This window comes from Pseudopipra pipra, chromosome 3 (genome assembly GCF_036250125.1).
Source record: "Pseudopipra pipra isolate bDixPip1 chromosome 3, bDixPip1.hap1, whole genome shotgun sequence".
Taxonomy (NCBI): Eukaryota; Metazoa; Chordata; class Aves; order Passeriformes; family Pipridae; genus Pseudopipra; species Pseudopipra pipra.
Genome location: NC_087551.1, coordinates 101,277,546 through 101,421,724, shown reverse-complemented (window position 1 = coordinate 101,421,724; position 144,179 = coordinate 101,277,546). Strand labels below are relative to the sequence as shown.

The window sequence follows — 144,179 nt, the reverse complement described above, 5'->3', positions numbered from 1 at the left end:
GACAGTCCCCTGAGGCACAGAAGGTCCCATGAGCACAGGCTGGGAGAGCGGTGCTGTCTGTGGTAAAATAGGTTTCATGGGAGTTGAGAGTGCTGGAGTTGAAGGCTTGACATAGGCATTGATCATACTGCTTTGTCCATTTAGAGGGATCATTTGACAGAGAACTTGGGGGCTTGAAACAGGGGCAGGTGTCACTGGGGTAGCTCTTTTTTGCAAGTCATTCTCACAGTTCTTTGGTAAGTGGGTCTGTGGTGAAACAGGCTGGACTGGTAGTTGCTCTTTACTGGTCACAATATCACTGGAGTCATGTGCATAAGGCTGACGTACTGGAGAGGTTTTGTTGATTAAATTATCTGCAGCACACGTGTCCTGTGGCAGTCTGGAATGTCTTCGTTCATCCACTACACACCAGTCTCTGGAAGTGCCGTAGCCTGAAGTTCCCTTTGTTTTCTCTTGCACAGCAGGAATGTGATGGTAAGCAGAACTATCACCTGTGTGACGTATGACACTTGTTGCCATGGCCCTACAAGGCTGAGGGGCAGAAGATTCAGAGATCCCTGGCTTCTGACTGCACTGTCGCTCCACGTTGAGAACAGATGGCTTGGTTATGGGAGAGGCACCAGTCACTGATGTGACTGAACAGGCAGTTGTATTTGCCATGACAGTCCTTGGTTTGGAGTAAGTGACTTGTGAGGAGAGGAGTGTAGCCGCTGATATCTCAACAAAGTCAGGGCTGTGTGGAGGGGTCATGCACTGCAAAAAACAAAACACCATTGTACATCAGTGTAATTCCATAGCACAGCTTTGCACTATCTTTACTGTGAAAAATAAAATTATGCCCCTTCCCCAGAATCTCAGAACTTGCCTCTTAAGACAAACTGATTAAAGTGTACTGCTCAGACTGCAACCAAGTACCCTGCACCTGCTCGCTCACTCATCCCCATGCCCAGTGGGATGAGGAGGAGAACTGGGAAAAGGTAAAACCTATGAGTTAAGAACAAGTTAATAATTCAAATAAAAGGAAATATAGAAATAAAAATAATTGTAATGAAAAGGGAGAAACAAGTGATGCACAGTACAATTGCTCACCACCCGCAAGGTCTGGCCCTGAGTGGTGATTGGTCCCTCCTGGCCAACTCCCCCCCAGTTCATACACTGAACATGATGCTCTATGGCATGGAGGATCCCTTTGGCCAGTTTGGTCAGTAGTGCCCTGGCCGTGCTCCCTCATGGCTTCTTGTGCACCTCCTCACTGACAGAGCATGAGACACTGAGAAGTCCTTGACTTAGGGTAAGCACTGCTCAGCAACAACTAAAACATCAGTGTGTTATCAACATTATTCTCATCCTAAACCCCAAACACAGCACTGTACCACCTACTAGGAAGATAATTAACTCTATCCCAGCCGAAAACAGGACAATATCCACCCCATATTCTATGCCATTTATGTCATGTCTACACTTCTCAATACATCCCAATTAACCACCATCACTTTTCCTGCCTTTTGATACATACACACAGATATCATTCCCTGTCTATGGGCAGGCCATTGCTCTAAAACATCTGTTGAATTCATTTATCCACGACTTTGGGCTCCATCTCACAGTAGTCCTTCAGGGCAGGAGAGATAGTACATGGTGTTGGATTGCTGCCTGCTGAAGTCAGTTCTGATTCCACCTGCATTCCACTTGTTCAGTTTCATCAAAGCTCATTCTTCATTATTCTGGATGATTCTTACCCTAATACCCTTGATGTTGGGTGTAGCCACCATAGCAGTGATGACATACAGTGCTATATGGCAATTAACATCATACAATCCAAATCACTGGCTATTCTCAGATCCCCTTGAAGCACACACTGGACTTCCCCATCCTCCTGCATTACCCACCAAGTGTACACAGGTCCTTGAGCAAAAGCAAGCCCATGGATGGGTTTGCCTTTGCCTGAGGTAGGAATAACTCAGATTGTTTCCCTAAAATTTTTTTATGTGCGCTACAGGGACTTTATCCCCTTTTACACTATGTTAAAGTTTTGATTGGGCATAGCTGGCCCAACTGGCAGATCCTCTAGCATTGACTGAGCAAGTGGCCTTTGCTAAATGCGTATTCAATTGTTTGAAGGTTGCACCCATTGCTCTCAGTGTTGGCTTTAATAGTCCATTGTATTGATTTTCAGATAGGGATGTCATATACTCACTCAATGCTGTGCTCTTTGGCCCATCTGTCTATGAAATTGTTTTGGAAATGATTCCTGTTGTCCAGCTTGATTCCTTCTGGGGTGCCCTGTCGCCATAAGGCTTGCATTCTAAACCCCAGGACAGCGTTTTGGGTGGTGGCATGGGGCATGGGATATGTTTCCTGCCATCCAGTGGTTGCTTCCACCATTGTAAGCACATGGCACTTGCCTTGGTGGGTTCCGGGGAGTGTGATACACTCAAACTGCCAGGTCTACCCGTATTTTTATTTCAGCCTCCACACCAAGGAGGCTTTACCCACTTGGCTTGCATAACTGCAGCGCATGTTCCACACTTCATGGATAACCCACACAATAGTGACGATGGTCAAGTTTACCCCTCAATCATGAGCCCATCTAAATGTTGCTTCTCTTCCTTGCTGGCCTGAGGTGCCATGGGCTCACCACACAATAAAAAATTTACTCTCATGTTGCCAATCCAGATCCACCTGAGCACTTCAATCTTAGCAGCCTGATCCACCTGTTGGCTGTTTTGATGTTTTTCAGTGGCCCAGCTCTTGGGTACATGAGCATCTACATGATGTACCTTCACAAACAGGTTCTCCACCTGGGCAGCAATATCTTGCCAAAATGTGACAGCCCAGATTGGGTTTACCTCTGCACTGTCAATTGCTCTGCTTCCATCACTGCAACCGCCACCACAGGGCATTGCTACCATCCATGAGTCAGTACAGAGATAAAGTATTGGCCATTTTTCTCGTTCAGGAATGCCTAAAGCCAGTTTTCACCTCTGCAGACTGACTCAATTTACCTTCTCCTTGAGCAGCTCCATACAGCTGCTTTCCATCTGCAATGTTTTCCTACAATACAGCAGGAGCCATCACCAAACAAGGCACACTGTTTCTCATTTTTTTTCTGATTTATTATCCAGTAGGGCCTTTTCAGCACATATCACCTCCTCCTTAGGTGACATCCTGGAATCTCTTCCCTCTGACCAGTCCATGGTCACTTCCAATATTCCTGGATGACTACGGCTTCCTCTTTGAGTTCGTTGTGTGATCAGCAAGACCCACTTACTCCAAATAGCATCAGCTGCATGATGTGTAAGAGACCAACCCTTTGAATATCCAGCCCAGCACTGGCAGATGGGCTGCCAGGAGGAGCTGTGCTTCAGTACCAATCCCTTCCAAAGTGGCTCGAATCCCCTTATGAGCTGCCAGTATATCTTTTTAAGTTGTAGTACAGTGAGCTTCAGATCCCCTGTATCCCCAAGTCCAAAATCCTAGAGGTTGACTCAAGTCTCCCCATGTGCTTTCTGCTAGAGGTTTCAGGTAGGGCCATTCTTCCCTGCTGTGGTGCAGAGCACATTTTTAATACCTTGTCTTGCCTGGACTGGCCCAAGGGCTGGGACAGAGTTAATTTTCTGCATGAATTACCTCCCATTTAATTTGTTCAAAGGCTTGTTGTTGTTCAGGGCCCCATCTGAAATCATTCTTCTTCCAGGTCACTTGACAGAGTGGGCTGACAATCAGACTGTAATTTGGAATGTGCATTTTCCAAAAATCCACAACACCTAAGAAAGCTTGTGTTTCTTTCTTACTCATTGGTGGAAACATAGCTGTTATTTTGCTGATCAAATCCATTGGGATTTGATGACATCCATCTTGCTATTTTATTCTTAAAAATTAGATCCCCTGTGCAGGTACCTTTGGTACTTTGCTTTTAGCAAAACCAGTTTTCAGAAGGATCTGGACTATTTTCTTCCCTTTCTCAAACACTTCTGCTGCTGTATTGCCACACACAATATCATCACTGTATTGCAGGTGTTCCAGAGCTTCACCCTGTCCCAGTGCAGTCTGGGACAAATGATTCAAATCTCTGCCACATGGGTTGTGTGTGCAGGACTTTATCTGCTTCTATGGGTGACTGTGCCTTGTTTGTGTCATAATAAATCACCTCCAGTATGGCTAATTCCCTGAGGTAGTAGATATCTCTCTCCATGGTGGCCCACCTGGCTGGGTGACATATCTTTCCTGAAGGCTTCTGTACCTTCTAATTTAAAGCTACTACCCCCATTGGAGCAGGCAGGTGACAATGTGCACAGCTGGATGAAGGCTGAAACCTTTTCACATAACCCACAGCTCCGTCAAGGATAGGGATTGAGTAGTTACCTCTTGTTCTGCCTCTTCCTCCAGTTCTTGTGATGGCTCTTTACTAAATGAACTGACTTTCATGTCCATTTCTTCTGGTGTACGGGGACAACTGATAGCAGCACAGGCTCATCCTCTGGTTCAGCTGCATCATCCATCACCAGGGTCTGAGTAGTCACAGTGCCTGTCACCAGGGTCTGAGTAGCCACAAATAGCTGCTTAACCCTAAACTAGACCTGAACCACATTCACAGATCCTGGTAATTCACAGACCATGCTGGTTTCAATATCCCAAGAATATTCAGAATTTTCAAAATTCCTAAACACAATTAATTAGCCTGGAGAAGGGGAAGATGTGGGAAGATGTCTTCTCCACAGATTGGCTCTCCGAGGAGAAAAGGTAAAACGTGTAATTATTAGAAGTTTCTAATAGATGGTTCCCCAAGTACAGAGGTGACGACAATGCTGAGTATGAAAACCAGATTAATTTCAAGACCAGCAATTCTATGCTATCATAATCCAGTGTTACAAAGTACAATAAAATGATAACCTTAGCCCAACCCTCAGAGATGATAAACACCACAATGGGGAACATACACAGCAAGCAAGGTGTTACATAACACAACGACTTTGAGAGCAAATAATTCAACACTGTGATCAACAACTATTAAATTAATAAAATGAATGCTGATAACAAATTTGTTTCAACACACTCTGGTCAGATCTGTTACAGAGGAGAATCAAAAGATAAAACTCACGGGTTGAGATAAGAGCAAGTTCGTAACCAAAATAAAGCAAAATATAACAACAATAATAATAATTGTAACAAAATGGAAGATAATAAAAGAGAAAGAGGAATAAAACGCAAGAGAAACAAGTGATACACAGTACTACTGCTCACCACCCACTGATCAATACCCAGCGTGTCCCCAAGCAGTACTGGTCCCCCCAGTTTTGATGCTCTACGGTATGGAATATCCCCTTGGACAGTTTGGTCAGTAGTGTCCTGGCCATGCTCCCTCACAGCTTCTTTGTGCACTGGCAGCACACGGGAAACTGGAAAGTCCTTGAGTTGGGGTAAGCACTGCTCAGCAACAACTAGAACATCAGTGTGTTATCAACATTATTCTCATCCTAATTCTCAAACACAGCACTGTGCCACCTACTAGGAAGACAGTTAAGTCTATCCCAGCCAAAACCAGGACACATACATTGCCTCATCTCATGGTCATTCTGATCTTGCTTAAAAGCATATTAATAAAAGGGAGGCAATGAGGCACCTGTAAATCTGCATAAAACACTGCAAGTCTGCACTACAAAAAGGATTCATTCTCCTCAGCAATGAGCACAGCTATGAGAGGCTATGAGTACTCTGCTGTTCACAGAAAACAGACCACCAATAGGTAGCAATACTGTACCTTTCCATTTCAAGCTCCCAGAAAGCCCTAGATCTTTTCTCAATTATTACCTTGTCAACTTGTGGCTACTTCCAAAATATAAACAAATGGAACTGCTCTCTCCCTTCTTATTCATCCATTTCTCTCTATGATCTCTTCCTGCACCGCCTCTCCTTCCTCCTTTACCACTGAAAACTATGTCCTGTGCTGCTCAAGAAACAGTGCTAACAGTGAGTGGCAGGAGATGAGAGCAGCCCATCATGATGAGAGCTGCCATACTATCTCAGCCTCTTTCCTCCATTATTCCCTCTTTTCTTGACGTAACTGCATACTAGAAGCCTCCTGGTTGAAATGGGCCTTATCCATCTACAATCCAAATGCCACCAAGCCCTTTTTTAATACCTACTTTTGTTGCAACATAAATTACAACAAAAGAAAAAAAATTTGGATTCAACTGACATTAGTCAGCTGGAGTAGACCAATGTCTGGAGAAATAACAGACTACATGTACAAACACATAGCACAGAAACTAATTAAATTGTCTATTTCATAATGGTAATGTGTACTTTCTCTTATAATGACCAGAGTGAAGCCAAATGTCATCAAGAGTCTTTTTTCATACAGCATTTGCAGATACATTGATGCCAAATCACCGAGGCTCACTCTGCCATTCTTAGTCAAAATGCTCCAAGAAACCTACAGCAGCCATCCTGACATCTCTGTCAAGTCAAATAACCAGTCAACAAGGGCTTTCACATCTAGATTTAAAAAGGGATCAACTCCTTACATTTGCCAAACCAGAGATGGTAGAAAAACCCAAGCTAAACATGCTCACCTCACTACTCTGTGCACACACATGGAGCACAGGCTGTGCTGTAGCTGTGACACAGGGACACCTGAGCAAGTTTATCTTTTCAAGAAGCTACGGGACTGCAGAGATGTAACATCCAGGTGTTGGGCATATTTATTTTGTATTCATGTTTTCCTTACCAGTGTCGATAGGTAGTCCTTTGGTAACTCAGACGTAGCCTCGGCGTGCATTGTGAAATCCCCAGAATCCGAGAAGGGCGTGAGTGGCCTTATCTTTAATATGTCACCTTTCTGCGATCTTTGACCCCAGGAGCTCATACAAACAAGTGCTTCAACGGCTTCAATGTCGTTCTGCTCCAAGGTGCTGCAGGTAGACCTTTCACTGTCATGACGCTGCCTTTCACGGATAGACTCATAGATGTCCACAATGTCAACCTGAATGTAATCGGATTACTGGCCATCAGGACAAGTCAGAATACAAAGCCGACACCACCCACACACTGTCTGCTCATGATGAAGGTCATCTGAAACAGATCCCATGCCAGTGGCAAGACTTTTACCAACTGGCTCCACTCTCACTCTCCCCGCTACACCCCCTTCTTAAAAAAAAAAAAATTAAAATCAGAAAAAGAATGAAGTGTGATTTGCAGGAAAGGAACAGATACGTGTGTGTGGCTTACATTTCCAAAGCTACTTTCCTGGATTACACTACTCTGAATAAATACATCCCATGCCTGCATAGAAGCAAAAAAGAGGAAAATCCTGACTTCCAACCTTGTTTAGACAAGGCTGTTCCCTAGACCCAAAAGACAACTGCTATTCAGCACTAATCTCATTCTGGTAACATCCAGAAGATAAATTTCAGCTGACAGTGGGATGCTTTAAGGTATGACCATTGACTTGGAGTACCACACCTTGCAAAAGCATTTTTGTCTTATTCTTACTGACAGGGAAGCCAGGATGGGAAAAAGGATGGAAGGAAAATAGTCTTCAAAGTGCAATAAGAACTGTTTGCATTGTAGCTTAGAAAGATCTGATAATACGTGGGTGCTAAGTATCCAAAAGGCACTATGAAGACAAACATAATCATATTGATTTGTTTCCAGTTGCAAGCATCACAGAAAAGTCTTCTGTGCACACGTATGCACGCATGCAAAACACCTCACTTCTCTGCGGAAGGATGTCCAAAATTCACAAAGCTCTCACAGTGCTTGGCAGTGGCTCCAAAAGCTATGCTGCACTGACAGTTCATTGCTCATGTGCCAGCTCATTCTCAACTAGGCCTCCCAACTCTTCCAGTCTTTATACACACCAGCTAACTCAAAGGCTGGGATTCAGAAGCATGGATCACAACTCTTGAGCCTGCTGTTATTATAAAGAGTATATAAATACTGCAGCAAAAGCATTCTAATTTAGAAAGCACTATGACACTGCTGGCATGGCCTTGATCCCTAGAAGGAGCTCTACTCCTTGGGTCACGGAACTCACACACCTTAGCCAATGAGTTTTGTTACTGAGTTAAGTATTGTGGAATGATACTTACTCAACAGTGTCTCAAAGATGACTCTGTCTCCACTATAGGGATGTGCAGGCAAACATGCTAAACATAAGGGGTCCAAAATGCCAGTACTGCACTCATAAAGGATTTTCACCTAAAACATGAGCTACCAGGCATGGAGATGTCAAGACTGGGGGCCAGGAAGGGGTAAAAGTACTCTAAAGCAATTAACTGCTCAGAGATCAACTTTTAAGAATTTCCCCTGAAAAAAAACGAGTGGGAATGAGGGCAAGATGGGTAGGGCCACACCAGGTGAGGCTCTGTACTGAGCAGACACAGAGACTGCAAATGTTCCTCAAAGTGTGTAAGCAAACAAGCCAGCAGGGTTTATTTTTTCCAACCCTACGTTTCAGGAGAGCAGTATTCCCCAGAGAAACACGAAAAAAATATATACCTCCCTCCAAAAAAACCCACAAACCCCACTAAAAAAGCCCCTTCTGCAGGCGAGCACTGCAGCCCGGGCTCCCTGGCTGCTGCCAGGGAAATGGCCAACCGCGCCGGCTGCCTGTCCTCACATCACCCCGCCGGGAACTACGTGCGCGGGCTGCGCAGAATGGGGAGCGGGCAGGGAAGTGCGGGCATGGAGGATGGGGAGCGGGCAGGGAGGTGCGGGCAGGTGCAGGCAGCCAGGATGGGAAGAGGGCCTGAGATGAGGGCAGAGAGGATGGGGAGCGGGCAGGGAGGATGGGGAGCGGGCAGGAGATGCGGGCAGCGCGGGCTGCGGGCAGGATGGAGCGGGCGGGTAGTGCCGCGCTGGCCCCGCGGGTACCCCCTCCAGGCTGCACCTCCTCCCGCCCGGAGGGGCCGCACCGCCCCCGCCCCTCCCCACCCCACGGCGAGTGCCCCTGGCCGGGCGGCGCCGCCGAAGGGCGGATGGCGGGAAGGGAAGGAGGAGGAGACGGAGGGCAGCTCCTACCCTGCCACCGCCCCGCACGGCTGCTGCATGAGGGCCGCCCCCCTTTTCCCCGCAGGTGACTGGGGCAGCCCCCACCTCCGGGAGCTCTGCCCGGGCATGGCCGCCCCGTCCCCGCGGCCCCACTGACCCGCTCCCTGCGGGGTGAGCAGCGGTCCCCGCCGGCGGTCCCCACGCACTGCCCGCCGCCGAGCACGTGCCCGGCCCGGCCCGGCGTCGGCTGCCCCCGTCGCCCCCTCCTTCCCTCCTTCCCTCCCTCCGCCTGCCTGGTGCTCACCGCGGGCGCATCTCCCATGTCCGAGCAGGGCGAGCCGTGCATGGCGCGGCTGCGGTGGGTGGTGCTGGCGGCGGTGCTCCCGGGGAGCGGCAGCGGGAGCAGCAGCGGCGGGCACAGCGGGATCGGCGGGCACAGCGGGATCGGCGCGCGCACGGCGGCGGGAACAGCGGGAGCGGCCCCGGCGGCCCCGCCCCCTCGAGCCCCGCCCGGCGGGAGCGGCGCGGCCGCGTCAGGGGAGCGCTCCGAGCGCTCCAGCGCCAGGCAGCGCCGGGGGGGGGTGGCAGCCAATCAGCGCCCGCCGCGGCCCGCGCCCGGCCAATGAGCGGCGGCGGGCGGCGTGATCGCGGCGTGCCCGCGGGGAGGGCGGCGCGTGGGCTCGGCCGGCGGGCGGGCGGGGAGGGGGCGGGGCCGGGGCGGGGGAGCGCGCGCTGGAAACTGGGGGAAAGGTCGAGGGCGGGGCGGCGGCCGGGAATGCCCCGCGCGCGCGGGGGGGCGGGGCCGACGTGTGTTCTCCGTCCCACCGCGGTGCGTGCGGAGCGGCACGCGCGCTCCCGCCAACCCCCGCCCGCGTGCGCGGGGAACGTCCTTGTTCCCGCAGCTTCCCGGCACCGGCCTGCAGCTCTCCCGGTCTGGGGAACCGTCCCTGTTTCTGAAGCTTCCCGACACTCGCCTGAAGCTCTCCCGTCGAGATCCCGCCAGCCACGTGCGGCGGGGAAGGCGCTCTTCTGCCGGCCTGACTGTCCGGCCTTAAAAATAACCCTAAGCCCCCACCCCAAAACCAGGAAGGGTCGTTATTGTGGATTATTGGATTCAACTCAGCAAGCGTCTTTTAAGAGGTCACAACATGCATTCTATGGAACAATGGGTGTTCTTCGGTTTTTCATCTTCCCCAGCCCCTTGTGTCCATTTTCCAATGGCAGCTGGAGTGTATCGGCCCTGTGGTTTCCAGCAGGGTTTGTGGTTGTACTGGGCGGCACCGAGTGTTGGTAGTGGCGACACTGACCCCTTGCCTGCGGCCACAGCCAGGGCAACTCTGGATGGGGCAGACTTCGGTCCCCTGGGATGGGACAGACATCGGTCCTGCGGGCCTCTGTTGGCTGCTGGCCATGCCAGCGCTTTCCCAGCCCAGCTCTCCCCCGAGCGCCTCCCTGACACAGAATGTGCACAGTAAAAAGCATCCTGCTGGATTATCTCTACTTGTTCCTTCCCCGATTTCTCAAGATGTGACATCCTCAGTGTCCATGTGGAGGACATGGGAGGGATCACCTTGAATCTCCCCGCTCCTTTTGCTCTCGGTTTCACTTGGCCACCAGAGTTTATATTTTCCATTACAGCTCTTCTGTATCACCGTCCTTCCCTGATGTCCACATAGTTTCTAAAGCTTCATTGTCCTGTGCTCATTCCTGATATCTGTTACTTCACATTTCATGTACTTTAGCTTTCCCAGCACTAGCACTTCCCAGCCCATCAAACATCAAATTAAAAGGATCTCCCTGGCCAGCACCTCGTGCTGTGTATAGGTTACCAGCAGCTTTCTCACTGTGTTTGTGTGGTACCTGCCATGCTGGAGCCCCAGTCTCTGCTGTGTGATGGTAAGGAAAACACCGATAATTCAAACTGCAAATTGAGACCAACATTAAAGAGTTGTGGTCAGAAAAGGGAATCAGTTGTGTGACATGGACTGAAACAAATTTTGGGAAAATGCTGTTGGTGACTAAAAAGCACGGTGAGGACACAGGGTTTGTGCCTCTCCTAAAAATCATTATTTTTACACTAAATCCTTGTAAAACCAAAGCCAATTGCATAGACCCATTTCAAGGAAAACCTTTAGGGAATTGTAAAACTAGGAATATACCATGCTGTTCTATTTTGCATGTTCTCCAGTTCCACTGTAGTTGAGAAGTGACTTGTGTTTGTCTCTTTGCTGCTTGTTGTAACATATGCAGTTTCTGCTCAGAAACTTACTTCTGCACTTACACATACAGCCTTAGTCACTGACAGCATGGACTTTTGATTGAGTAAGAGCATCTGAAGGCAGCACAGCAACCTTACCAGGGAAGAAGCAGGAAAGAAGAGTGGCTCACGTCTCCTCCCAGCTCCCAGCAGGATGTTTTCCTGTGTCACGTACCACAGACTGCCTACATGTTCCAAGTCACCCAGGGGTCCTCACAGAATCACAGAATATGCTGAGTTAGAAGGGACCCACAAGGATCATCCAGTCCACCTCCTGGCCCTGCACAGGACCATCCGCAAGAGTCACACCATGTGCCTGAGAGTATTGTCCAAATGCTTCTTGAACTCTGCCAGGCTTGGTGCTGTGACCACTTCCCAGGGGAGCCTGTTCCAGCACCCAACCACTCTCTGGATGAAGAAGCTTTTTCTAATATCCAACCTAAACCTCCCCTGACACAACTTCAGGCCATTCCCTTGGGTCCTGTCACTGGTCACCACAGAGAAGGGATCACTGCCTGCCCCTCCTCTTCCCCTCACGAGGAAGTTGTAACTGCAATGAGGTCTTCCCTCAGTCTCTTCTTCTCCAGGCTGAACAGACCAAGTTCCCTCAGCTGCTCCTCATGTGGCTTCCCCTCAAGGCCCTTCATGATCCTTGTTGCCCTCCTTTGGATGCTCTCCAATAACTTTATACTTTTCTTTTATTGCAGTGCCCAAACCTGCACACAATATTCCAGGTGAGGCCACACCAGTGGAGAGCAGAGCAGGACAATCACCTCGCTCCACCCCTGGTGATGCTTTGCCTGATGCCCCCCAGGACACGGTTGTCCCTCCTGGCTGCCGGGGCACTGCTGACTCATATTCAACTTGCCATCAACCAAGACTCCCAGGTCCCTTTCCATGGCACTGCTTTCCAGCATCTCATTCCCCAGTCTGTCCGTACATCCCAGGTTGTCCCATCCCAGGTGCAGAATCTGGCACTTTCCCATGTTGAACTTTATATGGCCCAGTCCTCTTAATTTGTCGAGGTCTCTCTGCAGGGCCTCCCTGCTTCGAGGGCCCGAACAGCTCCTCCCAGTTTTGTGTCATCTGCCAACTGGCTTAGTATCCCTTCCAGTCCTGCGTCCAAGTCATTTATGAAGATGTTGAAGAGCACAGGGCCCAAGATGGATCCCTGTGGAACCCCACTAGTGACAGGTCACCGGTCTGATGTTACCCCACTCACTGTTACCCTCTGTGCTCAACCCGTGAGCCAACTGCTCACCCAGCCCATGATGTGTTTATCCAGCTGTGTGCTGGACATTTTGTCCAGAAAGATCCTGTGAGAGACAGTATCAAAAGCTTTACTGAAATCCAAAAAGATTACATCAGCTGGCTTCCCTTGATCAGTTAGGTGGGTAACCTTGTCATAAAAGGAAATCAGGTTTGATAAGCAGGACTTTCCTCTCATGAAGTCATGCTGGCTGTGACCAATGACTGCATTGTCTTTCAGGTGTTTTTCAGTACTTCCCAGAATAATCTTCTCCATAACTTTACCAGGCACTGAAATTCATGGATGCAAGACCAGTTAAAAGAAGTCATGTTACACATCTGTACTCCAACTTGTGCCATAGGGAAAATATATTTGATTATGTTCCCCTTCCTGAGCTAAAAATGGCAACTAAAGTTTTAAAATAAATCCTCGGAGCTCTTACCAAAACCACCTTGTCTGCCTTGTTCTGCCGCTGCCAGCTGAGGCAGTGTTAGATGAGAAACGAGCATCTCCATCCTCACATCGGATCTCTGTGGCAGAGCACGAGTCTGAACCCCATGGAGACTGAGCCTCCAGCCTTGGCAGCCTAGAACTTCTCCTCCTCTCCCCACTCTTACTTCTTCCTCCTCTCTTTCCCTTCCTGAGGCTGCACGAAGGTGAATAACAAAGCAGTTAACATTATCCTGCTTCTTTGGACTTGTACTTACACCCACCGACTTCCCCATGGGTTCCAGCCAGCAGCACAGCTTCCTGAGCAGTGCACGAGTGAGCTCATTGGGATTATCCACACTGGCTGTGGTTTCCCTCCTGAAGCTAGTAATCTGGAACAAGGCCCAGATATCCTCAGTATTTTTCCAAAGAGCTTGGAGGAGCCTACCCATGTTGGTGGCTGCAGGATGCTGGTGTCCCTGCCCTGGCTGGCTGTGGCAGTGTGCTCCCCATCCTACCAGAGCCACCCTGCGCCAGCCTGCCCCTCCAGTGCTGCTGCTGCTCTGGTATCCTCTGGATTGGGCTCTCTGGGGACCATTTGATTTTATAAAGGCCTGTTTTACTCAGACTGCTGGCAAACACTTCAGAGAAAAGGTTTCTTTGTTGGAGATAGACAATGTCTTTGTTCCAACCTGGGAAGGAGCAGATATAAGAGGCTGCAGTAGAGGGTTGAGAAGGCCCTGCTCTGGTTATCTTATCCTTTCAGCTGGGATGACAAGAAAGAATCAAATGAATGTGAGTAGGAGGGAAAATATTTAGTACTGTAGATTGAAAACAACAAAAGGTCATGCAGGCAGCTCTCCCCCATTCCCTTTTTGCAGCTAATTATGCCATAAACAATTCAAAAGAGACTAGAGGGAGAATATTATGGGCTCAGACAGTTTCCCTAATATTTACCAGCAGTTAAAAATAGACCAAAGCAGTTGTCTGGGGTGCAGCTCTACAGTTAGTGCAATTTGGCAGCGGTATCTGGTCTGGCTGAATACAGCAGCGGGCTAGTGTAGCAAACACACAGAGCCAAGCAAATACGACAGGATTAAATAAATATGGATAATTACAATCAGAGCTCTTGTGCAGAGTATGTGAGAAGATACATGGGAAGAAATGAAAGACTGTGATATGTGTGCATGAGGATGCATCTCTGTCCGCTCCCCCTCCTCTGTTGTGAAGGACAGAGCAGTCAGAGCTGCCATAGCCCCAGATTGTCCCAAAATACACTTGCTTGGCCGACAGCAGCAGACAGAGGAGAAACTCCCCACCACAGAGGAAACTAAGGAGTTCTGCCAGGTGGTGTCTGTCACCAGCTGATGGAAATGGCTGCAGCAGCCCTTGGTTAAGGGCAGGAGCAGGACCAAAGGGATTCATCCAAAGGGTGAATACACTGACATCAGTGGAAAGGTATTTATAGTCAGAGGCTATCTCTCAAGAAGAGTGGGGGGAAAGGAGTATAAGGGATAACTATGAAGAATAGAGATGGGAAGAAAAAAGGGAATAAAAGAAAGCAGACAGGCCAACAAGGAATATTTCTTAATAGAATAATTCCTGAATGCAAAGTGATGATAAATCCATGGGGTTTTACACAGGCTTTGGCCCAGCTGACATTGAGTGTGTGAGGGATGTTCTGAGGGATTACCTCTTTCCTATGGAGCGAGCAGGTACAGCCATACAGACCATCCAGCCTTTGCTGCTCCTGCCTGTGACCGTGCCCGGCAGCATCACGGAGCTGGAGGGACACACTCCCAATGTGCCGAGAGAGGCGAGTGTGGTGCTAGACAGGGTGTCACAGGGAAAGGGGGCTGCAGACGTGCCATCCCCCACACTGTCACGCTGCATGTGGGCCAGCTGCCGATGGGGAGATCTCATTTATCACTGCAGGCTATCGGATAGCACAGCAAATCCCCCCCCAGTCCTCCCCGGCAAACTGCCTACGTGTCTACTAGCAGGGACAGGCTGTGACACAGCAGCCTTTGCCCACAGGGAGGACAAAACCCACAGTCCTCACGTGCCATCCCCAATTGGTTGAGTCAAAAGTCAAATTCTTCTTCACCTGCATCTTTCATATTCACTTTCAGAAGCAGACTGAGCTTTTAGCGTGTGGATAAGCATCCAAGGAGTGGGTTAGCAGCCATCACAGCATAAGGAAACATAGCCAGGTTACAACAAAAGGAAGGGCTTTAAGAGAAGAGACAAAAACTGTTTCCCACTCTATTTTGGACCCAGAGTGCTTATAGAATAAACACACACTGCCAATTTTATTTTTTTTCTTCACTCCCCAAAATATATATCTACCTGAAAAAAGATTGACTGCATCAAACACTTTGTGAGACCTGGCAGTACTACAGGGAGAAATTACTACTCAAACAGGTTTGCTACGAGTATGTAAAACATAGTGTTTACTGAATTAAAAAAAAAATGCAATCCACAAATATTGATTACAGGTGTGGACTGTCCACAGATCCACTGTAATAGAAATAATAAAGTGACAGTAATAAGTATGGCGTGCTAGTGCACCATCTGCTCATTCTAGTACACCATCTGGTTTTTCTACTGCTATTTGTGCCCTGATCCTATTTTAGTGGCACCAGGAGATGGATTCAAATACCAGCAAAAATTGAAATTACATGCTATTTATTTATTGTTCCGCTTAAGTGGATGTCTTCATCATTTTCACTGTTCCCTTGACCTCAGTATTACTGTTAGCTAAGCCCACGCATATTTTCTGACACACAGTATATTAAAGCATTAGCAATGCTGATGGATGTTCCCCTGTTTTGGTCAACTCAGGACTTGCTGGGGCAGGTACCAAGCCTATGTGGAAACGTGTTTCATCTTGAATCATCTTTCACATGTTAACAACTCTGTGGTGTTTTCATGCAGCACTGAGATACTGTGAAGACATCCTGTGCCACCAGGGACCAACTTCTGGACCATTGGACATTGTTCCCAGGTGGGGGTGACTGGTTCCACAGAGTTCCAATGGCACAGCAGTGGCCCACACACAGCATTAGCAGTAACTCCTCCAGCACCAACAATGGCATCTCCTCTGGGATGTTGTCTATGTGCACCTGAATACTTGTGCAGCACTGAGCACAGAATGGTGCCAAGTCCAAGGGAGGTCTGTGGGGCGTGGTGGGGATTTTGGCTGATGGCAGGTGCCCAGAGGTCTTCTCACATGTGTTCAGTTTTCTCTTCGCAGGCTCTTGGCCAAGGTCCATATGTGATCAGAAGAGCTGGTCAATGTGGTCTTAACCACTGCAGGCAGCTCACTAAGGGTCATCTTTTTTGACACCAGATGGGGTTTGTTTAAGATCCTGTAACTTTTTCCTGTCCTTCACACACTGCTTCTGGATTACCTGGCTGATATCAGAGGGGCTCTCTGCATAGTTCAGATGTATGATCTCTGTACCTTGTCATGTTTGATAATGTGAGACACTACTGAGCACCTTCAAAAGCTTCTCCCAACACCCCTTTCTGGGAATGGGCCCTTCTTATGTGCCTGAGAGGGGCCAAGACATCCTAGACCTTGTTGTACAATGAAAGGTTGCTGCCACTTGAGGTCACATCTCTAAGCAGACCTAAAAATAAGAGTCCATGTAACTTCTGGGCTACTGCCTTACCTGTATCCTTGCTCCCCTACCCACTCCCTGGAACCCCACCTTCAGGGTGACTCTTGACCCTGCACTTCCTGGGGAATTAACCACTCACATATCCCTGGTCCACACTGTCCATTTTGCAGCCTCCCCTCCTCCTCCTCCCTGGAGCTGTGTGTCTTACCCTTTCCTTCCCCAGCCCTGTACAATGAGCCTCTCTCTCTTCTTTCTTGGCCCTATCTTGGCAAAATATTCAGAATAAGGAACATCTCTGTAAAAATATAACTATCTTGGTTTGCAGTTAATGACTGTCACTGAAAATCAGACAGATGAGGGGGCTGAGGAGGGGCAGGAGATTAGCCAGAGCAACTTTGAACAGAAGTAAGCACAGAGCTTGTGTGGAAGAGAAGGGGACAAATGAGACAGCCACCTTCAAGGGACTGACCTTGGCACCAAGCATGACTCTATTGCTGCACATGGATGTTCTCACGGACACTAAAGCTCAGCCCTGCTTTCCTCCAGATGTGTTCTGCCCAGGGGTGAAGAACCTGGCTGTGGGGCCAACAGCACAGTGGGACCATGGCCTGCCCCACCTTGCTGCTCACAGATGCACAGGGTCTGCAGGAGTAGATGACCAAGAGACAAAAGCTGAGGTACCCCTGTTCTGCATGCTCAGCTTCGCTTGCTGCTTCCTATAACAACATAAATGCCTGAAATTATGTCAGAGTGAGTGCCACTGTGAGTTTTGCTGTACAAAATCCTCCCTGTGAAAGCTAGCTACACACATCCAGACAGACATGAGATTGCTAACCCATCATGTTTATAAATAAACTCCTCACCAAACACTGTGGCTATGACATCACCTTCAGTTTCCTTAGGCTCTGCTGTGCCCACTCTCATTTCTGCTCCTCATCGCAGGGTCTCCGTTCACGCTCACCTGACACCTTCCTTTGCCTCCCCAGATGCTGCTCAGTGGGCACAACAGCAGTGCTCTTAAAAGCACGTTGTCTCCAGCTAAGTCAGCCCATGCTCCCTCATCGGTGATGGGGTTTCTGTGTCCCTCTCCAAAGCCACATTTCTGCTGGGGGGCTGGAGAAGAGTTGCACCTGGCAGGACAGACACCAAAGCCAGGGACAGCCGAAGCAAAGGAGGGCATAAGCTGAGGAGATTGCTTACAAGGGTAATTTCCCCCCTGCACAGTGCTTGCACTCAAACTGTGCCACTATATACTCTGAGCGCCCCTCCTTTATAACTATATATTAAAAGGATATGGTCAAGTATAAGATTTTACTACCGACAAATACATTTTCCACTAAGAGCTAAATAAACAAAAGAGCCACCTCTGTTCTTCTGAGCTTTTGGGGGTTTAGGGAGGAAAGTCAGTAGCAATTGGCATTTTAAATCCTTGTCCTACTGTCTAAGGAGGGGTGTCTCACCCCATCAATGCCCACATCCCATCCCTGCTCCAGCTAAGGAGATGGAAAACTGCAATTCCTGCTGTTGTGATACATCCTTAGCAGTACTTCTGGTCATACATGACTCAGTCGGCTCCACCCACTTGCTCAGAAGCAGAGCAGACCCTGCTTGTGGTTTGGATAAGCTATCCCACCAGGCTGGGCTGCTGAACATGGCTTGATGCTTTTTATCATAACTGGTGCTTTCTTGGACTTACTTGCTGCTAGTTCCCTTGCACAGTGGAGATCCTAATTCCTCCCTTCAAAGGCACTTTCCTACTTAGTTTTACACTGTTTACATTAAAAGGACAAGGAGTCCTCATTTTTTTCCAGCATGGGTAAATCCTTACATCAGCCTTGGGTGTGCACTTCCTCTCCACTGCTGCAGTTCTTCAGGATGTTAAGAGGTGCAACAAGATGACTAATGTGAAATAAACTCAGGTTCCAGTTCTGGGCTGCAGCTCTTCTGGGTCGTAGCTGTGCTGTTTTTCCATTGTGAGTACAGGCAATGCTGTTTACTCTCAATTTCTTTCCCCTTGGGCATCCTTCCATGGTGCCAACAGAACAGAGAAATGAAGTGGTGCCACGCCTTGCTGTGCTTTTCCAAGGGGTGAATGTAGTCCAGGGATGCCCCCAGCTGCACGCCCCACTTTAGGCTGCTCCACCTCTCTTCCTCATGGCTGCAGCTCATCTGAAGCAGCCCAAAATCACCACTTCATCTCTGATCTCCTGGTACCATTTCCTTCAGGAGACCCACCACATACCTTCACAGGACAAAAGGCACAAACTGAAACACAGGAGTTTCTGAACATCAGGAAATACTTCTTCACTGTGAGGGTGACCCAGCACTGGCACAAGTTGCCCAGGGAGGCTGTGGAATCTCTGTCCCTGGGGATATTCAAAAGCCATCTGGACAGCTGACTGCAGGTGGCCCTGCTTGAGCAAAGAGGTTGGACTAGATGCCCTCCAGACATCCCTTCCAACTCCAAGAATGCAGTGACCTGTGAAGAGCAGTCTGAGGCTGAACTTTCACAGTTCTGCTGGATGGGAAAGGCCCTGGACTGGGGAGAAACACTGCTTTTACCCCAAAACCTTCCCCACATACCCAGTAATTTCCAGCCTTATGGTTGAGCCCTGGCCACAGCTCCTTCTGCTCTACAAGCATCACCTCTCCTTTTCTCCTGAGTGATTGACTGAAGTAAGCTGAGCTGTGAATACCCTGCCTGGATACTTAACCTGAAGGTTTGGGCTTCTATTCAGTGCCAAACACAGACTTGCACAGTGGACAGCTTAGTTTTTGCCCCAGCTCAGGTCAGGTCCTCCTTCCTTCAGCAGGGGATGACATCCCAGCACCACTGCAGCCAGGCAGGTCCCCCCAGCCAGATTTCCACCTGCTATCTCTGCACTTTATGGCATTCACAATGGTCTGTCACTCTGTATTATATCTGCCCGAGCGCTGTCGCCAGGGAGCTCAAATATACTTCATAAAAGCCTCAAGATGTACCTTTGGAGCAAAATAACAGTGGGGTAATGGATAGATGTAATGCAGCGTGAAGAAAACCTTGAGGAGAAAGAGGGTTTTCAAAGCTGGGCAACGGGGGGAAATTCTGCCAAGAAGTTAAATATTGCACAATTTAATGGTGTTGAAGAGCATCATTAACCCCGAGCACTTAAGAATTGAAACATGGACCTGAAGGGGAAAAAAACCCAAAGGGAAGTGATTTAGGATCAAAATTATCATAATTTTTCTTCCTTTTGAGACATCTTTCAAATTTCCTCTGCAGTTCCTGAAGGGACGTTTAAAATTTTGAAGCAATGAAAAGCAATGGAAGTCAGCATGGGGTCTTGGGTGTGCTGCTAGCCATGGGTATGAGGCACTGTTGTGGTCCCTGCCCCCACAGCACGTACAGATGAGCAGGAACGAGCTGTGTCTCTATAGAGATGTGCTGGATTTGGGCCCTTCTCTATCAAAACCATCACCCGTGCTGAGCTGGGGCAGCCCACAGGCAGCATCCCCACAGGAACAGCTCAGCCCCTGCTCAGGCCAGGTGGGAGGCTCACTCACAGGCAAAGCTCTGGACAGGACTGCCAGGAGGTGCCAGCTCATTTGGCAATGGCCACATAGCACAGCAAGAGGTGATTTAAGCAGTAATGGATTTTTTTTTAGCTTGCTATCACTGATTTTATAACTGTCTCCTTTTGTCTCATGCATTACCCTGACCTGGGGCTTGGTAGGCAGCAAGTCTCAACCAGCCTCTTCCCTGCAGCCTGGACTCTTCTTTAAGCACACAGAGCAGAAGCAAATGCAGAGAGCAAGGGCTGGTTTAGGGCCATTTAGGACACCCACAAGATGGGGGACCCAGCGCTGCTGCCTCCCAAAAACCCTTGGCCAGTGCTGGCTGACAGGCTCAAAGCATTTCAAGCGAGAAGGACCAGAGACTGTGGAGAGTCAATCTGCAGAGCTGACCACTGTGTGATCACTTTTCCTTTACTTATTCTTAATTTACAAAGGTCATGCAGTTATTTAAGAAAAAAAAAAAGTCTTTTCACAACAAGATTAGAAGCATCATCCAACCAAGCACTGGCAACAACCCCTGTGCCACTGGCACAGCTGCCTGGCAGAGCCAGTGCTAATCCCTGCACTCCTGTGTCCTGATTCCAGGCACCTGTCATCCTCTGAGCAGGGCTGAGCATTGTCCCCAGAGCAGTCCCTGTGGACAGCAGCTGCTCCAGCAAACATGTCTCTCCAGGCAGGGGACTGGGCACAGCCAATGCCTGGAGCAGGCAAGTTGGCTGAATCCAAACTCCTGGGCAGTGGCAGCAGGACTGCACCCTCTTTGCCCCAAACCACCAAGCTCAGAGGCTGGGGGTGCAGATTCAACAAGCTGGCAGGGCCAGTGCTGCCCAGCTGGGGATCCATCCTGCTCTCCTCACCCACGGGGCACTGAGGAACCATGGGACTTGATTTCCCTGGTGCTGGGAACTACAGGATTCTTATCACCTGCCTTTCCCCATGTCACTTCCCCCCTCTCCAAATTTCATTCTAATTTACACCATCTTTTCCAGTCTGGTGGCAGCAGCCATCCACCCAGCATGCTCCATCATTCCTCACTGCCATCAATCCCTGAGATCAGGGCTGTCCCCACCTCCAGGTATCAAATCCCCAAACACATTTCTCCACTGTGTTTCCACTCATTAGAGCTGCTGCCAGGCTCAGCCATGCACCTTTCCTCTGCCTGGTGTGTGCTTCCCAAACTGTGGTGGCAGTGACCAATCTGCAGGCCAGTGCCGGGCTCAGGATGCTCCTTGAGATGACCAACACTGCAACAGGGGCACACAAGTTCAACACTGTTGACACTGGTCACCAGCTGGTATTTGCATGTGCACCTGCAGCCTGCGGGATGGCCACGCTGGACATGGCAAAATAAGTAGCGCTTGAGGCAGCGGGCACACCGGCCATCCCACAACCTGTGTGTGCAGGCAAACAGCTCAGTGGGGCGGTGGAGCACTGCCCTAAGCAAACAAGAAACTGTGAGATGTGACAAAAACCCTGCAATCACCCCAGCCACAGCAGCTACTGAAAAGCCAAGGAGAAAAAAAAAAAAAGGCCAAATATCCCTTCTACAGCATTGTGAACTATGCAAAGGTACCCAGTGAAGAAGGTAGGGTAGTCCAAGGACAAACACCAAAACAAGAACTCATATATTGGACCAATTCATCTAGTTGAGGTGTTGTCTAAATATTGTCTAATATTTAATAACTTAATCATAAGTCAAATGTTCTTAAGTACAAACAAACCAAACAGAGGAGCATCTAAGTTCCATGCTCTTAGAAAAAGGTTTTGCAATTAACAGACAAAGCTCCATCATGAAGCTGGAGACTAATGCGAATTCAGCTTTCTTATAAGAAAAGTCAGATCTTAAAAGCCTAACTAAATGTTTGCAATACTAGTCCCGAGTCACGCCACAGGGAAGAGGCACAGATCTCCATGGAAGTCTGCCTGCCTTGAGAGTTCAAAGCTGCATCTCTGGGGGCTCACCTTCACATCCTTTAAAGTCACTTGAATAGAAAAGGGCTGACAGTGTCTCAGGAGGAAGGAGGGCTAAAGGCTGAGGAAAATGATGATGTCACACACCCAGGGGAGAGGAAGGTGCAGCCGTTTCACAGCCGGCCCTGCAGCCCATCCAGCCTCATGCTGAGGTTTGCTGTGAGGAGGCCACCATGCCACACACCAACTTTATGAGGGCAACACCCCGCTCAGTCTTTCAGTGACACCGAGTCAGGTGGAGATGACACAGGGCATCCCCCAGCACTTGTGCAGCACCCAAGGCACGCCATGACTCGCCAGGTGACACGCTGCAGCATATTCCTACATCTGGGACACAGAACTACAGCACAGCCTGTAGAGAAACTAGAAATAAATGAGAAAATAAATAAAGTTTTACCTGCCTTTTCCTACCCCAGAAATCTTCTGCCACCCACACTGCTCCCCACCCAGCCCTGGGCATGTCGATGCAAACCCAGAGTTGGGAAGGTGCCGGCACAGAATCTGCCCCAGGACAGCACCCGCTGCAGGGGCTGGGGAGCCAGCTGCAGCCAAAGCTTGTTGAGACATTTTCTGACAGTGAAAAAGAGGAGGTACACACCCCTCAAGACACCATGGCATTAGGGTTATCCTGGAGATATTAGCACGAGTTTTGTTTTCAGCTTGGGAAAGTCAGTACCTGCAGCTTCACCAGTGGTCCCTGTGCCGCCCAGCAAGTGCCCATTACAACCAGCTCCTCCTGGAAGGACATCCACTACTCTCTGTAGTGATTGTGGGCTGGAAGTTACATGAAGCACCATGGACTGGCAGCCAGGGACAGCTGCCAGCACCACTACGAGCCCACAGCTCGCCTTCCACATCTACAGAGATAGCAGAACCCATCCACTGCTGCACAGGGCCCAGAAGGTGGCAATGCCCCCTCCAGCAGAGGCCACCAGGCATCACCGACCCAGTTGCACACCTGAGCTGGATGTTTTGCTCTCCTGCCAAAGGGTCCTATGGAAACAAAAGACTGCACAGATTCTTCACATGCAAAATGAATTGAAATGAATGTGTTGAAATAAAGCAGGGAGTGAGAGTAGGAGTGACCATTTCTTATGCAGGAACAGCAGCAAGGCTGGCACTGGGATTATTTTTTTTTTTGGAAAAAACCCAAGGAAATGATAACTGGGGTTTTACAGATTCCCTGTCAAAGGAAAAACAAAGGGATAAGAGCAGATGCATTTGTTATATAAAAGACTCATCATTAGAAATGAACATAAAAAATTTAATAGCTTGGTTTAAAATACATTTTCAATTAAAAAACAGCAGGCAAAACAAAAAAATCAGTTTCATAAAACATACATGACATTGCTGCTACTGTTATAAGACCCGTGTCCCAGAGTATCTTATAGTGGAAAACAATCGTCAGATTTAGTTCACATACTTCATTAAGCAGTAAAAAGAAATAACATTCATATCAATCTTACCTCTATGGAGACTCTAAATCTATTTCCCTGACCCTAGACCAAGTTTCTGTAATAAAACTTCCATTTTCAATAAAAATGTGTAAATATATATATGTATTCTATATATCAAGTTTTTAAAAAAATTCCCTTGCCATAGTAACATTATTCCCATGACTGATGAAGGGAAGCCCAAGTGGCAGGTTGGCGAGTCCCGTGGCTGCTCTGCAGGCGGTGGATTCCTGTATGGGGTGGCATATGTTGGCTAAGTCTCTGCATGTTGTGCTGCACATCAGCTTCTCTCCTTCAGCTTTGAGCCCATGGGTTCTGTCCACATACTCACTGTCATAGATGCATCCATGTGGAGTTTGCCCAACTCCAGCCATAGAGCAAAGAGGGGAGCACGTGGTGCCCAGAGTATCGTCAGCCCTCTGGTGGGCCCATCAACAAGAGGAGAAGGAAGGAGGGGGGAATGGAGTGGTCCACGAACCAGCTCAAGATTAATACAAATCCCAAAATACTGTATTTCATATAAATCATGAAAAGATAAGGTGGGGAGGGACTTGAAGTGATCACCTGGTTTCAGTACCAAGGGACAATCAATTACACCTGTGACAGTCCAGAGGTATCTTTGCCCAGCCTGGCTCTGAAGACCTCCAACGCCAAACCACCACCTTCCTGAGCAACCTGCTCTTCTCACTAGAGGAAACTGCCTCAACACCTGACCTGAATTTCTGCAATTTACACCCACTACTTGTGCTTGCAATGGATGTGGAGAACACTTCCATAGGTTGGGAGGCTGCTCCCGTCAACCTTTCCTTCTGAAGATGACCCTTCACTAGCCAAATCATCTAGCCCTTCCGCTTCAGAAGCCACGAGCTCTGGCTGAAGGACTGGATGGTCTGGCCTCTCTGAGACATCCACTAGGACCAGGCTCTGCTGGCAGGGCACCACTCTCCAGCAGAGGCCTCAGCAATGCAAAAGGTGGATCTGAGATTTCCTGCAGGCCATGCTGCTGTTGATCAACTCAATGTGGTATTTGCCTCCCTCTTCCAAACAGAACCACAAAAGAGCTGAACAATTTAAGTTATGATTCATTAACTATCAAGTAGAATCCTTAATTATTAAACAGATTCATATCCTACTTTTCTGGACTATTTCTCCAGGCTTTACAGGTTGGCCTTCATGTCCTAAGTGAGGCATGTGCAGCTTTGTGCCATCTAAAAACATTATAAACCTTTTTTCATTATCCAGATGCCTAATAAAATCTCTGACACTGGACATGGCACTCACATTCATCTGTTCACCATGTAATGCAGGTTTTTGCCTTAGAGCCAAGTGCTGCTGTTTAAATGCTCCTCCCTCACTTGCTACTAACCAGAGGGTGCCTTTCCTTCATAAGCACATGCACACAACGAGTAAATAGTGCAGAGCAGTAAATTTTGGAGGTGTTTGGCACTCCCAGCTGGTTCTAGGCTCAAGATGCCTGCTGCCCGTGTGGTCTCTCCAGCTCTGCAGTGGGTCCATGTGATGCACAGACACCAACAATGTGTAACCTGCTTGCAGGCCCTACTCCCTGCCAACGCTTGGTCCGTTGAGCCATGATGCCACCTTCCTCTCTCAAAAACCTTGCCTGTGCATTTCCAGTTGTTGACATCCTATGACTTTGCAAGCTGGCACCAGCCCCCGGGTTCATCCAGCCTGAGCTGCTGGTGTGGGCAGCATCCAGCTGAGCCTTAAGTACACTGCTACAGAAAAAAAAATCCACCTTCCTGACCCCTAGAAGTGAGACTTCAAGGGAACTGCATCTGCTCAGCTCCTCCTGGGATCCAACTCTCATACTTGGCCCAAATTACCTCCCAGGGCAGCAGTACCCAGCTGTTTCAAACTGGCAGTTCTTAAGAGAAGCCCAGGACTGCCATCCTGGCTGTGCAGGAGGGTTTAGGAGAGAGCCACTACCATTTTCCTCCCACACAGGAAGATCCATGTTGAACAAGCAGGTCCCTTGTGCCTCCTATGAACGTACAAACGTGTGCTCACCTTTGGTGCATGTTAAGGGTTTGTCCATTTCTAAATATCTATGTTAAATATGTTTTCTCTGTATATGGCATCCTTTTAGATGGGCTTCGTTGCATATATTCACGGTATATACAGAACACCATATTTTATATATATATTATATATCACTTGTATGTACACATTTACAAACCTTCAAAAATATATTGCACTTATATACAATATAGCTTCATCTGATGAGAGTTCACACAGTTACTAAGGCGAGTTCTTCATAAGCAAGGCAGTTTTATGTTCCCCCCAAGTGACACAAATGATTTCAACAGTCTGCCCTGGTCACAAGTAAACATTATAAAGACTTTTGTCCAACCTGCATGCAACTCCAATTAGTAGTTGTGCAGCTCTACCTAGCAGAAAACAGTCCAGTAAAATGGTATTAGCTGATAATGGGCTCAAACATGGTTACGGAATAGATAAATAAGATATCACCAGTCTAAAAGGCCACCTTCCAGGAGTGTTTCCCTCCTGTATTTACTAGTGTTTTATACACTAGTATAAATATATACATGCTCTCCATTTAATTGCAGATCTTTGCTCGCTCATTTCAAGTGCAAATAAGGTCATGAGCAAAAACAGAAACACAAATGTATTAAGCAAAACCACTGCTCTGCTCCCCAGAACAAGTCAACACATGGCTTTCTTCTGGAGAAGATCATTAGTGTTTTGCCCAATGTACTGAATTATGGGAAAATGTTCACTTGAGACCTTTGTTTAGAATCCACAGAGGATCTGTGATCTTAGATCTCAGTCAGAGTGAGCTTATAAGATCCTCCAACTTCTTCAATCTGCAACTGGAAGGTATCTTCATTAGAATAGTGTTTCACAATGTTATCATCCATGTTGACCAGAATTCTGGAAAAATAAAACAGATCAGATATATTACAGTTCTAAATGTCAAAGACAGCAAAGGCACCCTCAAACCTCAGAAACTCTGGACTATCCAGGGGTAACAGTGGATCCCTGCTCACCTCTCTCTAACTCATTGCTTCCTACAGCAGATCTGGCTGTCTTTACCCAAACCTGCCATCAAGGCTTGCAACCACACTTTTAGGGTCTGAATGGAAGGGTTAAATCTGGATCCTGGACCAGAAAGGGAGAGAGATCTTGGCAGAAATCCTTCTGAAGCTGCAGACACTCGGGGCTCTTAATGGGTTTGCTTGACAGTTTATAAACTATCAGCACAAAACCCTACAGAGTTTGCAGGGAAGAAACCACCAATACTTGGCCACTTCTTCCATTTGCTAGAAAGGTTGATACCTGTGTGTTTGTGGGCACACCTGCATACAAAGCTGTGCTTAGCAGTGATTTAGGTACCATAAATTCTAAACTTTTGCAGCTATTCTGGTGGGATGATTCTGCTATAAAAGCACTACCCTCGAAAGATATAATTTTCTGGCCAGAAGGTCTTTGGTGAAGGGGCTGAAACATCAATGTGACTTTAGAGAAACCCCCCCAAAATTACTGAGAAATTAAAAGGAAAAGCAGAAGCGAACTCAATTATTTATGCTACAAAATAAAAACATGGTGGAGTGTGGTCTCTGTGAGAAACAGACACTTCACAATAAAGTTCTCTTCAATTTAGCTCACAAAAAGGCAACCAGGTGTAGTAATTGTAGTCAAATGCAGATACAGTGAGCACAGTCAACCACTGGAACAATTTAACATAGGTTGAAGGAGGTTCTTAATCACTGTGAGTCTTTAAACGAACTGAACTCTTCTTCCTCTGACATAATCAACTTCAGTTCAAGTAACAATTAGCTCAGAGAGGTTCCATGACTTGTATTTACCCAGGAAGTTAAACTACATATTTCTATAGGACCCTTCCTATAGTCTTCCAGTCTTCAGCTCTACGAATGATGTTGGAACGCGTGTACGTTGTGTACACACACACATAACTGCATATGGTTTTCATATATGTGCAGTGTATGAGGAATTATAAAGCAGACCTTCCTACAGGTTTGAAAAAAGGTGTTCATATTCTTAGGCAGTTTTTGCATAGGTACATACTCACCCTTTTTTACACTTTTTGAAGATTTTTCCTATTTTATCAAAAGGAACGTCATACTTGTCAGATATCTAGAATGAAAGACAGCAGTCATTGGTAAGGCAAGGAGACTGCTGGCACCATCCTCCCCTTCCTATTTTACAGAAAGGAATAACAAAAAAAAAAGCCTGCAAATGAAGACAACTGTTCTGCTCTATAAAGAGCAACACTAAATCCTGACCTATAACATAAGCCTACAGATAAGAAACCCTCCTCTGCGGTTTGCCAAATTCTGTGAAAAAAATTTAATTATGTTTGAGACCTGGCCACTGACTTCTCATAGAGCAACCTCCTGCCCCTACACCCAAAAGCATTAAAAACCCATTCCACACCCTGATTCTCATTCTCTCTTGACTGTCTGTTCTCTTAGTGTACTGAAACACATTTTTAAATTCAGTGCCAGAGGGATCAAGTGAAAACTAGTCAGGACAGTGGGTGGTGCAGGAAGAAAATAGCAACAGAGTGAAGCTCTCTGCTGTTAAGGGCACAAGGTGATCAGAAATATTCCCCCTACCCAGCAAGGTGATGTCAATGTGTGTGTGTGAAACCACAGCCACTGACCACGGCATCTCACTGCACTCCAGCAAGTCAGGAGGTCAGTAACCTAAGCCTAGTTTACTTTGGCAAATTGCTCTGTCACACCAACAGCAAGTACCAAACCAATATGCTGTTTCAGCATGCAGAAAAAGCACACGGAGTTTCCCCCAAGATACAGCTGTGAGCTCTTAGTTCCTTGCTTTAAGAAATCCAAGAGTAACAACAAAGGTGCAGCTTCATTTCAGGACCACGGAGAAAGGGAGGATTCCACAGCCTTCAATCCCTCTCTCCATTAGCCCCCCACCTCCAGCTGTCTGTGCTGGCAAAGCCTCAAAGCCAGGAAGAGATAAAGATTCTGGTTACAGAACCACCTCTGGGTCCCAAAGTTAATGGCAAGACCTGTCTGTACAGCCCCAAGCTCCTGTGCTCTGAGCATCAACAAGGCATTAGTCACAGAAACAGACAGACAGAAACGTCAGTTTTGAGCTCCTGCCAAACATTACACCATTCCTTGGACTTAAACTCTGTCTTTCCCTTGCACTGCAGCAGCAGGGGTAGTGGAAGGCTGTTTTGGAAGTCAAGTACCAGAGAGCATTTTCACACAGGTGCACAGATATATAAAAGTCTTCAAGCACACACAGAAGCTGGGACTTGGAGCTCTGCATAACTGCTTATGAAACGACAGGGGAGGCCCCCAAACGAGGCTTTGAAAGACTGAAACAAACCCAAACCACTGAACACATTCTGGGAATCACTCCATCTTCTGACTAAAATACCCTCTCTGACAAGAGGAACATCCAGTCATCAAGTTTGACACACCCAGATTTTCAGAAAGGCTTCTTACACTCAGACCCCACAGATGTGGGAGAAGGTGCTTAAAAGAGAAGCTTCCTGAAGTCTCTTGATAATGAATTAAAGCATTATTTAAATTAATTTCCATGTTATTGAAAGGAAATCAGCCTTATGCTTCTTATCCAGAAGGGCAGAAATATGTGGACACAAGCTATGATTGAGAGTCTGACTCCTGTGACTGTCCAGTGTGTCAGCACTGGGTAGCCAGGGCTACACTCGCTCTTTCTCAAGCGGGAGGCAAAGACTATAAAACAACCTCGTCACTTACCGCTTCCATTAGGCCTTTCAGAGATGGTGTCTTTAACATCAGTGCATCAAAGACTTCCTCTGACTCTTTTCGCACATACAGCAACACTGAAAAGCAATTTGGAGAGAGGAATTAACTGCGTAATTGGTCCTCAAAAAGATCTGTATCCCATAGTGGCTAAGCACACAGTGACACACTCTGAGGATCTTACGAAGAGATGGACATACATATGTTCAATACACATTGCAGACTGCATCACAGACATGCACAGCTAGATTAACTCAAAACGTACTTTTTTTGCACATAAAGCTATTGCATGCTCAAGCATCTTTATTGTCAAAATACTTTAATATTTTCTCTATTATTTGAAAAAAGGTCATACTTGAAACACAGAAAGGAGGAAGACAAAACACAAACCTTTGAGACTCTTGGGTTCCTCTATGTCTCACAGGTTATCTGCCATAAGACTTTGCACAATCAAATGATCTGATAGATGCTACCACACCAGGTGAAGCCCATCCTGGACACCTTCTAATTTTTAAATAATTTATTTGTACAGTCCTCTACTCCTCCTAGCTGTCTCATCTCTCTTCCAATCCCTTGCTGTGTTTCAGTAATGCTCATACCACTACAGCTGACAGACAATACAGGCTTGGTCTCCTGCTAGGAGGGCAATGAAGGAGTAAGAAGCCCAATTAGGTGAGCATCCCTAGCGTTCTCAAGCTAGCACAGAGTCATTATATGTAACATCAGCCTCATTAAAAACTGCATTAAGGTTGAGGAATAAGCCAGGAAAGCAAAAAAGCTTGGCCTTTAACAGCTTTGCTGTCTTTAATCCATCTTCTAATGACTAGGTATTGCAGCCTGGATTCTTCGCAAGGGTTTATCAGCCACAGTTTTGACACACCTGCAACACGGAACAACTACTGGCATTTCTAATTGAACAAGGTCAACTCAGGACAGCACAGCACCCGGATGCATTTCCTCTGCTAAAGGCAGGTTTAAAAAAGAAAGACTGTAGATCTAAAAAAAGGAAGACAGCACACATGCTCTCAGTTACAGCACAGGTCAGATGACACCCAGTCAAAGGAGAAAGAATCCCATGGGTCTTGTCTTTTGGCATACAGAAACATGAAAAAACAAGAAGTCTAATCTCCTTTTATAAAATCCATCCTTCCTTACTAGTATATCCAGACTACAGAAGTGCAGCCCCATTATGGTCAGACTTGCTAGACTAAACCTTTGCTGCAATACAAGTTTAATATTTCAAGCTTTGTTGTGGTCCTTCCACACATGACTGTCATCAGGCAAATACACCATGTTCACCACCCCAAAGGGACCTCTTATCTCCTTCCACGACACCACAGCAACATCCAGTGCCACGTGAAATTGCAATGACTGAAACACAGCTAAAATTAGCAGAATATTCTCTTAGCCCATTTTCTGGCACCATGAAAGATGCAAAAATCTTATATCTAGAACCAGTTCTTGAGTATTGCCTAAAGTTCTGGAGCAGATTTCCAGATTTCGTAGCGGCTTACATGGTAAATTCTCTTCCCCAATCCACTAGGGAGACTGGTAAGCTGCTCACCTCCTCTTGACTTTCTTTCCTTACAGGTTCAGAGCCAATTAGTGTCTAAGCTGGCAGAATACCCCAAACATTCTGACACTAAAAGATTTGCAGAGCTGAACTACATCCTGACACACAAACTCTGTCACTATTCAAAGCCAGAGAAATCAGGGTGAAGAATACACCAAAATAAATTAAACACTCTTTAATCTCAGATGCATGTCTCTTCACTGAAAGAAGAAAATACCTCTTTTTGGCTCTTCTATTCTGGCCATCTTATTTGGAGTAGCGATGAAGTCCTCTTCACCAATATAAGCTCCTCTCTTCAGGTTGGAGCTGTCATTGACAGGGCAAAAAGTTAGCAGTTGTACAGGGACTTACTCCTCTGTCTGAGAGCAAGACATCAGTAGGTTGAAGAAGGGCAGCTCTTACCTTTCACCCTCTAGTTCTTCTGAAGCAACAGGAAGGACCTTTCAAAACAAAGGAGAAATTTTGTGAAAATTTTATCCAGAACTAGAATTCATTTCTTCTTATAATCTTTCAACCCTGTATCAAATGACACTTTCAATCAATCTTCCAAAAGCCAGTAAGCATCTTCTTTACCTTTTTTCATAAAAATGATTAAAGGATCTCAAATGAGAGAGACAGGAACAAAGAACAGCTAACCAGCTGTTCTGGACTGGCATAGAGTCTGACAGACCTAGGGACTTTGTAGGAAAACATGCAGATGTTTATTCTCCATCCCTGCTAGGAGTCTAGACAATGCTCTTAAAAAAGTATAGTTTAGATTATGTTAGAGCACACCAGAACTCCTGGCTCAGGAAAGTCCAAGATTTTGAAACCTGGTTGCACACTAATTTTTCCCTTCCGGCTTCCTGTAAGTTGGAACTTTCCAGGAACACTGAGGCAGGGCGCTCTGGCAGTGGATCACAGAGCTGACACGTGTGCCAGTTCCACAGGATGGATTCTCACCCTGCAGCAGGCGGGTGGAGGAGCCCGCGCTGTACAACAGCGCACCAGGATCCCAACAGGCACTACAAGGGAAAACCAGCCTGCAGTTCAATCAGTGGAGATGCCATGTAAAATCCTTTCAGATTCACAGAAACTGGACTTCATAGGAAACCAATTTGATGGGAAAACATCCCCAGTTAACTCTTGCCAATGCAGCTTGGAGCAACAACCCTTGCTTACATGAGACTCAGCCTGTATTTGATTACGGCATTGATGCAGACAGTCTGACATTTCATGTGTACACACAGCATCCCAGAGCCTCTTCATGCCCACACCCATGAACTTTACTTACATGAGCTCCACGCTGGAGGTTTGCAAAGTGAACGTCAGGAATGAAAAGGACAGGCTGAGTGTCCAGATCCATGAAGGGCTTGAAGATGGTGATGTCTGTACGTTTGTGTGAGGGAAGCATGGGCACTTTGACATCAGAAACTGCAGAGACAAAGATCAGAAGAAAGGATAGTGAAGGCCCTAATAGGGCTGTGGCTTTCCTCCATCATTTAAAAGGCACATATGCTACTGAACAAGGGTACTCTGTAGTCAGGGTCAAAGCAAAAAGCTTCTGTAGTGAGGGAGTTTGAACTTGGATTGTCTACCTCTCAACTGAGGGACTGGGCCCTAAAGAAACAGCTTGCTTCACAGAGTAGTAAAAGTTTTCTCTATCTCTCCAATTGAGCCGCTTGACTTTGTTCAGATATTAAGCAGGATGGAGAATAACCTGGCCAGTCACCCCAACAGAGGAACCTAGGTCTTCCATATACCAAGCAAACCATGCAAACAGAGGGCAAAAACTAGTCCATGCCCCATCTTTTCCCTGTCCATTCCCTCAAAAGCTTGCTGGTGTTCCCATACCAGGAACACAGAAAGAAGACAAGGGAACAACTTGCAACTCATGTGGTCCCAGTTGGGAACCTCTCAAAGAGACAGCACCACAGGATAACTACCTACTACAGACACAGTACAAATTGTGTGGTTTCCAAGTTGCTACACTGAGAGTTACGTTTTGATTCCACACTTTAAAGTTTCACATTTTGGTTCATCTCATTGTTCATTCTGGTCACCTCAAGCTGTCAGATCCTAGTCCACCTCCTCCAAGAACCAGCACTGTCTCCCACGGAGCACTTTAGCTCTCACAATGCACCAGCTGACGTGACACAAGCCACCAAGAGGGCAGACTTCAACCACAAAGACCCACTTGGGAGACAGTGAGACAGGAGGTGCCTTGAACTGCACTTCAGACACATTTATGTCAAACTACCACAGCTGATGACTTCATTTTACCCAGTGGAAACATATCAATTTGGGGTCAAACCACCCGCAAACAAAAAAAGTGTTTTGCAAAAAAAACCACTTCATTTCTCATGTCCTCAGTAGAAAATACACATTTTTCTCCTTGCAAAACTGAGTTTCTTAAAGAAACTTGAGCAATCCCTGCAAAAATAAATTTGACCAAAAGCCACCAACTATTTCTATGCTATTGATGAGTTCATGCACATGTGGCATTTGTGATCCTGCAGGTGGGTATAACAGCTTATGGCTTAAAGGAATCAAAAACTTACAACACAAGAACTAAAGAGCAAAGGATTGTACTTTCCAGGAAAAGAAGGGTCACATCAGGCTAAGCCCAAGCCAAAAATAATTAATAATGGAAAACAGCTTTTGTAAAATCATAAGATCCTGGAAAGGCATATTGAAACTGTCCTCCCTTTCCAGCCATTATGCAAAGGGCTGTGTGCAGTAATCTTTTGGGAGCCTCTGGGGCTACTTCATTTGTGAAATGTTAACAGTGTGCTAAACCTACCTCTCATCATGTACTTCGGGGAAAAAACAAAACCCCAGCCCTTTCCACAACTGCCCTTGAGCAAATAGGTTCCCTTACAGCATTATCTTCTTCTGAAGCTGCTCCAGCAACCTGTACCTGCTGTGTCAGGAAAATCCTGCCCGACAAGCTGTGAGGCGCCTGCTTGTTGAACCAGTCGGGCTGTTAATAGCACACGGCGCAGAGCAAGTGAGAGCACGCACCTGCCCCGTGCAAACAAAGAACAGGGAGATACATTTTCCTCTAAGCAGCTCTGCTAGTGAATAGTCATCCAAATACAGGATCTGTCATCTGCAGCAGCTAAAGGAAGATGTTCAGCAGAAAGAAACTCCTCAGCCCTTACATACTACAGTGCTGAGGTCTCCACAGCCTTCACACCGCAGAAACTTTGAAATTATTTACTAAGGACCACTTTGCTCTAGAAGAGTGAGCATAGGGCTGGGAGGCTGAAGGCTCAGCTCCAAGGCTGCCGCTGCCTTGCTGAGGAGTTGTAAAACATTTTCAATGCAAGTTAAAGCCTAAGTTTAGGATCAAGCTGGAAACACTTGGAACAGATACAGTTCTTGCTGCCACCTGGACCTGCTGGGGCTCCAGCAGTGCCCAAGAATCCCACCCACACCCTCTCACTTCAATTGCTACAACCCATACCTGATTGAATACACAGCAGGACCCTGTCTAGGACAGAAAGAACTATGCAGAACAAAGCCCTAAGTGACCCAGTGTGTTGCAGAACATGACGACTCCATCCGCAACTGCTTAAAATAAGCACTATTCCATGTGGGAAAAATTGACTTTAGAGTTCTACTGCACAAGATATTTGTAGCCAAAATCAAAATTGGTATTTAAAACACTGATGGAATAATTTCTACTTACAGGCATTCAACTGAGAGCTGGGGTCAGTGCACTTGCCTTTTCTTTTGCTTTGCTTTCGCTCTTCATCCCTGATCTTCCTCTCTGCTCCCTGTCAGACAAGAGATTAAGGGAAGGGGGGGAGAGAGAAAGGAGAGAAAGAGAGGGAGGGAGAGAGACACTTTTAATTTTTTTTGTTTTCAGCTGCAGAGGCAGGAACACCAATTATCCCAGAGCTGTGTTTGTGGAGGTCAGCTCCACAGTATCTGAGCTCTAGGTTTGTCAGTGAGTGCCAACTCTGAGATCTGCTTACTTTTGAGTCCTAGCATCTAATGAAATCCAACAACCATACCCAAGATGCAAACACTTGCTTTTCTTTTAAGTCAGATGGGGATATGATGACAAAAGATACCCACATCTATAACAATTGTATAAAGTGTGAGATAAAAATATAGGTTAAATGTTTAAGACAATAAAAAATTGCACATTCCCTCAGTTCACTTGATAGATCCTGATCTATAGAAGTCACACCATGCTTGGATCAACAAGTGCAAAACACCTTCCTGCACATTTCACATCGAGCCTGCAGCACTTATACCAGCCCCCACACATCTCAAGCTGCAGACATGCATCCTTTTAAAGCAGGTATTACTACTTCTCTTTTCATCAGGGCCAGGCTATGGTGGAATACACAGATCCCAAACTTCATGCCTGCACTGTTCCTGGCCTTCCAAACCAAGCAGATGTGGGGACAGTGCCATATTTTCTGCAAGGTGCAGGCAACTATGATAGAGAGGGAAAAGGAAGGAAGAAGGTTTGTACTGGAATAGTGTTAATTCATCCACCTCTGCCCAGACCTCACATGTGACTGTGGGTTACATCAGGGATGTCACATTGCCAGTTCCATGAGGTGATAAACCCACAGTAGATCCCCAACACTCAATCCTGGTGCTACCATCAGATTATTGCCCAAACTGGTATATACAAGTTCTACCTGTCTCTCAACACCCTCTTGCAAAGCAGGGTAAAAGGTAACAGTTATCTGGCCATAGGAAGCCATTATTTCTCATTCCCACTCCTGCAAAGCTGACAAAACACACCCACATCCTCACATGGTGCTGGGGGAAGAAGAGATTAGCTATGACAAACACGGTGTCAAAAACCATGTGGCCATGGGATCAGAATTGGTGCCTAACAGTGCACTGCATGGGAGAAGGGGAACAGCCCTCCTTACCTCCCACTAAATCAATGCTCTATAGGTGTCAGGCTGCTTATGCCTCCTAGGTAACATCTGCACTAGCAATAAGAAGGAAAGTTAGCCAAGATATTGGATGCACATTAATATGTATCATCTTTTCTCCCCCTAATGAGAGGGACACAAGCAGCTTCAGGCAGTTACTGTGAAAAAGAGAAAAAAATTACACATGAAGACACAGGCATTGCCAGCTCTGCTTGACCCCATAAAGATGATACAGCTACTACAGTGAAGACATCCCATCTAAACCTCATCAGAGCTAGACCCACACCCCTCTATGACTTCCCTTACCAGAACAGTCACAACATCTCAGCTTGAGAGCAGAAAGATCAGATTGGCTCCAGATATGATTTTTACCTTTCATGTGGAAATAATACAGTTCTGCTACTCAAACACTGTGCTACAGAACAGCACCTGCTTCCATGTGGAGAACATGCTGATCCAACAAGAGCACACATTTTGAGAAAACCTCTGCCTTCCCATTCCCTGCTTGAAAGTCAACTTGATCCAAGCTACTGGGACTCAGGTAAACACATCTCAAATCTCACATAAAAACAGCAAGTTATGCCTTGGTAATAGGCTTTTCTGCCTTGCAGCAGAGCTCAGGGAGAGATGGTTTTAAACTGAAAGAGAGTAGATTTATATTGGACAGAAGGAGGAAATTTTTTTATGATGAAGGTGATAAGACACTGGAACAGGTTACCCATGAAAAGCTGTGGATGCCCCATCCCTAGAAGTCATCAAGGCCAGGTTAAACAGGGCTTTGAGCAACCTGGTTTAGTGGAAGGTATCCCTGCCAATGGCAGAGGTCTGGGCTAGATGACCTTTAAGAGCCCTGTACAATCCAAAACATCCTGTGATCATGCAACTAAAGGAACAGTCTCCGTGCTGCTGCCCACCCTGCCCCCAGCTGCCTTGCATCCACTCCCTCCTTCCACCAGCACCTCACTCACTTCTTCCTGCCATCCCACAAAAGCCTTCCCACAGCACTGCCCATCAGTACCAGAGTAACAACAGATCCCAGAGGGCAACACTAGCTATAATCTGTGAAACCCTGTATTTAATCTTCCTCATGTGGATGCATAGCTGAGGTACCGTTTACAGCAGAGAAGGTCTTCTTCCTCTAGGACAGGTCAGCCCCATCCCTACACAGCCCAAATACTGCTAGGCCAAGCCTGAATGAAGCTTGTACCATAACATGCAATAGGATGACATCATTACACCCATACTACTTTACTCAGGTCTTGAAACCACATAGGATTAAATAAAAACCAAACATCCTGGGCATCTGTGGACACCCTTTCTACAGAGAGAATACAAAGGAGAAGACAGAAACACAGGAAGAAACTTGTCTCAGAAACAGCAGATAATAAGCAGAAACATGTATCAGGAGCTTTCCCTTCCACCCAAGCATGGGAACCCTCCTCTTTCACTGCTTCCCTGTGTGAAGGCCCCCCCATAACATCAACTAAACTGTTTGACCTTCCGTAGGATATCTATTGATTTGTACAAAGAAAAAAGAGACAGCAGAGGATTGCCATGCCACTATCTGGGTTCAAAGTCAGTTCAGCCGTGCAGTGCAAGCACAGTCTTAACAGACAAAGGAATTGAGGACACGTACACAGAACTGTCCCCGTTAGGAGGCCAACAGCATCACAATTTGCTGCTTTTTTCCAGCACACCTCCACGCTATAGGCTTGGACCTACACAGAATAAACATGGATAACAGAACTTCTACAGGTAAGAGTGGCCACACAAGGACAAACACATTCAGGACTGCAACAGGTGTGGGTACTGTAGTAACAATGGTCCTGTAAACATTCAAAACCAGCTGACTGATACCCAAGATTCAATGCAGAAAATAGGCACCCCTTCTGAAACGCCAGTGCTCTTACAGGAGCCTGGAGCAAGCAGCCAGCATCAGGGTCAATGAGTACATTGGGTTTGTGGGGCAAGGTTTTGATGTGGCAGTTTGGGGGCGTTACAAGGGTGGCTTCTCTGAGAAGATGTTTATTCTAAGAAGCAACTTGCCCCATGCCCAACAGAGCCAATGCCAGTTGATTCCAAGACAGACCTGCCGCTGGCCAAGGCCCATCAGCAACAGTGGTAGTGCCTCTGGGCTAATGAATTTAAAAAAGGGAGAAAACCCTCTGTGCAGCAGCTGTCAGAAGAGACAAGGGGGAATATGTGAGAGAAACAGTTCTGCAGACACAAAGGTCAGTGAAGGAAGGGGAGAACGTGCTCCAGGTTCTGGAGCTGAGGTTCCCCTGCAGCCTGTGGTACAATCCATGGTGAGCAGGCTGTCCCCCTGCAGCCCATGAAGGACCCCCCGGCCCAGAGCAGGTGGATGCCCAAAGGAAGGGTGACTCCATGGGAAGCCCCTGCTGGAGCAGGCAGGGTCCTGGTAGGACCTGTTGCCCCATGGAGAGAGCAGCCCACACTGGAGCAGGTTTGCTGGCAGGACTTGTGACCCCATGGCAGACCTACAATGGAGCAGTTTGTGAAGAACTGCAATCTTTGGGACGAACTCGTGTTGGAGAAGTTTGTGAAGGACTGTCTCCTGTGGGAGGGACCCACAGGGTCCACAGGAGTGGACCAGCAGGGGAATAGTGTGAGGAGTCCTCCTGCTGAGGAGGAAGGAGCAGAAGACAACATGTGATGAACTGACTGCAACCTCCATTCCCTGTTCCCATGTGCTGCTGTGGGGAGGAGGAAGATAATTAGGAAGTGAAGCTGAGCCCAGGAAGAAGAGAGGGGAGAGGGAAGGTGCTTTAAGATTAGATTCAGTCTTATTTTTTATTATCCTGTTCTGATTTTGATTGGCATTTCTCCTTCTTTCCCTTCTCTTTTAATTCAGGTACAATTTGCAGTGTCTAGAGGAATAAAGCAGGAGAAGAAGTCAAAATCTGAAAAGAAAATAAAACTTGCACTGCCATTCCTGTACTACTAGATTTGCTGAAATTTCTGACAGACTCCAATGGTCTCCAAGTTATGTGCTGAGTACACATCTGCCTTTTTATTAACTGATTTGTCTTATTAGCAGTAGCACAAGCCTGTCAGTAATTTTAGCATGGTGTCAGCAATTGATTGAACAACTTATGAGTAAAAGATCCCCCCCTACCCTGCAGCAAGTTCATATTCACTGTTTTGTAGAGAATACAGGTTGATAACACACAAGACTACAAGATTACTTTAATGAAAGAACTTTAGTTGGCACGCTTGCCTCAGTCTCATCTTAAAGAAGAAAATTAAAAAAAGGAGGAGAAAAAAAAAAAAGACCTGAAGAAAGCCCCTAAGACCCAAGCTTCTTAGGCTCACTGGTAAGTCTTTAAGATGGCTCTGGAAAGCCTATGCTATTTCCCTGTAAATTATTTGCTGAAAACATCACAATGGGAGCAGCTACAGGCAGCTCTCCTAGCCATGCAGGAAAGTAGAGGGGCCTATTTAAAGGCATGTAGATGGACAACAGAACATGGCAGGATGAGTCAATGGGATGCTACAGCAAGGGGACAGTGCAGAGGGCTCTGCATATTTTGGGCAGTAAGTGGAGGCAGAACAGTGGTGCATGAGATGAATCTTTGGGTCAGTGTCCTGGGCGATCACCAGGCAAGACCACACAGCATGACCAGGGAAAAGCCAGCACAGGACTAGAGAGTGAGGGTTACAAGCCCATCTCAGACCTGCAGCTGCACAGAGGTATTTGAGATATCACTTATAAAAGTTCATCCTATAGAGTCTGGATGCAAAGAATGAGAGGCCCTAATCAAGTAGGATACCAGCAGAATAGGAAGTCCACATAGTTCACAGCAATCAAAGGAAGGACTGAGGAAGTCCAGGAAGCATTTATCTCTGCCTAGAACAATCTTGGTCACTCTGGAAATAGCAACGTTGCACATTACTTGCCATGGTCCTTCAAAAGACTGCTCAGGCAGCAACAGGTTACAAAGATTAGGAAACACCCTTTCTTTGCAGTTAAGCTTTTACAGTGGCTTCCAGCTCAGCTCCTACTGTTTCTTTCACAGCTTCTGGTGAGCAGTGGTTTTGGGACAGGCATCAATTCCCTGTGTGCTAAAACCGAAAAGCAGAGCAGTCAAACCACAGCACCCATCCAGCTTGTAAAGGGGCTTTGCTACACTGATGTATCACACATCACAAAATGTGATACATTTTCTGCTCACAAGATATGCGAGTTACTGGTTTGGTTTTTTTTTTTATTACAAGTGCAGTAAGAACATGAAAAGAAATTTAAAAGGACCAAGACAATACAGCCTGGGGAGAAAGACAAGCCTTCTCTTGCTCAAATCATTGGCAATGATTTCTCCTGCTGAAGGCACTCTGCAGGACTTCCCAGTGTCAGTCTGCCACTGACTGACCTTTCTCCAAAGTCAATGCTTAGGAACACTTCTCAGCACTCCAGCATTTTGAGAGCAGCAAATTTATCTGAGGTCATCACAACATTTATGAGCCAAGTAGAAGGGGTTGAAATTTTTTCCTTGCAAAGGCTAGACACAGACAGGACTCTTCAGTGAGTCAAAATAGCAAGTGACAGAATTAGGAGGAGAAAAAAAAAAAAAAGCTGCTAAGCTGTGGAACAGCCTTTCTCAAACAGTCACTGGCACAGTGACCCAACCTTACCTTGTCGCAGAAGACTTTAATTTGACAGTAGGCTCTGTGGACAGGTTTGTTACTCCTGTTATTGTAGCTGTAGGTGTCAATCTGAAGATTCAGGGGCAGGCCTTTAACTCCCTTCTGAGAGGAGAAATCTGTGCTGAGGCAGTTCACAGAAATGAAAACCTGCAGAATAAGAAAGCAGAACCCATCAGTAGTGACACGCTGACTTCTGGCTGACCACTGAGCAAGGGACTACTCGGTGACTGCTGAGATCTAAATGCTGGTCCTTGCCACTACAAGCAGGACCTCTTTTCTTCTGAGACATCAGATAAAATCCCCAAGCACCACAACATTCTTAAGTCTTTATATAAGCCATTAGAGGGGACAAAGCCACTTTATCCAGAATAGATTTCAACGAACTCTCCCAACTTTAGGAAGACTCCACCCATCTTTCCCAGTTTTTTCCACCCAAGAAATCCCAAATATCATCAAATTTTTAGCAGAAGGAATTGTCCTATACTCAATCCTCACTGCTCAGTGTTTATCACCCTGGTAAGGACACAACCATGCTTTGAAAAATTTATGCTACTTCGGGCAAGTTAAAACAAATCTTTTCCTGAGTTTTACATAAGCTGCTGCTATCGCAGCTTATGCTTGAAACTACTTGGTTGAAGGGGTTTTATGTTATTTTTTGTAAATGTTATTAAAAGCTTTTTAAAAATATTAGGGAACATGTTATCTTTAAACACAGGAATAATGCCATTATTTCAGTAAAAATTTCTGGGCTTCATACTAAGAAGTTGAACACTACTTTGAATATTCCTCAGTAAGACCTGCAATATCCTGTTAACATTCAGATTGAAAGGGAAAGAGAAATATTTGTATTATTCTTATAAAAAACTTAATTACATGGGAAATTAACTGTGATTTTGAACGTATCTAATTTAATTTTCATAATGGTCTAAAAACCCAAGAAAAACCAAAGAAGCCAAAGCACACACGCAGGCAGAGCACAAGTCCAGTGCTGCTTAACAGAAGGAAGAAATATCCTTATGTGGGTATGAACAGATAGACCAGAGGATTTTGTATCCAGAACATGGGCTTGCAGCGTGCCAGGCTTTTCTACAGGCACAATGCCCATTACCAGCACGTCTCAGAAGAAGCTGCAAGGATTAATTACCAGGAATTTACAAGCCACCAAGACCTGCAATGACTCCTCTCCTCTCTGCCTCAAGAATAAAGGCTGGGAGCTCACTGCTTCACAAAGTAATCAAAAGCCTTGGGAGCCAGAAGCACCTTCCCAGAGATCTTGCGGCAGCAGCATCCCCACGACCCGATGGCTCGGTGCTGCTTCCAGGAAGCGCCATTCGAGCCTCCGCAGTGAGCTGGTGCCACCTCCCGGAGCTGCAAAGGCTCACGCCAGGCTTGGAAAAGCTTATGGGCTTTGGTTTTGCTGAGTGCCGCTTATCGTGGGCCTCTTCGCACAGGTTCTACAACACCCTTTAACAGTTTTAACGAAAGAGGGGAAATGGAAATTTTGTAACTATCACCAGATTAGGGTTATAAAGTAATTGTTTTTTCCCCACCATGGATGTTTTTTCCATCTTTTTGCTGTATAAAAAGACAGGGCAGGGAGGAAGAGTAGTGCAATTAAGCAACTTCTCTGTCTTCTCCCAAACCTGTGCTGTTCTATGACAACTTTTTGTGACAGTGTTCTATACATCTCAAATCACAGCCAGGAAAATTATTTTAAAATAAACTCTTCTCAGTCTTCCCCAGACCAACTCAAAGGATGGCTTTGCCAGCTTTTATCCACCTGCTTCCCTTTTTGCTACCTTTGGCTTTACAAGGGCATTTTGCCTGCAGCACTGGCACACCCCAGGGGGAAGCTTCAAGGAGTCTGAAGAGCTGCTCTCACCGGCTTAGGAGCTAGGTAATCAGATGTATGCACAGCCTAAATAATTGCGTTCCCTGAGTAGGGGTTTTGTTTTTTAAAAGACCCTCAGCTCTGGTGTTTGCATATTTTTACATTTTAAATTTTAATTTTAAATTTACCTACACTGAATATTCATGCATAACTTTTTCATACAGAAATGAGTTACTTCATTCTTTAAGGAAAACATGCCCAAGCAACCACGTCAGCAGGTCCACCACCGCCTCAAAATTTCTGTGAAATCCCTCAACTGAGTTTCACATCACTGGACACCAGCAGTGTTGAATACCAGTCACCAGTTCTCCAGTATATGTTGTCACTTCTCTTTTGAGACTTCAGGTCTGTTTTCAGTTTTTATGGCTTACCGGCCACACAAAGCCCATGCACCACACTGGGCTGAAGGTCAAAGAGTCTCTGCATGACAGATGCATGTTACTACAGTGGAGCTGCATGGGTATCCCATGGGAATTTAGGATTGCTTGTCAGATGACAAAGATTATCCTCCTGCTTTAGAGTCTCCTCATTTGATTAGCTTTGGCTTTAAGCAGCTGATTTCATTTTCATACCATTTAAGTCTTCAGGACTCTAGGCAGGAGATGACAACTAAAACCTAATCACCTCTCTGAAGCTACAGGGAGCCACCAGCCTGTCTTCTGTTTGTACTGAGCCAGTACAAAAGGACCATATACTTCTCCCTACTCATCCTGTAACTCCTATTTTTGAGCAACTTCAGGATACCTCAAGTTTCACAAAACAAGAGTTTTAGCAAACAGCTCTTCCAGTTCAGGCTAAAACAGTTTCAGCCGGGTGCTTTTTGTTCAGGAAGATTTGACTTGCATTCAAAAAGGAACATAAGGCAAAGTGACTGCGCCAGCTACATCCCCACCCCAAAATTGCCAGAAGAAAGAAAAACATAACCGCAGAAGTTGCTCTGCGTCTTCAGCCTGCTGAGCAAGATTCCTTTTCATGTGTTCAACCTATTTTTCTAAAGGCAGTTCCGCATTCTCAGCTATATTAAGATTTGCTGTTACTTAAAAAAAAAACAAAACCCAAACCATTTTCATCTTGCCTCCCAAGATTTGACATAAAGGCAGCACTTAAAAATAGAGCACTGTCAAGCCTGGGCACTTACAAACATGAGTAAAGCCCTCAAAAGTTACCCAGATTTTCTTTAAAACTGAGATTTCTAAAGGGATTAGAAACCTGTTCTCAAGTAATTTTGCTTGCTCGGCAGTTAAGTTTTTAGTCTATATTTGAATCATATATCTAGGCTTTTCTCTCCAACAAACTCAGACTTTATTTTTCTTTTACTTTTTGTTAATTTTTTTCCATGATTTTTCTATCTCTTACTCATGAAAGCCAAGATAGTCATTGAGACAAATGGCTCCACAACAGTGAGGTCTCAGATGAGACACCAAACAGCACAAAAAGCGTGAGCTGGTACAAACTGCTAACCCCCCACACCTGGCATTCACCCCAACACACTAGAGTCTCCTTTCTCCAACACTAGGCTGAGATTCCTGCAGCCTTTGGGGCAGATGAGCAGTGGCCCAGCTGCACACAACAAAAGACCGAAGGCAGAAGGATTAAAGCACCTCCTCTGGGATCATGCTGGAAGCTAACGTGGGAAGAAGTCAGACCTCATGACTTCCCAGCCTGCTTTAACCACCTGACCCCTCACGCCCCTCCTCACCTAAGTTGGGAGGAACACACCGTGCCTACATTCAAATCTACAAGAAACAATCTTCCATTTTAATAATGCAGAAAAAAAAAATTAATCCGACAGCTCTGCTGTGTGCCCTCAAGGAAGGGCAGCAGAGACAGCCAAGTTCTTTCCACACAGCACCTTTTTCTAACAAGATCTGCCTTTCAAACAAACCAGGAAAAACAGGCATAATTAAAGGGCAATCAAAGCCCTGCAGGAACCTCACTGTCAGCGAGATGAAAGATGCCTTTTTTAAATGAAGGCTTGCATACCCAGATCTCTTCTCCTTGGTTTATCTTGGACGCCGTACTCTTTTGTCACACAAAAAGCACCAGCAATTTTGTTAGTCCAAAGGCTACATATGCAGCAGCTTTAGATGAAATGTCACCTTGTACAGCCTCATCTGACTCACTGCAGAGCACAGTTGAAAAGCAGCGGTACGTAGGTACACACCAGTGACATCTGGGGCTGCCATAGGTAATGGTGAGCAATTCCACTGGGTACAAGCACACCAGGAGCTCCAACCAGTCCCCAGACACAGGCATGGGTCACACTATTGTGCAAAGTCCTGTACATCCTTCTGGATAAGGCCCTACAGAGGCAGACTTGGGATTTTTTTCCAGTCTGATCACCTTGCTCCACATGGCTTTCATTTCAAGAGAAGACAGGTAAATTGTATTTACCTTCTCCTATTTATGCTCTGTTATATTTTTGTACCCAAAGGATTAAGATGTTATTCACCAATCCAAGCACATTAATTTTTTTTTTCTGCATTATTAAAATGGAAGATTGTTTCTTGTAGATTTGAATGTAGGCACGGTGTGTTCCTCCCAGCTTAGGTGAGGAGGGGCGTGAGGGGTCAGGTGGTTAAAGCAGGCTGGGAAGTCATGAGGTCTGACTTTTCTCTACTGAAAATTCAGATAAAAACTTTAACTTTTCTGACACTAGTAGGCAAAAGCCACTCATTTTAACCACAGAATGGCTTGGGCTGAAGTGACCCTAAAGATCATCCAGTCCAACCCCCCTGCCATGGGCAGGGACACTTGCTACGAGATCAGCTTGCTCAAAACCTCATCAAACCTGGCCTTGAACACACCCAGGGATGGGACATCCACAACTTCTCTGGGCAACCTGTTTTAGTCCCTCACAGTAAAGATTTCTTCCTAATATCTAATCTAAATCTGTCAGTTTAAAGCCATTCCCCCTTGCTCTGTATCACTACAAGCCCCCATAAAAAGTCTCTCTCCAGCTTTCCTTCTGGTCTCCTTTAGGTACTGGAAGGTGCTCTAAGGTCTTCCCAGAGCCATCTCTTCTCCAGGCTGTACAACCCCAACTCTTCAGCCTGTCTTCATAGAAGCAATGCTCCAGCCTATGTTATATTCAACTTATATTATATTCGGTCTATGTTATATTCAACTTGAAATTGTCAGGATGCTTTTCATTTTGGATTACTGTGTCTGTAAAGAATACAGAGTTTGGAGCATACAGTACAACAACCAGAGACAGATTAAACTGTGATGAGCTTCTTTCCAGGGAATGCAGTCGGATATTGTTTTTCTTGACCTTGGTTAAAATAGTTCCAATGTTCTGCCCAAAACACAGCAGACAAAGGGTGGGTCCTGAGACCATTTCCCTGACACAAAGGCAGTGTCTCCCCCTCCTGTAAAGAAAAACTACCCAGAAGCTTGAAGTTGGTTATTTCAATGCTCATAGCTGAAAGCATATGGTTTCTCTAAATGCTTGGACAAATATAAAAGGAAAAAATAAAGGGCGTTTTCTGAACATTTGTCCACATACGTTTCACCTATGCTGCGAACTGGTTGGATACAAAATATCTCCAGTCCAAAACCCTTTTAAATCACACCAGCACAGTTCCAAGCCCTTCCAAGAGGCAGAGCTGTCAGCCTGGGCACTGCCTTGTGCCAATCCAGCTACATGGCTTCCAGGATTGGCTCTGGGTCAGAGCCAGGGAGCTCGGAGTGCAGGCAGGCAAGCACAGGTCTGCCTGCACACACCACGAAGGCATGTCCTAGAAAAGCAATGCTGGGAAGACTCTTCTGTCTTTAAAAGAAAAAAAACCCAAACCCACACTTGGGTACAGATCACCTGAGAGGTGCCTCATCTTACTGCTCTCACATTAGTTTCTTCACCTCCCACATGCACCACAGGTTTTGCATCAGCAGGAGGTGAGCCAGGAGAGAGAGATAAAAAAATTGGGCAATTCTTGCACCTGTGGGCTCCTCAGCCACCTCTTGCCTTTGGGATCGGACACTCCAAATAAGGCTTGTCTGGCAGATGTGCAATAGGGCTGCATCCGTTCCAGCTCCACCCAGTCAGACTCAGAACCATCCTGCTCGCAGCCCAGGGAAGTTAGTTTGCATTCAAACGTACCAAGCCCAATTTGGGTGACTGACACAGAGCCTACCATGGGTCCCACACCACACCAAGGAATGACAAGTGGGGAAATATCACCAGTTCCAGATAAGAGAACATCCTCCTAGCAAGTTCACCCCATCAACAAAACAAAAATGCATGGTAATGAAAGGAAAATACATATTCCTGCTCACAAAGAACAATGCTGATTGTTATTCCATCCTGTTCCAAGGCAAGGAAATACAGCAATGTCTCTGCTCACAACATATGGGAAACCTGGAGATAGAGGTTCCCAGTCATACTGATGCTTCCTCCCACCCTGTGCTTTGATAAGATAAAGGTATGGGGCCAGGTTTTGTTAGGTTAGTTGGAAAGAAAATAAAAACAACAGTTTGGCAAAAAAGTGGCAATATGGAGAGAAAAAAACCCCACCAAGCAAACAAACAAAAAACCCCACAGAAAACCAATTCACACTTCCAAACCACCATCACCAATAAAAGCCCCTTAAAAACCAAAAAAACCCCAAACCCTGACAAAACCAAGAATTAAGTCTACAAAGGCACAAAAACGGTTGAAAAGGAAGAGTAACCATCAGGTATAAAAGGAAAGCAAAGAAAAGAAAAGAAAAAAAAAGATCACCCTAATTTTCCTACTAATTTTCTCTACAGAGAAGCTAATGTCAGGAGATTTTTCATTCAGCTTTAGGAAATACATCATGAGTCCCATAGCTGGAAGGACCAGACAATGGCAGAACTTGGAACACCAAGTTTGAAAGAAATACAGTGAGTTGAAAACTTGGTTCTAGCTGACAATGCTTAAAATCAAGGGCAGCATATGCCTGTTTTTCAGAAAATCCATGACAGAGCAGGGAGAGGTGTGTGTTAAGAGGCAGGTAAGCAATACTTGCTATGACTTTCCTATGTCACTGCTCCAAAGGCTGTGTGTACTTGTGCCTCAAAGTATTTGTGGTCTGCAGCCTTGGCTTCACACCAATCTCTTCCCTTTAAGTATGTTTGACTCATCACATTTCATAGTTTCATTTCCAACTAGCCAAACCTGTACCTCCTCAATGCTGCTGAAGGTGGCAACACCTTCTTTAATGAGGCATATGACTGCTGCTTCATTACAATGGCATCCATATAAATGTATGCAACATTCATCAGTCAAAAAAGTTGAAATTCTTCCTACAGTGAACACCAAGAGAGGATTATGCTAGAATAAACTCTTAAAATAAATCAGCGTACAGCCCAGCCTCACTTCAAGTTGTAGCAAGAGATCCACCCTCTCCAAAAATTGAGCTCATCTGAACCAAAAAATCCTGCTAAGACAAGAGAGGATATGCCAAGAAGACCACCCTCATTGCCCAATTTGCTATTTCGAAAAGTCATCCCAAATTAGACGCAAATTACTGTAATATAGGACCATTCAACTCTTCCTAGACAAAAAAAAGAAGCATTGATTAATTGCTCTGTCATTCAGGGCATCACTTAAGAGATAATACAGCACCTTCCATTTGTGAAAAGGCAGCAAAAAGCTCTACCATGATATTCTCCAGCTCAAAATGCTTGTTACACTAACACCCTTCTTAGTAGAAAGGGTCTTTTCACATGGAGCATCTGGCTTACAATGCCTTTTTTTTGGAGGGAAAGAGCAGGAGGACAATAGAACCCTTAATGTGCAGTGACATCATTTTTGGCTACAGTCCCAGCATCTAGCCTTAAGCAAGCCAGACAGAAGACCTCCAAGGGGCCCTTCTCTGGGAGCTGCTGGAAGCAATGCTGTGTTTCAGAAGAAACCCATTGGGAAGCACTGAAGGGGTGCCCCAGCACAACAGCAGGGTCCTTGCACTGCTAGAGCTACAAAAACAGGGCAAGGAGGATCTCGCAATCACCACGCACACAACTCGCTCTGTTCAGACAGGAGGCCCCAACCCTCCTGCTCCACAGGGCAGGAGCTCAGACAAGATTTGTGCAAAGCAGGATCCAACAAAGCCAGTTAACCCTGGGTAAACCAATCTGTCCAGATTGTTCAACTGCCGCTGACCTGAGAGCAGGCCATGTCCCCAGGCCAGAGTTAAGGGACAGAGAATTTGCTTCACAGCCTAACGGGTAACACAACAGAGGTAACAGAACAACAGCCAACAGTATGAAGAGCAGAATGAAATGTGCATTTAACCATGCACATAATGGCAATTTTCATTAAAAGACCTGTAATGGGGAACCAGGTGTGTTGTACCTGGGAAGAGATGGCTCCCAACTTCAAAAACTCATGATCTGAATCTATAAACGCTTCTCCTAATTGACATACAGAGGTCAAAGACACAAAAAGGGCTGCAAGGACACTATTTCTCTTCCCTACCTTTAAAATCCCCATTTTAAAGATGGCCAAGCCTGCTTAGTCAACAAGGGGCAGGCACCTCCAGAGAAAGCTCCATCCCAGCTCTAGACACCCTGTCCCTAATGAAGTCATAGATGTGAAAGATGACGAGTATATACTCAGACATCTAAAAGCTTCTTTGCAGGAGAAGAACCCCACCTCGACTGTCTGCCCAACCCGGCAGACACCCAGGATGGGGTGGGAAACTGTTTGAAGTCTCCACAAGCCTCAGGGTAACTCCAGCGCTACCTGTTGCGTGCAAGTGAGTATCAGCTACACATCTTTGTCAGACTCATCGAATCGCACTTCCACCCAAGCAGGATGGCTCCTGACTGAGCAGCTACACTGGCTTTCTTAAATATCCCATTCAACAACTTACCAGTTCATCTAACATTATTAATTTTCCAGTTCACCATCTTCCCTTTCCTTCTCGCAAAGCATGATTGTCTCCTCATCCAATTATTCCCCTTCCCTGGTCTGTGAGGTGATGAGATCAGACCTCACCCCTAACACAGACACCTGAAAGCCCATCTGAATTACCATTTCATCACTCCACAGTGTTTCCTGACAATCTTTCTAACCCTGACTGCATTCTCCTTTTAATCTCAACAGCACCACTTCAGGGCAGTTTGCCTTTTCCTCTCGAAGCCTGGCCTTCCTCCCCCCACCCTCAGCTCCCTTCACTGTCTCAGAGCAAGGAGCCTTTGGATCCTGGGCCCTTTTCCAGCTTGAATACACTCTTGCAAAGGTCAGAGAATACTTAACCCAGCCTCTTCTATGAAGCGGCTGCTTCCAGCAGATCCTGTGATGTCCCAAAATAACAGAAGAGGGCAGAGGGGAGCTGCCAGAGAAGTGAATTTGCTCTGAAATTTATGGATACGGTCTGGGTCCCAGGGTGGGAAGCATCTGTCATGCATGAAATCCTCCTGGTTCCTACACCCACAGGCTCACAAAACAGCACAACAACACAGCCAGCTGTGTAACAATCCCATCCATGCAGAGCCAGGCATGTCCGATGCATCCAGTGACCAAAGCCCTGGTCTTGCTCTCAGCTCTCCCAGCACAATGCAACTGGGAAATGGGAAATACTAAGGGCATCTCAAACTTCTTTTTTCCATCCCACAACTCCACAGCTGCAAAATCCACACATTTTCCTTGCTACAGAGGAAGCAAATGACTCACTGTGTGAAAGGAGCGTTTCTTCACCAGAAAGGTGTAGTTTACTAAATCCCCACAGTGCCCTAAGGAGACCAGCAAAGCACTCTGTCTGGCAGGTGACACCCTCCTGAACAGACACAGTGGCAGAGGTGCAATATCCCTGCACATGCCCACAAGAAGGCAAGAACTTGGTCCCAGAGCTGCTAGGGGCAACTCCTTGTGATAATATGCTACTTCTACATTAAATATGACACACATCCAGAGTCCTGGGTGCTTAAATGAATAACTACATCAGAAATCCCAGACACAGAGCCTCATCACCTCCCACTTGACACTGCTGCAATGCTGCTTGACACTGGGATCAAATCATTCCCACAGCAAACTGGAAGCAAAAGCAAGAGAAAGAAACAGGAGAAGCAGCAAGCCCAGAAGAATCACCTGGCTCTGGTCCAGGTAACTCCAAGGCTCAGGAAGCAAATTTCCAATAATCAAAGGCTTGCTGGCTGGTTAAACATACCATCTATGCAGCACTTCTGCTGTTATTAAACATAAAACACTATTTATTACTGCGAAGGACTTTCTGCAGCATTAGAAACTCAGCTCTGTCTAATCCTTGCTCTCTTCATACACTTTAAGACTACTGTTGGGGGGGCAGCGGGGGAGGGAAAGGAGAGAGCAAGAGCATGCAAGGTAAATGAACCATGCAATAAAAATTGTTGAAATTGGCTCAGACATCTCCTGATAAGATCACAGAAGTTGAGAAAGAATTGCAGCTCTACTGGTGAGAAATTCAACCATTGACAAAACACATCCACTCAGGGAAAATACTGAAGTTAAACAGACACTTAAACACACAGAGCACTTGCTAAAAATGGCAATTCTTTAAACACTGAAGTCAAGACTATTTTTGTCTTAATATGATTCTGATACCAGGAGCCAAGGCTTGCACATTTGGTATCAACAGTCCCCTCTGCAGGTTCATACAAACCAGTACTCACAGTATATGGATCTCACACACTAAGACTGTGAATCTGGAAGAAAATTTGTCTCTCTAGCTACCAAACCAGTCTGTCTCACACTCCCCACCACGACTTCATCCCATGAAGTTCAGTCCTGAGATGAAGTATCACAATGAGGGTCCTTAAAACTTTACAAGATGCTATATCATAGACTGAAGCTACTCATTCAGGGGTCTGTAGAGTGACTGGGCAATAACTACCCAGTAGGAAGGGATGGCCTTCCTTGGGGCAGCCACAGGGTTCTCAGCACCATCTCTAAGCCCTGCTCCTGGGTTAGTGACCCACCCCTACTGCTGCAGAATGGCTCAGCCAGTAGAGAGGCATCTGCAGAAAGTGCTTCCATCTCCCCGAGGACTTGAATTGCTCTGTCTCCATGACCCACCCCTGTGTGCAAATCCTAAGCCTTTGTGTATCTTATAGACACTGACTACCCAGGTTTGTTAAATGTCTGACTGGCTGTGGCAGCAGGATAACACTTTGGGAATATTTACTGACTCCTTTTGACTGCCATTCTGAAGCATCATCTGCTTGTTCACATAGTGAAGTGCTTCATGTTTCAGAAATCATGTCAGCCTTTTAGCATTCTCCAGCAGGTAAGGCCCTCCCTGCCAGCCCTCTCAACCTGACTGAAGCCAAACCTGGTGAACAGGGAAGCCCAGCACTCAACGCCAGCTTCACAAGCAAAGTCACACATGGTGCAAGACAGCACTTTCAGCAGCAGCACACACAGCTCCTCATGGATGCTGCCTGCCAAGCATCCTAAACGTCTCACACAGAGCTGAAACCCAACAGCACTCCCCATACAACCTTTTCTCCATAGTTATTGTGTAGCACAGAGCAAAGCTCATGGTGAGAGTGAGCTCTGTGCAGTGACACCAGCCTTTGTTCCTCCTGCAGAGCACATTGGCACACACAGCTCCAGAGAAGGACCTGTGTTCTCTACTGAGAGTTCCCATGTCCTCCAAGCCAGGCTCTCCCTAGATATGGCACTCTGCAGCCACCAGTAGTTTTCCCCATGATGCTGGTGACTAGCACATAACATACTAGCAAGGGAACAGCCAGTCTCCAAAAATTGAAGGAGAACCATTCCCAATTTTTCATGAAAATCCAAGCAGTAATGAAACTCTCCAAAGAAAACTTCTGCTCTTTTGACTCCAGCAACAAACTGGTGGGAAATGCCTTTAGAACTGAGTTAACTCGACTCTCTGACCTGCTGTCCTTGCACCTGAAGATATACAGGCCTTTTCCAAAAGCTGGAGTGGCTCAAACAGCTGCAGTTAGCTACTAGCTAGGGATGCTGCCCCTACCTACACACCTTCCACAGTGCCCACAGTTCTGAGAAAAGATCAAACCAGGGTTCACCAGGAGGCTGCTCTACTTTGAAATAGGTCACTGGGTGTTGGGATCTGTGGTTTAAGCAACACCTGCTTTGGGAGCTCAGAGGCAGCTGCTACTCCCTCTTCTGCTGAACGCAAGCCCATTGCTACAGCCTTAACTCCCTCAGAAGCTGCCCCCTGCCTCCCACAGGGATCCTTCAGGAGGCTGTGCTCACTGCCAAGCCCAGCTATGCTCCATCACACCTCCTGCACCACTTCATCAGCTCTGGAAACGCTCAGTGCTTCCTTCTGTCAGTACTTGTCTGTCAGGCAAGCAGTTCTGCCAAGAACCTTAAAGCAGTTGCAAAGCTCTCCCAGTTGCACATCCAAACCCTCTTAAGAAATAGCCAGAAGGTTTTGCCTAATGTAAGAGCGTAAACAAACTTGTTACATGCTAATCACCAGGTAGGCCACACACCCTTCCCCTCCCCCAGCCCCTGAATCTGCTAAAAGGACAGGAAATATAATCGTGGTCACATACCTTTGCTTCCTCGTTGATGTCCCAAGTGAAGGATATGGCGTTGTAAGCAATCTCCTCGATGTTACTGATGGTGTTAAAGCTCTCCTTGTAGTCAGCTGTTAGAAAGAAGGATTCATGAGGGAGAGGAAGAAGAGATACTATGTGAAGTCCTTAATCACACAAAGCAGCCAGAAACTGCAACTCTTCAGCAAAGGAAGCCGAACTGTACTTAGGAATGGATTATTAAAAAGCCCGGAAATGGTTCTTGTACAAAACAACCCCAACAAACATGAGGAAGGAGGAAAATGGGACTTGTAGAAATTCTAAACTCCAGTGAGAAAGGAAGATATCCCAAATATCAGGTGTTCTGTGCCATAACCTGCTATGTGCAGGAAACTCTACCCTGCACAGCAAGGACATAAAGCTCTCAATAAACTCCTTCAATAACAAACAAAGATTTGCATGCGCGTCTGCTTTAAGTGCCAGGTGATTAATCCCTGCTTTGATTCACAGAAGGAAGGGACGACGAGTACAACCCAGCCTTCAGCCAGAGAAGGCTGGAAGTCAGCCAGCCCCAGCCTTGTCTGGAGGCAAGTGGAAATTTGCAGTGTTTTCTTTTTTCACAAGTACCAAAGACCAGTTGTGAGCAAAGTTGTGGGAAGGAGGATCATTAGTGTTGAGGTACTTCTATGAGGATCTTGTCCTTTGAAGAAATACAATATTTAGGACAGACACTGAGACTACAAGCTGCGATTTAGCTGCAAGCACCAGGATATGCCAAAGCAACTGTTGTTTGAAAGAGGGTGTTAGATCTCCTAATGCAAACGTCTAAAGACCACCAACCAAAATCCTCCAAAGATCAGCTTCTTTAGGGAGTCCTAAAAACTGCATTAGCTCCAAGCAATCATAAGCTCTCTCTGGGCTTTCAGCAAAGCCATGGATAGCAGAGAGTGTTCCTTAAAATAACAAAGCTTTAGCAGAAAACCAAACCTTGCCAAGGAATTAGGCATGAAGTTTGACATCAGCAATGAGAGTGTTCCTTACCTATGTCAATGCATCTTTGTTTGGCCGTGTGCTGTCTTGAGTGCCAGTATTTCCAGTGCCTGAGCTGATCTTCCCTTGTTTTGTCTTCAGCAAACACGACCATAATGACACTCTGAAAGGAGAGGGAGAGAAAGATTAAAAAAAATAAATAACAAAAATGTGAAAGATAAAAGGCCAGAGAGTACATTTGTTTTGGAAGTTCTCATTGGTATCAGGTTTTCTGCTTTAGGCTTTCCCACTTGAGGCATCACAGTGTACCTGCCACACTGCTGCCAAACTGGAAGGCAGACAGCATCACTTTCTGGGTCATAAACAGAGCAGAGCTGCTCTCCTAACTAGAATTCAAGGATCTCATTCCAGGTGTTGCATCACCTTTACACAAGTGCTGACACCACTTCTTAACAGACTGAGCCAGGATGGGCTGGTGTGGAAGTAGGTGGACAGCAAAGGAACGAACGTTGACGTAAGAGCGCGGGTAAGCTGGCCTTAGTGCTGATGCTCTAGTTTAGATTACTGCACTTTGGGAGAGTTTAAGGCCACCACTGTACACACCCTCTTTCCCAAGAAACCACAAAAGCTGCCACTCACTCGGACTTTACTGATGGGGTGATGGATTCCTTCACTGCTGCTGACTTCTTTCAGCGTGATGGGGTAAAATTGACCTTTGTTCAAGTAGGTCATTGTGCTGTCCCCAGGCTTCTGTCGGAGGGACTTGGAGGCTTCCAGAGTGTATTCGAAGTTATTCCTATAGAGCAAAGAGGGTAGTGATTGCTAAGGCATTTTCCTGGAAAGCCGACTAAACATTCCACATTTAATTTGGAGAAATTCCAAAGTCGTTAGTTGACTCACTAAGCCATCAACAGGCAAGGAAGTTGGAAAACAGGATGAGCCCCTTTTTCAATCATTTCCTTCATGAATGAACATTTAAGAGAAGTTCTTGGCAAGCTAAATCCCAAGACACATCAGCAGGCAAGACTGGAAGGTCCCTATTCAGGCTGAGAGCAGCAAGCTGCTTTCACAGAACAGAAAAGTATCTATTAGCAATTTAATTAAATTCACAAGCTAATAAGCTATTCAGTGGCCATGGCCCTCTTGGTCAACTGCAACTAATCAAATAACTAATTTGCTCCCCTTCCTTGGAATTCAGATGAGTTCCTATTTCTGCTGTAGATTTCCAGCAGAGAGAGAATAAGACAAGCTGACCAGGGAGAGGGACACAGCTGGAAGCAAACTCCCAGACCACCAAAAAGCTGACAGACAGCACTGCACCTTCCCAGGGGACAGGGCGCTGGTGCAAGGTCAGTGACCGAAGCTGGGTGTATTTCCAACCCTGCAAGTAGTTTTCCTGAAAGTAGTTTTCTTTAAAGACAAAGGTAGGGTTTTCAGCTGTGAAATTCAAATGAGCAGACACTGTTGTGGTTTTGAGATCCACAGCACCTCCAGTATCTAACAGACTTAGTGCAGAATGGCATGAGCTGTACTGTTTGCTTGTGGACAACTGTAAGAGAATGGGAAGATACGGGCAAATGGGGGCCTTAAAGCATTACCCAGAAATGCTGTCAAAAACATAATCTTCTGAATTCATGTTGGCCATTCGCAGATTCAGCTCGGTAGGAAAGAAAACCTGGGGTAGACACAAAACAAAACAATTAACACAACAGCAACAAGAAAAGTCAAGATTAAACCGATACTCATTACCACAGAACTTCTGGCAAGCAAATTGATCATCAGATAACAACTGATTTTTGGTCTGTACAAACAGGACACTTGAGCAGTGTTTTAATCCAAAACTTCTGGGTGTCAACTAAGAACAACATCTGACAAGCCTTCTGAGTCAGCTTAGGGCAACATTTTAAAGCTTTCCCAAATCTCAAAGAAAGGGCATAGCTACATAGCTCTTTAAGGTTTGGCTTAAAAATCAAACAACACTACTGTTGTTTTCAGTTGGTACCATAAAACAAACCCCACAGATTTTCAGCCATGTTTAACTCTCACTCAAGACCTCTACATAATCCAACTGTTTTCCACTGATACACACCACACCTAGAAACTGGCAGTAAGGAAGCTTACAGACATAGTCACTTCAGTTTGGTACCTGCAAAGGCACCACGGAGTGCTGAACTCTTGCAAAACCTGGTTCAGTGCTGTGGATCGAGATAACCATTTCCACAGTATGCAAGCCAAAGCCTCTGTCACTGGTAAGATTAGTCATGTGCTTTTGATAATAATTTCACGTCGTCAAGGTTTTAAGTTATACTTATGCACCTTTCTGAGAAAGTCTTCTATTCCTAAACCACTGGACAGATTTCTGATTCACGTAACAAGAACAGTTAAAGGTGGAACTGGATCTCTCCATCCAGATCAAGACACGTGCAGGCACACACACACAGACATACACAGGGCAACTGCCTCTCTTGGTACCTCTTGCACGCCCTCCTTGAAAGTCTCCGAGAAGGTGGAGTCTGGTGTTCGCCTCTGGGAGTTTTGGGGCTGGGTGTTGGAACTGAACTGGTCAGGATTGAGGTTCCTGTCGAAGACCACCACTCGCTCAGGGGGCTCGGGGTGGTAGACACTCGGTGGGATGCCCACGGCAAAGCCATGGGGCTGCGTCTCCGTTTTGATGGAATGGGTGGGCATCGTGGCAATCGAAACGGTGACTGTTGTGTCAGGGGTTGTGAGGTGGCCTCGCTTGTCCATGCCCATCTGGGGCGTGTGTGGAAGGACAATATTGAAAGGCACATTTTTCAGAACCTGGACTCTGTTTTCTCCAGCAGAAATGAGCGATTGCTCTGTCACATTTGGGATGCTGTTCCTAAAAAGGGCAAAAAGAAATCATGCATAAGTTATACAGCTTATTTTCTCATTAAACAAGAGCTAGAAATACTTCTCGGCCTTTTAGACAAGGATATCTGACACCAACTCTCCTGCTTGTGCAGAACAGCTCAATCCTAATCTGAAAAGCTGATAAACACATGAAAAACCAAAAACTCCTCACCCACTGCTAACCAGCCCACCTTGGAGATGAATTACCCTGGAGCAAAGGGTGAGGGTTCACAGCCCAGATCCTCACTGCTTGGAAAACAGCAGTCCAAAACTAAGTGCTTCGAGGCCCTTCCCACCATGCATCAGCACACAAGGCTCCATGGAACTGCTCTTTGGCAGACAGAGAAGGACTGAGAGCAAGGTTGCTGCTTCTCTGCCCCAGGACTGCACACCACTCGAGAAGCACTAATAGGGAAATTACACCCCTCTCTCATGCACAAACCCCCAGGAAAATCCACACTGAGACTCCTGGGAGTGGTTTGCATAACTTGCCGCTCTCCACCCCACCACACTCATTTCTGCCAGGACAACACTGAGATCTGTGGCTGAGCTGACCTCACAGCTAGTAGCCACTAACTCAGCCTGCCCTCCCTTTCTCCCTCCCCACAAAGTGGTCCTCCCTGCTCCCTTGCACCAATTCTGATGCTCCCCTGCTTCCCTGATGAACCAGTTCAGCTTGTTCTGCTGGAACAAGCCACCTTTTTTTCCCTGTTTGGTGATGGGTCAGTGTAAGACCAGAGCTGGTACAAGGGGAGCAGTGGGAACCAGACTGCTCTTCTAAACAACAGGGTATTCAATCAGCTCAGCCAGATCACAAAACCTCACCTCGGGTCCTTAAAGCATTCTAATCTGTCCAAAAAAACAGGATGGTAGAAGTGGAAACCTGGCTTGAGTAAAACTCACATTGGTAATATTCACTTAATATCATCTTCTGCTTGAGAGGGAGGGCAGGAAGGGGAAGAAAGAAAGGAGTTCCAGAGGATACAAAGGAAGTCCAAGCAATACCGACCCAAAACTAAACTACAAGCACTTTGAAGTCCTTCCCTACTATCCCAATGCATGAAACAGCAATGCTGCTGGTACCCGAGAGCAACATCTGCAGAGAGTAACTGAAGTAACCTCATGCAAAAATAAAAGGGTCACCAGCAATCTCCACAGCCTGGGGAAGGGGTGCCTGTGCTACCAGACTGTGTCTAATGTTAGAGAGAGCAGCTTTTGCTATGCTGACTGTGTGACACTAGGACACAAAAAGCAGATGGATGGCAACAAGAAGCAGTTTGAGCCTCAGCTCTCCACACTGTTCTCCAATCCCCATCCTGTTCCTGGGATAACACAGGAATCTGAGGCACAGAGTAAAAGCAAACAATCTGTCTCTTCCAGCACAACACAATAGTGCAGCAAGTTATTTTCTTTCAGCAGCTTTGGTGGTCTAGGAGGGAAGGGAGTTAAGCAGAGAAGCAATAATGAAAAATAATACCTTTTGCTATGATCTTGTTCCTGATGTTCTACCTCTGGTTTAGCTGTTGAAGATCTCCTCTCCCTTGGAACCTGGGAAATTTAAGACATATTATAATTCAATTCTTACTCCCATTAAAAAAAATTACCTCCTTAAAACAGAGCCTTTTGGTCAAATTATGAAAGTGTTACTCTCTGATGGCCAGTCATTATTAACATTACCGCTTGACCAGTACTCTCAGGGTTTGGGGATGCCAGGCCCATCCCAGGAGATGCCCCATGGATCCTCTTGCAGCTGACTTGGTCAGCTGTGTCAGCCCTGGGCTCCTGTCAGCAGCAGGTGGTGGGAAAACCAGTGCAGAAAGCCATCCATCCTTGGCTGGAGCATCAGCACCAGAGTGAGCAGGACCAGGAGATTTCCCAAGGTTTGTGCTGCCAGTGCAGGCTTACTCCTCTCCAGGCTGGCAGAGTTCAGTTTGCTGGATGAACTCAAAGCTTGTGAAAGGACACTGCTCCATAGCCACTTCCCCAGGAACACATGCTCTCTAGGCCATCCTGCTAAGACCACTTGAGGCTCTCCTTTCTTCTTGGACACCAGGGGATTTGTGGAGGACCAGGTCCAATAAGCATATTGAGATGTTACAGCTCATATTTGTGCATGGCTACACACAACACACTGGCCCAAGCTATACTAAATATTTTATAAACAAAAGGTAACAACCAGTTCTCCAGATTTAAGACAGCTCAATACTGCTCCTCATATTTTATGCCACGGACACGATTTGCCCTGAAAACACAAACACCGATCAGACAAGTAACCTCATCCATACATATGCACACCCATTTCCCTGACTGCCCTGCAAGGCCAAGGCACACAGACTGTGAACTCTTGGAGCTGTGGTGGCTCAGTTTCTTGCATGGAGCACACAGCCAGTGCCTCAGCAACCCAAACAGCTCTTGCAACCACTGGCACAAGCCCGTGGTGCTCAGGTCCCCTCAGCCACACAGCAAGTCCACACAGGCTCCCCTGCCAACCCACACGTAGGGCCCAGGACTTTTGCCACCCTCAACACGCCTCCTGAACAAGGAAAGCAAACACCTTCTGGTGTATGGACAAGTGAACGCCCACCACTCTCCTTTGCTAAAGCCTGTTCAGATCCTGCCTCTATTTGCCAGCTTGGGTCCAGCATGGAGAATTACCACTTTAGTGCTAACTCGAAGGCTGATGGAATACCTGCATGAACAGCATACTATTTTAAACAGCCCCCAAGTGAAAACTAAGTCCTCATTCTTCTACATAACCATGAATCTCCAATAACACCAGAAATCTTTGATTTTTTGTGGTAACCAGCAAAATTTGGAGAATATCTAGCTGGAGACTGCTGGGAGACCAGCACTAGCTAGTCTGAAAAACAAGGGTCTTTCAAGCTGCATTTGGCCAGTGCTCCCAAATGATAGATTTTTCTCAAAATTTGTTGCCTATAAGGCCTTATTAACCACAGTTGAGCAATCAAGGTAGCCCAGTAGTCAAATGGAAGGAAATGAAAGTTGTTTAGTTTTGCTGATTTGGGGTTTTTTTTAATACAAAAGTGATCTCATCATCTGCCTTTAATATTGCAGAGGGGGCGTACTAGAACTGCCTAGACATCATCTCTCCAACATTACTCCATAACAGCCCACAATAAATCTTTCAACCTCTAACTATTTTGCTTCACCCAGGTGTGCAGCATACCTGTTCTTCCACTGATTTTTTTCTGTACACCCACTGATACCCAAACATAAGAGGAAACCCTGAATTAGGCATTTATGTACAGCAAATCTCTTCTGCTTTGCTGAGCATGAAGGATCAACATCAACGTTCCTTTTGTAATCTACAGGTTTAGAGATCAAAATTGATTTTGTGGATTAAAATTGTTCCAGTGAAAGCATGTTGTTTCTTCTTTTTTTTCCCCCCAAAAGCATAGCAAGCACAGGCACAAAGCAGAAAGCCAGTTTTCTCACAAAACTAGCTGAATAACATCCACATCAGTGAGTCTGTGGCATTCTGTCGTGTGTGTGTGGAGCGTTAATCTCCATATTAAGCATTACAAGAATATTTTGATACATAAGATGTGTTCAACTTTTAAAAAGGGCAGGCAAGGATTTTGTCTGCACCAGGCAAAAGCACCTTGTGCTTGAAGAACACACTAAGGCTGGCAACTCCACTCACTACTGCTGAAAGCACTAGCCAAAATGCCAGGCACGAGAGCCAAGTCAGACTCCTGCACGCTCAGCAAAGAAAAAACAGGCATCTCCACCCAGTAAGCCAGGCCACCATAACACAGGTGTCTTAACACAAGCAGGACCCCTCCCTGCCTGGAAATGCCTGTTGGTCTCTTCTGACCTGGACCGGAGACAACTACCCTGGCTTATACTTTTGGTATTTAGGAAAGAAAGCTCAGCAAAATGCACCCCATGCAGACCAGAATCTGTTCGACCACTTAATTCAGCTGTGAGCAACTAGGAAGGCACATGTCTCCAAGAAGACCATGAACACTGTGGAAGAGAACCACAATGGCCAAAGGATTAACAGATTACAGCAACTGAAGCTCACTGAGGGTTAGAGAGATGAAGATAGCAACTCCTTCAGGTGGACACTTCTGCCTCACACACCACCCAAAATCTGTAGTTATAGCTTAGTATCAGTTGAGACTAAGGTAACACAACAAAGCCCCAGCCAAAGCCAATGGTCCACCACACGAGCAAAAGAAGAGAAGTTTCGTTCTCCGTGTATATTTACATTCAGACAGGGATATGGTACCAAAGTGTCATTCTTCATGACTATTTCTATAACTCACTGCCTTCTGCAGAGCCCAGGGTCAAGAGGCAAGGAAAGTGCTGTGGAAGCTGAAAAGCAGCAAAGTGCTACCAAACCTTTACATTAAGGTCCAGGGGATCTTATTTTACTGAGCTAAAAATAAACCACATTTCAGAAAGAGAGATGTGGAATTTTTTCCCTTTGAAAACCACATCGTTTAAAGTCCTCATGATCTATTCATAGATTCTGTAAAATCCTCTAGCAAATGACACCTTTCCTACAAGTGGAACAAGAGCTCCTCCGGCTGCCAGAGCGTACCCACGCCAATCTACCTTGTAGTAATCATACAGCAGTCCCAGGGCAGCCGCGCTGTCTTCATCCCCATTGATGCTCATCATAGCTTTGGTAGCTGCTGTAAGGGGATTTTCAAGAAAGGTTTTCCAGGCCTCATCTTCATTGGTGTAAGGACGTCTCTGAGAGTAGAGAGAATCATTCTGAAGAACCAACACGGGTCTTTTACTTGAATCATAAAAAAAAAGAAGAAATAAAAAAAGCCACCTGTTAGAACACATGAAAAACATTCTGTAAATTCTTCAAAATAAGCTGCCCCAGTTTCACAGGGTTCACACTCTGATTCAGTGTACTACAAGGATTAGTCAACACAAAAAGCCCAGAAACCTAATTCTGATCTCACTCATGCTCAGTGTAAATCAGGATTAATTTGACCAAACTCAGATGGATTACACCAGCCTATATAAAAAGGCAAAGCCGTTTAAGACTGCACCTGACCTGCTCATGCTCTGAATCCAACACAGAAAGAGTTACACACACACTAGCCTACCACTTACCAAGCCTCCTATGTGATACTGCCAAGATGCAACCGGTTTCAGTTACCACATGGAACTAGGAAATGTGAATTAACAAAACATCTCTTTCCTCCAGCACTTTCAAGTGTCTAAGCTAAAAACACCACCTAGAAGCTACCCATTAGTTACAGACTATGCAGGGAAACTGGTCAAGAGGACTTGAAATCAACATGGAAGTGTTCTCCTCTGACAAGAAACCAAAAGATTTACTGCCTGGTTACCATTGAAATAATCCATGACACCAGTTTGAAACACCCTCAACAGATAAGTGAAGAAAAAAAAAAAAGAAAAAAATCTGAGTTATTCCCTTTATGTTGCAATATATAAAAAAGAAATTATTTTTACTCTGAACATTTTGAGATTGTTGAGAACAGGAAAGCTCCAACATAACTTGGACCTTCTGCCCACATGTGCAGAAAATGCTGTCTTGCCAGCCCAGACAATTTAGTATTTTTTTTTGTTCTATTGGTAAAATATATGCTTCTTCTTCCAAGTCAGTTCAAGATAATGTTTAAATCTGACTTTTAAACCAGTTCAAACAGGTTTTTTTCTGGTGCAAGTGTAATATTAATTTACTGTAGATTGGTTGAGGGAGAAGGGGAGGCCTCTTTATTTTCTTAAATAATCCCAAAGTTGTCATCTTTAACGAACTGCTAATAGTTTAAAATAAATAAATAATTATTTAAAAACAACTAACCCCATAAAAAGCAGTTCCCTACCACCATCACACGCTTTCCCCGGTAGATAAGCATTCTTTGCATCTATTTACCCAGATGCATTCAGGGACTGAAATATACTACAAGTACAAAAAGTTGTGAAATAGAAAGTTGTGAAATACCCTAATCACTATAATCAGCTTAGCAGCATCCTACATTTATCACCACCTTCTACCAAAAAGATTGCAAAGCAAATTACGCGTTCAATGCTTTATCAGTTACACAAGTCATCTTGCTGAGCTTCCATCGGACAGCTTGGCTGAGCTGAAGACACTGAAAGCAAGTGGGAGTTTCCAGGACTTGTAAGAGCACTTTCTGGCTATAAATCAGTATTATATAGTTGGCAAAAAGCAAACAATGATGACAAAGGAGACAAGCTCTTGCACCAAGCCCTTTCTTTAGGTCTTCACACATATTTGTGTACGCAACAGAATGCAGATACTTCTGGTATTGAGGACATCTTTCTATCAAAGTCAGGGGAGCAGCAGAAGACAAAGCAGAATTTTCTTCAGGGACATGATACAAACTCCTATTCTTATACAATGTGATATAAGAAGCCTCCAATATCCATTGCAAATGGGTAAATCCTCCAGTTACACTCTCATAGAGAAAAAGTAACTGGAAGTAACCTGGATGCAGTTCACTTTATCCATCCCTGTGAAGCTGAAGGGGTAAGAGCCTTGCTAGAACTCACAGCACCAAGCTGATTCCCTCCAGCGAAGCAACACACATGCAAAGAGAGAACCAAGAAAGAACCAAAAATACTGAGAACTAAAACAGCAACTAATCAGAAACACAGCAAATGCAAAACCTACATATTTTTGTGTGATTTCTTTGTCATTGAAACACACAAATATAATACACATTGCCCTACAGGTAACCCACCCCGCTACAAACAATGCTGAAAAAATTATTTGCAGAATTATCAGGAGAAGTGCAGGGTTTGGCAGGAACTTAATCCTTTAGGAGAAACACAGCTTCTTTCACGAAAACAAGAATATATTAATAAGAGAAGGCAAACATATTTTTCCTAAGTTTTAAAAGATAACTGGCATGGGGATCTGCTCACAAAGTAGTAGATGCGTCCAGCAAAGGCTGGAATTAATTTTCCTACTGCAGTTTTAATAATTTCTGAATTTTATTTTCTACGTGAATGCAGTGGGAACAGAGAAATATTACAAAAAGCAGATACTCTCTCTTTGCCTGCGAGGATTCCCCAGCCCTCAACACTCTGTGTTCAGATCACAGAAACTATTCCTACTTACTTTGCTGCTCCAGGATCCTGCCTTCTTCTCCCTCACCCTGCAATTTACCTGGCGACGCTCAGGGCTGCCCAGCCTGAGCCGCGCTGTAACTGCTCCTGCTCAGCGCACACTTTTAATGCTGAGGCAGCACCGAAGATTTCTTTCGCGTCTCCTGCGTGCCAGAACAGCGAAGTGCACGTAACCAAACTGCTACAGCCTTATCTACTAAGTGTCACTGGAAATAAGAACACCTATGAAAAATCCTAATCACAGAAACGAGTTAGGGAGCTGCTGCACTAGAGTCCTCTTTATAGGGTAGCATACTGAAAGAAAAACTTTGGTAAAAACCTATGCTTTCCCTAGGAAAGGAGTGCGTTGAGTCACAAACCATTCAAAGTATAGCAGTTTTATAATCGGTTCTTCAAATCAAATCAGTTCAGAGTTACCCCATTTTCTGGCATTCAAGCGTCCACGGCCACCGTCTACAGATAGACACGGTGACAAGTGCAGGAACAGACTGGAATCTTTAAACACCGCCCGGGATCCGCTGGAAGGCGACGTCTCGCATTCAACACCACGGAGTTACAGCACACACACCTCGAGCTCAGTTTAACTCTTTCCGCACCCAGTTTCGGCTACTCCGGGGTCGCCGCAGCCGAGCTCGCCGGGAGCTCCCCTTACCTGCCGAAGTCCACCTTGCCGGAGGGATGCGCCTCATAGAAGTCCATGGGGGCCGCTGCGGCCGCCGGGCAGCGGCGCAGGGGCTCGGCCCGGTCCCTCGGCCCCAGCACAGGGGGGTCCCGGCGCTGCTCCGCGCCCGCTGCTCCGGACGGCGCGGCCGCCGCCGCTGCCACCCGCATTTAAGGCGCGGCCCCGCGGGGCGGGGGGCGGCCCCACGCCTCGCTGCAGGGATCGGGTTTCAAAGCCGGCCCGGCCTCGCCGCTCGCCCCGCGGGGCGGGGTGGCCGCCGGGGTGGCCCCGCGGCGCCGCAGGACCCCCCTCGGGGCTCAGCCCCCCCTTCGCCCCCCGCCATTTCGCACCGCCCCACCGCAGCCTCCGGTCACTCCCCCGCAGAGAGGACGGAGGGGGGCGGACCCCGGCAGAGCGGCTCCCCCGGCCCGGCCCCGGGCGGCGAGCCCCTCTCGCCGCAGCCCCCCGGCGGGGTGGCGGCACCGGTCGGACCGGCCGCGGTGGTTCTTCCCCCGCCTGGCTCACTCACTTGTCGTAGTCCTGTGTCATGTCTGGCGGAGGCAGCGGGCGGCAGAACTGGCCGGGCGGGTCGGGAGGAGCAGCGCCGCGCACCCGCCGCTCCCACGGCTTTTGTCGGCTGCTCTCGCCCGCTCAGGTGCTCCCGCAGCCGCAGGTGGCCGCGCGCCTCGCCGCGCCCCCATTGGCTGCTGCGGGCCGAGGGGCGGGGCCGTCGCGCCCGCATTGGGCGGCTGGGCGCGGGGGGGCGGGGCCGGCGCGCGTGCGGGGCCGGGACAGCGCCGAGGGAGCGGGACGGGCGGCGGGAGAGACCCTCGGAACGGGGAGACCGGGGGTTCCCTGGCGCCGCCCGAGAGGGGCCGTCACCCCCCGGGACCCGCCCCTGCACTGGGGCTCACGCTGGGGGACGCGGGAAGTACTCTGGGTTCTTTCTCGCGCTAAAAATGTGTTTCCCTTCTCTCTCTCTCCCGTCCCATATAACTATTTTTTTTTCATGTACTACAGCCACTTTTATGAAAATCTAAACCAAACACAATTGTATGAATTGTCTTTAATGCATATCTTAATCTGCCCGAGGGGAGATTCCGATTGAACGTTTGGGGCCATTTCTTCATAGAAAGACTGATTAGACATTGGAAGGGGCTGCCCAGGAAGGGGCTGCCCAGGGAGGTGATGGAGTCACCGTTCCTGGAGGTGTTCAGGGAAAGACTGGACGAGGCACGCGGTGCCATGGTCTAGTTGACATGGTGGTGATTGGTCATAGGTTGGACTCAATGACCTCAGAGATCTTTTCCAACCTGATTGATTCTGTGATTCTGTGCATTTGCACAAGCACTACAGCATCTGCCGAAGGGCAGTAGATCCATGTGTCGTTTGGTGCCTTACAGATGAACCTGGCTTGGTGGAGAAAGGGAGGTTTACAATGCAGTTACTCATGCAAATGCATCGAAATCCTCCAGTTTAACACCAGCAGCAACATCACAAACACACTAGATATACCCAAAGTGGCATGCATGAAATTAAATCAGAAAGATCTTCAGCTTCTCCTTGAGAAATAAGGGTGGGAGGTTGCTTGTTTAAGTAACAAGTTGAATCAAACCCATACAGCAACGATGCTATCTATCAAATGTCAAGATGCTTCTGATAGCTACTGTAATTTAAAAGTATGCTCACTAATAAGAGGTCTCTCCTTCTAGGTCAAAATCTCTTCCCTATTTGTACAGGATATACTCCAATGCAAAACTATAGAAGGACAATTCAAGCAGCCGACCGAAGGAAATATGAAACTGAAGAGAACAAACTTTAACTAAGGGTCTAATCCTGGAAGTTGCTTAATATCCTCTGACTGGATTACAACTAGCATTCTAGAAACAAAATGCTTTGTTTAGATCTGCAAACATAGCCACTAGGATGACAAAGATAAATATCATTCATTACTGAAGTAGGATCTCGCTCTACGAAGTGAAATGAACTGACGTAAATTGTTCTTTATGACATCCAGTAAAAGGTATTCTGCATTTTTAAACAGTTTTAAAAAATCTAATTCAAGATTACATAGAAAAAAATTTCTTACCTGTCCTCACATATGAAAAAAATACTATAATCTGATGAAGATGTCAGAAAGTTACATTTTCCCAAACAAGTATAACTCGCTTTGCTTCCAAAACAAATTACAAAACTAGCTCCAAATCACAAGCTCTGGGAAGGACTGCTGACTTTGTCAGGTGTCATTCAGTCCTCACATTCCCTGCGTCTGTTCATAGAATTCTGGGATATGCAGACACAATCACTGCTTTTTGGCACAGGTGCAAACTTTTCATTAACAATAAAATATAATACTGCCCTGTAGCCGTAGGTGACCCAGACGCAGTATGTGCTGGAGTTCAGTCACATGTTTACATTGCACCCAAATTGCTAAAATCTTAGTAACATGCCACACTTGGTATTCCTACTTAATTCGAGTTTACTATGATTTTATTCCAAGTAACTGAAAGCTGTTTGCCTTTGCAAAAGGGATGGCTTTTCTTAACAGCCTGATACACCGATGAAAACTTGGTTATCGCCATAGCAATCACTTCCACATTCAGGAGACAATGATATAAACACTGGATTGTGACACCACTGACTAATCTGCCGGTCACAATCTAGACTCTGCAACACCACTGGTAGGTGTATTTATGTGATGTCACTAACTGGGTTGCATCATCACCAAGTAAAATCAGGCAAGAAGCACAAAGGGATTTAGCAGAGCTTTGGCTGGGGCATAAAGCCATGCCAGCCTGGTGTGGCAGCGCTCTGGCAGGACTCCCCTTGCTCTGCACTGGTTGGTGTTCCCTACAACTTCTTCCCTCGCTCAGCCTTTTCACCTCAATCGCACTGCTCCTCTCCACCTTTCATGTCCTTCCCTTTACCTTTCCTTCTGCCTCTGTCCTGCCTTCAGCATTCTCCTTCCCTTCTTCACGCGTTCATTTCCTTTTAAACGAATTCCACTAAAAACACGTAATTGTACGGCATTGGAAGCCATCTGGCCGAGCACTGTCTCGTTCATGCTTGCGCCTCTTCCTAGATTGTCTTTTGACATTGCCATCTAGAAAAACTGGGATTTATTCTGGACAAGAGTTGGCTACTGTTATGACTTACTTAACAAATATGGTTTTAAAATCTCATACCTGATAATTACCATCTATGCGCACTGGTCATTCACACCTGTGTAATAAACAAACAAGTTGCATCAGGTTTGTAGCAGTATTTTTGATTTCACAAAATGTGCCAGAGAGTCAAAACAAGATACTTTCTGCTTAATCTAAGCCCGTAAGATACAAGGGCCAGGCTTCAGAGTTGGCTGTAAAGAGCAGCAAAGCTTCTATACCCTCCATTACACACCATGCCAGGAAGGCTTTCCTTCTCTGCAACAGGCCTGTGGTCGCTAATATAGAGCTGGAAAAGTGAGCCCAAAGCTGATTGCTGATCCCTGCAGAATAAACCTGAAGGCATCAAAGGGCTTAAAAAGAAAAAAAAAAAAAGAAAAGCCCAGGCAGAGTTTTCTTGAACTCACTAGAAACTGAAGTGAAAGCAGGCATAGTGGAAAGGAATAGACAAGTGACAGCAGAAAACGAAGCAGGAAATGCCTTGTAGGAAAAGAGATGGAAAAGCTGGGGGTGGGGGAAGGATGAAGAAATAAATGAAAGCACAATGTGTGAAATATGGAACAGTTTGCTTTTCACTTCAGTCATATCCCTGTATGCAATCTTGCAGACATTCCTTAAAGATTCCCCTTTTGATTCTGTACTTATCTCTAAAGATAGTGTAGACACTGTTGGAAGCATACAGACTATTCAGGGACAGGAAATGCAGTTCCATCAGCCGGACTGAGGACACTCTGAAATTACTACAATGTAAATTAATCAATTTTGCAGCAGCCTATATATTTAAAAAAGTCAGCCTGAAACCTGAAGTTTTATTGACGATAAAATCTTTAGCATGTCATCCAGACTCACTGAGCATTTATTGTCTTCACTCAGCACTGCACTTTTTCCAGGACTGACTGCTGCGTCCATCGGTCTTGCCACATGGGCTGACACTGGTGTAGTGAGAGAGCAGCATGTGCAGGTCCTTCACTGCACACTGTGCCCTGCCCTGATCCGCTTTGCTCCGCAGCACGGAAACCACCCAGCTGCCCAGTCAGAGTTACAAATGCCCCGGGTCCCAGCTGAGCAAATAAAAATGGTTTGCTACAATTTTATACTGACACAGCATGACAGAAGCATCCCAGCATCCAGACCAAGCTCTAAGATCACAACACAGGCACTGAACACACTCAGTGGCATTGCCACGACGCAATGGCAAGGGCTGCAGCCACTGCTGGGGCAACAGGGTGGTCTATGAGCAGGCACAGAATGCTTCTAGAATAGAGAGCAGCCATGTGAGACTTAGAAGAAAATACAAGCCCATTCCTCTGGTACAATACCTGATGTACTGCTGGAGGCAGAGTGCAGATGCTGAGGACTGGGGAGGTGTGTTCTGGCTCTGGAAATGTTGCGATTAACAGTTGTACAAGGGCAGCAATAGCCTCACATGAGGACACAAGCATCCATCTCCTGTTCTGCTAATCCTTACTCTTGTTCACTGTTTCAGCAACATCCTAGCAGAAACAGCAGTGAAAGGTCTTTCACATATGCCTATTTCCACTCTTGGCATCCCCTTTTATGCTCTCCCTCATCTAATCTGGCCAGAAACCAAGGAGCTTCACACATGAGGAACAACAAAACCAGTAACTGTGGAGGAGATGCTGCAAAGAAAGCATCCTGCATGCAGCGAGAGAAGCTGCTTTGACCAATCCACACACTAACATGCTCAGCCAGGAAATATGTGCTGGGAAGCCCATTTCATTTTGGATCAAAATACGAGACATTACGCAGTCATCCTGACTTTTCTTTGTGAAGCAGAATAAAACTGACATGGGGAAAGGACAGATGAACTAAGGGCAGACACCTTATTCAGGGATTTAACATTTTCAGACTTTATCTGTTCCAAAGGCCCTGTGGGTGCTGGTTCTTTTGCTCCTGACCCTGCAAAAGCATTCTCTTGACAATTTACCACAAATATCCTGAAATAATTTTTTATTCAGATCAAGCTAAAGTCTTTTTTGTTCATAAAGGGAGAAAAGTCATTCGAGGAAGGAACTTGTGAGCTTTCCAAGAAGTTATGATATTCATTGCCTGGCCTGCAATACTGCACGAAACTCTCTCAAATCTTCTAAACACTATTTGTGTTTCAGGGTTTGTGCTAAAGATGGATTAGGAAAGATGTAATTGCAGTGAAGCCCATGCAACTCACTATGGCCAATAAATTAGACTAGCATTGGTTGCAGGCATTGGACTTTGCTGATTCTCATTCTCTGGTTAAATCAGGTTCAGGGCCTTCACTCTGTGTAAGAAGTTAAGGGGAAAGTCAAACACCTCTCCTTCATGTCTAGAAAACAGTGAAAACTTTAAAAAGAAAAATGTATTTGACCGAGACTAAGTTGGTATTGAGAACGCAGACATACTGAGGTAGTGAAAGACTAGAAAGGGTAAAATACAAGGTCTGCTGAAGGCTATAACTTTAAAAAAAAAATGAGACGTCTGTCATATTTCTCCACTGAAACAACAGAAAGGTTGCATTATTTAGGAGAATTCATAAAGCAAATTTACTTTTGTACTCTTAAAGACAGAAAAAAACTGTGTTAAAATATAACATTCAAACTAGCAAAACAACTAAATTCACTTTAGAAGATACATAAAGGTCTTAGAATAACTGATTTGCTACTGTCTAAGTTAATTATTAAGTCTTCTCAATATATACTGTTTCAAAAGTTTAGTCTAAAAAACACTTGCCTTTATCTACATACTTAAGAACCATCTGTCATTCAAGTTTTAGAGTAAGAAACAAAACACGGTGACCCTCTTTACTCAGCATTTCCAGAGGAGTAAGTACAAAAAAATAGCCAGCAGAAAACTGAGCTTTACCTGGACACTTTCAGTAAATAGTTACAGAAAGGAGCTTTAATTTAAAAATGGATAGAAGAGGTGGTTGGAAGTGCTGTGCTGTGCAGACACCCCACCCTTCAGCTATCCACAGGCAGCTGTCTGTTCCACCAGCTTGGCTCCTCCTTTGGGCTGTATTAACTGGACCCAGAGTAGCTGTCCCAAGAGAGCTCAACTACACTGAAGAAAAGGCACTCCTGTGGCTCAATAGCTTCTTAAACATCATTACTCCAATGTAAGTGTTGATTGATTAAACTGTATAGAACTAACATTAAGCATTTTTGGGGCACACCCTTTATTTTAAACCTGACTCTTAAACCTATGTGTCCAGAAGGTACATGGTTCTTGATGATTAACTACAAGCTTTATTCCAGTTTATTAAAGTACAGCCTTAATTTAGCCTAACATCTAAGGGAGCTTTCTTACGTTCGTAACAATGTAACAATGAGCACAGTATTTTTAATTTATGAAGCTCAGATTTTACTACTACAGTAGTTTTAAAAGAAAGGTATACCTATAATTAAGTGCATAAGTCTTTCAAATAACGACTTCTGAATTAAATTAATCCTTTATGTATAACAAGGTGTCTTTTAAATAGTTAATTCAAAACTTTAACAGATATTACAGTAAAAAGCATGAGACAGTCGCTTGAGCAAGCAGTGTTGAAAACAGTGTATTATACTTCTGTAGATTTTCAACCTATACAAATACTCGTCTAGAAAAAGATCAATGAATAATCTTACCAAATACTTACAGACTTCAGTAATTCACTCAGGTGAGGTCAAACATAATAGATAATGGCTAATTTTAAAACACAAACACCAGACCCAAGATGAGATTTAAACTGGTATGTTCCAAGTCCACTAAGGTAAACATCAGTTCAAGACACACCTCACCAGAAGTCTGAGGTATCTGGCACAGACTTAGACGTACTAAACTGTACCCACTTATGAAATCTCTAAAATACACCAAGTAACAATTCAGTCTGCTCTTTCCTCTTCCTCTATCAAGCACAGTTTAGCTCTGTATGGCTAAAACTATGCCTTCTCATCTGCATGTTACAGTCACTTTATAGGACCACTGCTCTAAATCCCTGTGCTAAAATAACTAATTAAAATACCCGAAAAAGTAAAAACTTGCATCCAAACTGTGTCTTGTCTGTCACCTCAAGTCAGGACACCATTCTTAATTACCTCCTGCCTCTACTGAGTCAGCAGAGCCTCCTGGTTTGCCAGTATTTCCATGTAACTCTTTAAAACTTGCCTTTAATAGTCTTGTCTGCTCTACCTGTGCTTGAAATACTACTTTATCACTTAGCTTCAGACAGGTAGGGCAGCACATCACCTCTTTTATCATTCACCTGTTCCCAACTTTTAAACAACAGCTTCATGGATTGAGCTGCAACAGATTTGAAACTCTTCGCAGTCTACTTGCTAAACTGATTACCTTCCCAGATCACATCTCACTGACGTGCTTGCTCAGGGAGGAAGCTATTACTCTTTGTGAAGTCTGCAGGCACCATTTTTCTTAGTTATAATAATACTTAGAAACAGCTGTTGATTTCGGTTTTGATCAAATAGATTTGGCAAGTTTCTGTACTCCATACTGGTGGTTGGAGTTGCTGAATTTAATTTCATTCAATTGAAAGCAGCAGTGTTCATTTGGGTATCTATACAACATCTCAGTTCAACATATGTTATGGTGTCTTTCACGTAGTGGCAGCGCCCAACTTCATTTACACATCATCTGGGACAGCGTAAAAACACGGTGCATAAATAAGACAGAGCATAAAAAACTGGTAGAATGGCCAAGGCACAACCTGCTGAAGATGCTGGGCTATAAAGCAGTCAGAAGTTGTTCAAGGCTATGACAGTAGCCTTGCAAAAGAAGAACAACAGGAGGACTTGGCAGTTACCATTGCCCAAGAAATAGGATGGGATTTTATACCAGGTATAAAAGTATCTACAAAATCTGTGATGCCTGAAGAGGAACATGGACCTGAAAGGTGCTAATTTGAATGAGAGGCTCAGCCATAAGAAGACACTGGAAGATATACAGGATGCAAGGAAATGTAGAAAACAGTGCCAGAGTTGTTCCAGAACAGCCTGTTTAGAAATAATGACTAAAAAGTAATGTGAAAGCATCAACCGTTCCTTTTATTTGTTAACATAGTATTTAAAAACAAAACAAACATTATTTTCTAGAAATATATTTAATGTCATACAATGGTAGGTAAAAAAATAGATATTTTAATTGCAAAATCTCACAATAATTAGATGCTAACATGCTGTCCAGTATACTCCAAGTATGTACAACTTATGCCCCAAAAAATGGTTATTTCACAGCTTTCTGTTCACTCTGATACAAAGTAATGAAATAAATGGTGATTAACAGTTTCCTTGGCAGTTTCCTTTCCCAGCTGGATAAACATGACTTAAATTATAGATAAAATGACATTAAAACTAAAGTACAGTAGTAGATCTCAGCACTACTATCTTAACAAAAAATTTCCATGCTGTCAAAATAATCAGTATAAGTTTAGATGTAATACCATGGTTTGGGATCCAACCAACTAATTTACATGGGTTTAATACTGGGAGTTTTAGGCCACTTTTACTTCCTTAGGACTGTGTTGTATTTTAGCTTTTTATAGAGCTTTTTATTAAAAAGTTTGTGTTCTATCATACACACCTCATCATGGATATAAGAGGGCTGAATCCTCAGAAGAAAGGAAAATAACCTTAATACAAAATGGTAACTCTGGGGAAAGTCCACTTCTCTGTAATGAGCCAGATGACCACACAGTCTGAAAAGAAATGGGGGGGGAAAGGAAAAAAAGCCCTAAATTACAAGTGCATTTAGTTAGTATTTAGCTGCATTTATATATTTAATTGTAATTAGAGGCAAACTCTACATTTTACCAACAGCATAAATCATGACTGTAGTTTACAAAGTCAATTCTGGGAAGTGATCTGCTCCTGCAAAACCTTGAAGTAGAGGACTGGACCAAGACACGTTCAGAGCTGGCGCAAAGTAAGAAGGAAAAGCCTGCATAGCTTCTCACATTATGAATCACAATCTTGCTCAACCAGGCAAAGAATATGTTCTTTGCCTTTCGGGACTAAATGGAACCACTGTTTGTTCTGCCAGCTTTTAGCAAATGTAGCAAAGTATGAAAATGGCTACCTCACCCTATTTTTAAAATTTCTAAGACTGTCCAATTCAGACACCCCAGGCTCTTTACTCTGTTCTTTGCATACTCTCTCCGTAGGGTTCCCCTCTCATCTTCCTAACACTATGTCATGGGATAATAACCCATTCATTTATTGTCCTTTGTGTGCTAAATACAAATTGCTTTCTAGAAATAAGAGAGAAAAGTTAAGTCAATGGAGTAACACAGGAAATATTGAAGCAAACATTGACCAGCTCAACAGAGAGTAATTAGTCCTGGAGCAGCCTTCTGCTTAATTACTTTGCAGTTTTTGTGGTGAAAATGTTAATGAAAATGGTGAGGTGATTTTATTGATGAAGTATAAAATGAAAATAGCAGACTGCACCTGCTGGTAACAACTGTCAGACTGAACAAAAGACGGCACAGAGGATAAACTGCAAAGATAGCTCTGTAAACATTAAGTTCAGCAGCTTAGGTTGGAAAAATACCCTCTTCTGAGTAAGTCTCAAAATTGTTTTTAATAAAAGTGGTAAGTTTAAAATACTATAAAATCTAGCTGCTTCAATTTTGGAAAAAAAATACTACACACTGATATGGGGATTCAGGTGCTATTCACTACATAAACCCTATGCATCTCCTAACTTACTGGGTATCGCCTTGGGATGTGAAGAAGCACAGTTTAAAATTTTCCCTGTCTTTGATTCAGAGCAGCTGTCTTAAATATTCACCAGAACAAGGACTGGGATCTGTCTGTCCCAATTTACAGGTAAGTGTGCTAATTACTAGACTATAGAGCCATTTGCTCACTCCCTCTGGCCCAGCAAACATTTACATTTTACCTCAAACCAGAGGAACAGACAGACCCGTCCCGAGTGCCACAGAAGCCGCACTTCAAGGAGCAGAGTCTTTGTTTAAAGCCTCCCGAAGTCTGGCAGATTGGAAATCTGAAACTAGGTCTCTCACACTGTATATCCCATTCTCTGCCCTACCTTACACTCCCCAAAAGCATTACAACATTTTTCACACATTGTAATACCTCATCACATACAGAATCATAGAATAATTTAGGTTGGAAAAGACTGTTAGGATTATTGAGTACCACTCCTGTCACTTGACTTCCACAGAAAAACAGTTTAGAATCCAGTTTAAAATGGAAAGTTTTAAAATAAAAGGAATTGTAAAAGCATTTCAGCAACCATTTGACTGATCTCAGTTTTGCTGACACTGTAATCACACTTTAGTCCCAGGATTAAACCATTTCAGTAGTCCCAGTTAGGCCATGATGATTTTTGGGGAAAGAGAATTTCTAAGTTTGTTTTCAGTTCTACTATACATACACACATTTGCATAGGATAAACCCTTATATCTGAGGGAATAGATGTTGTTTTCCAATGTTAAGTAAGTGTCAGATGTATAATTAACTACTTGCATTGCAAATGATATAATGGGAAATTTAACTGGTAAGAATTTAAATTCAAATCTTGTTTTATGAAGGCTATGACAGTTTGCCATTAACATTTTCATATATTACATATGAAAATGTAGGCTTAAAAACAGATTTTGCATGCAAGATTATTCATACAAACATACACCAAAATATCCACTCATTCAATGGGTACATAAGATTTACTCAAATCTGTGGTAAAAGGATTATTACAAGGATTATTACCTATACTCCCTTAAAAAAAAAAAAAAAGCTTCTTATTCATACAAAAGAATGAATCTATAGAACCAAAGCTCTTGTAATGTAACACTGTGCTTGCATTATTCCAACCTATTTCTGTCACGGTGGATATGTGAAAAGTAACATGAAAAGGAAAATAAAGATAAGGAAATAAATCCACAGAAAGACAGAAAAACTGCATTCATGGAAAAACTACTTATTTTAAAGGGGAATATCTAATACTTGAAAAATCCAGAACATATCACTAAGACTGTGTTGGGGCTATTGATCTCTGAAGAATACCATTTAGAAGTATATACAGATAAAGATTTAAGATGTTATTCAATAGACTAATGAAATCTCATTTTACATGAATGTAACTCAACCTCTTTTCCAAAAAAATGCCCTCCAATTACACACATGAGAAATTCAGGAGATTCCAAGCCATCTACAGAGTTCATCTTTTCCCCTCATAATCACCAGTACATTCCTCTTCTGGATTAGGGTTTCATGATACAACCAATGGCAGAACCCAAGTCTATGATCCAGAAGCCATATGTACTTTACCCAGGGAACTTATGAGAAACATTATTTTAGATATTTCCTATTCCTCGGAGTAAATACTGCCAAAGTCCTACATTCATTCAGCAGAGCTTTTGATGTCTGTCTCTGGCCATTGTCAGCACCCTTCAAGTAGAAAACTCACCAATTTTTGCTGAATGTGAAGTGAGAAGGTATTAAAGGAAGAGAGAGACGTTTGACACACATCAGGCAGATACTTAAATATCCATATAACTTAGTACAAGACTGGATTAGCTGGACTATCATTCTCCTTGCTATTTAGGTCCTCTGAAGAAAATAATTTTACTAACAAATAGCATGACTGTTTTGATATACACTTAATTGAAAGAAAAATTTTCCTTTCACTTGTAAAGGCAGGATTTGGGAACAGTTCTCCAGTAAAGACAGACGCTAAACTTCCTCAATAGAACAAAATATTTTCTTTTCTCATGTTTTGTCTTTTTCACTTTTCCAGTAAATGAAGTGTCTTCTTTTACTTTTCTCCATGCAAATAATACAACTGATGATTGCTGATACACTTAGATGAAACAGTGGTAAAGACCTTTTCACTTATAATTATTTTTTTAAAAATATGTTCTGGAGGCATTAATTGCCTGCTTATTAACTTATTAACTCCTGTTAATTTTAACTTTGACTTTGATTAAGGACAACAGAAAAGTTGTATAGTGACTTAGAAAATCAATCTCCTATGCTTTTTTGGAAGCTGGGGACAGAGGAATGGAACCATTTTCCCATTCTTTGGAGAGCTGTGGCGCAATTTTTTTTCTAAAATACTATGGAGAAGTGAAGTGAGTTAATCTAGCTGCTACTCTTGCCATGTGTGTCTAGTTGTTGATTTTGTCTCATCTCCTCTCTTCTCAAAAGCTCACTTTGATCACTCCTCATGTTACAATTTGTCTACTCACAGTCCAAGACTATCCATTCCACACACGCCCCTTCCTACAAATGATTGGAACTATATGTGAACACATAGCTGTGTACACACCCTGTATTTGTCATTTGTAAAAAAATATATACAGGACTTTACTTTCAGGAGAACTTTCCAAAATATATTTTACAAAAATGTGAATACTTACTTCTCGTTACACAGTTTAACTGTACACAGCCAATAGTCAGGGTTCATGGCTGTAAGTAAACCACATTTTTCTTGCAAAATTCCCTTCAGGCTATGCCCATGAAAACAACTCCCATCTGTGTTTTCTTCAGACCACCTTAACTGAAAACTTGAAGGATTTGGCTTTTCAGCACGTCGCACTGAACCAGACAGCTTGCCAAACTGATTTTGTAAATTCACAACCATTTCTGTACAAACAGAAAGAAAATAAACCAAGACAAAAGTATTAAGTATCAGAATACTGTTTAGAGTTGATTAATACAGGAAGAAAATGAGGTATCTGTGGGTTTTTTTACTTCTTTTTTTTTCTTTAAATCTCTGTGAGAAATATTGAGAAATCTTGTAAGTCTGTATGTTCTCTCTGCCACTCTATTTAAAATTCAAGTCTTTACATGTTTTAGTGAAAAGATTTTGAAACATAATTCAAAATACCATGTCTTTCATACCTAATGATATTAGTAGTGGGGCACTCCTACTAGGATTTTTATGCTGATAGAAAGCACATTCATACACACACAGACTCAAGGTTAAGCTTTTCATAGTGCAAATTTCAACTGGAAAAAAAATCCAAGAAAAAAGCCCACTCTCCTTCGCCCACTGAATGAATGACAAACTTCCATAAGTTACTGAGAAGTGCCAGAAGGTATCATGATAGATCAGCATACACAGTATGACTGCCTAAGCCTGTTTTCCTAGGATAAAAAGAAGGTTAAAAACCACTGTTGCTGGAGCTTTGACTTCTTTTCATGACCTGGATTTGAAGAAACTCATTCATACATTGAAAAAAAAACCTGAAAAAAAATCCTAAATTAATGCAAGGACTGGAAAGTTTATCTTTCAAGTGGATGCTAAAATCTATAATCAAAACCAAAGGTTTAGGAAGGTTTCTGAAAACCTGTATCTAGAATGTAAGTGTTCTTATGTGTGATACTCTTTGTCCCTACTACTGTACATTTGTTTTAAGATGAATCTTGTCTGTTACAATGTGATATTCCCGATCACAGCAGCAGTGGTGATCTCAGTGGTCTTCTTCTAGCTCCATGAGGAATCTCTTTTATTATAAATGCAGGAATTAAAGGGCATCTGAGCAATGACCAACTTGAAATAAATTAATCTAAACATGCTTTTCCATGGAACATGAATTGACTGCAGGATCACCCTTACTGAATTTTGAAGAGTAAGAACATAAAAAAACCCTCACTGTACTCTTGAAAGAGAAATCCAACATGAGTAATTCAAACCAAATGGGATTATACAACTTGTTTAGAAGTCCCTGAAACTGAAAGAGCATATAAATGGAAAAATACCGCTTACCACACTTGACATCTCTCTCCAAATACCTGCTGCTTTCTAGATAATACTAAATGTAGAATGAAGAACTTCAGAACTAATTTGGTTGAATAAAATTCTAGTTTTACATATTTCCATAGATAAGTGGGTTTTTGTTGTTTTGTTTCTTTGCTTTTATGTCAGTGTAAACCCCAGTAATTTCTTATAAGTACTGCTAGAGTTACTTAAATACAGTAGCTGTAGCTGCATCCCACCATGTGCAGCTGGCTACTTAAGTAAAGCCTTCCTTGCTTTCTGCAGTAGATTCCAAGAAGAGTGGGAGAGAAGAGGGACATGCAAGTCTACCAAAGGACTTAACAGGGATATTCATGCCAAAGGATATGGAAGCTATGGAAGTCCAACAACAATTCACAAGGAACACAGTGATATAAAGGCAGCTGACAAAACAGTGAAGATGGGGACAGAGTACTCATTCCCAGATGTGGTTCGGTAGGTTGTTGGGAAGACTGGCAAAGGCAGTTTCAGTTATGTGTGTTTGAAAAATTCCAGCCACGGGTTGTAAAACAGTACTACATTAATTGTACCCAGAGATGAAAGAGAGGAGAGAAAGTATTTTATGATGTAAATGTTATCAGTCAGGCCTGCAGATTTCCTATGATGGGAAAAATCTGAGCAGATTTTTGCATTGCTGGGGAGAAGCAAAGTTTACTCACGTCTTCTCTTTAGAACTCTAGATTTATTCTTGACTGAATAAAACAGTGGTTTTTCACATCTCCACAGGTACCTACCAGTAAGAGACATAAGAATTGTTAAGAAAAAGAAAGCTAGAGCAAACAAATGAAAGAATAATAATTTCTTAAAAATACTGCTAGAGTTTTAAATTAAAACCAAAATAATCTAATGGTTAGTGCTTTTAAAATCCACTCTCCTCCAACAGACCCAGAAAGTCTTTTTCAGAGCAGGCAAACCAAGGCCTGTAAGCCTAGGTGTACTATAATCAGTTAATTGTTCAGCTGTACAAGCTATATGTCACAGAAAGTGAGCATTTAATTAATAAGCTTGATAAACATTATGAGTGTAAATAAAAAATTAAGATAGGGACTTAATCATACTATTCACTCAAGCTTGGTGGAGCAAATTTCTAACCTTTTTAATTTCTGTGAGGATCAGGATTTCACGTAAAACTGTCTACTTAAAGAAAAAATACTTTAAAACCTCTTACTTGGCTCTTTCTTCATCCAATTTCTTTTGCTCCACATCCAAGGAATGTTTTACCACTTCGTACCACTTCTTGAACTCAAAATACAGACCACCTGAATAAAATAGACACATTTTAGGTTGGGAAGAAATAAAAGAAATGTGCAGTACACAGAAGGTGGTCTCTGCACAGTAAGACCCTGCATCTTCTACCTGTATACAAACCTATCCCGAATGCGATGTGCTTAAAGAAAACATACTTGACCTACTAGTTCTATAAGAAAGAGAAATGCAGAAATACAGTGAAAGAATAGCATGTCATAAGAAGTGCAAAGAAGCCCCTTAGCTTAGACTTCATAGATTTAGAACAAATCAAACCTTTTCCCTCTTTTCTGGAAAGTTAAGCCCAGCAACTACCTCCTCTCTACCAAATGAACTAGTGCTCCACTGTGTGAAGTACCTTCACCTGTTTGAAAGCTGAATTCAAGGGATTAATGAAACTATACCTCAAGCCTAGGTTTAAACAAAGATCTAAAGAAGCTCAGATGTAAAATTTCACATAATTTCATCAGCTCATCACTGTCTATACTACTACCCATGACACTGTACAGGGTTGGAAGGATAAACTAGACAATGGTCTTCACTTTGTATCAGCCTCCCATGCTTTTGAGCACAGGAACTTCACTCATTGATATGTGAACAAATACTAACCAGCACATGCAAAAGCATGAAAGTATATGACATGTAGCACAATCTTTATCATTGATCCTCCAAAGAGGCACAAAACTGAAGCAGACCAACTGGGTAGAGTAAGGATAAGAATTCCAAACAGAAATAAGGTGTAGGCTTATATATTTAAAATACAATCAACTCTTCTTCCCTGTGGGTGGATTATCTGCATTGTGAATTAACCAGGCTTTGCATTTCCCCATCACCCCAGCTGCACTGCATGCAATGCTTGCATCATGCTCAGCTGTGCCAGCCAGCTATCTGAACTGCTCTGAAGGTGAATATACTGTTCTTACAATCAAACTTACGTATGTTTTGTACTATCTGCAGTTTTGCTATTTGTGTTATCCTCCCACAGGATGTCTAGATGAAACAAATATAGATGGGCTCGAAAAGCAACAGACACATCGAGGGAAGAAAGACCCTACAGTAGTTCTTGAAATTCAAAGGTGTGAATACAAGTTCTTTTAACAACTCCTTAAACACAGAGGTTTAAGTAAATACTCCTAAAGTGCTTGGAGTTTAGGGGGGGTGGTAGAAATTTGTATTAAACTTCATATGAAATATTAAGCATCTGTCACATGCAAAACCATTGTCAGAGACACGATGCTACACTGTAATAACCATTTACCTGTCCAGTACTGTCAGTCTGATGTTCATGTAGCTGAGCTGAATGGAAAATACACAGCTCTGTGACACACACATACGTATACATGTATCAATCACATTTTATTTGAACATAAACTGTATTGTGTATGTGTGCAGTCCATAGAACACACACTAGGTAACTACAACTATCTATTGCACTGCTTCCAGTGTGTTTTGAAGAACTGTAGGAGCTGAAATACTATTTTTTAAGGACTAGAGAAAGGATAGTTAACAACTGGGAATGGAGTCAACATAAACTGAATCTTTAAAACTCAGTGTTAACCATTATTCATTTCAGCACTCTAACTTTGGGAAAATGCCAGAGGCAGTTTTGAGCTCTGGCACTAATCATTGCTCTAACAGAAATTCTCACATCAGCTCCTCTGCACAGCTGCTCACCATCACCCCAACATTTAAAGGACAGGGACAACATAACAGAGCATATGGATCAATTTGCACCAGTAGATTTTAAAGTAAAAAAGTGGGCAAAGAATGAGCTGCTAATTCCCAAGGGCAATGAGACTTGTTAATAAGGGAGAAACTCCATTAAGACACTAATGGCTTTGAGCCTTAGCTTGTAAAGCAGCTTCACAACTCTCACTCTTGTCACTATCATGTACTTCGAGTTTTCAAGGGAAATAAAAAGAAAAAAAGAATCCACAATAAGTTGGTGTATCCACTTGAAAATTACCAGTTTTAGTTAACAGTGATGATTGTTTCTAGTTACAGCAGTAATTGTGCTCACACATGGCTAACATCAATTTTATTATTGACTTAAGTTTTAAAAAATAGCAGAAGGGTCAAAACGGACCCAAAACTGCATGGAAGACTTAATAGATAAACCACTGTAACACATCTTGGATCTTATCTTCAACTGTGAGCTGGATGAGGCCATGGAACATCTTCCTGAAGATTTCTAATCTTTGATTTGGTCTTTCTGCCCTCAAAGAACCACGTTCACACCATTATCTTCTCTATCTTAATTGCTGCTAGCTTTTCCACACTCTCTCAAGATTATTTGGACTAAGAAACTAGATTACATCTGAAATATGTTACACACTAAGACATTTTATTTAACAAGACTAAACAAGTTTGGATTTTATCATAAATGTGGTTTGATGCCCCTAGTATTTGCCATTTATGATCAAAGTGCATTCCCTCTTTATGTGTATCCATTCATCTTCACCCAGCAAGCACAAAATTCTAAAACAAGAGGCAAACATGCACAAGCAGAAGCAGAGGTACCTAGCAAAATGTGTACCAAACTCCCTCATCGAGCACAATAAGAATTATGCAGGTGCACTGAGGCTATTTTATGTGAGCAGAATCTACTCTTTTCTCTGAATAAAGATTTGTCCTAAAAGAATAAATGACAAAACCACATTTTAATGATCAATAAGACAAGTCTTTTTAAGCTTGATTACACAGTTGTTTCACTTACTAAATCATAACATTGCTTCTACTAGAATATTTATATACCTTCTTTGTTATTTTTATTTCTTTCTTCAGCAAAGTCTGAAAGTAACCTGAAAAAAAAAAATCAGGCTGTTTTGTAGATCTAAATACTGCACTTTTTACATGAAGTTCAAATACAACTGACAAAAATGACACCCTAATTTTATTCCAAGTTTCAGATTCAAACCAATGATTTTTAAAAATAAGTAATATTTCATGTCTAAAATACTTTCAGGTGTACATTTTAACCTACTGAACTGAACTGAAATTCCAATACTATAAACTTAATTCTAAAGAAGGAACGCTCCGAAAAACAATCATTTGCACTATTTGAAATTTGGGCTTTGCTACAGATTTGCCTTTACACTTACCATTCATAGTGATCATCTAATAAAAACAATAATTTGAGCACAACTACAATAACTGCTGCAGCAAGAATATCATATTTCACTTTTCTTGTTGACTTATTTCCAGGTACAAGAGTCAGGAAATCCACTTCTCCAATACCGATTTTTTTCACCACTCGACAAGTCCAATTATGCAATTCATCTGATTAATATAAATAAAAACATAAAAGGAGTAGGTTAAGACAAGCTAAAAATATTTTTACAGTGCAAATATGTTGGTCATTTGAGGAAAACAATATTTAGATATTTTAGGACCATTTGACAGCCATTTTTTTCAGGCTGAGTATTTTTAAAAATACTGAGCAACCTTCACTGCACTTCCATGGAAAACACTTATGACATTACATATTCACATGGAGAAAAAAAGAATCACATATTTAAAAGTGTTTTGATGTTACTCGAATGATGCTGTGAGATCATCCTGAATGTTCTTCTGGGTAAGCCTATCACAAATCCACATAAACACAGTTTCAAAAGAAACCCCAAAAGCCAAAAATTCGTCACAAGCTTTTTTCCTGCATTTTGACTGAATACCCATGGGAGGACGGATTCAGCACTGCATAGAAGAGGAACAGGGGCTAGTTTTAAAGCAGCTGTTTGGGTATGAATAGCAGTTGGATCATGGCAGGGCAGCATTTGCTGCTCCCCTGACAAAACCTGGCAGGTTAGACCCGGCTTTACCTCACGCAGCTCCATCGCACCCTCACCCGCTAGCGCAGGTTGTGCCAATAAGATACAACTGCAGTCCACAAGCAACAGTGTATCTATACAGTCTCTTATTACTCTGCTTATTTTTCACAGATACAAATCCCCCAAATTTCTCACCTTTCCTGTTCAGCAAGAAATACAGGAGCTGATTACATCACCAACAGATTCCACAAAGGTTAGCAATGTATGACTAAGTACAACCTTAATCCAGCTGTACTTACAGTCTCTTGCTGCTTACAAACAGGTCAGTAGGAACTTGTTTTTAATCCTCTCGTACAAAACAGTAAAACTTAACCAAAGTCTGGAAATTATATCTTCTTATAAATACTAGCAGTATATTTTATTTCAGATACTTTAAATGGCCTCTTCCTTAGTACTTAAGTGTCCTAAGAAACACTGCCAATCCATTGCTTATTTTTTTGGGGGAGTTGTTAGACAACAGCAGCAGTCCTTTTTCAATTCTTAAAAAAATATTTCTACATGACAAAAAGCATAGTTGCAAGGAAAAAGTAAAGGACATTATATTCTTCTTCTACAGTAATTTTCAAAGAGTACTGTAATAAATCTGAAAATTACAATTTTCTAGCCTTTGCTTTGATTCAACTGATACTTCACAATTTGCAAAATAAGGTGACCCTCTATAGGACCATAACACTGGTGCAAAACTATGAAATCAGAATTTCTATTCCGGAATTTTAGGCCTAAATCTGTTGGTTATCTTATTTTCATTCAACTGTGAGTAAAGAGAAAACCCAAGCAACTTTATTCAATGTAACTAATTGCAAAATAAGACACTAACCCCCTACCCTATTCCCAAACTGTTGGAATACTTTGAGGAAAAAAAATTAATTTACAGGCTGTTTGTCTGTATAACTCATCTTCAGTGACAGTGGTATTTGACAGAAAGTATGGTAACCCAACAGATAGACCAATATGTCCTAGTGTGTGAACTTTCTTTGACAATTCAATATTCAAGACTTAAAAAGTCAATACTTTAACAACATACAGTTTTAGAACTAAATCATAAACACAGTGAAACAGCAGCTGATCTGTCACACAGTGTCAATATTAAAATTACTGCTAATATGCAATATTATGTAATATACAAAACATATTCTATATTAGAGAATATACAGTCATTATTATATATGAGAATTCAAGAGCTAAGCAATCAGGTCCCAACTTCATGAATCAGTTAGCTAAAGTTAATAAATCACATGAATTCAACTAGTGCCTCTTAGTTCACATGGATACTGAAAGATTTGAGATGAAGTATCCACTCCACGACTTAGAGAGCCAACACCAGAGTGCCCTTACATATCTGGGTCTATAATACATACTCTAAATGTTTGATGAAGGTGCTTTCTATAGAAAAAATATCTTTCAGTTCAAGCTTAAATGGGAATAAATTAGGAGGAAAAGAGCAGCAATTTTCAAGTAGTAATTCAAGCCTTTTTGCCAGAGTTTAATAAACCACAGAAAAGTTTTATCAGTACAGGCTAGGGAAAATATTTACCAGGTAAATTAGCTTCCATCAAGTACTTGATGCACAACATGTCTGGATGAAGAAAGCAGCTGTCTGTTATATCTGGAAAACGAGGCAGGTCTAGAAATGCCGCAAGCTCAAGCATTTTGTTGTATACTTCTTCATATACAGGCCATGACTGAAAGACATCATTAGAAGGTGTTACTCATTTGCTCTATTACCATATTTGTTAATGATTTGAAATTAGTTATTAATGTTAAATTCTGTATTGTTTAATACAGGATTATTTATACAGACTCTTTTAGCACTCTATGACTAGACACACGTGCAAGAATGGAGCCAGACTGCAGTACTGCAAAGAGAGACCTGTGCTAGTTTCAAATCCCATGAAATATATAAGGAACAAATAGAAAGTTGTTTCAGACCTGCAACCAACACTCTACCTTTTTTGTAAAGTGATCAGTATGTCTCCAGATGCTACAAAACTGAAAGAGCTATCGAAAAAAAACCATTACAAGTGCAATTGATGATGAACTGCCTAAAGAGCTAAGAGATCAGAAAACCACAAAAGGTGGAGGTTGGCAGGGACTGCATAAAACCACCAGGTCCAAGTCACTGCTTGGGTCACCTAAAGCGGACTGCCCAACCCCATGTCCAGTTGGATTTAAATATTTCCATAGATGGCAGCTTCACAACACCTGTGGGAAATCTGCTCCAGTGTTTCTGTTTCACCAACCCCTACGTACAAAAAAAACAAAAACGTTTTGTTTTCCCTCACACTTAAATGGAATTTCTTGCATTTCAATTTGTGCCCATTTCCTCTCATCCTGTCACTGGATACCATTAAGGAGGATCTGGTTTTCCTCCTTTGCACCCTCCTGCAGATATTACATCACACTCGCCCTGAGTATTCTCCAGTTCCAGGATGAACAGTCGCAGCTCTCTCAGCCTACCCCCATTTGTCAGATGCTCCACTCCATCAGCTTCACAGTCCTTTACTGGACTCACTCCACTGCGTTCACATCTCCTTTGCAGTGGATAGCCCAGAACTGGACCCCAGCACTCCCGGTGTGTTTTACCAATGCTGAGCAGAGAGGAAGGATCACCTTCCCTGAGGACTTGTGCAGTCACCACAACCTTTCAAAAATTATTGGCAGTGACATTGAGATGACGCCAGCCAGCTGCCTCCGCACTTGTGGCAGCATCCCATCACAGCCCATGAACCTTCATATATCCAGTTTGTTCATATATTCCCTAACCTGCTTCTAAAAAACTGAGGTAAAAAAAACATTCATCACTTTAGCCTTCTCCTTGGTCTTTGTGACCTTATTCCCATTCAGCAGCAGGCCCACATTCCCTAGAACCCTTCCACAGAATCTTTAATGTAATGTTATTTAAAAAAAAGAATTCCATATTTGCATATTTATTAGTGAAAATAAATCTACAATTCTCTTTTCAAAACTATTGACTGCATGAGGAAAATTCTCCCAATTTCTACTGAAGCTTTCCTGCTACTGAAGAATATAACTAACAGACAGATTTTGACATGTTTACTCATAATGAACTCAACAGGACCTGAGGTTTGTGTAAGTATAGACTGTAAGGTTTGACCCTCATTTCTTAATACCTGAACTGTTTCATTAAACATTCTTAATTCTCTGTATTTTAAGTGATTACTTGAATTTACCTCTCAAAGCAATAATTTAGGTTGTTCAGGCTACTTTACCATTTTAAATGCATAAAAAGCAATGCTTTTTCTGCTTTAGTTGGTGGTTCTAATTCAGCAGAGCACTTTATCATGTATTTATATTTTATAAAGTCAATTTGCGCATATGGAACCCTCCTTTAATAGAAATTTAGCAGGTGTTTACACTCTGTGCACAACTTCAAAACTTCCTCCAACAAGGGTGAATTAAATGTGGTTTTATCCAATAATTCGTTTTCATCAATTTTAATATAAGCTATGTAGCCAGTGCTTAAATTTTGAGTGATTACCAACATTTCATTTTCTTTTTTTAAATGATCTCCCCTCAAACTGCAGTTCAGACTTGCTTAACTGTATGAATACATGCTGAAGCAAATGAATAATTCTGCTGTCACTTACTATTACACATGTAACTTTTTGCAACAGTTAGGAAGTTGTATCATGTTCATTAAAGTTTCTAAACAGTGTTAAAAATTGGCTCAGACTGCTCCAGGACTATATTGAGAAACAAGAAAAACATGCATTACAAGAGTTTTGCAGTAGACCAGGCTCACAGTACTTTCTATTCCTTTTAAAAAGCAGTGCTAAATTGAATACCAAAATGATCTTGGAACACAACCTGAATCATATGTAACTTCTCTTGAGTGTAGTGGGAGAAAAATTAAAGTCTCAGATAATTCAAATAAGAACATTACATAAATATTATTCCTAATTAGATATGAAGGAAATATGCTTTTCCCTTTAATGAAAAGAATTAGTAGCTTCTTAATAACATATCACAGATGAAAATAATTTACAACACCAGGAATTCAGTCACTTGAAGTAATCCCCTTCTCAAACATTAAACTATCACCAGTGGAGCTATCTGCACAGTCTAATTTAATACCAAGGTACTTTAGGAATACAGCTTTTAATTGAAGGACTCAAGGTAGACACCTCTATCACCTTCTACCTGAGCTTCTCTCACTGCACCAGGGCAAGGAGATAGCCTTCCTATCCTAAGCACTATTGAATCACACCTTCCTTGCCAGGCCTAACACTTACTTTTGTTTCAAAGTTTTTGTTTGCAATTTATAGGAGTCAAACTGGTTCTTTCTCAAAATGGCTAGAAAACACTCTGCTTTGCAATGACAACCAAGGCTTTCCTTTTTTTGAAGGCAAACAAGTGGTATAAAAGCTACAAATAAAAATTAAGACTGAGAGCTACCACTTGGCTTATTTTAAAAAGAGTGTTAATAGACAAAAACAGTTCCTCGTTGATGTGTGTTCATAAAGTATCTAAACACATTTGGGACATGCAGATTTAGGAAGGGCATCCTAATAGACCACAAAGATCAACCAAATCAATTTCTACTTTCCAGGGCTTAACCCCCTAAGCTCAAAAACATTCACTGCAGTACTCCTGTTGCTACAACGCAGCACTGAGTCATGACCACGCTTCCAGGAGTACAGTCATCTCTGGAACTGTGAGCTGCAAGGATAAGCTGGATCCAGCACAAGATCACACCTCCGTGGGATACATCACAGCAAAGGGCCAAAGGCTGAAAGGTCGAGGACTGAGGAGACTGCTGGGTTATTTTAGGAATCAAGCACTGGCTGTTTTCACCAGTCACTGCATACCCTGTTTAATTCTGGAAGAGCTGTGAGTTCATACAGGAAATCTTTTATTCTGCAAATATTTTATTCTTTTATTCAAACATACTGTAAGGGTTAAAAGAGAAAGAACTCCCAAATTCCACACAACCAACACCATAAGTGTTGGGACAATATCAAAAAAAAGCAAGATACAGCAAAAAAGCAGCCTCAAAATTAATAAAAGTTATCACCTTCTATCTAGCTATGTCTCTGACAACAACAACAACAAAATCAAAAAAAAAAAAAAAAAAAAAAAAAAGAACCTGATAAAACAAGTTGCACTGGAAGTCAGCCAGCAAATCCACTAGGAAAGTAAGATCCAGAGCCGGGGCCTCCTTCTTTCAGGTAAAAAAAACTCTGCCTCCAGCACCCCATGATTAAACCCCAGGGGAGGAGTACTTGGACAACAGAGGACAGTGTTAGATCATATGCCACGCTCTCTCCAATTGTAACTTTCACTTATCCAATCATAAATTAAAAAATTCAAGTTGTATTTTAGTGCTAAATATTAGGACAACTCCCCTGTCCATCAACACGTGGAGTCACTGAACTCTCACCTTGTTTCAAGAACCTGGGAAACAGTATAAAAGCCACAAATAAAACTCAAGTTACAAACCCTTGAGGGCACCTAATAATTCCAGGAATTAACTGACAGAAAACCCTTTTAAAGTTATGCCACTTGCTAGCCTTTTCTGGAGTTTCGCAAGCTGAGATTTCTTCAAGACTGATCAACAATGCTGACAGAGTCTGTAACTTGTCTAGATGGGGTACAGAGGTTACCAAGAACTTTTCTTAAGCTTTGTCTTTAAAATCTTTGCATGTTATTCCCACATGTGACAAATAAGGTAGCTACAGGTCTTCTCCAGAAAGCAGTAGAAGATTAGTACTACTTGAGAGTACTTCCCCCTGCCCTCCTCCCCAACAACTTTAGCTGAGCACAGGAGAACAAAATACACACTTCTGAGTCAGTGAAGAAGTGTCTAGAACAAGATTTTTATGATAATAAATAGTCATTAGACTATTTAAGTTGGTTGTCTTTATCTTTCAAAGTTACATGGCATTTTTCACCCATATTAGAAAACAAGCTGGTTTTCAGGAGCAGAGGAGCCAAACTATTAGCATGATAATCAGATCACAGTAACAGGTAATTGTTTTGGGTAAGCCAAGACTGCAGCCTCTCCTACTTGTTAGGACAATATCAGAATGTTGCTGATCAACAAGTAGAAAACAATATGCACTGGCTGGCTTTCTAGAATAATTTGCAGGCTTCATATTTTCTTGTTTTAAATGTGGTCTGACTGACTCTCCTCTTAAATGACTACATAGGCCGCTTCCTTCTTGTGTATCAGGACAATATCCCTGCAGGCGTTAAGGCATTACTCACATATTCACAATACTCACAACTCAGTTTATTTTACAGTGATAATGTTCTATCCTTTCTGAAAAGAATTAATTATACAGTTGCTTTAAATTTTCCCTTCCATTTTTCCTTCTTTCCTGTTCAGTACTTTTTTTGCAGCACAATTCCCTTCCTCATCATCCTTCTACCTGTGAATTTCCATCTTGAGAACTGCTTTTTCCCATGCCTGTACATTCTCTAAAGTTCTACCTTCACTTAGGCTGCTTATGTTCCACAGTGGACGATTTTTCCCAAGTGACTTGTTTAATGACCATTTAATACTGGAATCTAATACGGTCCAACTCATTTTTGCATTATTGGCTTTTTGTAGGTCTCTGGGAGTCATTTGACATTTAGAATTGGATATGATTGCAATTATCCAAAACTCAGCAAGGCTTCATCATTTTTAAGATGACAAATTCAGCCTAAACCAAGTTGGAACAAGAGTGTACAAAACTTGTCAGGAAATGGCCTAAGAAAGCCCTTTAACCTGAAGGTTTGGGAAACATCAAGTTATGAGGGTTGGAGAAGGGGTCTTACACAACACAATCCGGAATTTTGGTTCAAACCTTCTGTAAAGCAAGGCATGCCCATACAATAAAATATATTTACTGTAAAAATAAAAAATTAAATGGCTGCCCTAATGTGTGTAAATATCTTTGAACGCAGACTGCACTGAAACACACATACCCAGGAACCCAAGCAGCTTTACATAAGGTAAAATTAGGTACCAACAATGAGGACAGCAGTCAAGTTCTCCACAACACTTCATTCACCTTACTTTGCTCCTGCTGCTCAAGTGGTTCAGATATATCTGGTCATCTGTTGCAAGAGCCTGATGTGGGAAGACACCAGCCACAGTGCATGCAGGTTACATAAAAGAATTCACAGTAGAAACAATAACTGTATCAACTGTGAAATTTACATCCAAATAATATTTAAAACTGAATGAAATGACCTTGTGAACCAATCATTACACACTTGTGGTCAGCAAGCCTAAACTTCTAGATTACTAATGATTATTTTTGCCATGCTTTTTGCGTATTCTTACAGTACTAGTGATCTGGATACCTCCCATACAAACACATACCAATGAATCTTGCTGATGTATTTTTAAATGACACTGTTTTCCCCCCCTACCTGACCCCTACCTACCTCTCAGGGACCACCACCATCCCACTTGAAACAGCTGCAAACTAATACAACAGCCATCAAACACAAATTAAATGCGCTTTAATATTGTGTATTATGAATACAAACTTTTAAAAAATAAGAAACACTCAAATTTTTTTTTGCCATCTAACCTAGCTGTAAAAAACCTAATATAATCAAATTTGTTGCACAGTTAGATTCTATGTAGCCTCTTCAGGAAAGCCTTCTTTGCCAGAGCATAAGGTATACAGAAAAGACAAACGCAATGTTAAAGGGAATCTTTAAAGGTTCCTTCCAACCCAAACCATGTCATGTTTTTGTGACATTGTAAGCACTGTTACCACTGCTGCACAGAAACATCCCAGGCTTGTGATTTGCTGGTGAGTGTGAAAGTATACTTGGGAGAACCACTGCACCCTGCTCCTACCTCCTTTCCTAGGTCACCATCTGAAACAGAAGAACAGATTCCATGAACCTCGAGCCTGACTCAATGCAGTCATTCTTATTTGGACTAAATGAGTGGATAGATGTCTTCAAATCCTGATACCCATGAATCACATACAGATGCTGATGTAACAGTGAGAGGGTGTGCCTGGAATTATTAAAAGGCAACCAAATGACAAGAAGAACAAAGACAGGTGAAACTGCTACAACTCCATTTAGATAACTGCTAAGAAATATGCATCTTGTGAGACTTCTGACACTGGGAAAGACATAAAGAGACCAAGCCTGCCGTCAAACAGAAAGGGTAACTAAAAGGTTAAGACAGGAAAAGGAAATCAATTTGTCCATCTTGATGCCAGGCAAAGAAGTTGCCCAAGTTATCTATCTGGTAAAAAATGAGAAGGGGAAAAAAAATATTCAAGTCACCATTTGAAAATCATAGATGTCACACTGGCAGCCTCTCTCTTGCTCTCTCCTTTAATAACTGTTTCAGCTGCAACAGCTACTACATCTTAAAATCCCAAATTACTCCTGATCATTGTTGTAGAGGAAATGAGAAGGATCTTTGTACAGCAAAAAGATTAATGTCAGAAAATTACTCAATAAACAGTGGTTTTGCATTTTTGAAAAAAAAAATTAGGTGTGCTAGGATATTAGATTGCATTACATTGACACAGGCAGTTTTTACTGAAGAATTCAAGATGGCACCAGGATGACTCAGCAACCCAAAAACAAGAGAAAAAAGCTAACTCTACATCCAATATAGATGCACTCCTTTACTAGGAAAAAAGTTTCATTGGCTACCTAGCAGACCTTTCAATAGGCTCCTTTAGAGGAAGACATATTTTTCATTACACAGTACCCAGTTAAAGTGGTTTTTGAATGAATGAGTTTCAATATTATTAGAGAGACACATGCTCGAGCATTAACCTGTTCATGCTCACAGGGTAAGTCTGACAAATATCACTTTTTTGTAAAAAATGTAGTTTTTCTACAAACAGAGAGTAAAGCTGAACGGTCGTAATGTATTGAAATTTAAGAGATTTAGAACAAATTTTATTGAATTTCATAAATATTTCAGCAGGTTTGTTTTCTTTCTTCATTAAGTAATGCTTTAAGACAGGTATGGACAAGCTAGAGTTTCTGTTACACAACAGCAAGCTCCCATGATAAACTTGATTACAATAACCCTTTCAGCAGTGAACTTCCTCCTCAGCTTTTTTTTCTTTCAAATAAAAGCCTCACCCTTGCTTCTTTTCATTCTGCACTGCTTTCTACTGAACAAGTACTGCATGCACCTGTTAAAATGCACAAAAAATACAGAGTTACACAGAAAAAAAAACCCACAGATAAAAAAACACCCACCCCCAACCAAAGTAAGATTACATGGTATCTCAAAACACCAGCAGACAAAAGCAGGAATCACTGGCTTGTTTTGGAAAGTAAAAGCAGCATAGATGATTAGCAGAATTTATATAGACAGAATTTTACCCCTCATAGAATTTTTTTTTTTTAAATAAACAAGAATGACCGGCTTCTGTCTTAATTTGAATTCTTTAAATAGTTACCACTAAGAGAAAGAAATAAAAAAATCATATGGCAATTAAGGTCATTCAAATTTTAGTCAGGAAAAGAGGCTTTTACACATGAGACCTGGAATGTTTTGAGAAGAGGACCTCAGTAAACAGAGGAACATGTCTAAAAGCCAGTCTGGTGGATATACTTTCCAGGGAAGCAGAAAGCCTTTGTCATTCCAGTCCGAACACTCCAGGAGAAAACAGCAAGCATTTTGACCTGCATTCATGAGTTCATTAATAGATTTAGTCAGGAATTACTCTGTTTGAATCAGACCCAAACTAAAACATACATATGCAATCCACCAAAACCTAGAGTGTTAGACAAACCAAATGGCAGCAGTTTCCTGTGACCTATGTGATGACTTGAAGACATGGGCTTTAGCCAGTAGCACATTATTAAGGGATACAAAATCCTTTCAAAAAGCCAGTGTGAAAAAAAACACAACTAAATACAGGGAACACTTTATAGCATTTAGAAACTCTTCAAGTTTCCTCATGACTGTGCCACAAACCCACTCCATTGCCTCAGGCAGGTGCCTTTGTCCCAGTGTTCCACCTTGTGACAGAGCAGCACAACACGACCCCTGAGAGCCCAGCCCTGGAGGAGCAGCCACCAGGCATGATGAGGGGGAATGACCAGCAGCAAAGCATGAGAAAGAACCAAATATTCTGCAACTGAGTTGGCTTCACGTGGTGTGCATTAATGTGGGCTTAAACTCACATATTAAATGAAGAAAAGGAAAAGACAGACAGAGCATCTCACCGCTTCCTGCATGCTGAACTGAGACGCTATCTTGGTTTAGAAACATTGTGAGATGAAATTATTAAGGACTACACCCTAGTGCACTTACACAGTCTCAGCTAAAGCATATCCACTTCAGCAATTCCTAAATTCCATATGCTTAACTTTAAAACCTTAATCACTATTAAAAGAAATGAAAAGAAGATAGTATTAGCTTCATCTATTCACAAATCCAAGATATATGCTTACTTTTAGGGCCAGAAGAGGACTGCACAGAACTGAAGACTGTTTAGAAATATTAAGGGTATAAGCATGAAGTGCAAAAATCCTTAAACTTCCAGCTCCGTCAGCCGAGGATGGCTCCCCCATGACCTAGAATTTATTTACTCTTGCATGGCTTTTTGCATTTCTCCTCTTGCCACATTTCTAGGCCAGGCTTCTTGCAAGCGTTCCTTCTTCCTCCTGGCATTGGGAACACTGCTACTACTCAACAGTAAGGAAATTTACATTGTGAGTTATTGAACCAGAAATTCCCTTAGTTCCTCCGCCAAAACAAACCGAAAGATCACTAGAAAAATATAAGCATAAAAAATCTTTTTTCAAAAAGCTAAGTTTTTGCCTAAGAAAAATGTGCAGTCTTCATTGCTTAGAATTCTTTGCCATAGGTTAGACATACCCCTTTTATGCAATGATTTTGCATACTTTTACCACTTAGTCATTCCTCAACATTTTTCGAGTTGAATAAGAAACATCCCCAGATCTCTAAATCTGAAACTTTATGGGATCATATTTAGTTCACCTAATTTAAAGGTTTGAACCATGACTTAAAATAGAGTTACTGTGAGATAACTAGTTAATGAAAAACGGAGTTTTATAATCTTTAAAAAACTCTCCCCAGAACACAAAAACCACAAACTGAAACCGTAACTGAAATTCCAGAACAAACAAAAAAGTGGCTGTACTACATGAATCCAAAAAGATCTATTTAGCCTTGCATCCAGCAGCAAGGAAGCAAAATGTGCATGGAGGGATTTATGAACCAAGCAAGCCATGACATCACCAAACGTCTGTCCAGCTTCACACCATTTGTGGCTGAGTCAGCAGTGAGATCTCTTGCCTTTTTTTTTTTTGTTCCAGATCCCTTTCTCCTCATGGCATTGGTACAGTCAGCATCTGGTACTTTTAACATCCAGAACATCCTCTAACACAGGGAGTTTCACCAGTTACCCACAAATGTATGAAACCTCATCTCCTGCTGTTTGATTCTGAACCTGCAGACCAGTAACCTCTTCTAACACCTCCCAGTCTCTGTATTGGAAGAGACAATGAACAATTGTCTCCTAAATATGTTCTACAAACTAGTACCACATTTTCCTCTTAGTGACTTCTTCTTTAGGTTGAAAGGTAAGTAGATAATATTGTTTCATGTAGGAAAATTGTCCCTAGGTTTGATGATCCTTGTTGTGACGCTCTGTACGTCTTAATTCTTCTGCAACTTTGAGAAAAGGGAGGGTAAGAAAAGCAAAATACCCAATCAAAATTCCATACGGTATTTAAGATACAGGTGCATGACAGTTTTATACATTAACATAAAATTGTTTTGATCTCCATTTTTTTATTAGATGTCAGGAGTTAGAAAATAATTCCAATGAAGCTGGGCTACAACAACCACAATGAAGCTGTGCTACAAAAACTGCATCATGAAGGGATTATAGAAAACTGTATAATTAAGATCACACAGACATTTAAACTAAGGCTGGTACATAAAAGTAATAGCATCGATAACACCAGCTTTCAGAGAACACTTCAAATCAATTTTTCTTAATAGTATTTTCTCCACATAGAATAGAGATATTTAAGTGAACTGTTGGACAGGAAGAAAGTTTGAGAAATTTCAAGCAGTATTGCTCCCTTTGTATACCCATAACTATGAAGCTCTGAGGTTATATATCTCAGCAGACACAAAAAGGGGAAGGTTCGACTTGTTCCAAACTGCTCATAACAGAGGATTCAAAATTATATCAAGAAAAAAGAGAGGAAAAGTAAAAAAAACCAAGACTGAATAGAGTTTAGAGGACTAAGCAACCTGTAGTATACTTTTGTTTTCACTGGAACTTTTTGTTTAAAATTATCATTATTCTCTAAAAATTACTTCTGCATCTCTAAGTAATGACATGCATTTTACTTTTTCCTACAAGATTTACTCATCAAAAATGGTCAGCAGACCATTTTATTTAAAAAACCATCTTCAGACTAGAATATCATTTAACATATCATTAGCATAGCATTGCTATCTATCAAATTAGCAACACTAAAGCAGCCACCAAGAGGTATAAATCATTTCCACAATAACAATTTCAGCACACTTACCACACACAATACTCAAAATACAAAAGTATACAGAGAATTTTACTCCTCCTTAGACATTGGGATAAAAAACATAAAGCCCTAGTACAGTGATTCAGTTCACCTGTCCCTCCTAGAAGAGCACTATAATTAGGAGACTAAATCCACACCCACAAATAAAGAAACACCAGCACTTAAGAAATACTGTCAAGTTTATAAACTTCTATTCACATACTCAAAGTCTGTAATGAAGCAAATGCTAATCCTTAGGCTTTTAAGTTGATGAAATTATAGTACCATAAATAGCATCTTTGATATAAAACGATCACGAAGAATGAACTATCGTTTGCTGTATAAAAGCACTCAGACGCATTGCATCCAATTTAGGGTAAAAATAAAGGAATGACACCAGCAAACCTAAGGAATGCATCAGCCTGAAGAGCATACAGGACAAATACCTGTATTTTTAGCAATGCTAAAAAGTCATCATGAGATTTCCAAGGATCTTCAGTGGTCAGTATTACAGCTTTTTATAAACATACACCACGAGCTATGAGCTGAGTGCTCCACAGCTCTAAGTGACACCGGCTCCGCAAACAATGTGCTTTACCCTGAGCACTTCATGGTTCAGGTACAGAACTTGCTCTTCCCTGTGCTGCAATAAAGGTCACTGGTCATCTGTTCTATTACGTGAGAAGATATTAAGTCTTTCAGTATTCGAAAGAATGATGAAAAAGTACGTAGGCTTTGTTCTCAGTGCAGAGTGGGAAGAATTACCACTGTGAGTGAAAACAGCACGCAAACTTTACAGGCTCGCACAGACCTCCAGGAAAAGAGCTGAGTGTAAGCAAGAAGAGAGAAGCATCAATACTCTAATAATAGTCTCTCTGCTAATCTCTACCTATCCTTCCTCTTGGATCTACATTTGAGTGATCTAATGAACATACTCTCAGTGAGAGAGGTAGATACTTTTCAAAGCTTCCCAGGGAAGATCCTATCTAAGTTTATACACTTCAAACATAGGAAAATATTTGTGATATGCTCCTGAATGTAGGAAATGAAACAAAAACAGCTTAAAGTATCTAAAACGAAATGCAAACAATGGTTTCCAATGTAAGTCCAGCAATACATTAAGATACAGGAGTCATAGTTTCCTTTTGTTATTTACAAATTCAAAGAACTAGTTTTCAATAAACCAGTAATACTGATGCTACTTCTGGTCAGAACATAGATAAATCGTTTAACCAATCCTAGAAGCATATTTTATACAAACCCCCTCACGCTTTATAACAAGCTAGCAGAGATTATTAGAAATTACTAGTGATTGAATGCCAAATTACTTCTAAAATTGAGCCATTACCCTCAATAGCCCAGGTCTACAACCAGTTCCTAGTTTTGGTTATATACAGCAGGTAACTGTCAAAGCACTGAGCAATTGTCTTTCCTTAATCCATGAGAAACCTTCCAATTTTATGTTTTCCTCCAGGCTACTTGACAGTTCTTCTGCCCCCAACATTCACAGGGAAATCGAAATCAGGAGGCGTCTTAAACTACTTAAACTTGTCAGCTAAATTTACAAAACAAAATGGCTTTTACTATGCTTGAACAAAGCTGAATTGATTCACATACATTTTTGTGGCACATCCCCATGTAATTCAAACCAGTTTTTACAAAGCAACTGAGTTGTTGGATGGTCACAAGGCACAAAGTGCTTATATGGTGCAAATATTAACAACGGTATTCCACCTGCAATATTGCCTGTAATAAAGACAATAAGAGAGATGGTATAAATCTGAGGTTCTGTGTCTTTAACCTGCTTGCTACAGCAAAACTCTGTAACATTTAACCATATTGTAACATAAACTATTAACTTTACATCATCATTTTGAATGTGGATGACAAGTCCCACATTGGGTAATACTGCACAAGGACACAAGTCCCAAGTTTAAACCTTGCTCTCAAGTAGTATAGAAGACAACATAAAAACATGTAACTCCTAAATGTGAAAGCAGAGGCATTAGACCTCTCCACACACAGTCATGGTAGCTCACTACACTCACAGACAAATCCATAATATTCCTTTTTATTGTGGAATAATGGCATAAAGGGAAAACCACAGAAAAAAAAAAAGATCCCCTTTCTGAAGCAGAGGGGGTTTAACTGCAGTGCTGTTCCTGTAGCACTCTAGGACAATCTCCTGGATTAAAAAAAAAAAGACAAGAAACAGCACTATAGATATTCTGCAATGAAACAAGATGTTAAGGTGACTAAGCCATAAGCAGCAGGGAAACTAAAAAACCAAACAACCCCAAAATCTTGAATTTCAATGCCACAGGTAAATTGGTAAGTCATGAAACAAATATGAAGAAAAGTAAGATTGTTTTGTAACTGGAAAAAGAATACAAATCCATATCATTAAAATCATTTGTAAGGAAGAGAAAAATTTATGCCTGCAAAAAACCAAACCACTATCTGATAAAATGGAGTATTTTACAAAGGAGAGGCACAGATAATTTACACACAAGAAGCTTCAAGGAAATAACTGAGGAGTTCTCTGAAACACAAATGTTTTTTAAATAATCTTAAGAAATTCTAAACATCAAAGGGTTCTCCACATTAATATGCAATATTTAAAAAAATGTAAAAGGGGAGATTCAGGAACTCTAGAATGATTAGCTTGGCATGGATCCTGAACAAAATAATACTATGGCAATGGGAAAAATAGAAGCTAAAAATATCCTGTCAGTCAAGTAACCTTCATAAGGTCAGGAGAGGAGAGCAGAGAGCTGACTGGAGCTCCAGCTCCCACAAGAAGCTGATCTGAAAAACCTTTTTTCTTCTTCATGGGAAAGCTAAAGGGGACCCAAATCAAAATTACCACCAAGTCTCACTGGAAGAATGTAACTCATAATTTACTGAAAAGTTAAGAGTGGCTCTGTGGGAAACAAAGCATGCAGAACAAAGGACCAAAACAGAAGCATCCTTGATGGCAGAGGAGTAGCTTGGCAAATTCATCTCAGAAATCAGATCTCTCAAATCTTCAGCAGAAGTGAGCTTTTACTGAAGCTGACACAGAATGATGGGTGACAGAAGGATTAGTGTCAGAGAAATATGGATATAAAACTGCTGCCAAGAATAAAGTCAAGCAACACTAAAAAAGGGGGAAAAAATGGAAAAGAAGAAGAAAAAGAAAATATAAACTATAGAATACTGTAAAAGAAGAAACCAAAGACCTGGAAAGTTTCCAGGCAGCATGGAAAAGAATGATCATCTCTCAATCATTCAAGAAGCCTTTCACTGTTAAATAAAAGAGGAAAGAAATTTACCAATCCAAGCTAGGGAGGGGGGGTGTGTGAATGCTTAAGTGCAAGGTATATATTCCTCCAACACAAATAAAATAAATCCAAAGCATCTTACAGAATAAAGCATTCCACACTCAAGTGGCACATTCTCAAAAGAGCTGAAATTTTCCAGTCTGCTTTATAAATACATTATAGTATCTATTTCAACACCTATCACAGATTATTTTTAGAAAAAGGAAAGCCTTGGATGAATTAGAACTTTCCTTAGAGCAGCAAACATTTGTTTTTCAACTCTTCAATTTCCCATCAAAGCCAACATCAGTTCACAATGGAGCATGAATAAAAAGTCCTTATTAAAATGAACATAATAAGAGTTCCCCAGAGGTACCAGCCTAACCCAACACTGACAAAAGAGACATAACTTTAATGTAGAATGATAAGCTACTAAGCCTGAAAGAAAAAAAGTATCAGGCAGAAGAAAGGAACAAGAAGACTTGCAGTTAAGTGGGATAAAGAGGAGAAAATCCCAACATGCTTTTGACTTTCATGATTGTTCTCTCTTGTCCACGGCAGTGATTTATGACAAGCAACAGCATACTGCTGCCACTTTTCAAGAGTTTTCCATGGGTAAAGGTAAGGAAGATGCAAACATCAGTCTCAGATGGAAGTTTAGGAAACATTTCTGTATAATGGAAAAATCAGAAGAGTAACACTGAGAGTTTTTTAAGAATCAAGACATCTAGGGATGGAAATAGGTGAATTATATAGAGCAGAATTCAAACTAAACAGTGATTCTGTTAATATAACTTGGAAGTTGGATGTGTAAAAAGAAACAAAAAATAAGAAGTTATACTAAACCAACCCAAAAGTAATGTGGATGGAAACTTTATCATGTTGCAAGGTCAAAGCTCTTAAAGTAAATGCATTTCTTGTTATAAAACAGCACTACTCAAGGGATCATAAAAACAAATAAAAAAACACACAAAAAGAGAGGAATGGAATTAAATTACAAAACAAAAAAGGAAGTATTTTGAAGATGCAGGTTTCTAGACAGCAAGGTATATCAACAACACTGTCAACACTAAAACATTCAGTGGCCTTGTAAAAGAGAGAAGGTTTCAAGCAGACTTAGAATTGTGCAGCTACTTCCATTTAAGAGTAAGGAGGAAGTAGGAAGAAAGGGTTATATAGAGAAGCCATTCCATGACCACACTCCAGGGTAGAAGTAGCAAGGATAATTTAGTAAATACCCATTCCTTTCATCTTTGAGGGCAAGTTGGTGGACAGTTCTGAACAGAATTTGACTAACACCCACCAACTTCAACTTCCTCCTGGCCCTCCCTTTAAGAAGAAAAGATTCTTAACTCCTTCTTTCCTAAAATCATTATTTTAAACTTGGAGAAGAGACTGAGAGAAGGGAATTTCACTGAAGTCACACACTGGGCTCCTTGCCAAGTCCAGATACTTGTGCATCTACAGATAACCATTCCCAAAGCTCCTTAGAACAACAGGATCTAAAAGATTCTTATAAGACTACACCTATCCTGTTGCACACAGCACATACTCCAAAGTGACGTGTTTGTTATCTTCAATACTTCAGTAAATCATGTTGCCCAATAGCCATGGGAGTGACCTGCTTACCCATATATACATGTACATTTAAATTTGTGTGTGCGTGAAGAACGTGAGAATCAAAATCAAAAAGTACTTCTGGACTAAAAAATCCATTTACAATCCATTAAAGGGTAAATACACCAAAAAGTAATGAGTTTTATAAAAAATAATGAAATCTAAAGGTAAATTTGAGACAGGAAAAGACAATCAACTTTAAAGCACAAACAAAATAATTACATAAAAGGTAATTTGGTAAACAGTCCTGAGTCAAAAATGTAAGGCCAGACAGATCTGGCAAGGACAAGCTGTTGCTAGTTTAAAAGAAATTTAATCAATTTTGTATGAGGATAAAGACGAATCGCTAAAAGCAAAATAGAGGATGTGTATCTTAAGGATGTATCCCTACTTCAAGCAGAAATGGAAGAGGGAATTTTTGTGTAGCTCCAGTGTAGGACAAACGGTATCAATAAAATAAAACAAGCTGAAAGCAAATTATCCACTGACCTTTTATATATACTAGTACTGACTTACACGTTTTAACTCCTACACTAATGGGCTATAAAGGAAATAGATATCCTGTACATTATAAAAGAAACTTACACCTAGAAGAGAAAAGATGATTGCGCTTCTCAAAGACATACTGGTTACTGGCACAAGCCAGTGCATCTCAAAGCAGAGATTTACTGTAGTTAAACAAATTGCAAAACAGCAAAAAAACCCTCTTGACCGCCTGCACAGAACAAAACCAAAACCTTAAGTATCTTATTCTTTCTTGATACATAAACAAAAAGTTTTAATCAAATGGAATAAGAATACTTGTTTTAGAAAAAGGAAATTTTGCTTTTCCTCTCCTGTACTGGCAAGTTAGAACTTCTGAACTAAGTAGGAGCATCTTGTTACTGCTGCTGTTTGCCCTGTGAACCCTCTAACCATGCATTAGGTAAAACCCATTTTCCAAAGGCTAACTTCTAACATACAAATGATCTTAATAGAGGAAGGAATAAATGGGATGATAATAAGTAAAAGCTTAGAAAAGAGACTTGAAGCAATGGAAAGATAAACAACTCATTTTACACAAAGATCTATACTTTTATCCTTCCTAAAATACTTGTGAGGTAGTACTTACCTCCAGCTAGGACCTGACACCTGTCTAACAGTTATGTACCATGATAAAGATGATGAAGAGAGCTGGAGGCTCCTTTTCTCTTTTCTTATGAGACAGTCATGCCAGAGCTCCCAGACTTCTGGACAGCAGTGTCCACAACCTTTGTGGCAGGTATTTTAAATAAAGTTCAGTTTGAGCAGAATAAAGAATTACGCCCTTCTTGTAAGCTGTTCCATTACTAAAATATGAAGGGCCTATCTGCCACCTACACTGAAAATGTGAAATAGAATACAAGGCACACCTGAGGTTGGAAGGGACCCCCCGAGATTACACAGAGTCCAATCCATCTGCTCAGAGCAGTGTCAGCTACAGCAACATGCTCAGGACTGTGTCCCATCAGGTTTTGTGCACCCCACAGTGGTTCAGGGTCACCTGTTCCAGCATTCAGTCATCCTTACATTAAAACAGTTTTGTATTTAAATGGAATTTTCTGTATTACATTTTGTGCCCGTTGACTCCTGTCCTTCCACTGTGCACCACCAAGAAGAGAGCCTGACTCCATCCCCACTCCTCCCTGACAGGTATTACTGAAATTACCGAAATGCCCCCCAGCCTTCTCTTCTCAGTGATAAAAAACCCAGCTCTCTCAGCCTCTCCTTGCACAGCAGACACTGTAATCACCTCTAATTCCTAAATAGTATGCAGGACAGGGAAAAATGGTCAGTGATACAGACTCTATTCCTAAGTTACACAGCACAGAAGTTCATTACAGCTGGGAAGCCTGAGACTAGTCACAGTCTTTGTACATTAAATACTACTAATAAATGACAAGATATAAAAACCCCTTGTGCATGTATACATAAACATGTCACTACATAGAAAGTAGATGTGACTCACCTTGTAATAATGTCGCATTTATTTTTCTAAAATCTGTAACAATTTCAACCTTGTACAAATTCAGCATATTTTGGGTATGTGGGAAATTGTTACTGAAAAAAAAATCTTTAAGCCACTAAGAATATTTTTCTACAAGGTAAGTCTTATCAAGTTAGGTTTCATCTGCACTTAACTGATAAAATGATACTAAAAATGACTTCAAATCCTTCAAGCTACTACAATATAATTACTTCTTCATTCAAATTTGGGCTACACAGGACACAATTTAATGCACTAAACACCTGTTCAAAATAAAAAAGAAGACATATGGAATAGTCCTGTCAGTTATCAGAATTTTGGAACATGCTTGCAGCTTATATTCACCAGACTTGAAGCACGACAAATAATGGCACTAGGGCAACCTACCTGCCTGGTTATAATGGCCTTAATATCATAAACCTCTTTAAGATAATTGTCTATAAAATATTCTATACATAACACAAAGGAGAAAAGAATGCGGGCTGTATTTTCAGGATGGAGTAATACACAATCTCACTTCCTGCTCCAGGACAATAACCCCATCTCTTGTACTTCTCAAAACTCAGAAGTCAAAACTAGATACAGTAAGCCATGGGTAATCTCAGTGCTACAGTGAGAAACATAAGATGTAGGAAAGAGCTAGTAAGGTTTTTGCAATTATCAGCCCAATGATGTAGTAAAAAACCCATTAAAATTAAATAAACCTGAGGATGTATTACTAAAGTATCATTGAGAGTAAAGTAGGAGCAGATATTCCTAAAAAGAGGAAGCCACAATGACACTGGAGAGGCTGGAAAACAAATGGTACAGTAAGCTTACAGAACTTTACCCATGTATCTCAATGAAAACAAAGTTAAGAGATTACTTGATTAGCATCCATATCTACCTATACTTTGGAAGTGAGGGGTGCACCACTATTTCAAAAGTAGTAAGATTATCCAAGGGCAACTGTCACCTCCTCTCTGCAAACAAGATTTCCCACTCTGGCATATGGTACAAGCTTTACAGTTGCAATTCATAAGACAAAAACACATCCAAAGGATGGAGGCAAAGAAGGACAGAGAGAATGAAAATTTAAAAGGCTTTAAAAAAAAGGTTACACCCATATTAGAACCTAACATATCTTTTCTTTTAAGGAAATATCTAAGACAGAAAAAGAAATCAAGATGTTTTATATTAAATTGATCCTCTCATTTTTAAAAGTTGAGGTCATAATTCTCATTTATCCAAACAAGAAAGCAGTAGTATAAAAACAAAAATATAAATGCTACAACTTCTGAAGCTACAGCTCCTGAACAACTCATGACCTGCTGAATATAAGCAATATATTGGATAATGGTAATGCAACTTGCAACATCATCACTGAGGGATTGGGCTACAAAACCATTACAGCAGAGTAAAACCCAGCTTCTCCTGTCAGCAGAATTGCTGCTTTCTGCTCTTAAAAGCTAAGATTTCATTTGCACACTTCAAAAATCCATAATAAATCTTTTTTATCTGTATCACAAACACCATCCGGCAACTGTTACCACAATACATAATAATCTTAAATAAGGGAAATTTACATTTCACTCAAGACTTGTCCATCACTACTGAGTTCCTAAAAGGGCTGTAAGCCCTTATGTAGATTTTAGGCTTGGTATATTTCAACTAGTACAGCAAGAAACAGAACAAGAGATAGCACCTAAACTGTATTTTATGAAAAGAATATGGAATTACAAACAAATTCAAAAGATAACTTAAATAAGCATAATATAATATATTATCTGAAAAGGATAATATACCGCCCTTAGATGTCAAGTCAAACCCTATTTCTGAGTATTTCAAGAGCAGTTCTAAATACCTTCTTCTCCACAAGCACTTATTGATTTCATTTTAACTTAGGTAATCAGCTTAATAAGACTGGTTAAAGATTAAAGCACTTACAGTCACAGAGTGCACTGGTTTCCACACAGGTTCCAACACTGTGAAACATGAACCCTACTACATAACAATAGATTTAATCAGTTTATTAGTACAGTGAACAAAAGAACTAAAATACCACAAAATAACTAGGTTTTGGTTGATTTTTTTTTTAATCTTTCCCTTTAAGAAAAAAATTACCTCTACACAAAAGATCTTAAGATCAAGTCCACATAACTTCATCTTCTCCGGAAAATGCTGAAAAACATTCAGATATGGAATATGACCTTCAACAACAAACCTGCATTAAAAAAAATGAAGACCAAATCAAGAAAGTATTTAGGATGATAAATGCATAGGTTTATTATAAAATTAATATACAAATTAACTTCTGATTTGAAATAACATCAGTATTATGCTGCCTAAGCAATTCAATATGAAGTTACACACCCCTAAATGCTCCACAGAACAAAAATCAGTTCAAACATTTAACAGGTTTTTAAGTTCCAGCTCAGATATGACTGACAAATGATAACGTTATGGCAGTAAGCATACAATCAACATCCTTACATCAAGTTTATTCTGCACATTCTTCAGCTACTGCATTTCTGAAACTGCTTTAAGCCTCCTCTGAATGGTATGGAATTTTTTTTTTCAAATTTCTAAAGCCTTAAGCAAATTTTACTTTGAAAAAAACACACACTTTCTGCTGGAGGAGTTTAAATCAGGTAATGTGATAGGGAGGAAAGTCACAGAATGATGAGCAAATACATAGAACTGAATCCACATTAATTACATCTGTATGATGATTTAAAAAAAAAAAGTATTATTCAGGTATGAATAGAAATGGTCTCCTATACTAATAAATCAAAATAGTTTAATTTTTATTTGCACTCAAGTAATGTATTTTTTTGTTAAAAATTGGCTTTGGTAAGTGGTTGACACTATTATTTGATTTTTCTTAACTTTTTCATGTACACACATATATATAAAAAATGGGACTTAACAGTACATATCAATAAAAAGCCACCTCCACACCAAACCCCTGCTCTTATCTAGAATCTTAGCAGACACCCACAACAGGCAAAGCAAGCACAGAACAGCATAGACCCTCATAAGCGAACACACTCATTCCACAGTAAAGCACACTGATAGTCTCCCATTGGACTAAGACAGAAATGCCTTCCCGTCTCCTCTTCTGCAACCTAACTTCGTTACGACTACATTAAACTTGTAGAAGTTAACATTACAAACAGAGAAGACTCTTCTTTAAATAATCTGAAACAACTGAAAACTATTTTCTCTCCTGCTGACTGTGTTATCTACACAGGACCTCTCTGATCTCGCTACACAGATTGGTAACTTCTTGGTCTACAAATATGTCATGTCCCTCCTGAGCCTATAGCAATTCATAAGTTCACCTGCTCTCTCTCAGTCCAGTGCCCTCATCACTAATTGTTCCATCTAGTGTGTATCTATTGAAGTTGACTAAAATTCTATTTAAAAGCTAGTTACTGCAAAGTTTACAGTTATATTCTACTTTTTTTAAGCAATCTTATCTGAATTTTCAGTTTAATTGAAAAAATTAATTAAAACCAAGATTAAAATAAAAAGTGTAGACAAGGTGGTGTTAGGTCAAAGGTTGGACTCGATCTCAGAGGTCTTTTCCAACCTAGTTGATTCTGTGATTCTGTGATAATCAAAACTCTGTCTCAGTTAGAATTAACCCGTTGTTTATAATAGTTTCTGAAAAATAAGAGCAATATGAAAAATCACAGTTCCCAATAGTTTTTATTCCAAGATTTTGTGTATTGGTCTCTTAAATGAAGAGGTAAAAGTTGCTGCACGATCCTTTCTAATAAAATTGTGTGATGAGCATTTTGCTAATGAAATTTCAGTAGCTTTCCTCAACCAGCATTAGTGTTTCCCACCCCAAGTAGAGTTGTGCACTGGCCCACGTGGTCAGTGAGGCCATCCTGCAAACCCATCCCCAGTCACTTGCCCTCGCCATCCCACCTGACCTGCTGAGCAGCTTGCACATCAGTTTCTCAGCTCATTTGAGTCACCCACACTAAACTGAAGAATATAAGCTTGAGGTATGGTTTCACAAAATTGATTGAGGCAACCTAAAAGCTCAACATAACTAGCATGACTTCCCTCCTGGTGATCTGGCTGTCTGTACTCCTGTTGCTCCTCATCCTCTTCCCCAAATGTAATCACAACAGCAGCAGAAAACCACTCATTACTCTGTTGCCTGAAAGGGTTTCTTTCCCATCATCTAAAGAACTGAGGAGGCTCACAGATGGTTCCATGAGTGAAAGAGTTGGCAGAGGGAAGAGGATGCATCACACAGGCAGGAGAACAAAAGGAAGCAAGATCGTCCTCTTTCAGCAACGGTGACCCATTACTGGCTCAGCTGATAAGCTTTGGCTGAGTCGAGTTAAGGCACAATCACACCATTAGACCTGAAGAGCTGGAACCAGAGAGCAGCAACCTTCTGAGCCAGCACAGCAGCAGCTGGAAGAGGACAGACAATCAGGACCTTCCCTCGGGTGTGGTGTAGTGGTGATGCAGCCAAACCACCCTAACAGCTTGCTGCCTCTGAAATGGGAAATCCCACCCTCCCTTCAGTCCCTGGCCACACACTCCTCCCTGCTGACAAAAGCACTTGTGTGATTTCTCAGAGGATCAGATGGAGAATCAGTCTCTTCCAGGGTTTTACTCCAACCAGATAGATTCCCAGACTCAGCTGACTGCAGGAACATTACTGCATATAGGCAGAAAGAGACTGCAGTGAAGCACATTAACCTGCACTAAAATGTCCAGTTAAACTTTTACAAAATAAATCTTCTACAGATCCACTTCTTTCAATTACTCCATTGGATAAATGCTACTACTAGAGCAAGAGAAAGAACAAGAATGTTTATGCAGGACCACAGCAACAGAAATTTGGAGCAGCTTAAACTGATGCTGGAACCACATCCTTATGCTGCAAGAGACAACCAATGTCCATCAAAATGTCTTTTCCAAAAAAGTTTTCATTAACTTGGCTGTACCAAGTCAAAGCACCGCAACTGTTTAAAAAATAATGCCATGTTTTCTAGCTTGAAATTACTGTCTCCATAAAAAAGAATGCTCTTTTCTCTCAGGTTAAGAGCTGCTTTTACATTCTAAAATTACAGCATAAAAAGCCTGCTATGAATACAGTGTGCTGCTTATCAAGTTTTTAACACTTAATCCAAAAGTCCAGATTTGGAATAGCACTTCAGAACAGTTTCTTCTGTCTGCAGTTCCTCCAAACCTCCCATTTAACAGAGAGATTGTCAAAACACCTGCAAGACTATGATCTGTCAGGGAAGTGCTTGAAAATGTGACTGGCACATACAGTACACAGGCCATGTTCTCTTAATTACAACAGCAGTGTACATTAGTAAGGTCCAAGTATGAAAAAAATCCTAGGTCTTCAAAGTGCTCCAAGGAAATGATGCATCTGTTAAAGCCACACAGTAATGCCACAAACTGATTACAAGTTCAGTCCTGCCAGCACAACTAGGTATAACCTTATTTGAAAGGCATTATTACTCAGAATCTCAAAGTCTAGCATCTTGAAACTTTGTCCAGAACTCAACTATTTTATTATTTAGATAAATAATATACCTCACATGGAACACTGTGAGACTATTCACAATGGAAAAGGATTTAATGTGTAGCATAGGCTTGAGAAGAAGGTTGTGAAAAATGTTATTTTTAAACCAAAATGTTCCTTTCAGAGGAAGTAATTGTAGTGTTTTTCTGCTACGTGTGTCAAGTAGCAAGGAGGAGTAAGTATATTTTTGGTGTTGTAAATCCTTTAAAAGCTGGTAGATTGCCCCACCATAGTGCCTAAGTATGTATCACAAGGGAGGAGTGGTAGTCAGCTGACTTCAGGGTACAGAGAAAACCAAACTGAGGAAAAAACAAAGCAGAACTTTAAACAGAACTCTAATTCAGTTGGTTTAAATAAAACAATTTGCCTACAAAGACTTAAAAGGTAATGCTGAATACTTAATGTTTTCTCTGAATAATTTTCATCTTTGGTCTGTCGTTATTTTGATCTGTGTATCTTAATGCATGCAAAAATGTGAGCATTGTCTGATTTTTTTAAACTTAAATATTCAGAAGTAAGAAAATAAGTATTTTATGGTAGTTCATGCAATTTAAAATTCTTTCCCCTTCTTCATCAAACCTGTTGAAAGGCAAAGACCTTAAGGGTAGGGAGGGAAGCATGATAACGTAATTACAGTCTTATACAACTATCGTATCATGGTAAAACTTTGCAATACAAATGACATTCTTTTAAACGTCACTTTTTGTGCTTAATTCAGTTTGTATATTCAGTGCATTTAAGTCACTGATTCATTATGATTTACTCCATTTTACACACATAAATTCTATCTAATTAAATGGTATCATCTCATTCAAATAATCTTATTTCCATTTCCAATTATTCATTTCAGATTATGCCCTTCTGTGCTATATTTGGTACTTGATTTTTTTTATCTCTTCCAGCTTTTTTTACTGCTTTCATGTTCTCTCTAAATCCTTTCATGTAAGTGTGCTCACCTCTTCGGGATCTCGGTCCAAAGGATGTTCTCCAGGTTCTGAACCATTTTCCTGGATCTTTTCTGTAGCTGCCAGTTTTTAAAGTGCTAAATACAACAATATACCATTTGTATGCAAACAAAACAAACTACCTTTCCTCTTAACAGTTGACTTTGACAGCTGTTGTTTGGTAAGGTTTCTTTCCAACCACACCATTGTACTAAGACAGGAACTTGTGAGGATGTCTTTGCCTGGTATAACCCAGAGAAAGTTTCCAAGATACAATAACCAAAGAAGAGATACTTAACTATTTATTTTTCTCTCCAAATGGGTCATTAATAATCGCTTAGTGTGAACCAGCTGCTCTGTCCCAGTAATTGTATTTTACTACTCGGATTTTTGTCATATGCAAACATTATCAGACGGGTTTTACATTATTTATTTTCTAATCATTGACAAAATTACAGAGCACGCTATGGGAGTTGTGAGTCGTACAGAATTTCCTTTGGAAGACAGTAGCCGGTAATAAATCTTGTTATTGAAAACCACTTTTGAGTTCTACTAGATCTTAATCTACTCAATAAACACTTCTGTATTGCAGAGTGGTAGTTTGAATTCTGAATACTACAGCATTTTGCTGAAAATTTTACAAGCATCTTTTATACAACAACATATCCAATTCTGCAAATACACAGTGGTTTGTGCAATTCTGGCCAATGAAGGACACGGCCACCCCTAAAGTAAAATCAAAGGGTTAAACTGTTTTGCATAGAAATTAATTACCTAGTACCAACTACTGTACTTCAAGACATACAAACCTCCCCTTTTTCAAAAGTACTTGCAAAAGAGCATCCTTCAACATCCACCCTTCTTGGGAAGTTTGTACAAAGCCAGAAAAGTGCAAGTGGAACAGGCACTCCACAGGAGAGAGGCCACAACGGCTCTAAGGTAAAACCTCCCTTGCATTCACTATGCTTTCAGCAGCTACATCAGTTATAAGCACACAGGTGGGGAATGATGTACTCATTGCCTTCCCTTTTAAGTCACAGGTTACGTATTTAAAAAATAAAAATTAAAGAAATGAAATTCACCATATCAACTGAATTTTGAATCTGTTTTTCCTTTATTTTATCTGAATTTTCAATCTGATTTGCCAATGTAGTTACTTGAGTATTTCTGTTCCTTAAATAAACACTCAATATTTCAAAAGTCATTTTAAAAGGAGTATCAGTATATGAAAGGTCTTCCAATGAAAATCTAGGAATTCCTGAACTTAAACTATTTGGGCCTGATTTAAAATATTTATTGCCATCAAGAAGAGTTGATGAACTAATTTTCATTCCTGAAGTAAATAAGGAATGTGTTCATAGCCTTGTAGTAGGGGAGAGAAGGGAACTGCATTGTCAGCAAGAGCTTGACAGTCTCCATTTAGCATCAAACCCTATTATTAGAACAATTTATTTCTACTATATTAAAAGGTGTATTATTCTGAACTCTCATAATTACAGATACAAAGATATGAAGACAAAACGAACTTCCTATATTAATTTCTGTGCCCAACTTCATTGCATGAAGCTACCTTGCTACCTTTCAGATCACTATATAATGCTGGTATTGTTTATATGACGACACTGATGTAAGTCCTGGAGAATGTTTACTCATTTAAACCTGACATGCTGACAACAGCAAGTATCACAAAAGTGTCATACACACCTCCAGTGAACCTTATGAAATTTTGGAGGAGAAGGATAAAAAGTTTCTTTAGCTCCAAAACCTTCATCCTTACAGGTCTTTGAAATTCATTGCGACTGACAGAGAAGAACCTCCTCCAAGAGCAGCTGCACAAATTGTTATGTCAAATGAAAGATAAGACAATTAAATATAGAGAACTTCTCACTATTACTGAGCAAATTAGTAAGAGGGTAACAGATCTAATTTCTTAAAAAATTATTATTTATAAAGGCAAAAATTCTTCAGTAGAGACTATTCATACCTTAAGAGCTCAGACAACGTAATCGGTTCTCTCAACCAGAGTAATGCCATGTAACAAAATGAAAGGGTCATTGGCATTGTCATCCTCAGTTTCTCCTTTTGGTTCTTCATTAAATACAAGCTGCCATCTACTGATCCAGAGTATATAGAGGTGCTTTCTTGGGTTTATGTTAAAAACAGAAGAGGAAAAAAGTAATTGATATGATAGACACATGATCCATGGTATACAGAAAACAAGATAAATGAACATACAAGGACCCTTGTTCAACAACCAGTAACATTCTGAAATAATTACAGAGTAGTTTGGTTGGTTGTGTACTTTTCTACTAAACAGCTTAACTCTAATTTACTCATCTACCATGACATGCAATAACAACCTATTTCATAAACTGCTAATTCAATTGACTAAGACACCAGATCATATGAAAAGACAGAACTCCCTATGGTACCCATCAAAACAGACCTTTTGTTGGGAACTATTCTTAAACCTGGATGTCTGGAAGGATATTAACTCCTATACAACATATAAATAACACTACTTATGAGCTGGAAATACTATTTTCCATTTGAGAGATAAGAGAACAGTGAGGAAACAAGGGAAAATTTGATGTACTTTAATCAGTGACTCCCAGTTGAGGATTAAAACAGTTTTAAACTTCAGCACAGGCAGGACTTGAACGAAAACGTCATTTACACTGCAGAAATTTTACTGATGTTAAGGTCTGCCCTATAATCTCTAACCGTGGAAACACAGGTATGTTTTTAAAAACCATATTTAAATTCAATGTCAAAGAAACAACTTTAAAAAAGAATGTAGCAAATGGTGAACAGGGTGGAAAAACCCCAAACAAATAAACAACCAAACCTCCCTACTTCCTTACTGAGATGAATCACTAAAAACTAAGAGGAACAGCAAAGAAAAAATTTAATTTAGTAGAGTGATTTATGAGTTACAAACCTTTTCAGATAAATAATTTAAAAAAAAAAACTTCCCTACATCATGACCCAGCCAGGATGAAGGAAAATGCATTTAAAGCAAACCAGCACAAAATCCAGCATTGACTCTGCAGAGATTTTTCTCTCTGTGTTTCCCCACAGACTGTTCACTGGTTCAGACAGGAACAGTGAGAGCTGGATGCAGAGCTCCCCAGCTGGGAGCTGCAGGGCCATGGCAAGCAGCCTGCACAGAACAGTTTGGAACTGCAGAGAGCTTGGCAGCTCCGCGGTTACACTGGCAGGCGACAGCCACGCCTGCGAGGGGGCAGCGGTGGAGGTCCAGCCCGCTGATACGCGGGAGGAGGACACTGCCAACAGCATTTCCATCGGCAGGGCTGGTCTGGGATGCCACCTACCGGCTCCTGAGCCGGCAGTGCTGTGGGCACGGCACAGGTAACAGAGCCGGCTCCAACACACCTGGGACAGAGAAGAGCAACCTGTGTGGCTATCACGCACAGGTACCTCAGAGAACAAAAGCAGGAACATCGGTTTAATCCTTGTAGTCAACGGCTTCACCTTTCACAGGGATGCCTGTCCTTGAAGGCAGTTTCATTATTAATTTCACATTCGATTCAACTTAAAATAATCCTCATTATATTCGTGGCCTTAATGACGGCACACCATTTCCTTTTATTTCCTCTAGCTTATGCAAGGCATGACAACACACAGTTACACACAGCTAATAATTTAAGAGTTTTTATAGGCTTCTCTAGCAGTATCTCAATGCTATATTCAGTGGAATTGGCTATTAATCCTGCACAAAAAATAACAAAAACAATGCTTGCCGCCTGGACAAGCCTCTTAGGCAAAGAAGAGTGTTGAGGTTTCTAGTTTGTGGCAACAACAGCTCAGCAAAAACGGTACTGAGGAGAAAATTTATGAATCTTCACAAGAGTTCACAATAGACTAGAGAACACTTACTATTACTTGTGTTAAACTTCAATATACAAAACTGTTTCTATGTTTGTCTAATTTCACCAAAATTTACTTTTAGTGTCATTGAACTCTTAATTAATTTCAAGTTATTATAGTGAAATTGATGACTACTGGAAGCTGAATTCAACTTCTGAAACAATAAACCAAGAACATGAAAAATTATAGCTATTTAGGATTACCTAGCTGTTCTAAAACTCTAAGAAACATAACTATAAAAGGCAAAAGTACCAAGGAAGAAAGGAGTTCCTCTAGACATCAAAAAGAGGAAGAAAATGCAAGGGAATATTTTCACTAGAAAATCTTCACTCAATTCTTTCCTCTTCATATTACATTTGTGTAACACCCAAGATTCTACATGTACAAACATACAGTGGCTCTTTACCTGAAAATGTTGTCATTTTAACATCTAAGGGTGAAAGTACTTGAATAATATTCATAAAAATTTGCGTCACCATTTTTGCACCTTTGCCCCCCTCCCTATTTCTGTTTGGATTTTCTAAAATGCATTTATTTTTCTAATTGCTTCTGATCAAATTTCTCATTCTATTACCATTTCTAGATTTTAAAAAAATAAAGAGAAAAGCACAAAATAACAGGATTGCATTCTTCTCAGGGCAGACAGGCAATATCACAGAAGAACAGAAATGGGACATAAAGAGGGTAGTACATAACATGGAAATAAGAAACACTGAGACAGATGAAGGAAAAGGCAAGCAAAGAATAAAGCAAAAAATAAAACCTCAGGAGTTTAAAATGCAAGCAAAGCTTTCAAATGTGCCTTGAAATGTACTTCCAGTATCAGATATTGCAGCACTGTCTGGCATTACACTTACCCAGTTAGCACCAAACAGTCCAATTTTCTATAACATTTTAATTAAAAAGTTTATCATTCTGCAAATATTTTCAAGCTGGTATTGCTAGCAGAAAGCAGAAATTCACGGAACACTAAAATATGATTTTTCAGAGAAGGGGTTATAGGGAAATCAGTAAAAAGAATGCAGAGACAAAAGATACAGAAGTACCAAAATACTTCAAAGAAAAAAATTAAAAAGCTAAATATATCTATGGGATAGAAAAAAAAATACCCCCCCCCAAAGAACAAACTCATGTTTTTTAACATCAAAGTCATGACTGACAGTTCTGCTACTGGCTAAACAAGTGCTTACTCTTCAAAGCTGCTGTGTTTGTGAAAATTTAGCTTTGCAAATAAAATAGCAACTTTTTCCCAATCCAAACAGGAGGCATGGAGCAAACTTGTTATAAAACAGAACTTCCTCCTGCATTTCTCATTGTATTTACAGGTCCTGTTCAACTTTCATCTTCTAGGGCGGGGGTTGAGGGGGGAAGTCTTCAATTTCTGCTAGAATATAAAGTACTGCAGTGTCAAACAGGACTGAAAACTTTACGTCTTCCAACCAGTTCCTTCAATTCACTGTGCACAAATACATTTTATATTTATTTATATTTAAAAACTACAGAAAAACTGGTTTCTAGATAGCTCAGTTCACTGCTCCTACCTGAAACCTTGCTCATGGATGAGGCAAAGCTGCAGTCAGTCTGCAGATCCCCCTCACTTTCAGAGAGGGACAGCAAGTGCAGAAGGCTGGGTCTTTCTGGTTCACTGTCCACATCAGTACTGCTCTCACGTACCTGTTTTTTGTAAATACATATTTGTATTAGCTACTGTTAGTTACTGTTTCAATCTTAACAAACCACATAAAGCAGGACAGACACAAAATCAACAGTAAAAGTCAAAACCCAAACTGTTCACATTTTTACTTTCTCTATAAATCAACAGTACATGAAGAAATCATGGGGAAAAAAGTATTTTTAGAGGATTTCTCAATATTAAAAGACTTCTAGTGAATACATTTCAATCTGCCACAACGACCAGAAAGTTGGCAGCATATAGAATCAAAGCTTGATGAAATAAGTAACTTCAAGGGAGCAGGCAGGACAGGATTGTAGCTGCTGATGCATTTTGCATGGTGATTTCTATCTACTGATTTTCTATGTCAAGACAAAGCAATATTTTTAAATAAGCACTTTTAAATACTCACAGAAGTATTTATCTCTTGAAACAGGTAAAAAAACCCCAGAAATAACAAAATGGACATGTGGAACCCTGTTCAGATGACAACCCTCATACTGAAATGACATTATTACCAGTCAGATATCTTGAACAAAGAATGTTTCTGTTGTTGCTTTAAAAAGATATCAAACATCTCAAGGGATTTGATATTTCACTTACTGATAATGCTTTGACAGCTTCCCCAGCTGGTCTGTTGCAATATGCCTGTTTGCTCTTCTGAAGGTAACACCTCCAAAAATTGTACAGAACTTCATCCTTATAAATACAAATGGATGATTAGTACAAAGTTTACAAGACCATTAATTGCTGAGAGAACAGAGTGTAATTTCTAACTCAGGAATCTGAGTAATATTCCATCTCTAATTTTACTAACTGTGATTTATAAAATATTTTTTAAAATTACCAGAGATACAAAATTTGATTTTATATGGTCAATGTTTTTAAAGAGAGAGTTGTTTGAGTCATTTTAAAAATTAAAATTTGTTAAAATAACACCTTCTGTAACACAACTCACTGACATCTACATACCTTCATTTGTGGACATACTCCTAATGCTTCTAAAGCTTCAGCTTGTTTCTTGAGTATAAGTTGAAAGCCTTCACAAACATACCATTCACAGCCTCTATCTAAGGGGGAAAAGAAGGGGGTTTCTGTTTGTTTGCACTGTTTTGGGTTTCTTTAACCTTATGAGCACTTATTTCCACTTCACATTGTTCCTTTGGTACCAGGACAAAGACAAGTCTCTCTGTTTAAGACTTTCAGATCCTAGTGCATAGACCAGCTACACTGAATACTCCATTAACTTCCATTTATTCACAGCCTTAAATGAAGAAAAGTTACTGAACAAGCACTGTTCTCCACACGTTTCCCAAGAATAACATATTTCACTATAACATCTAGTGTGGCATTTGTAATTCAGTGGAGCATTGTTAAATGACCAGTTTTAAAATAACTAAGAACCTGCCATTAAAAAAATGAAATATGAACATTTCTTTCCCATCCCTGGCACAGAAACCTGGAACATTACAGTAGTGAGTCAGGCAAAAAACAACCAACACCATCATGTGCTTCACCATTCTCTCCCACAGAATCATACAAGTTTAAATGAAAGAAACTTTCTCAGATATTCTGAGGTTCTAGCAAATCTCAGCACAACATGAATTTCATAAGGAGTGGGCCTGCTCCAGTTGATTCTCTATTTCTTCAGGCTGCATTACATCTACTTTTCACCCTTACCTCTCTCTGTTTACTACTAGCCTCTTCCATAAGCTTTCAGTTTTAGAAATTTTCTCTGCATTTCTCAACTCTCTTTTCATTCCCCCCACACCTGTTCTTCATTACCTTTCCTCCCAGTCACACCTTGCCTCTTGCCATCTTATAGGTTATCTGCTCAAAGCTTCTGCTCTGCTTCAGTGATGCTGGCTTTAACTGTTACCCACAGATACAGCTTACTCCTATAAATGCCTGAAAACATAGTGTAACATGACTGCACTCACAGAAGGGACTGTGTGAAGGTAAGGATTTCTTTCTGCAGAAGCCTGGGCATCAATTAATGACCTTCCCAACAGGAGAAACAAAAAGCATGAAGTGCTGAGTACATGGCCCAGGCTTTAGGAGCAATACAGGATAAGGACAAGTGGAGGTGTTCAGGCTGTTTCACCCCTCCCTTTGCTTCCTCACAATTGCTCTTTTCAAAGGAGTGTAGCAATCCACTGCCACTGCAGCAGAGCAATGGTAGATCAGCACATCAGAGACAAGGATAACCCCATGCTTCATTTGGTATTGTAATGCAGCTTTATTTCTGAAAGTGGCCACAACAGTAAGAGATCTATCCAGTCATCACAGAACACACACACAGCTCCAGCAACAGCCTCACCATGATATTCTTATGGCATAGATCCTCATACACAATGAGCATTATTCTTCTGAATCATGAAAGTAAAAGTATAAAAGTGACTCAGGATGAAAGATGTAATACTGGTTCAGCTACTGGAACTCCATGAAAACTCTTCCACGTAGTTTTGTGCAGGTTACAGGGACAAGTACCTTTAAGACAAGCCAGTCTGAAACTCTCTAAGAGCTGGACCACCATCATATCTCACCAAGACAAACAGCTTCTCTGGTTTTGTGATAGCCATCACAAGGAAGGAACAAAGGGATCACCACACCTGAATGCATGCCACCAGTATCTTCAGCGAGTGTTTACTTCCACGAATCAAAGCAGCAATAAGTAACACATAGCTCAGTTCAATCAAAAAAACCCAGAACACCACTGGGCTCGCAGAGGTCACCTGTGGCTCAGGAAGTCACCAAAAGTGATTGCTGAAGGTTATAGCAGCATCTAGGGGGTGTGTTTTGTTTCCACTCCCACAGTCTTTCCTAGCTATCTGCTTTTGGTCTCCATCAAAGACATAATGGCCTAAGTGAACCCTGGCTGAACAGCCACTGATGCAAAATACAGACAGAAACTCATACATACCAGTTTTTTCCTGCTTTCTTGAACCTTTAGAGATTGTCTGGACTCTTGAATTAGTCATAAAATCAGTGTTTACAACTTCTCTAGTTCTCTGCAAAACAGGAGTATTATCTTATCAAGAAAAAACGCCAAGTCTAACTTGCATGGATTGCCCCACCCCATAAAACATAATGGAGGAACTTACTCAAATTTCCTAAACTAAGAAGAGGACAGGACACTGAACTCTTCATTCAGAAATTGCTAAAATAGAGAATTGCTACTATGGTCATACAGGTGATGTGCACCAGAGTTTGCCTACATTTGTACTGTAGTAAAATGCAACAACACCCAGGCAATGCTTCTAAGGTATCCAGAGAGCACCCCAGGACTACAGCAACACAGCAGGCCAAGATGGTTCATTCTAAATTTTGTGATTTCAAGGAACGTTAGACTTAGCATCAAGTAAAGCATGAAAAAGGAAGAATAACAATACTGCCTTCAACTCCTAATGTCAAGGAGAAAAACCTAACATTTTCTTAACATACAGAAAGAAGTAATCAAAATAAACCTTTTCCAAGGCCAGTAACTTAGCTTTTTACCTCAGTAACATTGTGGCAAGATCTGCAATAATATCTGCCTCCATCAGTGAGACCCCAGTTCACTTCTGAACATTGGGCACAACGTTCATTAAAATCTCTCTGAAAGGAAAAAAAAAATCACAAGAGTGTTTCACAAGTGGGTGAAAAATGGCAATTTTTTATATTTGGGTATAAAAAATGGCACTATTACCAGGCTACTGCACAGCTTTTGAGATTATTCATAGAGAATATTTACACCTTTTGTGTTGGCTCTGGTTGGTAACAAGTGATCATCTCCTTTGTTATCAGCCACAGGTAACTCTAAACACGGAATTTTACCTGGCAAGCACTAAGAAGTGCGTGTGTAAGCATTAGAATCAGGTGAATGGTGATCCACGCCTCGCACACACGTGGCGTGGCTTAAAAAATTAAAAGCCATACATCAGAAATGAAAGCGGAGACAAAAACTAGAGCGGAAGGCAAAAGGAAAAATAAATTTCTGGAAATCCGAAGAAAGCCTGCACGCGCCGGGAGAGAGGGAAACCAACAGATTAAAACAAAGTGGTTTTCAGAGGCGCCCCACATGTGTGTGCTGGGGATGGGCAGCTCCGCCGGGCCCATCCCCGGCCAGGACCGAGCACCGGCCAACGCCGAGGGGCCGCGCAGGGCCTCGCCCGCCGCCGCCGGGCCCCGCTGGGGGCAGGGCCGGGCAGGACCGGGCCGGGGAAGGCAGCGCCCACCGGCGCCTCCCCCACTACCCCCGCAGCCGCCGCACGCCCGGCGGGGAAGCACTGCCCGCGCCCCGCCGGCGAACCCCGGCCCGGCGAACCCCGGCTGCCCCCCGGCCCCACCGTGTCCTCCTCCTCCTCCATGGCGGCCGCGCCCGGGCCCGCACCATGACAACCGCGCCCCGCGCCACTGCGGCCCGTCTGGAAACGGCGTCCCCGGCGCTGGCGTTCCGGGCGCCGCGGGGCCCCGGCCGGACGTGGGAACTTCGAGGGGGAAGTGGGTGCTTCACTGAGGGGATGTAGATATAGGTGTTAGACATTAGATATAAGGAAGAAATTCTTTACCGTGAGGGTGGTTAGGCAGTGGAACAGGTTGCCCAGGGAGGTTATGGATGCCCCATCCCTGGAAATGTCCAAGGCCGGTGGGATAGGGCTTTGAGCAACCTGGTCTAGTGGGAAGTGTCGCTGCCCGTGGAAGGGGAATTGGGGCTGAGTGATCTTTAAAGACTCTTCCAACCTCTTAACATTTTGTGATTCTATGATATGTGTGCTTCACCTTTGAAGGGGACTTGGCTGCTTCAAGGGTTGGAAAAGACCTCTGAGATCATCGAGTCCAGCCTATGACCAAACACCACCATATCAAGTAAACCATGGCACTGAGTCCCATGTCCAGTCTTTCCTTAAACACCTCCGGGGACAGTGACTCCACCACCTCCCTGGGCAGCCCATTCCAATGTCTAATCACCCTCTCTATGAATAAATTCATCCTAATGTCCAACCTAAACCTCCCCTGGCGCAGTTAGAGACTACAATCACACGTGCAGTTTAAGACTATGTGTGCCCTCCCAGCCTGCCACCATCCTCTGTGCTGAGCTCCTGCATCCTCACCCTCCCATCTCCCTGACCAGGTACACTCGGCTGGTGACCACTGAGGCTGAGCTGAGGCTGTTGGACACAGACTGCTACTGCCTGTACAAAAGGAGGCCACAGGAACTCATTTAACTATGTCAAAGTGCTTGGAGATTCTTGATGAGGGAAACTATGATCTGAAATTCACTTTCAATTAAAAAACAACACCCAAACCTCCAGATCTTGATGTAGGTCTCTAATTTCTTGTACGCTAATAATAATGTTTAAAGATGTCTAAACAGCAAGATCTGTTATTGCAGTGAATTTGCCCACAAAATTGGAGAACAGGTTTAGGACCTTTAAAAAAAAAAAAAGGTCCACTAAGGGAAAGCATGGGAAAAAATTAAAGCTAAAATATACATAAAAAGAGGTGAGGCTGCTTTGACAGCTGTGGTTACATTGATGTTGGAGGATATGTACAGAGCTAGAGGGGAACTATTTGTGTTCAAGAAAAGAGTTATTACTCATACCAACTGTGATCTTTTTTCAGTGTGGGATGAACATTTGTAACACCCTTTAAAGAGAATTGCACATGTAATTCCTGCCATGTTAAAAAGGTGATTGTCAACCTCACAGAAATGTAGCTAATACTTTGATGAAACAGATCCTACTTGTGATTTTAATTTCCATATTTTTTTTGTGGAAATACTGTTCTGGGAAAGCAAGGACGTTTCATGTGACAGAAAGCATTAGATCTATTTCTAATGAATTTCCAAGATGAAATACTACCTTGAAAAAATATCAGGGCATCTGTATCTGCGATAAAAGAGGAAGAGTTGTGCTCCAATACGGAAGATAAGGCTTGGCTGCTGAGAGTGGTGCTCATGTGTGACTCCAGGCTGTGAGCTGGCATTAGGCCTGCTCAGTGGATTTAACTAAATTGAGGAACTTGTTTAAATTAAGCCCGGATGTGCCACTTTGATGAGGCAGGACCTTGGAGTTAGGTCTTCTGTTTTCTAATTACAGCTGGTCAATAAAATATTAAAGAAAATGTGATCATTGGACTGCCATTTTGTAAAAAACTTGAACACTTCATATTCAATGGCAGCAGCTGCAGATAAACAAGGGAAGAAGGTGGGTGACTGTACAGGGAACTGCATTGATGTAATTGTAGGCATATTGGTGGAAGGCGCCAATAAAGTTTTTGAACAGGCAAGCCCTTACTCTCTGCTTTTGGACAGCCAACACTGCTTTTCTGAGCTGCATTTTCCATGCAGGTGAAACAGATGTGAAAAGGTAGCAAACTTTGGAAGGGAACTTGTACAGTGACTGATACTGATATTACTAGTTACTTATTAGTATTCCCAAATCTTCGTTCGCAAAGCCTAGCCATGATATTAGTATCCAGGCTCTCCATAAAGGCAAAGCTATTTCTTCTGAAGTCCATCAACTAATTAGTGCACACTACTAATCTGGTAGAAAAAAATCAAAGCATAATAGGGTTAGCAAGTCTTATATCTGTTTCTTAAATTTTTTTTGAAATGACAGGTATAAAACCGGTTTTTCAGCATATAAAATTATGTGTAACCTTTGTCCCTAATTACAAGTTACCCAAGCATACTGATAGGGGTATGATAATTTCAAAGCCAGGAGACAGACTGTCTTCCTGCTTTGGCTCACTTTTCTAATTAAGATCATTATGCATAGTAGTCAGATTGATTTGAGGCTTAGATAAATAATACGTCCTGTTGTTTCCATTGATTTGAATTTTTAATGAACTGAGTTCCATTGCTGATATCACATTTCTGGCTCTTGACTGCAGACTTTCTACATGCGAAAATGTAAAAACTACATATTGGACTGAAAGACATGTCCCTTGGCCTATCCTTTGGGATATTGTTCATGAAATTGTGCTGGCTCCAGGATATAAACTTCTGTAGCAGAGATTCTCCCCAGAGTCCTTACTTGTTGTCAGACACCTACTACAAAGAGTTAGAGCAGAAAAGCAACCTCAGCTGCTCCAAAGATTGTGCAGATGAACACAGGGCAGATCTACCAGATTCAAGTTTATGGCAAACGTACACAGTTATTAGCACCCACAATTTCATCTTTGCACCATCTCTCCATGGAAGAACTCATGTTTAAAAACAGACAGAAAACAAAAGGGAAATTAGAAGAACAAGAAGTAAATGGCTTCACTCTAACCAATCCTTAGAGGAGAGAAGAGACCACACTGCAGAAGGGGTCAAGGGGAAAAGCTGTACCAGCAGAAGTGCGGCGGAGGCAAAGGCACAGCGAGTTGTGCAAGGAGCCGACAGAAGAAGGGACAAAGGTGGGAACAGCAGCAAGGCGTAGGGGTTGCAGCAAGCTCGGCAGGGGAGGATAACCAGGGAGGGGCTGAGCTCAGCGGAGCTTTGAAGGAAGCGACAAGAAGAATGAATTTAACGTTACAGTTTAGACACACCCAACATTGCCTTGTGATAGTTACTGTTTATTATACAGCTTCAGCTTTCAAATTTTATTAGTTAAATACATTTCTAGCCCTGCTGTAGAAGACTGAAAGTACTATCTAAAACATCCAAAAGAAGAGAAAGTGAACATTTTTTTTTCCAAAGTTTAGTCAGGTTTTCTTAACATTTTCTCAGGACGTAAGCAACATGAATTTTGATTTTTGACTACCAAAAGCAGCAATGTTGCACCCAGGAGGGAGGGCAGTCCTGTGCACCCAATCTGGTGTTTACACCATCAGCATTTGCTTTGCACATGTGCTGCAGCCCAGCCTATCTCACACAGTCACACTGCGGGGCCACAGTCTTGTCCCAGTTTCACCTGTGGCTCTCCATGCTCAGAGAACTGTTAATGCTGTATGGCCACCCAGCCAGGGGTGTTTGGAGACACAGGCTGCAGGGCAGGACCTCATATTCAGATGAGCTGCTGTAGGAGTCAAAACTGTTTGGGAGGCCATGGTCATATGAGGCCAGCCACAAAGTGATTTGGGAGGTCTGCTTGGGGATGCTGAAGTCTGACTGGAGTCAAGTAAATACTTCATTGTAGGTCCTCGCCTTCTAAGGCAAAATCTCTGTCCTGAGGAGCACCAAGCTGCTATCCTGCTGTCCACACAGAGACTGCACCCCTTGGTACATGATGACTATGTTAACATGATCCTACAGAGACACAGAGTAGGGGAAGGACACTTCCAGGAGAGAAGGTGATATAAGCAGCCGCAAAGGAGCAGAGAAGGCACTGAATGTCTCATTTCATATTCCAGGCATATATAATGCTTTTATTTTCTCATTTTTCAGAATTTATTGAGCAGCTAACATGAAATATTCCTTGAAGTTGTAATACTTAAGTATTGTCTGTGTCAGACGTTGTCTAGTTTCCAGCTCTAAAGGGAATCTTGGGTTTCACTATAGTGTTGTGCATCCATAGAGCCTAAAGATTGTTCTTAAGATCATTCTTGGATGCGTTTAATCCACAAATGCAGTGGTATTTTTAAAGGAATTGAGAGCCACCTTGTGGAGCTGGGATTCACAAAGGGTCTCCAAATAATACTGCTGGCAACAGCAGCTACTCACTGCTAGAAATTCAGATCCAACATGGTCCTGGAGATTGTCAGTCTGGGAAACATGCACCATGCACACGTCTGCGCATATTCAGTGCACAGTGCATTACAGAGCTGCTCTGCTGACTAACTCTGGAGAGCAAACAAAGATGCTTGTGGACAGTGGCAGGCAGGAATGTAAAACTGTCAGAAAAGTGCAGAAAGCAGCAGAATCAGGGAAGCAAAGTAACATATTCATTATGTCCTACATAGCCTTGTGTATGGGGTGTTGTTCACAGGGCATTTTTCACCATATAATTAATTAAGCCCCAAAAATGCTGATAAATTTTCTTAAGATTTCTGTCACAGGCTTTCTTTCTTGTGCAGTCATTCATTAACATTGAGAATTAGGATTGTCAGAACTCAAATACCAGCCCATACTCTATAACCAGAGAAATAATAAAGATGGGATTATTTATGTGACACCAGTAGTTGTTTCTTTGTGGAAGTAAAGAATAGTCATGGTTCTGAGGCTGCAGCAGGGACTATGAAATGTTTCATTTACCATTTCTCTCCCACCATTTCTTACGATGGACTCTGAGCTGCTTGTCAGTACCAATATGTGGATACCAGCATATGGTCTTGCCAAAGAAAGAGGAATTCGATTTTTTTCAAACCTTCTTGGTCTTTTCCAAGACCTTTATGCAGCACCAACTTTATCTTCAGCACATTAGATCACGTCTTAAGAGTGTATTTTATATAAAAACAAATTTTAAAAAGTCACTATAAGTAAAAATAGGTCTTAAATATCTAAAGAAACACACACATACACATACCCAAAAAAACCAAAAAAGAGAGCTGTGATGCTTGAGTCATTCTCCAGGTGCTAGAGAAGCCAATGTTGAGGTAAATGGTTGGTAGTCCACTGATAATCAGCCTGGTTATTGAATCATGACACAACCGAGTCCAGTGCAGTCCTATAGGCTTTTACCCATCTTCTGCTGAGTGAATTTTAGGTTCCAGAATCTTTTAAAATTAGTTACACACTAGCAAAGCTCTAAGTTAAGTTACATTTCAAAATAGATGCAACTTTCAAAATCCGTGTTAAACCAATAGTCACTTGTATCTGAAAGCACAACAAAGCATGTGAAAGCAACCTGAAAAGTCATTTTTTTTAGATCAAGTCTTAACAGCCAAGCCAACCAGATCCTTTATGCTTAATAGAGCTCAGTTTTCCCCTTTGTTCAAATGTTGTTTTTGTAAACAGGAGATATCTATGGTTGTTTCATGGATATTAATGGTTGTTTCAGACTGGATTAATTTTTTCCCCAGTAATTTAAATGTAACCACATATAAAATGACATGTGGTAGTAGGAGAAAATTCATAAAAAGATGCCACAAGGCTATGGCAAAGAGTCAACAACTTCTGGTTTTAAAAATATGAAAGTCTCAAAAAAACCCTGCACCTTTTCCTGTCGTACTTCATTCCATCATGCTTCCAAGAGGCCATGGTGCATGTATGCATAGAACACTGGGAGCAGGTTTCCAATGCTTGTTCCAAAATAACATGATAGATGATTCCGCATTATAATAGGTAGAGGTGAAGGACAGCCAAATCTAGAAGAAATAGAAATTAGTAGAATGCAATCCTCTATTTTCAGAATGTTCCCAAGCTTTGGTCTCAAGTCTGCACTTTTCAAGTTGTCTCTGTCAAGAAGGGAATGCAGCAGCATTCAGGAGAATCCAGAAGAACCAGTAGGATCACCTTAGTCAGGGTGCTGTACTCTTCAAAACCGACGTGCTTGTTCAAGGTTACAAAGAATGTTTGATAAATGCTGCTCTAAACTAGACATGGTCCTGGCAAAGTGAATGTTCTACAAAGACAATTAAACCTACAATAGTATTAATTACACCCTTAAAGTAAAGAAAAAAGTATTGTTTCTCAATTTCTATTCCTAACCCACAATACAAAGCTTTTATGATAGCTTTTATTGTAAAGACTTACGCGGGATTGTGGAGTTTAAAAGAAGAGTTTAGAAAGAAAAAGCTTCTGTCCTAACTACAACATTTAAAAAAGTTGCAATTAAATTTATAGGACCCCCTACAATTCATGATCTTTTTTTTTGAAGAGTAGGCAATAAAAAGTAATTGTGAGTGCTATTAATAAAAATGAAAATATAGTAAAGTAGAGGCATAGCTTTGCTTTGATTTGCAATCTCATTCCCCCAATGGCTTCTGCCCTCCATTTCTCAACATCTATTTTTCTGTCCTTTCTTTCTGAAGAAAGAAAAGGTCACCATCCCTATTCAAAACTTGATTAAACCTGTAAGTTACAGCATGATATGAGACCTAGAAACTGCTGTTTCACAGCAGTGTGAACATATTATGCTTCAGCAAGGCTCAGTGCTGTTTTGAGCTCACCTGTGCACTGGGGTATTTGTGGTGGTGTTACTAAATAGACCAAAATGACAAAGGGATAGAGCCACGATGATTCCTTTTTTGGTCTCACCCCTGCATAATATACTTAAAAGAACTTATTTTTGTAGATATACAGAAAGGACACAAAGGAGAGCTTTGTTCCTGCAGTGATGAGTCATAGAATCATTACAGAACAACACAAAATGGTTGAAACATCCAGTTCCAACCCCACTTCCACGGGCAGGGATTCCTTTCACTAGACCAGGTTGCTCCATACCTCATCCAACATGGCCTTGAACACTTCCAGGGATGGGGCAGCCACACCTCTGGGCAACCTGTTCCAGTGCCTCACCAGCCTCACAGTAAATAATTTCTTTCTAATATCTGATCTAAACCTATCTTTGCACATCTTTGTTTTAATTATTAATTATATGCTGGGAACATCAAAAATGGAGAAAGCTAGAACTGAGATGCACCTGAGACCTGTTTGTTTACAGCAAATTGTATTTCAGACCTGTTTTGTCAGTACAGTTCTAACAAACTTTTAGCTTAAGAGGGTGCATTTCACATTGACAAAGGGATCATGCATTATAATTAGGAGGAAAATGCTGAAACAAAATTTTAAGAGCTTTTGTGCAATGAGGGTGAGAAAAGGGAAGCTAGGGATGTGTCATGCTATTTTCAGCTTTTTTATATGTTTCATCTTAAAACTTAATAGTTTTTAAACAATGTAGTTTCTATTGAGGACAATAATTTAATTATGATTGAAAGTTGTCCATCTGGTGGCCTTTTAATACCATTAAAAGTACTGATTGTGTTCCTGCACTGGTTGATTTTCTGGTTTTAAACATGAAGCTGTTTGGTTGTTCATTAAAATATAAGCTTCAAGATGCCCTCCAAAACTCATTAAAAGACAGTAGAAATTTTTTCACTCATTTCAGTGGACTTTTGGTCTTGGACACTGACTTGGCATACTGCATGTAACTTGACATACTTATGTGTGCATACTGCAGCAGTTATCACAGAAGAATGTATTTAGCCTTAGCTCACCCTTGGGAAACAGAAGCATCGCTGTCACCACTTGCAGATGCATCTGTAGATCTGCACACCACGAGTTGTCTTAGTCAGATCAGCGTGTAATCCTGGAGCACATAATTCTGGAGCAATAGCTTACTATTGCATCAGGGATTTCTCTCTCTGCCATGTTTTTGTTATTTGTTTATTTATTGATACCTTCATTTCTGTTCCTGGCACATGAAGAACTTTTAAGTAATAATTTCCTTACAGCCTCCCCTTCTGGGTTCAGTCTGCACACAGAAAACGTTTCACTTTTGCTATGGAGGTTTAAAAAATAGCAAATCTCTTTCCTTATCCCTGTTGCCCAATCAAGGCACCTCTTGAAACGAGCTGTCCTTGGAAGACACTTTGAAAGAGGAAGGTGGGATGCAAATCTGCGACATATGGAGTGCTTTGGGAATCTCATCCTTGCCCAGAGGAAAATCCAGCACACTACTGTGTAATAAAGTCACCTTTGCTTAGTGGTCTGCTCATGGTCTGAAGGTAGTGTGTGGAATCTTGTGGCCTCATGGAATGGGGATTTGGGGCTTGATTTTACTCAGGGATTTTTCTTCCATTGTAGCTTGCTTTCTCACATGAATATAATGTGTTGTAAAAAGGCCACATGCCCAAATCACTGGTGCCTTCAGAATCTTTATTCCATTTCTTTTTTTTAGCCATGCACATAAGGCACTATGTTCTAATTCAAGAGTATACCCAAGATAGGGAAGGTATAATTTACTGATTTAAAAATTCTAATATACTCTAAATATCCTTCACAATTGTCAGAAAGGAAAAAAATGGAGATCTGAAAGTCAGACCAGGAATCTTATTTTCATCTTATCCTTGTCCATAAGACAAGGACAAACAAACCCAAACAAGAGCATAAACAGCATCCACCCATCCCCAGAATTGCTCACACCATTTAGGCAATTTAGAGCAGTAAACAAAGATAAGCAATCTGCATAGAAGCAGCTTTAGGTGACCACAAATGGATACCGCTGTTTAATTCAACCCTCTCTCACCTAAACAAGTTTGTTTTCTCAGCAGTGTTTATTTGTATTAGGGAGTGCTGGGGAAAAAATTCCATCCTCCTCCAGATTATCTGCTTCAATGTTGTGAAAATTCAGTATTTCCCCAGCATGAGAATATATTCCTCCTACAGACACACTCTGTATTTTGTGGTCTCGCCAACATTTGTTAGCTGGTTGCTTTTTCCCCTGTAGCTCATAGCATTTAGCTGGGACTAGAGGTGATCTCCAAAATGGGAGAAGTCCTACAAATCTCAGTTTGGAAGGGAAGCCCTATCTGATCAGCATTTCTGTCTTGAGAAGCAGGAGAGTGGGAGAAAGGATAAGTAAGGCAGAAGCAGACATGTGAAGGTTTGAAAAAATAAATTTGGGGATAGTGACGGGGAGTGTTTTTCCTCTTTTTATAAATTTTCTGCTGCTGAACAATGGAAATGGTGAGAAAAAAAAAGTAAGAAAAACTTTGCGTGAAATATTTTTTTTAAAATCCACAATGAAATAATTGCTTGGCTAAAAGTTGAAAATTACAAACACTTCAAGTTTTAAAAATGTTTTTTCCCTAGCTCATACACATTTCAATAATTTTCACTTTCTTGTGAAAACATACAGTATTAGGGAATGGCTCATTCTCTGTGATGCTGATGGCCTGGACACTGGAGGCCAAGCTTACTTAGTCCTTACTGAGACATAGATTTGGTAACCTCCCAGGTGTGGGAATTCAGTAGAAAGAGTCCATCCATTCCAGCTTGCCTTCATCTGTCTTCCTTCTTGACTTCCTGTGCAAAACCAGACTTGAGAGGGTAGAATAAAAGAGCCTCTGTTGTTTTCTCCCTCTCTGGAGTTTCGTGGTCTCCCTGATCAGGCAGAGGGGAGCACCTGGGGCTGGATGGGGGTGCGGAGCAGCACTAGTGTATGTGCTGGGAATGGAAAAGGGAAAACAGATGTACGATGAGAATTTCTGTATCAGCATCATTCCAGAAATGTGGGGATATCACAGTTCTCCCCTATCTACACCCAAAGACAAGAAAATCCTGGAAATATCAAGAGGCAGATCAAAACCCACAACTTCTCCAAAGAAATTTGGGCTAGTTGCCTGATGCTTAGGGCCTGGCACATGAGCTTTGAACTTTTGGGGTGGTAGTCCCTGAGATATCTCAAGTTTTACAAAGGTACTGAGAAATTGTCTATATTTGCTCCTCTACTGCACCCCAGTGCAATCTTTTACCTGACAAACAAAAGATATGCATATACAAAGTAAATACATGAAATTGGTGCAGAATTAACATCTGAAGTGAAAATCTGCCCACTTTCCAAGCCTATTCATTCATGAATCCATGAGAAAAAATGACACATGGTTTATTAGTTTTCTTTGTGATTTCTAAACTTGCAGGAAGGTTCTTTCAACAAAATAGTATAATAAAGTATGTTAAAATAATCCATTCACACAGCAAGTCTGAAATAACTTTGAAGCACAGGCTGACAATGACAGAAAGTATTCATATGTGACCCTTAGCTTCAAAAGAGTTAAGAAAGTACTGGCAAAGGCACAGAGATTTATATCCACCCACACAGGAGAACATACATGGCGGTGTAGCTCTGTAGCACACAGGGAAACAAAACAGTCTAGCTCAGAATTATCCTCGTGAAGGAAAAAGTGCACTCTGCTGGGCAGCAGAGAGCTTCCAACCCGGCAAACAGATCAGAGACTTGCACTCAGGGCTGAATGCTCCATCCTTATGTCTCCATCACTCTTTGGATAGTGCGGAAAAACAGCTAAAACTTACACACATTCTGGCTAAAAAAAAAAAAATTTTAAAAAAAAAAGGTGGAAAATATGTTCTAGGTCTTTGTAGCATCCCTTGATGTCAATGGTCTGGATGTCCCATGCAGATGCTGACCAGCTGCTGCAGAGCACTCCCCGGTGCTTGGGCAAAGCTGCAACATTGCTGTTCCCTGGGTTTGCCAGGCACTTTCCACAAAAATGCTGTTATGCACACCTGGCTCCAAAGGCTTCATCATTGAAGAAGGTAAAGTAAAACATGAGGAGACTGAGGAGAAGCAAAATTAACTATTTATATATCTCAATATTTAATATGTAGCAGCAATTCTCACAGCTCTTCACTCAAACTTCATGTTCTGGGAAGGTCTTGTATTAAGAAGCATGCCTTAAGGATGGCTTTAAACTCAACTTAAATATTCTCTGGGCCTACCTGAGGATACTATCATGAATATTTCCACTAGAACCAGAAAATAAGTGTTCACATCTTTTATCTCCTAGTTGCTCTTATCAGTAGCTTTTTAACCCCAAACACACAAAGTGAGGCCCCTGAAGGAGGCAATTTCTTTACTCTGAGGGTTTTCACTCTAGGACCCTTAGGGATCAGCTGACAACCCTTTGCAAAGTTTCCTATTTACTCTTATCTCTTGCCTTCTTTTCCCAGGAAAAGCCATTGGTGGCTAAGAAGCAGTGGTGACATCCACCAGTATCCCAGGGCTGGGGAAGACCTGGTGGATGCTCTGGCATGGATGTCAGGAGGCTACTGAGGCAGGAAATCATCTGTCCAGTTGCATTCAGGTGTCAGGTGTATTTAGGATTTCACATGATTAACAGCATGAAGCTGTGTTGGAGGAAGTTTAGGATGGATGTTAGGAAAAGGTTCTTCATCCAGAGTGTGGCTGGACACTGAAATTCCCCAAGGAAGTGGTTACAGCACCAAGCCTACCAGAATTCAAGAATCATTTGAACAACGCTTTCAGTCACATGGTGTGATTATCTGGGCTGTCCTTTGCAGGATCAGAAGTTGGACTTCAATGATCCTTGTGAGTCCCTTCCAATTCAGGCTATTCAAATATTCTATGATATAACTCCATCCAAATTCGCTTGTACTTGGGTTTCTGCAATGTAGGCTCTTGGTGCTGCCAATAGCACCCTCACTCAGAAAGTGCATTCCTGTCCTCTCATTTCAGCTTATTAGGAACATCTCTAATAAAGTCAAGCTCCTAATTTCAGTCATTTGGATCATATTTGGATTACACATCTAAAGTGAGCAGTATGAGAACCAAACATGCCTTGCTTCCACAGTTATAGCCACTGAAACAATATAGCCATACTTCCATAATTGCATGCCTTCATGTGTATACGCAGGGGCCTATGATAGTTCAAAAAATAATATATTTTGCAATTCCCTGTCTGAAAAATTGGAAAAGGTTTTCGTAGCTATTCCCACTTCCTTTTCTAAGCACCCTCAGTGCCAGCTAGGCGAAACCAAGGTGCTGTGGAGGTTTGCTACAGCACAGGGTATTGCTGATGCAGCTTCCCTTGCTGCAGTGGCTGCTGTCAAATCTGTCCTGAGGAAAACCTTTTCCTCCTTTCCCATCTCCTACAATGGTAGTTTGTCTTCTCATTGCAATTTCTAAAGCATCAGTATGGATACCCACTTTTTAACCACATTTCAGTATTTCCTAAGAAAAAACAGCTAGGAAGCTTTCTGTGCTTGACAAAAGTTTGGTTTGGCTGCTGCATTGCAGCGAGGCTGGTATCATTATGTTGCCTTGATAACACAGATTGACTGCCAATAGAGTTTATACTTCTACACATTTAAATGCTTGGTTGCCAAGTTAGAAACAAGTAAATATGGTGAAACAAATACAAACAGAGGAAAGGAGTTTTCAAGCTTTCAAATGTAGCGCTGGTTTGCAGAAGCTGTGCAGCTGTGCCCAGCCCTGGCTTGGGGCTGCAAATCTGGCTGGTGGCCATCAGCATTGTAAATACAACCAGTGTTTTCTGGCTCTTTAATAAATAACAGCTATGGGAGGTCTGGTGACGACACTCTTGAAGTAAAAGGTTAATAGATATGAGACGACTTTCCTAAAAAAAAAAAAAAGGAAAAAGGAAAAATAACTAATTCAGAAGCTGAGAAGCAGTGAGGAAGTATCTCTGTATGGGCACCTACTTCTAGTTTTACTCCTATAAGCAAGACGCATAAATCATTCTCTTCATGCTGGAAAAAGGGTGCAGCCCCAGGACTAGTAGCAATGGTGGAACCTTTGACTTCATTTTAGCATTGTGCAGATACACATATCCTGCTGAAATACTGGTGGAGTGGCTAAGCCATGTACACACAACAGCTCCTACATTTACTGCTGCACCAGGAGCCGTGTCATCTTGTGTGGATCCAGTCTGCAGACAAAGACCTTTGTGTTATGGTGAGACAATGCATTAGGTAGAAAATCATGCTGTCTCATGAAGGCAAGATTCCAGCATCCGGGTGGTGGCCAAGAGCAGCATTTGGAGAAGATGTGCAAGATTTGCATCAGGAGGAGAGCTTCAGTTCTTCCCTTCACGGCTTCCTTTGGTTGGTTGGCAAGCAAACCATACTGCTTGAAAGAGGGTCCAGTTCCTCTCGCCAAAGTCCTTTCCAGCACCTTAGCTGATGGGAATGGCAAAGGCAATGTCCTTCTTTCTGCTAGAGAGTCATTTCCTCAGAGAGATCCCAGGACATTCTGGAGGTTATAACATGGGGGTTATTCACAAAAGTGAACCTCTTCTGGAGATGGAAGCTGCACCTTCAAGAGACATGCAGATTTAGGTCTTTCAGCACACTCTTCAATACAAAATGACACCGTATGACTTCCAAGCAATGCAAATAAAGATGCTTATGGCATATTGTTTTTAGAAATATAAATTTTCCATCTCAAACTGTACAACTAAGAGATCACAAAGTACTAATGTGCACTTCAGAGCTTTTGCATAATAATCCTGTATTTTAATCTGAGGCAGTTAAACCATCAAATAAACAAATTCTTGCATTTTCAATAACTGTATGTATCTGGATGCCTCCCAGTAAAAAATCACAGGATTACATTAATAACATACATTGCATTATACAAGTTAATTTATCCTTGAACAGACCATTAAATATATATTGGTTTTACGTTACATCACTCGTACCCACCAAAGTTTACTGATAAACCACATATAGCAGAAACAGCTGCATAAGTATTTATTGAGCCCCTAAGCAAATGGCTACGGTAATAAATCATTTGCTGTGTTTCCAAATAATAAAATTGTCTTGAATTCTTAACTGATGCAATACCACTGTCTTCAGAATACCCTGTTTATCTCATTGTCCTTAGATAATTTGTTGCTTGCCCTAGACAAAACATTTTAAAATTCTCTTGAGGTATATGTATGGTATTACATCCCAGTTCTGGAAAATCTTACGGCTTGTCCTTAACAAAGACCTTTCTGCAGGAATAAGGATTTCAAAATATGTGTCTCTAAGGGGTCACTTGTTTCAGCTTTCTGGTACATAAATAGCTTAGGGGCCTACTGGGGTGCAGATAGCTATCCCAATCATTGGTGAATGAAGTATAAATGGAAACGTAATCCTCTACTCTCATCTTGAGTTTTTTTTCTTTATTTGAATCCCAATATTGCTTTCATGCCAGTGTCCCATTAAGCACATCATTGATTTATCTGGATTGTACTACAGAGGCTGACAGTAGATAATTCATCACAGATTTTAAATACTGTGGGTGTGTATCTGCTGCTTCAATGCTGATAAACTATAAATAGCCAGTTCTTTAACATATTTGGCTTCCCAGCATTTTTATCGATCTGGGATTTCTACTTCTTATAATTTTATTGGTTTGCTTTGCGAGTTTGGTAGTGTTAGGATTTGTGGTGGTTTTTAGTTTACAAATAGTTTTCTTGAGGCAAACATCAAGGAGGGACCATGGTCATTCTACTGGGAAAAAAAACCCGTTACTGAACTATGTAGGTTTGGAGGACTCCTTTCTAAGCAGGGCTCAGAGAGAGAGAAACAAAGGGTATTTCTCTCACACCTGGGCAAAATTACAAGCAGTTACTGTGTGAACAGATTTAATAATCCCATTATCAATCTTGGAGCTCGATGTGATTTAGTTGCCAGTGGACACCAGTGCAAGTGTGCCCAGCACCCTGTGGGTCCCCAGGGGAGGTTTGGCCATGCTCATCTCCCATTTATATTCAACCTCCTCTGACAGCTGAATCCAGACACAGTAAATCCCACAGAGCAGGGAATTTACTGCTTGTAAAGCTGCAACAGAGCAGCCCAGCCATAAAATTCTGTTCCATAAGCACTGATCTGAATTAACCCCTAATCAAGCCCTAAAGCCTGGGTTGCAGAGGCTGCTCTTTTGTATTTCTTCCACAGATTTTTTTCTTTCTAGTCAACTTTCCCTGAACCCAGGAGGAGCAGAATTGCCTTAAACGTATTGTATGATCGACTGCAGGAGCTGCCTTGGTGACTGTGCTTTATTTTTACAATAATGGCATTCTCCAGGATTCTTCCTCTGCAATTTGCATAGTTTATCTATTGATCGAATGAATTGCTGCATTTGCCAGCTATTTGTCATCTCTCACTACCATCTGAACTACAGGAATACATTTTAGAGTGGAGGCTCATTTTATTTTTGTTTTTGGCAGTGTGGTGAAGCTTTTATTCCAGTAGCAACACTGAGCTGTGCTTGATGAATTACAGCTACCTCTTAAGATTAAGACTGGGGATGTAAAGATGTTCTTGGCTCAACATGCACTATCATCACATATGGAAAACATAAATGGTCACAAAAACTTCTTGATTTAAAAGGTGAGATTTATTTTCATTTTATTAAAGCCCTCTAACTTCCCGAGTGTCATATATCTGCTATGTTGACCTCTGCTTTGCTTCTTATTGCAATGGAGAAAACTTTATCTGGGGATTGAAGCTGTTAGGTCAATACAAGGGTTTTCATGGGGGGATTTGTCAGAGCAGATTGAATAGTGCAGCATAAAGGTGAAGACTCATTTATAGCTGTGGAAAATAGTTCCCTTTCTTTGCTCCAAAGCTTTATGCTTAGAACAACTTAAATTTTCCTTGCCTTTACACACTGTGCAATCCTGATAACTATCCTGTCATTACTATTATTTTGGACATATAATAGTTTTATTCTATTTTTGTCCTTAATACAGTGGCTCAGTACAATGGGGAGGACTACATTTTCCTACAAGGAAAATTCATGAACTCAGTGGCTTCCATTCCCTTTTTGACTGTGAAGCTTCTGAATTTCTTGCCAAGAATTTCGGGGCTTACCTAAAAAAACTCATGCCAGGATTCAACAGCTCATGTAATCTGCAAGATCCTGTCAAAAGTCATTAAACTATGATGCTATTAAAGCCAGTTAGCAGATATATATGCCCAAACCTACATCTATCTAACTTCTGCTGCATTTCCAGTATGGTCTCACAGTGAGGGAGTGGAAGTGACAGGGAAGGGGCTCCTTTTTTTGCTATCCCACCTGGCATGATCCACCTGAAATGGTATCTCCTGAGACATGAAGGGGCTCTGCCCTGGAGAACACAAAAAAGGAAAGGGTCCTTTGCTTTTTTCAACATCATCAGGTCAAAAGAGATTTTTCAGAGATCTAAGAGAGGCCTCACTTTAACTGCTGCAATGCTGTTGGAGAAGTCCCATATGGAAAAGAAAGAGCTCTTCCAAGAGTTCCTTTAAAAACCTTTAAAATGAAAAATATTAGGTAACCTAAGTGTATGCAAATGGTCTCCTCATTAACACTGTTCTTGCAATATGTAATATATTAGGTCTAGCTGATGTGAAAAGGGAAGGCCCACAAAGGGTGTAACTAAACCACTGAAGATGTGAGGATTTAAGTTGTTCTGAGAATCAAACCATTCTGAAAAATTAGTGCAATGGATAGTGTATCTTTTCATCTGTCATCTTTTATAGTGCAGATAAATCATCTACAAATATTCACAGAATCAGATTCACAGAATATTCTGAGTTGGAAGGGACCCACAGGGATCATTGAGTCCAACTCTTAAGGGAATGGCCCATACAGGGATTGAACCCACAAACTTGATGTTATTAGCACCATGCTTTTTCACAAAATCCCTAATGAAAAGTAAATACATATGTAAACAAAACATATATATACACACATCATAAAATGTTGCAATTTAGCAAAGAGCAATACTCTAGAAATATTTTTTGTCTCTGTCTATATATGCATCAAGGTTAAGAGTTGCCATGCAAGGTGGCTGTTTAAGAGGCATGACTATAAAAAACTCCTTGAATCTATGGAGGACAATATGTTTAGTGCACAAAAATAAATACTCATGTAAAATTGATTGGGGAAAAATGAAAATAAGATAATTATAGTTATAAATCCACTGGAACAGTGGGATGTGAACAGCATGGTTTGATTAGACAATTTGCAAGTTGATTAGTGATCCTTATCTTTTCCTCCATCATTTAATTGCCCCTGTTGGTCTTACTTGGCCTGATGAGAGATCTCAAGGCAGAATTTAGCACCTAATCATGCGGGCAGGTGCTCAGAAAGAAACCCTATCACTGCAATGGAAATCCAAACTCTTCTCAAAGCAATCTTTACAAGGGATTTTCACCATGCCAGGTGAATTTGATACATCGTGACTTTACTCACAAGTCTCTGTGGCATATGTCAAACAGTTTTTCCATCTCAGTCCAGTAGCTGTGCCTGACCTACAGTCCACAAATGATTGCTTTCCATTGGAGGGTCCTGGGGGTTTACTCCTCATGCATAAACCTATTCCTGGAAACTAATTTTTCTAATTTTTCTTTTCTTTTTTTTTTTTTTTTTTTTTCAGTAGTGCCCAGACCTTTCCCCTGGGTAGCTCCAGACTCTTTGCTGATGGCAGAGGAGAGTGATGTATTCCAGTTTTTCCTGCACGCCAAACTCACCTTTCAGCACCCAGTGGTCCCTACTGCATGGGGATGAGGAAGGCTGGTAGCACCTCGGTTGTGCATCCTCTTTCCCTTGGTTTTCTTAGGAAAAAGCAATAGACCAAGACAAAGAGGATACAAAATAAACTGAGACCCTCTGTGCTGTGTGTCCAGCCCACCTCCTTGGACTTCCAGCTCCTTCATCTTTGCAATGCAACCATCAATAGGGGTCACCAACTGCATAAAAATATGACCCCGTACATTGGTGATGTAACTCCAAGTGTTTGCAGAGCATTCAGCAGCTATAGGTGGCATGAATCAGTGCAATCACACTTACCCAGCGTTGTTGCAGGAAGGCCTCCGCCCACAGCAGCACTTTACTGGGGCTGAGCTCACCACCCCCGCTGGTTTCAAAAGGCAGACAGCACAAGTGTTTCAAAGACAGGGTTGAGACACTCGGTCCTTTCAAAAATAATTGAAACTTTAGGTGTCTGGCTTTTATAGCCTTACTTGCCTCCCATGAACTGCTTCAAGAAAAAGTCAACAGCACCATGCAAGGTGAAACGCTGTCTAACATGGGGCTTTCATGCCAAATATTTCTCAGGAAGATTAATCTAATCTAACTTCAGACATTCAAACTTTGTTGTCTAAGTTTAAGGTAAATTCCATACAAAGGTCATTCATCTCATTTTAAAATAGGAAGTTGTGGTGTCTTATTTCTTTTCACTGATTATAAAAGAAACCTGAGTGTAAAACACCAAGTTTACATTTTTCTTCACCATAGTTAACTGGTTTGAAGGCACCAGTGGTCAGCTAATTCACTGAGGTCTCTTGCCCACCAACAGATTAATTCCAAGCTCACGGCAAAACCACAAAAAAATTTTTAGTGCATGGCTCTGCCCTTAAAAGTCCATCATTTGCTTATTGTTGTAATCCTGAAAGCCCTTCAGATTTTTCTGAACTGTATTCTGATTCTTCTGTCTTTTTCAGTGACAAATGTCAGCACTGGCATGCTTTTTTGTCATGTTCACTGATAGAATGTTCATTCTAATCCCAGTTTTTTAGTAGCTCCCTAAATAGTTGTCTTCTACCCCAATCGTTTATTTAGCTACTATTTCCATATTAGCCAGTTCTTCACGTGCCTTGGATATGTTCCTCATGTAGTTGTTTCTAAAGAGGCATTGTATGAAATACTTAAAATAAGATGAGAAAAAAGTTGGGAGTTTTCCCTACTAAGAATCAATTAAACTTATCAGAGAAAGGGAGGTTAGTAACCTACCTTGGATTAAGCCGTGCTAAACTATACTTTCTTTTGCCTACCTCTGCTGACTGTTGAAATCAAACTAACAGTTGGTGTTCGGCTAGATCAAAATTTTCATGCTTTCTATAATGTAGAAGATACCCTTGCTCAGCTCCCAGCATCCATTCCTGAGATAACATATCAATATACTAGTTTTGGCAGGTTCCTGTGTAGGTTCTTTCAGGGTTTTGGATTGAGATGAGACTGCTGTCTTTGGCCAAAAATATAAAGCCCTTAGACTTTTTCCACTCCAGATGTTTTCTCGTTCCCATGAGTCCCACCATCTTTGCCCCACATGTCACTGTGCTTACTAAAAACTGAAGTAAAGTTTTCGTTTTTATTTTGGCCCATGTTTAGGTTATCTTTATCCCCCACCCCCAATCTTTACTGCATAGCTGTCTCAAATTCCTCTTTTTGCTCTCTCTTTGTTTATATGACTAAAGAACATTTTACAACGTGTTTTTAATTTCCTCTGCAAGGTGTAACACAGCCCAGCTTTTGACAGATCTCACTTTCTCCCCACACTTTCTAACCTCCAAGATGCAATTTTCCATGTTAGTCAGCCCCTTTTTTTCCATTTCTTGCAGACTCTTTGCCTGCTACTCGTATCCTTTTCAAGTTGGATTGTCACCAGTTGGGTCTGGAGTTCTTCTCTGTGAGTTTTCTCTTCCTGAAATGCAGACTCAATTATGTATCTTTGACTTCAGGAATCTCCTTTGCAGCCAAGTCTCCAAGTTCCTCAGTTTAGTTCCGTTGAATACACTCCTCTGAGATTGAAAAAAGCCAAACATGAGAACCCAGAAAAGCATAGGGGTTTTTTATTTTTCCATTCAGTTTAATCAGAAAGCTCTATGATCTGTTTGATCAGGGCTATTTTCTACAGCCTCCTCTTCTATAACATCCTCGTTATGTCTGAACTAGCACTACCTCCTGAAGGCTTAATAAATGTCTTAAAAACAGTCTGTCAGCAGTCCAGATTTAAGAACATCAGAGCTGTGTCATCACCTGTAGCCTCCATTTTTTTCTTGATATAATTCTGCTCTGATCTATTTCTAGGAGCAGGTGTCCTACAGGTTCTGTTGACTAATACTATTCCACTGTCACACAGACACAGTCAAATTTTATCTAGAGGGTCTTTAGTGGATCTGTGCTACTGCTGTAATAACGGAGATTTACAGTGCTTTTCAAGAAGGCAATGGACCTTGATCAATTTTATTGTATCATGCTTTTCCTTCTGTACGCACTACGACATCAGTAGTGTACTGTGTTTTCCTCTCACCACTACCTCCCTGCCCCTCTGTCCTGAGTTCTGCCTTCCTCAGAACCCTGTACTCCAGCCAGAAGGAACATCCCATGTTGCAAATGCCTGGTTTCAGGTCCTTTACCACAACATTTGCCTCCTATATCTCACTGCATGGGCTCATTGCTCTGTGTCCAAGCACTCAGTTCTCGCGCCCTGGCCTCTCTCAATTTCCTTGCAAGCGAAGTTGTTTCACTGCCTTTTGCTTACCTGGCCACCCATCTTGTGAATATAACTTTATGTTTTCTCCTTGCTTGCAGATTTCTATCTTGGCTATGCTGGTTTTTTTCCTTCTTCCTCACTTATTCCATTTTGCGTTTCCTACCTATTAACCTGGGTAAGATAACTTGAATCTGTTCCAGCCGTAATCCTGGCACTTTGATACTCCATGTACAAAGGCAGTTCAGCCAATGAAGACAATTTTCCTCCTGTGAAAGCTTTCCAGTAATTGAATGTGCCAAAACCCTCCTTTCCAGCTCTGTCCTTGAGCTATTTGTTGGTTTTGTAAGCTTGACAAGCTTTCAGCTTTACTTGTTAGGAGCTCTGAGACTTAAACTGCAGGTTATTTAAGCCTTCAGCTCTTTGGCTGACAGAAGTCACTTTACAAAAAACATCACTGGATGATTTTTTCCCTCCTAGTCTACTCTTGTGTCATAAAGAGATCTAAAAATGCATGTACATGTAATTTTCAACAGAGCAACAAATAAAAACAAGATTCAAAAGAAATGTGCAAATTAAAACCAACCTCTGTCATTCTTAAAAATATATTTTTCTATACGGCTGGAGCTTTGCACAGCAATCCCATGGAGCTGCTTTGTATTACTGATAACTTCCCATCTTATATGCTACATCAAAAGAGTTGTTCCCTCGTACAGTTGTTAATGTGACATATACTCTTAAAACATTAAAGAGATGAAACTTATACTTTATATGTCTGCCTAAAATTCCACGTGCTTCATTGAATATATATTTGGAAATGAGGAGGTTGCTCTAAATGAGAATATGTTGAGAAATATTTAAGATAGAATCAATACAGTCTTTCTAAGTTTCATATTAAGCTATAAAAGATATTAAATGAACAGTCTGTAGTACAGATTCTTACACAGGCTTTCCAAGAGTCAGCACTTAATGCCTTCTTTGATACATGTACATTAATTTAATATGTATGCTTTGCCCAAGAACATGAATAAATCATTCCTTTTAATGTTTTCATTTGCATGTTTAATTTAAGTATGGGAATCAGTGGAAACACACTTAAATGCTTATGCTAGTTTATTCAGTTTGTTTTGAAAATTATTGCATGCAGCATGGGCGAGAAAGAAGCAATCTAGGTAGAAGCAGAGTTGATGGGAAAGTGGGTTGTAATTTACTCACACGTTGTCTGTGTAGTGGACATGCGGTCTCAAATCTGTAGGGAAATCAGTATTTTCTATTGCATTAGAATGGGATTAAAAAACAATGTCAACATGATCGGAACCAGTTTCTATAAAAACGTAAGTTAATTGACTAAATTTCCCAAGCTGAATATTTCCTGGCCTAGCCCTGCTATAAGGACTATCCTGCCTGCTTCCACCTAACTTCAGAGAAATGGCACCATTAGTGGAGGCAGAACTGAGGCTTTCATGACCATCTGTGAGCATTTTGATTTTCAAGTACAAGATCATGATTACTTTTCCATAATTCTCTGGAAGTGCCTACTCTGCGGGAACTTCAGGATTTCTTTAAAAACTAATTGAAGAAACCACAGAATTTTTATAAGAATTTCTGTAGGATATTTCTGGAATTGTTATTTTTGAACAAGGCTGTCATAACAAGAGTCAATTAGGAGAGAGATATTAGTCTTGATTAAATTATAAAACATGATCAGAAACTATAAGGAAGACCTATCTTTATAATATCAAGGAATGTTTGTGGATGGGCAGATGAAGGGAAAAGGATGGGAGAGGGTGCTGTTACTTCTGTGACAGAACCTCAGGGATGTTTTAATACATTTCTCTGGAAGAGTTTCACAGATCTCTTACAAGAAATGTGATGCTTCCCTGTGCAGGTGCTCATCTCTCACACAAAAGTCTCTTAGCAAGGATGTGGTCTGGCAAAAAGAGGACTTGTGTTATGGTTCTGCCTTTTAGAGGGGCAGAGCTGGGGGTCACAGCCTCCTCCTGAAAAAAGAGAGATCCCCCCCACCCTCCCAATCCTTTTCAGTAGAAGCTGTGATTGAAGGGGACATCCCACGACGTTCCACTCATCCTTTGCCTTTGTGGGAGTTAGAGCTCATCGTGCTGACCCCAGCCCTGCAATTCTTCCTCCTTCCTCTGTAGCCTGAGACATCTTTGGTTTTGATAATTTCCTTCTCCTGCTCCTCATCCAAGGGACCTGGGCTTGCTCTTCATTTCATACCACCCCTCACCCTCCTTCCTGTCCCTCTCTTCCCACAAGGGATCGTGCACCCCCTGAGCACTCCCTGCCCAGCTCCTCTGCCTCTCCTGTCCCTTTGCCCAGCACATGCCCTTAAACCCTTCTGTCCAAAATCAGGCCTTTAGCAGCTACCATCACCCTCAGTTTGCAAGAAGTCAACTTCTTGCCCCAGAATAAAATTTTCAGTGAACTCTTGCATTTGGATTTTCAGTGGATTTCTCTCTTGCAGATGCTGCATGGGGGCTGCAGGATTCAGCCTGAAAATCCTTGCTGGATGTAAGAAGGATCCTTCAGAATTTGGCTGCTTTGCTTGTTGCCTTTAACTACTTTGCAAATAAATGCACCCAGGGATCTGACATCTCCAGACCAGCATCTCAGCAAGCCTTTTCTACAGCAGCCAGAGAAACCACTACATGTACCATGGGGTAACTTCTTGCCTGAGCCAAAGAGGTGATGGACAATAGCGGAGGGATGAAGTTAGGGAAGACTAGAAGGTCTCACAATTACTCAGTTTTAGGTTATGTACTTCCAGAAGGTTTTACACATTTGTTTTATACCTGTTTGACAGTTAACATGGTCTTACGCTTTGTAGACATCTCTGAAGAGTGAATGTTGAGCAAAGATACACGGGAGCTACACAGGAAAAGGGTTTCTTCGGATTTTCTGTCTGTTTTGTTTAATTGAAGAGTTCAGTGGTGCAGAACCAGTTATGTATCACAAAATTTGTGGGTCTTCAGGTGTCTTTAGGTCTCTTCTCTTTTTGTTGTAACAAAACAGTCCAAAAGTCTTGTATTTGCTCTATTACATTTAAGAGCATGGTACAATATCCTTATGAATTTGGAAAAATTAATAAAAGCTTGTTTTTTTGTTCTTCTGGACCTATGATCCTAATTTTTGAAAAGCAAGGGGTGATTTAGTGCATGACATTGAACTTTCTCCTCTTTTAGAAGTGAATACTCCTGCCATTACACTAGTTAAAGCTAATTTGCTGACAAGACAGTTACAGAATCCCAGCTTACCTACTTTCTTCTACTTATTAAATAACATTTCAATGCAGAAGAACTCAGGCTAAGTCTTCCTTTTTCCCCCATAAATAAACCAAATAAACAGTATCAACAAGATTTTTACTGAAGACTAAACAGTAAAATAGCAAGTAACGGACCACATTTTCCTGATGTGTTTTCCATCAAGTACAAAATGCCTGGAACACAATTCAATCTAAAACGAGAGGCTGGAGTTCATGTTTTACAGCACTGTAAGACATTATAATAAATTTAACAGTGTGTCACTGGTGTGAGGCACTAAGTGAGCACCACATACAGACAAGTGCCAGTTGAAGAGGAACTGCTTTCACACATGGCAGAACTGCTCTGCCCCTCCCAGGGTTCTGGCAGCCTGCAACCCAGCTGCAGGTCACTCCAAAAGGCCAAGAAACGATGTGGACCGGCTCCATACCCCCTGTGGAAGGACTCCTCTGCCTCTTGGACCTGCAAATCTCCACAAGTCTGTATATGCTTCAGCAGCTACACAACACAACCAAATATCAAGTGTTTTGTACTCCACCTCAGTACTTGGTTACTGCTCAAAACTCCACTCACATGTTACACAGTGAGAAATCTGTCAGCGGTGAGCAGGGATTGTGCTCTTGTTGCTTGCCTGTTAATGCATCCAGATATCTACAATCCCTCCTGAACTGCTTTACCTTCTGGCAATATGGAAAGAGCTATTTCTCACCCCCAGTTCTACACGCTCTAACATGCAAAAGCCAACCGAAGCATTGGCACTTACAAGCTGGGGTGGGATGCATTTTGTGTGTTTTTAACTAGCTAAAATTGCAAAAGGAAATTCCTGCTCTTGCTTAGATGGTGTTTTAAGATGGGGCAAATGCTCCCTCTGGAGGTGCTCATCCCTGCAGCACGCACACAGGCAACGCAGGGCATGCATAGTCTGCCTCAGGCAGAAGTCAACAGAAATTCCCAGAAATTCTCTAAGAGAGGATGATCATCAGGAGGAGGGGAAAGGCTGGGGTTCCTAAACCAACTGGCCAATTCTGGTCACAAAACAGTACAATGGCTGAGACCTCAAAGGTATACAAGTCGCTCTGGCAAGTCCCTGCTTGTACCCCTTTGGCATGGGAGAACTCATGGGAGACATTGGAGATGCTCACAATATGGGGATACGGAGACTGGCGACCCAAAGCTGTGTGAAGTGGGGTTTCCCCTGAGCTGTTGCTCGACGAACACCTTTCAAAGATGACGCCAACCTGTGTGTGCTGCAGGCAGGCTGAGCTCAGGTGCTGTGCCCAGTGTATCCTGCCATCCACACAGCAGGCTTTGTGCTGGATATAGAAAATTGCAGCACATCCTTCCTGATTTTGGCATGAATTAACTCATCCTGCTACAGGTGCGCAGAAA

The 144,179-nt window shown here is 42.1% G+C and overlaps 3 protein-coding genes and 2 long non-coding RNA genes across 6 annotated transcripts in view; 1 reads left to right on the top strand and 4 right to left on the bottom strand.

The window, feature by feature from the left end:
* Nucleotides 1-9,486, bottom strand: part of KLF11 (KLF transcription factor 11) — a 13,205-nt gene extending 3,719 nt beyond the window's left edge. Inside the window, exons 1-3 of the mRNA XM_064650510.1 lie at nt 9,299-9,486; nt 6,731-6,985; nt 1-753 (exon numbers count right to left, since the gene is read on the bottom strand). The exon at nt 1-753 is cut by the window's left edge and continues 241 nt beyond it. Coding sequence (XP_064506580.1) covers nt 1-753; nt 6,731-6,985; nt 9,299-9,340 — 1,050 coding nt within the window. The 5' untranslated portion in view covers nt 9,341-9,486. The remainder of the gene's footprint in view (nt 754-6,730; nt 6,986-9,298) is intronic.
* Nucleotides 9,487-23,324: 13,838 nt separating this feature from the next.
* On the bottom strand, nt 23,325-65,075 carry GRHL1 (grainyhead like transcription factor 1). 2 transcript variants are annotated; one of them, XM_064650509.1, is made up of 16 exons: nt 64,956-65,075; nt 61,243-61,429; nt 58,136-58,206; nt 56,257-56,647; nt 55,383-55,459; nt 54,424-54,580; nt 53,836-53,947; nt 52,813-52,907; nt 40,416-40,574; nt 34,550-34,637; nt 32,150-32,289; nt 31,279-31,316; nt 31,094-31,182; nt 29,298-29,383; nt 27,608-27,672; nt 23,325-26,448 (listed from the first exon to the last, which is right to left on the bottom strand). In XM_064650509.1, the coding sequence occupies exons 1-16, from the start codon at nt 64,973-64,975 to the stop codon at nt 26,334-26,336; spliced, it is 1,890 nt and encodes a 629-aa protein (XP_064506579.1). In that variant the 5' UTR covers nt 64,976-65,075; the 3' UTR covers nt 23,325-26,333. The 2 variants fall into 2 exon arrangements, with proteins under 2 accessions (XP_064506579.1, XP_064506578.1); XM_064650508.1 differs by lacking the exon at nt 64,956-65,075 and adding an exon at nt 64,418-64,665.
* Nucleotides 65,076-65,477: 402 nt separating this feature from the next.
* Nucleotides 65,478-70,161, bottom strand: LOC135412098 (uncharacterized). Its single transcript, XR_010429500.1, has 2 exons — nt 68,910-70,161; nt 65,478-67,648 (listed from the first exon to the last, which is right to left on the bottom strand). It is a non-coding gene; the product is annotated as an uncharacterized LOC135412098 (long non-coding RNA).
* LOC135412099 (uncharacterized) lies at nt 67,195-68,684 on the top strand. The gene is made up of 2 exons (XR_010429501.1): nt 67,195-67,265; nt 68,464-68,684. It is a non-coding gene; the product is annotated as an uncharacterized LOC135412099 (long non-coding RNA).
* Nucleotides 70,162-72,660: 2,499 nt separating the features above from the next.
* On the bottom strand, nt 72,661-119,311 carry TAF1B (TATA-box binding protein associated factor, RNA polymerase I subunit B). Its single transcript, XM_064650506.1, has 15 exons — nt 119,238-119,311; nt 118,408-118,506; nt 117,833-117,920; nt 115,882-115,979; nt 115,513-115,608; nt 114,779-114,911; nt 111,331-111,487; nt 104,958-105,057; nt 84,949-85,096; nt 82,689-82,866; nt 82,342-82,388; nt 79,511-79,601; nt 79,002-79,072; nt 76,961-77,186; nt 72,661-73,273 (listed from the first exon to the last, which is right to left on the bottom strand). The coding sequence occupies exons 1-15, from the start codon at nt 119,256-119,258 to the stop codon at nt 73,081-73,083; spliced, it is 1,746 nt and encodes a 581-aa protein (XP_064506576.1). The 5' UTR covers nt 119,259-119,311; the 3' UTR covers nt 72,661-73,080.
* Nucleotides 119,312-144,179: the final 24,868 nt, after the last annotated feature.

Coding starts and splice junctions, on each gene's coding strand:
- TAF1B (XM_064650506.1), bottom strand. CDS start 119,258: ATGGAGGAGGAGGAGGACACG. Junction 105,058..111,330: donor ACGTTGTCTGAGCTCTTAAG/GTATGAATAGTC, acceptor TTTTTAATGCAG/GTTTGTTGTTGAAGGTCATA. Junction 73,274..76,960: donor GTTAAACTGTGTAACGAGAA/GTAAGTATTCAC, acceptor ATTTCTTTTCAG/ACTGTGTGGTCATCTGGCTC.
- GRHL1 (XM_064650508.1), bottom strand. CDS start 64,596: ATGCGGGTGGCAGCGGCGGCGGCCGCGCCGTCCGGAGCAGCGGGCGCG. Junction 61,430..64,417: donor GGCAAGGTGGACTTCGGCAG/GTAAGGGGAGCT, acceptor TTATGATTCAAG/TAAAAGACCCGTGTTGGTTC. Junction 32,290..34,549: donor CAGCTCTCAGTTGAATGCCT/GTAAGTAGAAAT, acceptor TTGTCTCTGCAG/TTTCTGATGTCAAAGTGCCC.